Below are 144,179 nucleotides of genomic sequence, written 5' to 3' on the forward strand. Positions count from 1 at the left end.
AACAAGGCAATGAAATGCCCCAGATGGGTTAAGAAGTGCCATACCCCTGCAAGATACATAGAAGCACTCACACACAGTGTGCACATCTATTGGCAATTAGGAGGATCATCAGTTATCTGTTAGCATATCATTCAAATAGGATGAATCCAAAGCATTTGGCAAAACTCCACAAAGACATAGAAAGGATGCGCAGACATGGCAGAGAATGCATGCCAGCTGAGAATTGATGTGGAAAACTGAATACTGACAGGCATTAATGCTAACTAGTGTGCCACTGGGTCTCCTCATAAGCAAGCAGTAATTATTTAATAGGTAATATAGTTAAGTTCTTCATAAGGGATATATCCTACAAAATGTATGTGCCAGGACAAACAATGAAAAAGATATAAAAGTAGACAGATGTGCAGCTTAGATTATAACAATTTTGCTTTATGTTCCAGAGGTCTGGGTAATGTTGACAGTGTATTTAAATAAGGAGACTGCTGATAATACTGTACTGTACTGATCTTCAGCTTTGTGCAGAAATTTGAACAATAAACATGATTGCTATTGCTGTCTCACAGCACTTGGGTCACCATTCTGATTCCTGCCTGTGGTGCCTTCTGTGCAGGGTTTGATTGTTCTTCCTCTGTCCTCTCACATTTCCAACATCGGTCCTGCATGAATTTGAGGTACTTAAAAAAAAGAAAGAAAGAAATAAAGAAAGAAAGAAAGAAAGAAAAAAAGAAAGAATTGCATCTTTATGTACAATATCAGTTTTAACTCATTCCCTCCAGTACAGCTCTTTTGTGTATTTTCCTTTAACTCCCAGTGGATGTGGCTTTAGCCTTTAAAAAATAAAGTTATCACCTTACAGTTCTAACAAATACTCATTGACACAGATCAAATATCAATATAATTATGTTTGCCATTCTGTATACTTCAAGATAAAATATTCTTATATGTTGTATATAGCATGGTTTGGAATTATTAATGCAAATAAGAACAAGCAATATTTGATGCCTAGAGGCACAGTAGGAGGTAATTGCGCACCAGGCTGCAACGAGTTGAATATGCATTCTGCATGAGCCAATATCCTTTTTTTAGATTGTTCTGTGTCTTATAACTTTTGTTTGCCAAAAGAGGGCTTGTTTTTCCAAAGCTACAGAATATGCATACACACATACATATATACAAAGGGTCTATATTAGATTCTCGAAAGCCGACAATGTCAAATCTGACATTGTCGACATGAGAATAGCGAAGCTGAGAATCTCGAACGTGCAAACGGAAATCTCCGTAAGGGGAGATTTTTGTTTACTGCAATATAGTGTGGTCTCAGAGTTGCTATATTTAAGTAGCGGGGGGTGTTGGGGGTGCAGCCTCCCATGCGGGAGGGTGCAGGGGGGCTTGCCCCCCTGCTTAAACCCATTAGGGTACTTTTTTCTTTTTTTGGAGGGGATCTTTTTATAAGGTTGACGTTTGAGGACATCGACCATATGGTGTTCGATGTTTTCAACCGTCAATCTTATAATATAGATCCATATGCAAATATTTCAAGCACTAGCATTAATGCCCTTCTAGCCTGCCAATATACCAAAATACTTGCTCCCATAATAAGTGTCCAGGCTGTTCTTAAAATATCTAAACTACTACTTGCTTCAGTGTAACTTGGTAGTCTGTTCCATGCATCTGCTGCTCTCTCAGAGAAGCAATTAGTGCACTTCTCATTTCTATAGAATCTTCTACATAGGTTGTCTGATGATTCTCTAGTACTTTTTGTTAACCCCAAACATTCACAGAGGTGGTTGTCTCTAAATGCTCTATATAGCTGAATAACACCTTTTCTTAGATATCTATAAGATACACTGTACAAGTTCAGATATTTTAGTCCTTCATAATAACTTAAATTTTCACATCCATGAATGCCCTTGGTATTTTTCCGCTGTACTTTTTCCAGTTTACACATGGTTGTTTTCTTAAAAGGTTTCTATGTTGTTATTCCATACTCAAGTTTGGGTCTAGTGTAACTAATAAACAATGACTTCATCATTTCTGATTTCCCAGACTTTATAAATCTTTTTATACAACCTATAGTTCTATAACTATCATAAGCCAAATGGTTAACATGATTAGAAAAACTCATAGCTGAATCTACCCATATACCCAGGCCCCTAAATAAATCTACAGTTTCAATCAGTGTGCTGTATTAAATATTCACCTTTCAATATATGTCGCCCAAATCTAATATGCTTAGTTTCTGACATTTATCACCATATTATTCTCCTGTACCCAAATGGTCAAGTTAGTCAAATTATTGAAGTGAAACTTCTTATGGGACGGTGTGAAGGCTCAAAGTGAAAAGGAAAAGTGAAACAGAAGTACATGTCAAACTCTGCCCTTCCATACTTCTACTTCAGCTTTGCAAACACACACACAAACAATGAACAGTTAGAGCGAGCGATCCCTCCCCCACATACACAGTGAAGACTGAGTGAGTGATCCCACACACACACACACACACACACACACACACACACACACACACACACACACACACACACACACACACACACACACACACACACACACACTGACAGTGAAGAGTGAGAGTGAGCAAGTGATCCTTTCACACACACACACACACACACACACACACACACACACACACACACACACACACACACACATATCCACTGACAGTGGAGAGTGACAGTGAGTGAGCGACCCCCCCCTCCACACACACACATTCGCACACACATGCACACACACTGACAGTGAAGCGTGACAGTGAGCAAGCGATCCCCCCTTCACACACACACACACACACACACACACACACACACACACACATACACACACTGATAGGGAATGTGAGAGTGGAAGCATGAGAATGGTAGGAAATTGCATGAAAAAAAATAGATGTTAAGGGGCAGGGAGTAACATCCATACATAATGGAAAAACTCACCAATTTAGAATGCAGGCAGCCAAGCTTGTTAATTCATAAAGTTAAGTATACAGAGTTTTCCCCAATATATGCACAGAATGATTAACAGCCTATTAAGCACAGGTAGTTACAAATGGAAAACAAATTCAAAATGAATACGTATTTATGTATAGAATGGAAGTTTAGACTAACTACACATGTGACATTATTGACATACAAGTGTTAAATGACTGATTTAGCATGCAATGAGTGTAGAGTGTATCCTTACCAATAAGCTGATAAAGGAGAGAATAATTAGTTATCAGACATAATCGGTAGAGAGTTTCTATAATATATTTATCTGACATTAGTACATTTTACAGTACAACTACTAAACAGAAGAAAAATTAGACATACCAGTTCTGTCTGGAGGTATTCCCCAACTCTAACATAGTCTATCAAAAAAAAAGAGAAAAGAAATGCGCATGGCTGCCACGTGTATTGGAAGTGAAGCTTCTGTAATGAAGTGCTTCAGGCAAGACATTTATGAATTCCTCTAGGTCATCAGCACTTGACTTTGCTGGTCTGTACAATCCAACAATTATTATATGCTAAAGGGTTGTCTTTACTGACACAGTTACACAGTCCATAGTATTGGTATTATCATTGAACATGTAATAATCACAGGTCTCATAACTGTCTTTAATCACTGTCTTAACACCTCCACCTGATTTTTGTTAGAATGTCTGTTACACTAAAAACATTTATACCCCGACAGAACTGGTTTCCAGTCATTGTTTTTAATCATATTTTGCAAACAATAATAACATCAGTTTTCCGGAAATTTAACAAATTTTCCAATAAAATAAACTTGATTATTAATTCTCCTAGAACCAAATATTGCTATCTGTAAACTGTTAAATTTTCAACCTGGCAAAAATCCTGCCTAGTACTTGTCAACTATTGCAAAATATCTGCTGCAAAAATTCTCTTCCCTGATCTTGACAAATGCATGCCATCTTGTCTGAATGGGTCCCCTTCATATGGTCGACATTTCACAATGTTGAAGACCATATGGCTGAAACCATATGATCGACATTCAAAATGTCGGCTATGCGGAACCGGCATCTCCATACAGTGTGGAATGGAAAGATTTCCATCTTCTGCACTGTAGTGTGATCTCGGAGTTGATATAAGTAAGTTCCGGAGGGTGTGGAGGTTGGAGCCCCCCATGAGGGGGGTGCAAGGGGGCATAGCCCCCATTTAGCAGTGTGAAGGTAAGTCTTTGTTGTGTGTTTTTTTTTTATTCCATGGTCGACATTTCGAATGTTGATCATATGGTCTTGGCCATATGGTCTTCAACATTCTGAAATGTCGACCATGTGAAGTAGATCTGTTTGAATATATGTGTGCCCAAAACTAGGCTTGGATGCTCTTAACATTTCCATTTTTAAAAAGGGCCATTTTTTTCATGTAGGTATTAACCCCAAAAATCTTTTCATTCACAGTGATCTGACTATCATTTGTATATGTGATTTGTGAAAAGTACATCCTAACACCCTAACACCAGTACAAGAGATACTGTTTAAGAGGGCTACTAATGGTCAGAATATAAGTGATAACAGAAAATGAATGATTGTTACTTAGTTTGCTTTTCAATTTCAGTTTAAGAAATATATATGGTTGAAGGCCAGAAAAAAGTTCTATTTATTGTTTGTAACACAGACATGTTTCTCATACATGATCAGCTCAGCTTCATTAGGGTTTCCTGTGTGTCAGACTGGACACAGGCAAGCATAAGAAATTGTCAGTTCTGACTTCCTGCTCATTTATGGGGTGAATGGTTTCTCATGATGATATATAGGAACACATGGCGGACTTTGAGCATTTTCTGGTTTGTTAAACTTGATTTCTGCATTAGTAACTGTATTTAGAGCACAACCTAGAGCTGTTTACTGAATTTCCTGTTTGAACTTATTTTTAAAATCGTTTTTTTCTCAAAACTTGCATTTTATCTGTCTCTGGCCTAGCACTCAAGTGTGGGGTCATTTACTGCACTGTTATAACTTGTTGATACTTGTGAACCTCTGCTATCTCTGAAAAAAAACAAAAAAACAAAAAATCTTGCTTTTTTCCCAACTTTTCTGAGATTTAAAAAAGTTCAGTTACAGGCTTGCTGTTTTGAACTGTTTGTAAGTTTCTTGGAGGCCATTTTTTGCTTGGGCTAAAGGGAAGTCTCTCTGTTCATCAGTGGCAGTGATAAACATTGAGCAGCCTGCCTGCCCCTGTGGGAGTGGTTACTGACTTGAAACTGTACTTTTATTGGCCATTTTGGGTCAATTCCAAACTCCTTGATCTTCCTCTCTTAAATCCCTCTTTTGCGCGGTTTTGCACGTTTTTGTCCCTAGCACAACGGGCAGTGCCACCTAATTGGGTTTAAACTATTCCTGGCTCCACAAAGTCTGCTCTTCACTTTTTCCCTTAGAACTGCTCTATCTCTCAATTTAAACACCATATTCTCATTCTAAGGCCCTTCACTGGTCCAAATAAGTAATCTTACAAGTTTGCACTATTAAACCATAAGCACTACTTACTCTTATATTCTCTACGATTACCTTGTCCCCTATTGGTCCGTCTTAATTCAGTTTCCCTATATTACTTTAGCATGTCCAAAGGTCAGTCAATGGTTTCCTCTCCAGTCCAGCTGGTGAATCTGGGAATTTTGAGGCAATGTTACAACTGTCTCATGTACACGGACAACCCTCTCCTCCTCCAAACAGGTTCAAATATATGTGAGAGATGCAACCATATAGCCAAACTGGAGGCTGAGCTCTCTCATCTCAAAACTGGTGAAACCAGTCAGGAGAAGGTAACCTCACACAACACAATTCCAGTATCACATAGTCCCACCACATCAGCAAACCATACACATAAATACACAAAAACATAATCGGAGGCTCTAAATAAAAATCTACCTAAGCAACAGAGACCTCCAAAGCAGACATCCAAGCAAACGCTACCCCAAAACAAAACATGCACAACATATAGCCCACAAAGTCAGTGTGCCAAGCAGCCACAGCCCTTAAGGCTGAATAACACAACTGATACTCTTGTAATAGTTGACTCTATTGTCAGACACACTGACGTCCCGCTCACCAGGCTGAATAAAGAGAAGGTCACAGTGAGCTGCCTGTCGGGCGCTAGGATCCGCCACATAACGCAAGCACTCAGGTCACTCCAAAGCAAATACAAATATTACTCAGTCATTGTACATGCTGGTGTGAATGACCTGAGATGTACCTCCCTGGACTACATGAAAAGAGACATAGAGGAGCTCTCTGATCATGTAGCCCAGGCCAGTATGACCCTGACCTTGAGCAGCATCTTACCCTCACCCAGAATGATGCCACAGTACAAAGACAAAATGATCGATTTTAACAATTTTCTAAAATTTTGGTGTCATTCTAAGGGGATCCAGTGTCTGTCAGCCTGGGATGACATGCTCGACAAGCCACGTTGCTTCGCTAGGGACGGCTTGCACCTGTCACCACTGGGCTTTCGGATATTGGCAAAGGCTCTTGCCACCCCCATAGTGCCTTTTTTAGGCAAGGCTCAAAAGTCAAACCCACCTCCATAGACAGCACAAGAAACAAGAAACTAAGGGTAATGCTGCTAAATGCCAGAAGTCTTAACCTCAAGATGCACGCACTCGAAGCTCTCCTCAGTATGGAGAACATTGATATCTGTGCAGTGACAGAAACCTGGTTCAAGGCCCCAGAGAGCACCCCAGCACTACCAGGTTATACCTCATATCATGCTTTTCGGCCCCAAAACCTGGACCGAACCACAAAAGGAGGGGGAGTTTCCATATTTATCAAGGATATCCACACCTCCAGGTTAGTGGCATTGCACGAAGTATCGGAGACCATCCATGTGCAACTAACAGTGGGCAAGACTGCTTTTCAGTTTATAGCATCCTACAGACCACCCTTTCAAAGTCAGGAATCCCACTCGGCTTTCCTGAAAACATTGGGGAACATGAAGATCTCTCCGAACACCATTATATTGGGCAACTTCAACTACCCAAACATAGACTGGGAGCATTACTCAAGCCCCAGCACCTTAGCCCAAAGGTTCGTGGAAATTATAAACTCAAATGCTATGGAACAACTAGTCACCGCTCCCACAAGAGGGGATAACATACTAGACCTGATCATTACCAACATGGGGACTCTATGCTCCACACCTGAAGTATATCCCTCATTGGTAAGATCAGACCATAAATTAATTTCACTGGATGTCCACATCCCGACCCCACCCCCAGCCCAGAAAACCACAGTGAAAAACTTCTCAAAAGCGAACTTCTCACTTCTCAAAACCAAAGTGGAATCCTTCAAGGCCCCAGGGCCAGTGGAAACTACGGCCCAAACTGCAGAATCCTATATAAACACATTCTATGGACATCTCCAGGAATGCATGGATCATGCTATCCCAAACAAAACCAAAACCCAAACATCCAAAGGCAGGCATCCAGTCTGGTGGACCCCAGCCATAAATAAACTGTACAACAGAAGGAGGAAGATACTACATGATAGAGCAAAATCCCTAATAGGGAAGGCATCTCTGATCAGTACTAGCAAAAAATTACGATCCCTCATAAAATCCTCCAAGGCCAGCTTTGAGAGAAAAATTGCTCAGGACACTAAAGATAGTGCCTCAGCCCCTTAGGGACAATTCTCCATGCTAGGCACTCCTTGAAATAAGCTATTTCAAGTTGTAATTTCTTGATCTTGACTAGCACATTATCCAAAAGTTTTAAATTGTTAATAATATCAGTCTCATTACTGTTGTTTGAGAGAGGAGATCCATACTGACAATTGTTAAAAGAAGGGTTATCGGAAACCCAATTGAATAAATCAGGATAGTTCACAACATTATTATTCGTTGCATTTTGAAAATTATTAGTCACCATACCTGGCGCAAATTGTTGTCTGTTTGAGTTGGTGGACTTGGCACGTTGTGTAACGCCATTATTGGAAACTTCCCCCGTCAATAATGTCTGTTGCAGGCAAGCCTGTTTGTGAACACCGATATTCGCTGTATTGGAAAGAGTGACCGTCTGGTTTTGCTGAAAACCTGTTGCTGTAGTTGAAGCCGGAATTCTCCTCTGCCCTTCAATGCTGTCACCATTAGACCTTCTAATAGGATAAATGTTGTTGATGGGGCTCCCGGTGTTGCTAAGTGGTGCACTTCCCGGAAAGATAACAGTTGCATTAACCCCAGGTGTAGAAACCGCTAAGCGTGGTGCTGCCAAAATAGTACCTTCCGAGCCCATACCATTGATGTTACCCACGAGCCCGGGGGGATTGACCTGAGAGTTCATAGTGGTAGAGAGTAAAACTCCAGAAATGGACTGACCGGAACCACTATACTGTTGCCTTTCTAAACGGTCAATTCTGCTAAGCAGTGAGTCAATTAAGTTAGAGCTGTTGGCATTAACCTCAGCATCTCCTTGCGGTTGGTTATTCGAACTAGACGCTCCTGGTCTAAGTAGTTCAGGTGTAACATTCGGGAAATCACTACCCTGTTCTCCAACGATTTCAGATGCCATAAAAACAGAACTAAAGAAACTATTAAACTGCTAAAAAACAAAGTTGGACGAACAAGTAGCAAGACTGCCCAAAAGTTAAAATGAAATTTAATATAAAGCGCTTTTCGTTTGCTTGATAAGCAAACTTCTTCAGACAAATTTCAAAAAGTCAGTGAACATTATATACATACTTGTGACATCACAAATTAATAAAACGATTGAATAATTACATCGTTAAACACAATTAAACTTAATTGACTCCTAAACAAAAAATAAGTTAAAATCTAGAACTAAAAAGTTACTGTGTCCACATAAATCATATATCCAAGTAACATTTTATCTAGAATGTCACCTACTTAGAATGTATATAATATTTAACATTAATAATACCAATAAATTGATTAATTTACTTAGAATTAGATTAATAAACAAAGACATAAAATAAATATAAATATATAATGAATATATGTGTATATCGTAAGTACTCAATTAAGATGTACAATAAAAATACCCCGATAATACACATAATTCCTCTAGGTCATCAGCCCTTGACTTTGGTGGTCTGTACAATCCAACAATTATTATAGGCTAAAGGGTTGTCTTTACTGATACAGTTACACAGTCCATAGTATTGGTATTATCATTGAACATGTAATAATCACAGGTCTCATAACTGTCTTTAATCACTATCTTAACACCTCCACCTGATTTTTGTTAGAATGTCTGTTACGCTAAAAACATTTATACCCAGACAAAACTAGTTTCCAGTCATTGTTTTTAACCATATTTTGCAAACAATAATAGCATCAGTTTTCCGGAAATTTAACAAATTTTCCAATAAAATAAACTTGATTATTAATGCTCCTAGAACCAAATATCGCTATCTGTAAACTGTTAAATTTTCAACCTGGCAAAAATCCTGCCTAGTACTTGTCAACTATTGCAAAATATCTGCTGCAAAAATTCTCTTCCCTGATCTTGACAAATGCATGCCATCTTGTCTGAATGGGTCCCCTTCATATGGCTGACATTTCACAATGTTGAAGACCATATGGCTGAAACCATATGATCGACATTCAAAAGGTCGACCATGCAAAACCGGCATCTCCGTACAGTGTGGAATGGAAATATTTCCATCTTCTGCACTGTAGTGTGATCTTGGAGTTGATATATTTAAGTTCTGGAGGGTGTGGGGGTTGGAGCCCCCCATGAGGGGGGTGCAAGGGGGCATAGCCCCCCATTTAGCAACGTGAAGGTAAGTCTTTGTTGTGTTTTTTTTTTATTCCGTGGTCGACATTTCAAATGTTGATCATATGGTCTTGGCCATATGGTCTTCAACATTCTGAAATGTCGACCATGTGAAGTAGATCTGTTTGAATATATGTGTGCCCAAAACTAGGCTTGGATGCTCTTAACATTTCCATTTTTAAAAAGGTCCATTTTTTTCATGTAGGTATTAACCCCAAAAATCTTTTCATTCACAGTGATCCGACTATCATTTGTATATGTGATTTGTGAAAAGTACATCCTAACACCCTAACACCAATACAAGAGATACTGTTTAAGAGGGCTACTAATGGTCAGAATATAAGTGATAACAGAAAATGAATGCTTGTTACTTAGTTTGCTTTTCAGTTTCAGTTTAAGAAATATATATGGTTGAAGGCCAGAAAAAAAGTTCTATTTATTGTTTGTAACACAGACATGTTTCTCATATATGATCAGCTCAGCTTCATTAGGGTTTCCTGTGTGTCAGACTGGACACAGGCAAGCATAAGAAATTGTCAGTTCTGACTTCCTGCTCATTTAGGGGATGAATGGTTTCTCTTGGTGATATATAGGAACACAAATGGATAGAAAACCTTTTACCCCAGATCTGGATCCTATTGCCCTCATAGAAAGCTGGAGTAAGTAGAGTAACTTGTTCATAATAAAATGGTATCAATTAGTGGCATACCTCTCACCTTCTTAGAGTAAGAAATCTGTACAAAGCCATGAAAAAGTCGTACAAATATGGACAATTTTTAAATATTGCTCTTACAAACTTACTTCTGGACAGAAGAAGGAGGATAAGGAGACCTGGTGGTGGAATGAGGAAGTACAGGAGATTACACAGAGGAAGAGGCTAGCGAAGAAGAAGTGGGATTGTCAGAGAGATGAAGAAAGTAGACAGGATTACAAGGAGATGAGGGGCATGGCAAAGAGAGAGGTGGCGAAGGCTAAGGATAAGGTGTATGGAGAGTTGTATGAAAGGTTGGACACTAAAGAGGGAGAAAAGGACCTGTACCAATTGGCTAGACAGAGGGACCGAGCAGGGAAAGATGTGAAGCAGGAAAGCGTTATAAAGGATAGTGAGGGAAACATGCTCACAAGTGAGTAGAGTGTGTTCAGCAGATGGAAAGAGTACTTTGAGGGGCTGATGAATGAAGAGAATGAGAGAGAGAGAAGGTTGGATGATGTGGGGATAGTGAATCAGGAAGTGAAACAGATTAGCAAGGAGGAAGTACAGACAGCTACAAAGACGATGAAGAATGGAAAGGCTGTTGGTCCAGATGACATAGCAGTGGAAGCATGGAGGTGCTTAGGAGAAATGGCAATGGAATTCTTAAGCAGATTGTTTAATGAAATCTTACAAAGTCAGAGGATGCCTGGGGAGTGGAGTAAAAGTGTTTTGGTACCTATTTTTAAGAATAAGGGTGAAGTGTAGAGTTGTAGTAATTACAGAGGGATAAAATTGATTAGTCGCAAGTCACAGCTTGAAGTTATGGGAAAGAGTAGTGGAAGCTAGGTTAAGAAGGGAGGTGATGATTAGCGATCAGCAGTATGGTTTCATGCCAGGAAAGCCCACTGCAGATGTGATGTTTGCTCTAAGAGTGTTGATGGAGAAATATAGAGAAGGTCAGAAGGAGTTGCATTGTGTTTCTGTTGACTTGGAGAAAGCATATGATAGGGTGCCTAGAGAGGAGTTGTGGTATTGTATGAGGAAGTCAGGAGTGGCAGAGAAGTATGTAAGAGTGGTACAGGATATGTACGAGGGTAGTGTAACAGTGGTGAAATATGCAGTGGGATTCACAGATCCATTTAAGGTGGATGTGGGATTACATCAAGGATCAGCTCTGAGCCCTTTCTTATTTGCAATGGTGATGGACAAGTTGACAGATGAGATCAGCCAGGAGGCCCCATGGACTATGATGTTTGCAGATGACATTGTGATCTATAGTGAGAGTAGGGACCAGGTTGAGGATACCCTGGAGAGGTGGAGATATGCTCTAGAGAGGAGAGGAATGAAGGTCAGCAAGACTAAGACAGAATATGTGTGTGTGAATGAGAGGGAGGATAGAGGAATGGTGAGGATGCAGGGAGTAGAGATGGCAAAGGTAGATGAGTTTAAGTACTTGGGATCAACAGTTCACAGTAATGGTGAGTGTGAAAGAGAGATGAAGAAGAGAGTACAGGCAGGGTGGAATGGGTGGAGAAAAGTGTCAGGAGTGATTTCTGACAGACGGGTACCAGTAAGAGTGAAAGGGAAGGTCTACAAGAGGGTAGTGAGACCAGCTATATTGTATGGGTTGGAGATGGTGGCATTGACAAAAAGGCAGGAGTCAAAGCTGGAAGTGGCAGAGCTGAAGATGTTATGATTTGCACTGGGTGTGACAAGGATGGAGAGGATTAGGAATCAGTATATTTAATGGGTCAGCTCAGGTTGGATGGTTTGGAGACAAAGTCAGAGAGGCAAGATTGCGTTGGTTTGGACATGTGCTGAGGAGGGATGATGGTTATATTGGGAAAAGGATGCTAAGGATGCTAAGGATGGAGCTGCCAGGTAAGAAGAAAAGAGGAAGGCCTAAGATAAGGTTTATGGATGTGGTGAGAGAGGACATGCAGGTGGTTGGTGTGACAGAGCAAGATGCAGAGGACAGGAAGAAATGGAAACAGTTGATCCGCTGTGGTGACCTCTAATGGGAGCAGCCGAAAGAAGAAGATATACATATAAATATATATATATATATATATATATATATATATATATATATATATATACATATAAATATATATATATATATATATATATATATATATATATATATATATGGTTCCACTTGAAAACATAGAAATTCCAGAACATCGAATGTCATATGGTCGAGACCATATCATCGATATTTCGAGACATCAAAGCTTTCAAGTGAAACCAAAACAAAAAAAAAAACTTATAAAACAAGTTTATGCAGGAGGGCAAGCCAACCTGCACCCCCACATCCCCCTACTTTAATATACCAACTCCGAGATCACACTACAGTGGAGTAAAGAGAAATCTCCATTTTAACGCTATATGCAGAAGCGCTAAATGGGAGATTTCTCATACCCTGTCTGCGGTGCCAACACAGAGATGGCACATTCACAGACACAGTGTGCAGGGCACCTTGCTGCCCTGTAGAAACACTACCGTTTTCCCTTTTTTACTTATCTTTTTCTTCCCCTTGACAACATTGATGTTCTAAACACTCGATGATAAGGTCTCGACCATATGAATGTCGATGATTTGGAATTTTGATGTTTTCAAGTGGAACCATATATATATATATATATATATATATATATATATATATATATATATATATATATATATATATATATATATATATATATATGTGTGTGTGTGTGTGTGTGTGTGTAGATGCATATATATATATATATATATATATATATATATATATATATATACACATATATATATATATATATATATATATATATATATATATATATATATGTGTGTGTGTGTGTGTGTGTGTGTGTGTGTGTAAATATATATATATATATATATATATATATATATATATATATATGTATATATATATATATATATATATATATATATATATATATATATATATATATATATATATATATATATATATATATCTTTATTTATATACATATACTATCTGCCTAAGTATTGTTGATCTTTACCTGCATTTGATTTTAGATTGGAGATATTCCATTAAGGTTCAGTCACTTCCATTTTTTATCTGTACTCTTACATTACATTTTGTTTTGTTTTAGTGTTTTGCTTTTCCTGGAGTTGTAAGAGGTCTTGGCAAGGTCAGTCAGAAAGGGATTCTTTTGTAGACAGTGTATAAAATCCAGCTAATTAGTGGAAGGAGCTGAAGAATAGCATTCCTCAGTTAATTAGGAGTGTTTAGTGACACCATTAGCTGTAGTGCTGTATGACTTAATCTCTGGTTAAGTATTGCTGATCTCTGCATTTGATGTTTCCCACACACCTGTCCTACTCCTCTTGTGCTTTTAAACTTAGTGGCTTTGAGTTGTGCAGCCCTACTATAAATTTGAAACAAAAAACCACCAGGCACTGGAGCTGAACAGCTGAAACGGTTTATTCTGGTACCTCGGCTACAAATAGCCTTCAAAGGAATAACCAAACAAAACGTCAGCTAAAAATCCGGATTATGGAACATACGGGGGATATTAGAAACCGTAGGATGGAAAGTCCAATTTCTGAACATTTTAATAGTGCTCATGATGGTGTTTTGGACTCTCTATTTTTTTGTGCGTTAGCTAGGCCTGATGTTTATAATGCTAGTAATTTCATACAGAAATTGTTGAATTTAGAAAGTAGATTCATTTTAATGTTTGGTACTTTAAAACCCAAAGGGTTGAATTTGGAAATAAATATTACTATTTAAAGATGTTGTTATTTATTAAATATTTAATTATTTAATTGTTCAACCTGGGGTTACATGGTAAGGTACTAGCATGCTATTTATGTATTTTTTCTACACTTGTGTATTTAAGGGCTTTCCTGTGGTTCACTAATGTTTTCTGATGCTTGTTCTCTTTAAACTTTAAGTTCAAGATTTCTTGTCACATTAAATTATCAGTGCATTGTTTAATTGTTTAATGAGCAATTTGGCTTTTATTATAAAAAGGTGTAAGAAGTTTGAATGGTTATTCCTTTGAAGGCTAGTTGTAGCCGAGGTACCAGAATAAACCGTTTCAGCTGTTCAGCTCCAGTGCCTGGTGGTTTTTTGTTTGCTGTTTGCTACCTTTCCTGGTTTTTCTTATCTACTATAAATTTGACCCTGGACACTCCTTCCCATCTCATCTGAATAGTTCGTGCTACTGCCACTAATCAACTGGGAATGCAACATCCTCTTTGTCATTTAAACTGAATTATCTTCTGGTTAATAGCTTCCCACTTACTACTATTACTACTACTACTACTAATAATAATAATAATAATAATTGCACTTTATTTAGCTTTTACTGTATTTGTGCTTACTCCTACTTTAGCTTTTTTATTTCAAAATACATGTGTAAATGGGCAGGCCTTCGTTGAAAGTCGGATGTCGAGCTGGCACCTCGGCATTCGTGAAAATCTACTACCAATTATTAGTGGACCGGAGTTCGGCTGTGGCGACCCCTAACCAGGAAAAGCCGAAAGACAAACAACAACATATGCATTCTTAAAGTGTTCAGCTGCATTTAATCTGCTGCATTTGTTATGGTTTGTTAGTAGCCTGATTAAATTGTAACTGTTATTCTAAGTCTCTTAGTTCTTCTTTTATTTATTTTTTTATTTGGTTTCACAATGATAGATAACTCAATTGTAAAACAAAGAATTTTTTACATAGGTCCACAGCTGATCAATACATCAAAGTTACACATATCAACAATAATTAATATTTTTCAAACAAGTCTTTAATTTTAAGCCAAGATTTGTATGCATGTGACATATTAGAAGTTCTCATCTTTACAGTATGCAATTCACTACAGTAAACAATTTTCCATACTAATAAATTCAACACTAGAGGAGGTAACTTTACTTTTACAAATTTTAGTAATTATTTTTCTGTCTATAGCAAAAATAGACAAAAGAAGAGGCACTTGTGTTTTTTGGAATTATTTCAGGAGTCAAAGCATTTACTAAAAGTAAAGATTTAGAAATATTACATCTATCTGACCATAGCACTTGAATGAAGTTATTAATTACTTCCCAAAAAGGGGAGATGCTATATGCATCCAATCTACTATTATTTCAACATCATATCTCCAGCATTTAATTCTATTTGATTTATACATAATTGTAATTTTGTTAGGAGTGACAAAAGCTCTGTTTAAGAATTTCCAGGTGAAGTTTTTCCAATAATGAAGATGTGGTTTTATATGTAAATTTTAATATTATTTTCTTGTATTTTTCAGATAAGTCTTCGTTATTAATTTTTGAGCAATAGTTCCAATAGGAAATGGCTAAGTATGTGAAATCTAACTTTAAGAATTTTATATAATTTGTGACAAATATGATTTATTTTTCCTTGCATTATTATTAATATTTATCTTTAAAAAAAACAATAATTTGGGGGACTATTTGTTATTTAGGTTACATATCTAATTTATCCCTGTGTTAACAAAGTCTCTAAATATTTATAAAATTAACCAGTTCTCAGAATCATGATTGTATGTGGATGTTACATTTTCAACAGGAAACACACATACACACACACACACACACACACACACACACACACACACACACACACACACACACACACACACACACACACACATAGATATTTATATATGTAGGGTCTATATTATATGAATGAACGTGCATAAAATGAAACACTGTAAACAGCAAAAATGTCAAACTTCTAAACCTTTATTGTGTGGGGCTGTGTCCCCCCACTAATTATATATACCAGCTCCAAGATCACACTACAGTGAGAAAAGGGCAAATTTCCTGATCTTCACTGTACCACAATCTCAAAAAACAGTGGTTTGATATTTTGGACTTCCGTTCTTCTAATAGGAACTATATATATATATATATATATATATATATATATATATATATATATATATATATATATATATATATATATATATATATATATATATATATATATATATGTGTATATATACATATATATATATATATATACATATATATATATATATATATATATATATATATATATATATATATATATATATCAGTACCATTAAGAATTGATGCCATAAATTAATTACTTTGTTATTTCAGTACTAGCATTTTGTTGAAGTTATGAGTTTCTAAGCAGTCATTTGTATATGCAATTGGAAACATAGAAAATATTGTCTTTAATTAATAGAATGGTTAGAATATGTGAACTTTTGCAAAAGGAAATGGTGCTACTTAAATAGGGAATTTGACAAGAAGGTGTAATTCCATTTATGCAAAAATCTTTGTATAACCAGATGAAACTATTAGGGACCTATTTGTTTATGATTGGTTGTGATATATTTATTATTTACTAATAATATTTCTTTGTGTATTTGTTTCCATTTTGAATAATAAGATGAATTTATCCATAATGCTATAAGTTTTACAATTGTTGAAGTAGCACACAATTGAATGTCAAGGAATTCTGTTCCACCATTATCCATACCTCTTCTGTACTAATCAAAGGAAACTTTTGGCTTATTAGGATGCCAAACAAAATTTAAGTAGAATATTATTTATCTTCATTGATTTTGGTGGAGGTAGTACTAAAGATTGTAAGGCAAACAATATCTTGGGGAGAATTACCATTTTAATAAACAATCATTCTTCCATGGTAAAGAAGAATTTGTTCCAATTTGTGACTAAACTTAAACTTTTATCAGCAACCTGTTGAAAGCTTGTTTGTATCATTTCTTTACTATTAAACATAATGGTTAAACCAAGGTTTTTCATTTGATTGCTATTCCAATTGAAGTTAGAATATTTTTTGTATGAATTTTTATTTTTTTATTAATGAATAATGTACTTGATATATTATGATTAAATCTTAAGTTCGAGATTTCTTCAAACTAACTCATAGAACTAATTATATGTTGTAATGAATTTTCTATATTTCCTATTATTAGCAAAATATCATCAGCAAAGAGCTGAATCTTTAGTTTGAATCTTTTATTTTGACATCATTAATATTCTTATTGGATCTAATACTATTAGCAAAAGGGTTCTATATCTAATGCAAAAAGTAAAGGTGACAATGAACAGCCTTGTTTTATGCCATTTTATAATTTAAAGGAATTAGAAAGAAAATAATCTATTTTAACATAGGCACATGCATTATTGTATAACAGAAATTAATACAATTAGCTCAGGTGAGAAATTATACACTTTAAGATTTTTAAACAGGTACGACCAATTAACTGATTCAAAAGCCTTATCTAAATCGAGACTAATGATATAAACGTCTTTTTTATTTCTATTTGCATAGTCTATTAATGTATATATTCTTATTATATTATCCTGTTCTTGTATATCTAAAATAAACCCAGTTTGAGCATTGCTAATTAGTATAGGCATAAGAGGATTAATTCTGTTAACTAACATGAACATCTTATAAACCACATTTAAAAGTGAAATGGGTCTGTATGATGACATTTTGTAGGATCCTTATCTTGTTTTAAAGTAGGTGATGCAAGGGAATATTTTGATGATTGGGGACTTCAGCAATTGTTATTTCTCTATAGATCTCATCTAATATTTTAATTGCATCATCTGGTAGTGTTTTATATAGTGCTGGTATAAGACCATCTAACTTTTTTATTTGATGGTTTATTTTTGTTAAAGTGAATGGTCTATCATTTTTTTTATTTGTTCACTTCTTATTTTATTATTTACATTTGCCCTTAGAAAAGTTTCAACTATGTCATCATTATATAGATTATTTGTATTATTATTATTTACATTTTCATAAAATATTTTAAGTCTGTCAGGAATACCTTTAATATCTGTTTGTCTTTCATTTTTATTTATATGTGTTAAAAATTGTTTGATATGAGTTAGTTTATTCATTTTCTTTGATCTAAGAGCAAGTTCATGCAAGCTTAAAGGGTTTACTGAATATGCCTAAAATTTGTTTTTCCAGGTTTATTAAAACTTTTTGAATTAGAATGTCAACATATTTTGTATTTAAGCTTTTAAGTTCAGACTGATTGATAATGTCATTTGGTTTTGCATTTAACTTTAGTGTGTCTATTTTTGCCTGTAATGCATTCAATTCTTTGTTCCATTCTTTTGTTTTGCTAATATACCAGTTGTAACTCTTCCATTTAAGTAAGCTTTTAGTGAATCCCACAGGGCAATGTCAGATACTTCACCATTCATGTTTATTTCTAGGAAATGTTTGATCTCTTAAACATACCAATCTTTGAATCCTTTTATTTTAATAATTTGTACTGGTAATCTCCTGTGATGTATTAAATTGTCAGTTTTTAAAATAATATTAAAGATTATAGCATTATGGTCTGATAATGTACATGAAACTATTGAAACTTCTCTGATATGTAATAACAGATTGTGTGAGACAAAAATGTTATCAATATTTGTTTCTGTTCCTTATATATATGATTAATGAGTAAATTGAAGTGTTTATTTTCTTTATCTCATGTATATCCTTTAAATTCATTAGATTTGCAAAATCCATTAAGCTTTTGGCTGAAGATGTGATTCTCAGCTTTCTATCTGAAGTGGAATCTTTGTCAGATAAAATACAAAATCACCAGCCATTATAACTTCACCTTTCATGTAATAGGCTATAGTGTCCAAGTAATTTTTTGCATCTTTAGCTCCATCTCCTGGAATCCAATAAGAATTCATCAATGATATATAGTTTTCTGTTCCACTTAGTTAAAACAATGCTTAAAATACCATTTTTATCAACATAGGTATCTTTTACTTCATGCATTACTAGTGAGCTGTTCCATAAAACAAGCATGTCTCTTCTTTTAGCTTAAAAGCCAGAACCTGCTAAACCAAATAATACTTTAATGAACGTTTATTTAACTCTTTATTAAGTAAACATGTTTCCTGTAGAAATACTATTTGAGCTTTATGTAATTGTAAGTATTTGAGAATACTACCCCTCTTACTGGAATATTCAATCCATTAACTTTAATAGATATGCATTTCAAATCAGACATTTATATAAGAGAGAAAAAACACAGGTATAATGAAGTCAAATTTATTTACAGAATGTATTATATACTTTATATATAACAATATGAAATCTTTAGCTATGGACAACACTTTTGAAACAAATAAAAACGTACCTAATGATATAACTCTAAAACATTCTACAATGGAGCAACATATTCCTAGTTTGTTGAAAAAGATGGACAAACTACCTCTCAAACTTTCCTTCAGACTAACAACACGTTAGCTCATGCTTCTGGTTCATATTAATGTGTCTCATGTTTTTAGTATGCATCATCTTAAAAAAGCCTGTCAGTGAGCTACTATGAATATGAAAAGTTAAACAGGTGTCCCGATCTTTATTATAAATTGATCAAACTAAGTATCATTACAATCATCTTTCCCTGTACCTCGCATAATCTTTCTGGTCTACTATAGGGAGGAAGTCTGTTATTATTTTCATATTTCAGAAGGGGTATTACTAGCAGTTGGCACTCAGACTTCACCTTTACTTTATCAAAGCCACTTTACTAAAACCAAAAATATAAATATAACAAACTGATTAAACTATTTCATCCTGTACTTACTAGGAATTCACCAGAATAACATTCCTGCAAAGAACTCCTCTTTTTATATCTTAAAAGGCCACACATTAATTAGACATTGTAAAAGAAAGAACATCCTTAAAGAGACAGTGCATTTGAATGATTAAGCAGGATGAAAGTGGTGTTTGTATACTATGTCTTGTACTATTATTGTATTTCTAGGGTAGAGTATCATATAATATATAATATAACATATATTGTTTTCCCTTATATTTTTGATAATCTTAAATCTAGTATTGCTTTCAGAATCAGTTCTATTTTTTCCTTAAATGTTATGTCTAACAGATCTGAACAAACATCTGAAAAACCTTCCCTTTTAAGATTCAAACTTTCCATAATAACTTGTTCTGAGATATTTAGTTTTGTTATCATTAAAAAGAGACAATAACAGAGAAACACAATTCTATTTTTTATCAGAAGTATCATTTTATAGGCTAGTATATAAAGTATCCTTTTGGTATACTGCAGCCATTCAGAACTATTTAATAACTGATAGCGATTTAGAATGCAATTCACTGTTTTTTGGTTATTATCTAACTTTTATTCATTGGCATCTTAGCATAGGATTTAAAATATTATGATTATTTACTTTTAGACAGGAAGAAGTAACCTGGGCAGTTCTTAGAAATTTCAGATCTCCCGCAGCATCACAAACGTGCTCATGACTCTAAATTGTTTCAAGCTGGTTTTCATGATAAGGGCTTGAAAATGAACAGTCCATCAGTTACATGCAAGTCTATCTATGCTACATCCAAAGCACACATCTATCCCTCAAACCCCTCCAAGCCACCAAAAAACAACAAAAAATATAAAATAGTATCCCAACCACTAAAAAGCTATTGCACTCAAAGAAATAACATTTAATGATTTAGCAAGCACTATTTGTATGAGATGTTTAATATAAAGTAGACTGTCATTTTTTAAAGGAGACATGGCATATAAACTTACATTAAAAGAATGAGAGTTATGTGTCATCCAGGTTTAACTTGTAAAAGTGTGAATGTTACTCTAATTATTTGATATCATGCCAATAGTAACTTTTATATATGTAAAAAGCAATATTTTTTTATACTTTGTTTATAACATAGCATGTCTTTCCTGGATACTATTGCATGTCAAGTATACTATCAGTAGCACACTACTGGACCATTTTAAGAACCCAGATTGTAACTTAACATGCTTCTTTAGTGTCATTTGTTGCATTTGTATGATATTTAGTAGTACATTACTCAACTATGCCAAGATATCAGAAAGTGTGCCACATAACATAAGTGTCATCATAATAATGATTAATTTTAATAAAATTGATAGTTTAACCCTTTAAACACTATATGAAAATAAGTTGTTTTAATTTCATATATAGCTAAAAGGAACAAATTCTAACATTTTAAAAAGGGAACTAGTAACCATTTGAAGTAGGAAAGAAAGAAAGAAAGAAATGATTTACCCAATAAAAAGTAATATTCAGCACCTGTTCATAAGTATTCAAACACTTCTTTAAATAAATACAAATTCACAACCATGAAATTCATTGATATTCATTTGTCCTTCAGTTTTTTTACTGTTTTTTGTCTTTTATTAACCAGCCATTTCTTGTTGCATTTCTCTTCAAAGACGTTGACAGATTCCAGTCCATTTCTTCCGTTTTTTTCCCTAGGATTTTATTTTTCTGTATAAAGTTCATTGCATCTTCCAAGGCACTAAAACTCGTCTTTCCTTCTGGAAGGTGAATCCTTATTTTTGATGGAAACAAGATCTGTGCTTTAGTATTGTTTTCTTTAAGTTTTTAACAAATGGCACACATACTTTTCTCTTTGACATCACTAATGTTGAATAGTCATTGTCAAATCCTAACACATTTTCTTTAATTTTAACTGGATAATTAATCCATGCAGCTTTTAAGACTAAATCAGTATCCTCAGTTGAAAAATCTTACAATCACTGACCTTGGTAAAGGTGTTTTTTTTTCTTAAGATGAGTTAAAAAGTGATTTATGTGCCCTTTTGATGCTAAAGGAAAAAGCTTTAGGCACGTTCAAAGTTTTAGGCAACCTGGTGTTAGGGAAATGAATCCTACAATCTCCCTCTTCTTTTTCAGGAATCCCATAAGTCCTGATGTTATTCCTTCTAGATCTGTTCTCTACATCTTCTATTTGTCTTTCATTAAGAAAGTTTGTGGTCTACACTTTTGTGGCAGGAGAGGATAGCCTATACCCTTCTGAGCTAGAAATTGCTAGTGTAAGTCTTACTGTGGTTTATTTCATTGGCTAAAGTGCTAGATTGTTTAAAATTTGAATCTCTGTGCCTGAGGCATTTGGCGACATTTGGCAACCACATTACTACTTGTATTTTCACTGCATTACTTGAGTGTTTCTGTGTTGAATATCTGTACTTTCTAAGCTTTTTTACAGTTTTTAGTTAAACTGCCTTGGTTCCACTTTCATGAGAGTAGAGGGGACCTGAGTCATTTTCTGATCCAGGATTTTATAAAGGAAAGAAGTGTGTGTTGTTTTTAATTGGATTAGGGCCTTGTTTGTATTTTTTTAATTGAATCTTTTTCTGCTGTTTAAGTGTCCCAGTTGCATACTGCTTGGCTCATAACCTATGAGCAAGCTAAGACCTACATTACAATGACATTGTTTCAAGCACTTACTTTTCACATTGTTTTTGTCACAGTTGCATTAATTTAGTGATTCTTTGCTGAATATCTGAAATTTTTAACCTTTTTTGCATTCTTTAGTTAGATATGCTGCTCTCCATGCACAACACCTAGCACTGATCTGTATAGACGCCAGTATATTATAGCATAATTTCCCCTTGTAATGTATGTAGATGCCGATCTCTTACAATATAAGTTTCCCTTAAAATAGCTTTACTGTCTACACAGATTTTTTTTTAATGACTAGAGCATCTAGTTTGTGGATAATTGAGTGTTGTCCATCAAGTTTCATGTGTTATTGACCTATTCAATATTTAAATTTCCCTTACCCCTTTCTAATAGAGTAACATCCATGGATATGCGCTTCTCGACTCTCTCTGTGGCCAGTCTGATTGAGATGGGTATTCTGAGGGGGTGTAGCAATTGCCTCAGTTATACTCTACACTAACAACCCACTTACTACTTAATAAAACAGATAAAGTATGCTAGAGGTGTAAATACACTTTAATTCTGAATGCAAAACTCTCATACGACCAAAACTAATCCTATAGATGCTGTCAGTGATACTTGCACTATGAGTGATACTTGCACTATGCCTACTGAACAGGGTAAAGACCATACACATAAAACTACTTATGCTGAGGGACTTACAGGTAACCTTTTTAAAACACTAAGGCCTTCTGCACAGTACAATAAAAAAAAGGTCCTTAGCTATCATGTAAACACTCCATTAAAATAACACCCACAGCTATACATAGCAACACTGTATTCAATACTTCTACTGCTAAGCCCTTAAGGCAAACCAGCACACAACCAAATTTCCTAGTCATTGGTGATTCTATAGTGAGACATACTGATGTCCCCCCTCACCACACCGAGTAAGGAGAGAGTGACAATTAGCTGCCTTTCTGGGGCTAGGATCCGCCAAGTCACACAATCAGGTCACTGAACCACAGATACTATTATGACTCTGTCATAGTCCATGTGGATGTTAATGACCTAAGACGTACCTTCCTTAACTATATGAAGTAAGACATGATTGAGCTCACTGATTATGTGCCTCAGGCAGGTATGAGACTAGCACTGAGCAGTACATTGCCTTCTCCAAGGATGATGCCATGTTACCAACAGAAAATGATTGATTCAAACAATTGGCTTAGCTTGTGGTGTCAATCCAAAGGGTACAATATTTGATGGCCTGGGAGAACAAGGCTGACAGAACACACTGCTTTGCTAGGGATGGACTACACTAATCCCCTATAGCATTTCAGATATTGGCAGACTTTTTTGCTCCCATAGTGCCTGTTTTAGGCAATGCCAAACTGATACATCTCATGAACCTATAAATGAATACCAGAAGGTGGCTCTGCTCAGTGCTAGAATTCTTAACAATAAACTCTATTCCTTTCAAGCCTTCCTCTTCCTGGAGAGTATAGACATCTGTGCAGTAAAGGGGATATGGTTTAAACTCATGGAGGATACCCTGGCAGTGTCTTTCACACCATTATACCAACTACTACACAGGAGGAAACTAAAGGTGCAGGAGTCTCAGTCTATATTAAAGACAACCTCACATCCAAACTTGCTAAAGTGTATGACCCACTGGTACCCATGTATGTGCAACTCACCATCAACAAGGTCTCATACCATAGCCTTACAACCTGTAGGCCCCCCTCCATGTCTCAGGAAATCCATACTGTTCAACCCAATACAGTCTTCATAGAGTGAAAATCCTACACCATTTCTAATGCACAAGCCCAGTGATTCCTAAACTTCATTAATACCAACATCCTGGAACAGCTGGTCCATTCTCCTGCAAGCATTACAAACATCCTTGACCTTCATACCTCTCAACTATCCAGATTTTCACAGAATAACCAGATTTTTGCTTCATATTTTTGTACTGTTCCTCATACAATTTATGGTTTTCTGGCAAATCATTGAAGACTTAAGTCACTAAATTATGATGAACATTTGAGATTCAGATTTCATATCCTCTGGAAAATGGTTGCTAACACAACTTTTATTCTAGCACCTTTTCAAATTTATAGGAGCAATATTTAAAATGTGCCCTATTTTTGGGCCTTTGTCCCCCTATTATTTTTGCCTTTATTCAGATTTCTTGTGCTAAGAGGTTGAGAGGTATGTTGACCTAAAATTCTGCCTTGGACTTGATGTGAATTTCTTATATGGAGTGTAGCTACCTGATCTCCATTATTTCAAGCATTCATCTTGTTACCTCCAGCTTGTGCTCATGGGAATAGGAGAAGGAGTAGATAATGCTTATTTTGATTTTTTTTTTTTGGCCTATGATTTATCAAATCATCCACTGATCTTTGAATATCTGTGTATATCAATCTGTTCTGAAGGAGGCTTTAGGAATTTGTATTCTTAAAATAATTGACTGATGATCCAGATTATCTTAAAATTTAAAACCAATCTCTAAACTTCCCTTTATTTGTAAGTTTACTGAAGACAATGCTTATTCTTAGTCTGATACATTTCTACGGGAGTAATGACTACATGATTTACTCCAGTCTGACTTTTTCATCAAGCAATTTACTATGGCTATGAATGACCACCTTGTGGCCAGAAAACAAATGTTATAACTCTGTCTAAGTCTTTCCTGATTTATTTTTAGTATTTGATATGAAGAAACCACAGAATCCTACTAAATCATCTACAGACTTATTGTAGAGCTTCATGCACTGCACTGGATTGGTTCACCTCCTGGTTCCTTGAGTGTATCTAGAGTACAGTTTCTTACCTGCATTCCTTGTCTAGTTATAGTATTATCTTTGTAGTCCCCACATAAATGCTTCCATTGCATGAAGTTCTTGACAGGAGAAGTTTACAATATCATTGCTGTTCTGATTATTCCCAACAATGCCTCTCCTTTCCTGAGGAAAAACATGTTCACTCTGGATTCTTTAGGAAAGGAATTGGAATGCAACCAGAACTTGATGAATTGTAAATGTCTAAAACATTACACCTCCTTGATAGGGATAATGGGTATTCATGCCACTTTTAAGCAGTCAGAACTTCAGTGATCAAATAAATATATAAATGCAGATATAATGGTCACAGTAAGGCATTTCAGGTTATTGCTGTCAGACACATGTACTGTAACCCCATTGCAACTGCCCATCACTCATGCACACACCTACACACACACACACACACACACACACACACACACACACACACACACACACACACACACACACACACACAAAATACTGACAATAATATTGTTGTGTCTTTCGGCTTTTCCCGGTTAGGGGTCGCCACAGCGGAACTCCGGTCCGCTAATGATTGCCAATGGATGTTTACATGCTGAGTTGTCAGCCCCGACGCACAACCTTCAATGAAGGTATGCCCATTCACGCATGTCTCTACACAGATGACGCTCTAGCTGAGAATCGAACAGGACAATGTCTTACTGTGAGGCGACAACGCTACCGCAGCACCACCACCGCAGCTTAAAATACTGACAATAATACGAATCATAAAACTGAATCAGTCTACTGTCGGATTATGCACAATCCCTTTAAAGCGCTGTGGGTTTTGTTCCAAAGAATCAGCAAAATGCCATCTTTGCTTTTTGGTTCACAGTTATGCCAGGATGCGATCTATAAACGTTTGGTCTTCCACTACAATGATTGTGAACCATGAAAAATTAACCTAATATACTAATGTGAGGATTCACTGCAGTATTTGCTCCCATTGACTGGAGCAATCCTTCATCACTAATGGTGAAAAAGATGTGCGCAGTTGTGAAAGCAGATATTCTCCTCAGCTTTGGCAGTTAATCATCACATCATCAGGAAGGGGACTAGCTTGATGAATGAATTTCTGTTCAGTTTATATTGTTTATATTGTTTCATTAGTAATTTGCTCTCAAGTCTGTTATTTTCCACAGATGCATATGGTTGGTTTGTGTTTATCACAAGCAATGCCTCCACTCAGTTTATGCACTTAAGATCTTGTAAGTTACCCTTTTGGGACTGGCCTGTATGTAGCTGGAATGTTGTTTCTGAATCATGTATGAACCTTAAATGGTATTTGCATCTGTAGTCAGTGCATGGAGTACTATGCTTTAACGTTGGTTGTGTACAGTGTCATTCACCATTGTGTATCAACATTTGTGAATTGTAAAGTGTTTTCATATGTTGTTCTCAGTGTATCAGCTATGTTATATGTCAAACAGTTTTAGTATGTATTACCTAGAACATGAAAACAATTCCACATACAAAATATAATATTTAGGGCTGTACCATAGAATATGGCACTCTAGCTAATGACATAATCATCTAAATAACCTATTCATGATAATATTTATCTAAGAGAAAAATCAAACTCAGTCATCAATACATTTTTCTTCCTAGAAGTTGTCAGTAAAACCCATGATGTAGTAAATGGCACACTTGCAAAAATAGAGTGGGGCCCTGCCTTTAAAGATGCAAATAGGTTTACACAGTCAGTGCATTCTTTGATATCATTAACTCTTCAATTCATGAACAGATACTGATAAGATACAAATATACATGTAAGTTAAAATAAACTTTGGTAGAATTACAATGTTATTAAGCTACACAACAGTAAAAAGAGATTGTAGTTAGATTGTATATATTACCTTCCTCATTAAAATAAGTCTTTGCTAAACAAAGTAAAGAAAAAGTTATGTTCCTTTTCAAGTCTGCTAGACCTAATAATTAATTCAGCTTATTTTCAAAGTTTGAAGCCAATAATAAGGTTGTCTTAATGTATTAGTAAATTGAAAGGAGAAATTGTGACTGTAGCCTGTCATCAACACACAATGACCTGATCACCCAGTCACATGACACAGCAGCACACTTGCAGAAAATGTTGTATAGTATTACAATCAGTAAATTAATTCATTTTAAAAATAAGCCTGTTAAGTACATGGGAAGTAGAAATATCAACATGTGTCTACATCAATCAAGCTTCTTGAAGACCAGTAAATTAATTGCTTGACAGCTAAACCTATAAACTAAGGACAACCTTTGTCTTGTTATTTTTAGGATAAAACTCTATTAAATATAAAAAACACAGCAATAAAGAGCATTAGAGCTACAGACAACCTCAAGATATATTGAAATAATATGCATTTCCTTTCAGTCTTTTGGTGATGTTGTCCCTTAATGGCAAGTTACTTTGCTCTTGGAAGGCAAATTAAGTTCTCTTTGAATTCTGTGGTAACTGATTTTGATTATTATTTTATTTTAGAATGTTTTATTCATTTGTGGCTGAATATGGATTCCTTATATGAGTATGCAATTAATGATTTGCTAAACTGCAAATATCTTGTACAGTATAATAAATGTTATGTATGTTTAAAGATAACACCTGATCTGTGCTCCTCATGTCAAAAGTTGGATGATTCACTTAGCATTTATAGTAGCAAATCTACACTTATTGATGATGATTGCACTTGTGCAATTTGCAAGTCTTGGAGAACTGTTGTTACATATATTAATTACTTAAATGATGAGATAAATAATGTTAGACAAAGAGCAAATTTAGGAAAGGACATTTCTATGGTCTGTCAAGGTCACTCAACCCCTATGAAACAAGATAATGTCACTGACAGCTTTGAAATTCGGGATACAAGTATTCAGCAATCTGAGGATTCTGAGAGTATAGAAGGAAATAAAAAAGGAAGACGTTCACAACAAGTAGCATAGAAGAAAAACAAAATGGCAAACATCTGTAAAGCAAAGAAAATACATACAAAAAAATTATACTGCATTGTTATATAGCACACAGATTACAGGGAATGATAATATTTTTCTATCAGAAGACCTTCCGTCTACAGAAAAATGCATCATTTTCCCAAAAAAGAAGGTAGAAAAAAGAGGTAAGGGACATGTGAAAAGGAATTAAAATTAAAATGTGGAAGGATTGAAGAACATTACTGTAAGAAAAAAGATAGAAAGACAGACATTAACAACATGGCTCAAACTGCGGATTTACCAAGCCAGTTGGATGAGAATCGTATGCTTGCAAATGTAATAAGCAATAAAATTGTGTTATTAACAAAACTAATGATGATTCATTCCTTTGTAACAACTAACAGAGCCAATATTACTGATTTAGAAGCTGAAGTTTCTTCAGAGTTGGTCATGAAATATATTATTGTAATTGGAAATTCAATTATTAGAGAAACTGATACTTATGTACGCAGAGAAGATAATGAACATTGAATAGTGTTATGCTTGCCAGAAGCAAAAATAGATGATGTGAGGCAAGCTTTAGAATGCCTTAATGTAAGGAAGCATGGATCTGTTTTTATACGTCACTACAAATTATTTTATCAACAAGGATGTATTTTCACAAATCACATATAGAAAGCAGATTCATGTCACTGTGAATGAAAACAATTTTTTGATAAATACCTACATGAAAACATGTCCTGTTTTAAAAAATGGAAATATGTAGAGTATCTGAGCCTAATTTTGGACACACAAGTTCAGACAGGGTGGAGTGCACTTGTCAAGATCAGCAAAGCATTTTTGCAGCAGATATTTTGCAACATCTGATAAACACAAGGCAACATTTTTACCAGGTGAAGATTTAACAGTTCACAGATCATTTGATGCATCTCTGATGGTTGTTAATGTTAGGAGTGTTAATAATAATGTTGTTGTCTTTTTTTTTACAGGAAAATTTGCTATGTTCCCACAAGATTAATTTTGCTATCATTGTTTTTGTTTGAGAAAAATTGTTAAAGAACAGTCACTGGAAACCAATTCTATCAGAGTATTCTAACAAAAAATCAGGTTAAGGTGTTATGATAGGGATTACAGATAGTTAAGATATCTGTGATTATTACATGTTCATTGATGATACCAATACTACAGATTCTGTAAATTTGGCAATAAAGACAACCCTGGAACATATAACAATTGGAGAATATAGATCACCAAAGTCAAGTGCTGATGACCTAGAGCAATTAATATATTTCTTGCATGAAACTCAAGAGGGGAGAACAATAGTGGCTAAATTTATCAGAAATAGGCTGAAATAATATTGATTCAACAACATTAGTAAGGAAATTATTCACGATGTATGTTCAGGAATAATTGCTTCAGACTTCAAAAAAAAAACCTACCCAGGAACTAAACATACTAGATATTGTTTGAGTTCCTAAACAAATTACTGTTACTTCATATCAAGTTTATTCACTATTGCTTTGTAGTGGTCATGCGGTTATGAAGTTAATTTGTTGCTAGATAATTTTGCCAAACTGAAATTTAAACCAGTGCACAACAGAAGATTAATAACAGATTATATGGAAGCAAAGCAGTCATTATGTACAACTAATTGGAGTGATGCATACAGTGAAAATGACTGCAGAAGGAATGTGAGAAGTTTTGAAAGAGAAATTGAATGCAACAATATCAAAAAAAATGTTTAACATCAGAATCTAGGCATACAACATCAGGAGTATTTATTTCCATAAGAACAAGATACAAAATATAAAAAATGGAAAGAGGTCAAACTACAACTTTGAAAGCTGAAATAAACAAGCTTGACAAACAAACTAAGCATAGTGCAAGAAAAGATCAAGAAAAGAGATATTGAGCATAATAGGAAACCCTTTTATAGATGCATAAGATGAGGAAGGGGGTAAAGACATACAAATGATAAACTGTGTGTAGAGTCTAAAATTTATTCTCAGACACAATAGATTATAGATGTATTTACAAAATCTTATACTAAGCAGTTTGGCTCCACAAAGTTGGTGATAAGTTGTCCAAGTGGTATCCAGGTAACCTTAGATACTGAAATCAAATTAGATTATACTGAAGAAGAACTAGACAAACTGGATCCAAACAAAGCACAGGGAGGAGACAGAATTAGTAATAATGACCTGAGAACACTTCAGCAGGAACTTACAGTACCATTCTATTTATTATTTACTAGGTCGTATAAATATGGGGATATTCATCAAGATTAGAGACATGTACTTATTAAACCTGTCTTTAAGTGAAAGGAAAATAGGACAAACCCAGAGTCATATAGACCCTTAAGACTACTTTCATGTTGTGGAAAAGTAATGTAGAAGGTAATATTGGATAAATTATGGTCATAAGCAGAAAGGATGAGACTTGAAACAATATATCACCATGCATATGCTGAAAATAAATCTATTACCACCAGTAGCATAATACTCTATAACAATATAATAACAATTATAAATGAAAATTTGTGCTGTGATGTCATTGATATGGATTTAATGTCAGCATTTGATAGGATCATACACAAAACATTGAACAATAAATTGGAATGACTAGGTAGTGATATACTTTTGATAATATGGATAGCTGCATGGCTTACAAATAGGACATGGCAAAAATTACACAGCAAGTAGACTTATGAAATTCTTGGTTACAGTCAGAGTGTCCAACAGGGCTCAGTCCTAGGATGATATTTGTTTAAATTGTATCTTTTTGATCTATCTTTTTCACCAAAGGTGTTCTACAGTCTGTATGCAGATGACCTGAAATTATGAAAACTAATTATATGTGTTATAGATAGAGCATATCTGCAAAAGAACTTGACTAAATTACCATTTGGGCACAGAAGAATAATATGCTGATAAACACATTAGAAACTAAGCATACAAGATTTGGGAGACATGAATTGAAATGTGAATATGTAATACAGTACAAAGTGTTTGAAACTGTTCATTCATTTAAGGACCTCGGTATATGGGTAGATCCAGCTTTGGTTTTTCTAATCATATCAACCAATTGGTTATTGAAAGTTATAGAACTATAGGTTCTATAAAAAAAGTTAAATCTTGGAAATCAGAAATGATGAAGTCATTGTTTGTTAGTTACATTAGACCCAAACTTGAGTATGGAATAACAATATGGAAACCTTATAAGAAATGAAGTATGAGTAAACTGGAAAGAGTGCAATGGAAATATACAGAATGCATCTGTGGATGTGAAAATTTAAGTTATTATAAAAGACTAAAATATGTGAACTTGTACAGTGTCTCATAGAGATATTTAGGAGGAGATCTTATTCAGGTATATAAAGCATTTAGAGACAATCACATCTGGAAATGTTTGAGGTTATCAAAAAGTAGTAGATAATCATCAGACAATTTATGTAGGAAATTCTATAGGAATGAGAAGCGTATTAATTGGTTCTTTAAGAGAGCAGTAGATACACGGAATAGAATACCAAATTACATTAAAGCAAGCGCTAGTTTAGATATTTTTAAGAATAGGCTGGACACTTATAGAGCAACTGTTTTGGTATATTGTCAGAATAGAATGACATTAATGTCCATGTCTGAAATATTTGTAAGTATGTATGTATGCAGGTATGTAAAAATGTTCCTTTCATTTTGGAACCAGCACAAACTAAAATACTAATTGTGAAAGGAAAGTTATCTACTAAAAACATATTTTGAGTAAAGAGTACATATTATGTAACACTAAAGTTCTTGCATAACAACTCAGGTTTTTCCTAGTAGCAGACTAATTTATTTCATTCTATATTGTCCTTTACAGCTGTTGTAGGAGCTTCCAGCCTTACTCTATCCTCCTGTCTTCTACTTAACTTCATATCCCATTAGCTCAACACAGAAAAAAATGATAATCATGATTTCTTGGTTCCATGTAATCAGTGTTGGGATTCTTAGGTTCATAGGTTCATAGGTTCATACTAGGCTATCTGCCCAAGGGCATTTATAAGCCTAGCCCATAGTTATGTGGCTTTCGCCACCCCTTTAGTTTGAATAAAAACTATGCCTATCATTTTGCTGTGCCTCTGTCAAGCAGTGACACTGAAGTAATCCCTGGGGTATATCTGCAATCTCCCATCCATTGGTCAAGATTCCTCTTGAACAAGGCCAGAGAGGTGCTCTGCCTCACATGTACCGGGATTTTGTTCCACAGCATAGGGAGTCTCTGGGTGATGAATCTGTCCCTCCAGCACGTTCTATTTATAACCGTGTCAAGGTTTAAGTCTCCGCCCTTGTGGTTCTGAGGGATCTAGATTTTTGAGGTGAAGCATATTCATCAAATCTGGGTTTGACATGGCCTTATATGTCAGGCACAGGTCACCTCTGAGCAAGCGGTATGAGACTGAATAGAGCTGGAGTTCTTTCAGTCGGGCAGCATAAGACATATTTTGAGACCCTTTATCCTTTTGGTGAGGAACTTTGGGGCCTTTCAAGCTGCAGCAGGTGTCTGGTCAGATACATTCCGAACGGGCATTGTACTCAATCATAGGTCTAATGAGTGATGAGTACAGGGGACGATGACCTCCCTTGATCTAGATGTGAATCCCTTCATGATCAGGTGGGTGATATAGAAGGTTTTCCTAACTACTTTAGCAACATGAGTGTCAAACGAAAGGCTACTGTCAACCTGGGTCCCCAGATCTCTGATGACTTTTCTGTGCTCAGTGGATTGCCACCTATATGGTAGCTAGGGGTAACCTTGTTTTTCCCGAAGGGTATGACTATGCATTTTTGGCGTTTAACTTCAGGCCATGGCTCTGGCACCAGTTATCCGTTTCTGTGAGGCCCTTCTGGAGGATATCTGTGTCAGATGTGTTTTCGACTATGGCGTTTGCAGTCATCTGCAAACTTTGTCAGCCATAACCCTCCTGTGTTTGCTTGTACTTCAGAAAAGTAGATGCCGAACAAGAGTGGACCCAGGACTGAGCCCTGTGGGACACCACTTGTGACAGGCTTTGAGTCTGACATGGCTCCAGCAACTCTGACCCTGTGGGTTCTGTCACTTAGCCAGTTTGCAACCCATCTTGTGATGTATGGGTTTACATTCAAGCTGATGAGTTTTTCGATGATACCTGAGTGGGGTATTGTGTCAAGGCCTTTGCCAGGTCGAGGTAGGCTGTATGGACTGCCTTTCCCTCATCAATGGCCTTGGTGACTGTCTCAAAAGTCAACCAAGTTTAAGAGGCAGGATCTGCCTTTGACAAAGCCAAACTGGGTTGGATCCAAAGTCTGCAAGTTCCCTATGTCTTTATTTATGAGTTCCATTATGATCCTCTCCATGGCTTTGCAGATAAAGCTTGTCAAGCTAATGGGCGGTAATTTCCAGGGTCTGTGGAGGCAATGAAGTGGGACCACAGTCGCCACTCCTTGGGTATGTATCCTGAGGTGAGGCTAAGATTAAACAGCTGTCCTAACTGTGGGTTTAATTCCTCGTTGAGTTCATGCAGCACACAGCCGGGGACACCATCCCGTCCCATGGATGCTGTGTTTTTTGCCTTAGTCCGGGCAGTTCTCTCCTGGGCGTTGGCGATGTTTGGGCGGCGTACAATCCTCTCGAATAGGTATCTGTCCTTTTGGGGAGAAGTTTGCACTGAACCTGTCAGCCAGTATGTTGGCAATGTGTGTAGGTTCAGTAATTTTCACATCATTTTGAACTAATTCTGAGCATATCTGGGAGTTTCCTCCTAGGTTTCTAACATAGCTAAAGAAGGCCTTATGATTCTCTTTAGAGTCCTTGGCGATTTTTCTCTCAAAATTTGCCTTGGATGATTTTATGAGAGCTCTTAGTTTTTACTTATAATGATCAAATGTGTCTTACCTTTCAAGGATTTTGCTCTATCTTGTAGTAGCTTCCTCCTTTTGTTGTAGAGCTTGTTTATGGCTGGGGTCCACCAGACTGGACGCTTGCCTTTGGTACAGAGAGTCTTAGTTTTGTTTGGGATTGCCTGATCCATGCAGTCCTGTAGGTGCTGGTAGAAGGCATCTGTAAGTGATTCAGCGGTTTGAGTAATGTTTACCACTGGCTCAGGGCCTTAAAGGAGACCACACTAGTTTTTAGAAGTGTGAAATCGGCTTTTGAGAAGTTTTTCACTGTGGTCTTTTTGTTTCAGGTGGGGCGGGATGAGGACCTCCAGCGAGATTAGTTTATGATCTGATCTCACCAGTGAGGGGTATACTTCGGTGTTGAACATTTTGATCCCATGTTCGTGATGATGAGATCAAGTATGTTTTCTCCTCTTGTGGGATGGTGACTAGTTGTTCCATGGCATTTGAGTTTATGAACTCCAGGAATCTTTGGGTTAGAGTGTTCGGGCTTGAGTAGTGTTCCCAGTCTATATTAGGGTAGTTGAAGTCACCTAGTATGATGGTGTTTGGAGATACATTTATCCCTCCAATGTTTTCAGGAAGGCCATGTGAGGTTCCTGAGTTTGAGAGGGTGGCCTGTAACATGCTACAAATTGCAGAGCAGTCTTGCCTATGGTTAATTGCACCTGGATGGTCTCCGATGCATCGTCGTTACCACCACAACCTTGAGGTGTGGGTGTCCTTTATGAATATGGACACCCTCCTTTCTTGGTGTTGTCCGGATTTTGGGGCCGAGCATGATATGAGGTGAAACCTGTTAGTGCTGGGGTGCTCTCAGGAGCCTTGAACCAGGTTTCTGTCACAGCACAGACATCGATGTTCTCCATATTGAGAAGGGCCTCGAAAAGTGCATCTTGAGATTGAGACTTCTGGCATTGAGCAGCATTACCCTTAGTTTTTTTCCTTTTGGTGTTCTAGGGTGGTAGGTTTAGAATTTGAGCCTTGCCTAAAAAGGCACTATGGGGTGGCAAGAGCCTTGCCAATATCCGGAAGCCCAGGGTGACAGGTGCAAGTGGCTTGTCCAGCATGTCATCCCAGGTAGACAGACATTGGATCCCCTTTGAATGACACCAGAATTTAAGCCAATTATTAAAGCTGATCATCTTATCACTGTATTGTGGCATCATTCTAGGTGAAGGTAGGATACTGCTCAAGGTCAGGGTCATACCTGCCTGGGCTACATAATCAGAGAGCTCCTCGATGTCCCTTTTCATGTAGTCGTCTCAGGTCGTTGACACCAGCGTGGACAATGACTGAGTCGCACTTGTACCTGTACTGTTGAGAGACCTGAGTGCTTGCGTTATGTGGATTCTAGCACCGACAGGCAGCTTACTGTGACCTTCTCTTTACTCAGTCTGGTGCCAGTGTGTCTGACTATGGAATCACCAATGACAAGTGTGTCTGGCATTTTGTTTGGCCTTAAGGGCTGTGACTGTTTGACACTCTGACTGTGTGGTCTATGTGTTGCATGTGTTGGGTCGTGAGGTGGTAGTTGTTTGGGTGTCTGCTTTGGTGGCCTCTGCTGTTTTGGTAAATTTTTGATCAGAGCCTGTATGTCTTTGTGTGAGTATGTGTATGATTTGAAGTTGTGATGGTACCATGTGTGACTGGGTATGTATTGTGTGTGGTTACCTTCTCCTCCTGTCTGGTCTTGCCAGTCCTATGTTGAGAGAGCTCAGCCTCCAGTTTCGCCCTATAGTTGCAATGTATTTGTGTTTTGTGGGAGAAGGAGAGGATTGTCTGTGTACATGAGGCAGTTGTAACATTGCCTCAATATTCCCAGGTTCACCAGTTGAGCTGGAGAGGCCACTAGCAACTGATCCCCATACTAGAAGTAGTAGATAAAGAGACTTTCAAAGGACTCCGGGGAAGTGGGTTTTAGGCTGGTGGGGTACTATCTATAATAAGAGTGCTTTATCAAGGTGCAAGTACTGTAGGAGTAAGTGCTAGGCTTTACAGATAGAGAATAGTCTACTTGGGAATCAAGTAGAGATGAACTTTTCAGTTATAGGATATGCTGGTTAGATCAGCAGTACAGCTCGAGGAAGGTAGTTCTAAGGGAAAATTGGAAGAGTGGAATTTAGATGGCCCAAATAGTTTAACCTTGTTTAACCGCCGCTGCTCTTATGTGCAACAGTGGTAATACGCCTTAAATCGTTACTTACGCTGCTCAGCTTTTTATAGCAGGGGGCTGAAAGGAGCTAGGAATTGGCCCAAAACGACCAATGGACTACTAGTTTCTGTATCCATTCTGCTTCCAATTCATCTTGAGTATTCTATTCCAACTGGTCTTCTTCAAGCAACATTTTTTTATCCAAATATATTAACTCTTTAGATTAATTTAGTTCATTTACTGTGGTTGCCATGCTCTTAATTACCCATTGCCATGCCAATGGATTCCTTTGGCCTTCTTGATGAAATTTTGATAATGTCTTAATAAGTCATGCCCTCCGTAAGCTATCATTACAGATGCCCACCTATTATGTGTGCTTTGCACTAATCCACAAAATCAATCCTAATTTGAAGCAAAATATTTCTGTAAGCTAGAATCATAAAAAAGAATGCCACATAAAGTAACAGAAAGATTCTTCTATTCAACCTACATTTACTGACAAATGAAGCCATCTTCTTTCCTCCCAATATAAAATGAAGCCATATTCTTTCCTCCCAATATAACGTTTCCAGTTAATGTCTTACCAAACAATGTTACAAAAGAGAAAAAAATACTAAATGTTTATGTGTTTTTTTCTGCAGCAATGTACATCTAGAGTAACATATATTCCTAGAAAACACCACAAATATATGTGGCATTCAAATTATTATAACTACTGCACACTGCAAAAACTGAGTGTTGTTTATACATAATTCATAGCAATAACACTCTTGTGTGCTGCACCTGAATTTGTATAACCACTGGGAAATGACTGAAATGAGTCTATTTATATCACTGCACTTTCCTACTTAACAACCATGCAATTAATAAGATGAGGAATACTTTCTGGCCTGTACTGGTTTATATGCCTTAATTGGCCATAATAATCGCTAAACCCAATGAATGAGTATCTTTTCATTATCTCTTAAAGTAGTAAGTGCTCATACTTCGTCTAATTCTACAGTATAACACTGATAACGTCTATTCACTTCCTCCATCTTATGAAGCATGTGTAATCCACATAAAATTGCCTGACACCCCAAACTACTAAAAGTTTCTTTCTTGGTGAATTTTAACTCCTGTTTGCATTCTTTCTGCTGTTCTGTAGTATCCTTTCCAACATAGTGTTAGTGTCTTGCCGTACAAATCCATTCTAATTACCTACTAACTGCTGATTTTAAGGTAGTTATGCTGTCTTTTGAAGGCAGAATAGGTCATGGGAATGTCCAGGCATTGCTAATATGGTGCTTTATATTCTAATACTCTCTTTTTAGTTTCATGACTCCTCCCTTTCTCTGCTGCACCTGATTAGCTCTCTTGTACCCACAACTACTTCCCACCTTCCATTTATCTTTCCTGATTTTAATATTGTCTAGGCTTATCTGGGCATTTATTTTGCTATTATTAAATTTTCAATTATTATTGGATTATAGCACTATCTGCTTGTCTGTTAATAATTAAGAAGCAGTATTCATATTATTGGTGTTCTGTGGGATCAGTGTAACATAATAACGGATGCTGTGTTTTAAATGTTGTAAAAGCATTGTAATAATTAGTGCAGTTCTGTAATTCACAGGATAAAGATGTAAATATTATACATATTGCCCTGTCTTTAAATGTAAATAAATCATCGTTTATTTTTTTCAAAATAATAACTGCGAATGTGGGCAGTTTTGAAAAATACTGATCTAACTTGAGGCATGAGAATCTCTCCCATAAATTATTTGCCCATGTCTTTAGATTGTTTGGAAAACTCTAACACTATCCACACTGTTGGACCTTATTCTTTGTTTAAACTGATAAAGGGGACATTGAAATATTCTATGTCACACCCTGATCTGTGTGGTTATACTTTTCATTTGTTTGTTTGACTATTTATTTATTTTGGTGGTGGGGAGGGTTATTGTGCATCTCATTTTCTGAGATTTTACAGTTTTAGGTTTCTTTCTTTTTTTTTCATTTGTGATCATGACAGTGCTAATTGCTTAATGATGCCAACTTATATTATTGAAAAAATATTAGCTTTTTAAAGTTTTCAACTTGTTCCACCATAACAGTGTACAGCTTAAACTACTTCCAGAACACCTACTTCATTTGAACAAATGCTCAGCTTTTGAAAATCACAGAAGCAAGTTTTTTGATTTCAGTACTTTAATATATTAAATTTTAATTACATGTCAGCAGAGAACTGAATTTTCCCAAATACTTCTGGCAAGATGAGTTCTATGTTTCTCCTAACTTTGAGATATACTTTTTACTTTTTAAATAGCCATCAGACCACTGTTTGAGTGTTAGTTGTTATCTGCTTTAATTAAGTGCCTTTTATATGTTTGGACATTATATAATAGCCATCTTTTTTGCTGTATCTAAACTACAGAACAAATAAAAAGTTTCTGAAGTTACATTTATTGGCTATTCGTTTTCTTCGATTCGCTCTATAATATCAAAAAGATACTGCTCTGAAAGCTGTCAGCTGTGTTATTATATTTTATAGGACATGATCTGTAAATATTAAATGGATAAAACTCTCTGTGATTCTGAAGGGCTTGCCATTTAAGTAATGCATAATGGTATTTATTAGAACAATTGCTAAAATGTTATTCTGCAGTATGTTTTTGATTCTAACCGATATTTTGAAACAAGGATGTCACCAACCTTCAGTTCTTTGAAAACTCCAGCTTTGAGCCATACTTTGCAATGCAAGTCTTATAGGTAGACAGATTCTCCTGCAGTCTATCACATAATAGGTATATATGACTGCCTGTTATGGTGTAATACTCTCAGATATATAACTAGGACAAAATGCAGACTTTTGTTGAGAAATGCCTTTTGTTGTAATAAAGTTTAGGCTACTCAAAGAAAAAAAAATAGTATACTACTGTTTCCATCTTTCTATCTTCTAATATTTACAACACTGTTTGCAATAGCTATTTGGTCATTAATATGTTTGTATGTATATACATGTATATTTATTTATTTATTGATTGATTTATGTGTTTATTTATTTATTTATTTATTTATTTTTAAATTAGAGTAATGGACTAATTTACTAAAGACCTGATTTAGCCACTGCTGAGCCACAGAGCAGGATATAGAGAACCATGGGAAATAACATTTAATTAGGAAAGATAATGGTATTTCATAAAATACAATATACGTGACCAACTCTCACTGATTGACTGACACTAATGGGGTTCGGTAAGTAGGTTTGTCTACAGTCTTTTGATCCTAACATCATTTTATTGTGTCTCCTACCCATCAGGTAGTTTTCTTTTTTCTGTTCATACCCAAGTTATTTCTCATTCATAACAGTAACTATAGTTTTGTTCTAGCTCATTTCTTTAAGTTCCTTTCATTTCCTTCTTCAGCCCATGAGTAGCTCCAGCAACTTCTGTAGAACAGCATTTATTTGAAGCTACTTCTTTGTGCTTTCCCAATGATCCTGTACATAATTAATGCTCACTGTCCCTATTCCACTACGGAGTTATTCTTATGATATAGAATTACCTCATTGTTTAGTTGTTATCAATGTTTTATTTAGTTAGTTAGGTAGTTTGTCAGTTAGTTAGTTAGTTGGATAGTTATATTTGTTTACTGGTGTAGTTGGACTAGGGCAGTGAAAGTAAACACTTCTTTAACAGGGGTTTGAGAGAAAAGCTCCAGCTTTTTTAATAAGTTAACTATTGTTTCCTCATTGGCAGTCATTTACAATGTTTGCTTATGATGCATATTATGTGTTATGTTTACGCACATCTAATCATTCCATTGAATTTGCCTAACTTTATTCTTCCCTATTACTGTGTGTATTTTTATTTCTGCTACTTATACTATGTCATGCCTTCTACCTTCTACATAATCCTTTTTTGTTTAACTGTCTGTGTGATCCATGCAGTTCTAGCCACTCCAGTGGAGTGAAATCTTTGTAAGGAATATGGGAATCATTCCAGGTCATTTGTATGACATTTTCTCAGTCAAATATCATCTACCAAATCTCATCAGCAAGCAATAAAGAAAGAAAGAAAGAAAGAAAGAAAGAAAGAAAGAAAGAAAGAAAGAAAGTTAAAGACAGCATTACTGATCCTCAGATCTCAACTAGAAAACCAAGACAAGTGGTGGTGAATTAAAAGCTATTCAAAATGCAGTCCTGATGGAAAACAGATTTGAACTTTTAGCTGCAGAGGATTCGTGTCATTAAAAGATCAATTCTTTGGCCCTGATATAGAACCAGTGGATATTGCAGTTATATAACAGAGATGCACAGAAGCTCATACCTCCAAAATAATAATGAAGCAACCCAGCCGTGAACTAACATGCAGAGAATGGCAATGACTCTTTTGCAGCAGTTACTCTTTCATTCAAACACCATCCCCTGGATTAAATGAGGTATAAATAGGAGTGTGACTCTCAAAAGACTAGACTAGACTTATATGGTATTGTATATGTTTATCATTTAATTATATGCCAACATAGTGTGTTGTTTTGTTCTCTTTACAGGAACTACAAAGAATTTCCAAACAGGACAAATTTTAAAAAAAAGGTGCTTTCCATCTGGAACAATAGGTAGGATGTTGGACATTTTGCATTAAGGGTGAGATCAGATTTACTGCAGCAAAAATAGAGTTACATTGGTTGCCTGATGTTTAAAAATGTTGAAATCGTTTTCATGTTAAAAGTAATGGAAGATTCAGTAATTCAATATATATGTTAATAGATGATATCAATGTGGTTTTATATTCCTTGCCTCATTTTTTTCAGGCAATAACACCTACAGGTTAGGTTTTTCAACTTACATTAGGTACTTTGTTATGTATAAAAGTAGAATCATTGGTAGATACACCTCCACTGCATGGAGTAGTTTTCTATGCTAGAACTTATATGGTCTTTCTGGGGATATGATGGGGGCAGTTATGTACAACTATAAAGTTTGTTTGGACATGCTAAGAAAATTGCATGCCCCCCCTTTCCTTGATATAGAAGGAAAGAATGAAAACAGTCACAATGTGCATACCTCCCAGACATCATACTCTTCCTAGCCCCATTGGAGCAGTTTTTTACTTCTCTCTCTCTCTACTGTTTATACAGAACTGACATAGACAGATCACTCATTACAAGAGCCAAAAGGGACATTGTCTGTTGGAAAGGTACACTTCAAGTCAACCCAAAGCTCCAAAGGTAAGCAGTATTAACTACTTAAAACAGTAGAAGCTTTATACAGTTAGATCTATGAGATGTCAATTTCTTCCTCAGCTATCAAGCTGTAATAACATAAATGAAAGTAATACATTGTCATAGGTTCTGTACAGATATATACACTTATTGCAACTTGAGTTTACCAGACAGGTAAAGACCACCAAGGGCAATAAAGAATCTGAAAGCATGGTTAACACTACATAACCCATCTGATATCTTTAGATTGTTATATCCAGTTGCTAAGGATTTTACTTTCCACTGCCACATCTTGAAGAGAGTTAGTAGGTTAGACCACTGCCACATCTTGAAGAGAGATAGTAGTTTAGACCACTGCCACATCTTGAAGAAAGATAGTAGGTTACACCACTCCTACATCATGAAATGAGATAGTACATTAGACCAATGGTTCATGTTCCAAAACCTATTGGAGAAAATGAAGGATTTTCAATATTGCCAACAGCCTCTCTGCTTACTACGGGGGTAGTTAAGAATGAACCTCTATAAATGGATAACATGCTAACTACAGAATAGGTGGCACACCACAGTGATGATTTTGGACCAGAGGCCTATGATATAAGTGAACATTTATCTTGTTTTGAGTTGTCATATCTTAAGTATGATCAGCAGTAGAAGCTTAACCAGCCAATTACAAGCAAAGAAGTTTTAATGGCCATTGAAGTATTACAATCAGGCAAATACCAATGTATTGATGGGTTTACCATAGAGTTCTTCAAGAACTTTAAAGTCAAACTAATTCCTAAATTAGAGAAATATTGCTAGCTGGCCATTAGCAAGGGAGCCTTTCCAATAAAGGCCCTTATGACTAAAGTAATAGTACTATCAAAACCAGTATAAGACTTTCATACCCATTTCCTTTCCGCAAATAGAAATAAAGATTTTAGCAAAGTCTCTTACAAATGTATTGAAGAAAATAATATTGCAAGTCATTCAATCAAATCACCAAGGCTTTATTAAACTTATAAAAGGAATTCAGGATTTAATTAGAGTATGGCTTAATCTCCAGGCCTGGGCAAGTATACACAATAACATTTGTGCAGCAATATTCGTTGACTTTAGTTAAGTCGTTGACTCTTACAATTTGGCCTTTTTGTGGGAAGTTGTAAAATGGAATTTTCTAAACACTATATTGCAGTCTGTGAATTGTTAAATACTATTTTGTAGAAATATTTTATAATAATTTTCTATCATTGAGATGTACTCTGGAAAGGGGAACTCATCAAGCATACCACTTTCTTTGTTTCTTTTTGTATAGTAAATCCTATCATCTGATGACTTACTAAAAAAATAATTCACCCTGCTTATTCTCATCAATGAGTGCTGAACCTAGCCCTAGCCTTACCCTGACCCCATCCCTTCACCTTAATTTACAAAAACCCTTTCCATAATACTTTTGTTCAGACAAAGTATGTCTGAATTTGTGGTAGGGTTTTGGTTAACAGATTGCAAGGGAAATCTGTTTGCTTTACTTTTCCGATTTTTTTTTTTTGTTTTGTAACATTAATTTTCAAAATGCCAATATTAATCATTTGTGTTTTGACATTTCGATAAATCAACATATAATCATTTAAAGGCTTGAAGAATTGAGTAGCTTACATTTGGCAGAAATTTAGGACAATTTTTCTTTACAGTTTACACAGCTAGCCATTAGGCAGGAATGAGAATTATAATATGATTGATCCAAATGTCATATAGCATAACTGGAGTGGTGAAGGATTAGAACTGTAGTATTATACAATTCTTCTTCTAAAACGTGCATGCTGATTGGCCAGCCCAACCAGCGTGCCCATTGTAAATCCCTCAATATACTAATGGAAAAAGGTCCGGTCGCCCGGACTTTTTTCGTTAGTATAAAACACTTTCTCGCTATGTTAAAAGAGTTTAACATAGCGACACAGGTTTAAAAAAAGCAACGGAAATCTCCATTGCTTTTTTTAAAGCTGTCTCACTATGTTAAACTCCTTTAACATACCGACACAGTGTGTAAAAAGCAATGGAGATCTTGCGATCTCCGTTGCTTTTTAAAATTCGCTATGTTAAATGGGTTTAATATGAGACAGCTTTAAAATAAGTAACGGAGATCTCCGTTGCTTATTTTAAAGCTGTCTCGCTATGTTAAACCCATTTAACATAGCAAAACAGTAAAAGCAATGGAGATCTTGCGCTCTCCGTTGCTTTTGCCCACAGCTCTGATGTACCGCGAGGCATGCGCAGTACATCAGAACTGCCGCGGAATACCAGACAGCTGTGGAAGGGCAGCAAAGAGGCATTATACAATGCCATTATTTAAGAAAAGTAATTATTTCTTTTCTTAAATTATGTCATTGTATAATAGCAATAACCCACTTCTGGGTGTGGGTAATGCGGGATTTAACCACGGTTGTCTTTGTTTGGTCCCTCAAGCTTCGCTCTCGGGACCAAACCACGCCAACCATGGTTAAATCCCGCATTACCCACACCCAGGCGTGGGTTATTGCTATAATATTTAACAACCGCATAATAATATCTTAAATGTGTTAATTATAAAATATTAGTCTCATGTGTTTATTGTTTTTATACCATCTTTGTAATAAAATTTGTGAGGTACGGATAGTTGCCATGGTTAACATGAGATCCAGTCCAATATGAGCAATCTAATAAAACAAAACAATCTGAAATTCATTCAAAACAATCTGAAAACATAAGGAAATGGATATTGTTATTTTGCTTTCTTAAATATCTACAAGGTATGTGCTGAAAGCAGCACACATTGCTTTGCATGTCTGATATTTAGAATTGGAAATTGTTATTTAACATTTAAAGTTCTTAGACATTAGCTTGCCATGTGTAGCATGATATTTGGATATCACCAGAATTTCTCAGGTTTACTAGTACTGCTAGCAGCAGGTTTCTGTTACTAATTGTCGGGAGAATGAAAAGCTGCAAGCAAAACATCTTAGAGTGTACAGTGAAAATGTAATAAAATCATACATGCATACAATCCCTTCAGATTGTAAATACCACAAAATTAGTATTTACACTGACAACAAATAAAGTTTTCTAGGATTTTCACATAGCCACATCAGGGTTCCATGCCTGGTCAGAATATACTCTAGTCTTCCTACTATATAAACTTGTTTTCCATCAGATCTTTATGTGTATAATGTAATGTAATATAATATAATACAATATAATGGTCAGTGACTTTAAAATATCATACAGAATATATTTTTTTAATGAACAGTAAGTCTGTAGATTTAACCACATTAACATATGCACAACCTAATGTGTATCATGTACTATACTGGTGTTACGTTAATACTTAATTACTCACTTGTGCTTCTCAGCTTCTTGCTTCGCACTACTGAGAAAATCACCAGCACATTTCCGATAATATCTGCTACGATGGTGAATCCCATTAGCCCAGCCATTGCTAGCATTATCTCAGCTGAGGGCTGAGAGTTCAGTGTAGTGTTATATGACCCAAGTGACCAGCAGTCATTACAACTAATATTGGACACATACATTGCAATTTTAAAACCACAAGCATGGAATAAAACAAGCCTTGCTCAAATTTCATAGAAATTATATTATCTCCATTTTGCATGAATGATAGCAAATGTTCAAGCTAACATTGTCTTAAAAACAGGACCAGGTTAAACTACTCTTTTGAAACATTTGGTCATGCAAACATAGAATTCTTGAGCATAGTTTCAAGTTGTTAGATGAAATAAACACATTTTCACAAAGAACATGGTATCTCTTCTTGCTCAAAGAAACACTTACATTTTCAAATGTGCTTCACAAATACAGATTGGCCAATAGGCTTAAACTACTTTTATAGAATATTGAAAGGTCCCAAGTGCTTAATGAAAGCAGTAGAAAAACAAGCAAATTAAGTCTGCATACTGCACAAATGAGAAAGTAATTACACTAAGAATTAATTCCTTGTGGGATTCAGGTCTTATTTTATACTTCTTTATTCAGTTATGTAACTCTATTCTCTAGTAATCATATTCCCTTTAGAATCTACAGCAATAAAGTTTAAATGTAATCAGATCCAAGGGTTTGCATTGCGATCAGGATATCTTGGAACCATATAATTCAGTGGCAATGAAAAGCATGCAATAAGTAAGACATAACATAATGAAACATGCAAAAGTCTCTGGAAAATTCAAAAAAATAAGCTTGATCAAACCAAAGCCATAATGGAAAAAATGGGAAAAAAAAGATTATGTGGTTATTTTAAGAGAACAAGTAGGAGGCTGTTATTGACCTTCTGACCTAAAACAGTCTTAATGTATGCATCAAGAAAGAGAAAAGTATGTCAATCTGAATTTTGTTCTTGCTGCTCAACCTGCAGACATTGACAATAGGTACACAGACTCTTGAAACCTAAGTACATTAGGCCAAAAGTCTAATACCTGGGTAGCATATAATCTGAATGCCGAATAGCACATAGCTTTTCCTATTTCATGTAGGATTATAGGATAGTACTCAGAAACACAAGTTTAAAAAAATGCAGGTGACAAAAATATAAACATATTAGGAACAACAGAATGTAAACTGAAGATTTTAATAAAAGATGCCATACAATCTGCTTGACAAAGTCATTATGTTTGCTTCTGGAAAACAGAAATGTAAAATGTGAGTCCTCTTTTTTTTTTTAATTATTGGCTCCACTAGTATGTTGGTATGGCTGCAGTGGTGTAGTGGTTAGTATTGCTGCTTCACAGCAAAAGATTCTCTGGTTTGATTCTTGGCTAGAGCTCCTTCTCTGTGGAGTATGCATGTCCTCCCTGTGGACAAGTGAGTTTAAAACATGCAGATAGGTGCTTGTGTGTATTTGTGCACCTTCTGTGAAGGTTGGGCACTGGGCTGGAAACTCAACACTGTAAAAACACCACTGCCAATCAATCTGCATGCCAGTGATCCACTGTAGTGACCTCTAACAGGGAAAAGCCGAATGACATTGCTTGCTTTTTTGTTCCACTAGTATGTTGGTCATGTGGTCTGGTTTTGTGTATACTAAGCAGCTTAAAAATCATGTGTGATGAGTAACAACATGAAGAAAATCATGTGAAGTGATAAATCAACACTGAAATAGGTGCATACCTCTAAAGGTAGGTGCATCATGCAAAGGGGCAAAACAAGTCTAGTAACAAGTAAGTACCTTTAAAATAGATACATTTGAGAAGTCTGATTTTGTCATAACCATGGATTTTCTAATAGCTCTAACTTACTTTTAATCTGTTAATGGTGGAATGGAATGTACTGTGAATCAAATCTGTATGCTTATAGAATTGTATACAGAACATTCAGTGACCAGCCACATCCATCAAGTGTAAATTATTAATACCCATTACATTAAAATACATTAAAATACCTAAAAGCACTACAAATAAGTGTTTTACAGGGTAAAACCCCCTACACGTCCCACATAGGATATATCTCTCAAATGTCTAGAATCTCATACAATGTCCAGATTTTGCCTCATATTTTTGGTCTGTTCCTCATAAAATGTTTTTTTTTCCCTCTGGCAAATCATTGAGGATTGCAGGTACTACATAATGACAGGCATTTGAGTTTCAGACTTCATATCTTTCAGAAAATGCATGTTAAGGCAAAACTTGTTATTCTAGCAACTTTCTAAGCTTATATGACCAATAGTTAAAATCTATCCCTGGCCATGATCCTTTACAATCCCCTTTCCCATTTTTCTTGCTTTAGTCCAAATTATTGAGCAAATAAGTTTAGAGAAATGACATGGGGATACATGACCTTATCTACTGCAGCATTACTATCCCCCCTCCATACACACACACACACACACACACACACACACACACACACACACACACACACACACACACACACACACACACACACACACACACACACACACACACAAACACACATTCTAAACATACAACAGTGGGGAAAAGCAAAAATCACCTTATCCCTACTTTTACATAATTCTAATATATTCTACTGTAATTTGTAAGTGTACCAGGTTATTGATCAAAGATCCTCAATCATTTTACAGTCATCCACCTAGTAATCAAATACACTTGAAGGATTTATACATGGAGATGTAAGGCATCATCCAGTCTTGAATTGGGTCCTGAGATGACACACTAGCAGAAACGTCTGCATCATTGATATGTTTTTGAACAGAATATGAGCACTCACATTCTGCACTGCAGCAGATGATAACCCTACCCATCTCTACTCATTCCAAAGGAACAAGTCGTTACAATATCCCAGACTTTATGTTACTAGTCCATGTATTACATCATTAATAGGTTACTGCACAGAATATAAACACTCACATTCTGCACTGCAGCAAATGATAGCCCTACTCATCTCTACTCATTCCAAAGGAACAAGTCGTTACAATATCCCAGACTTTATGTTACTAGTCCATGTATTACATCATTAATATGTTACTGTGCAGAATATAAACACTCACATTCTGCACTGCAGCAAATGATAGCCCTACTCATCTCTACTCATTCCAAAGGAACAAGTCATTACAATATCCCAGACATGATGTTATAAGTGCATGTATTACGTCATTAATAGGTTATTGCACAGAAAATGAGCACTCACATTCTGCACTGCTGCAGATGATAACCCTACTCATCTCTACTCATTCCAAAGGGACAAGTCATTACAATATCCCAGACTTTATGTTACTAGTGCATGTATTATATCATTAATACTGCGGAGAATATAAACACTCACATTCTGCACTGCAGCAAATGATAGCCCTACTCATCTCTACTCATTCCAAGGGAAACATTTGTTACAATATCTCACTCAGGATGTTACTAGTGCATGTATTATTACTAAGAGGTTACCAAATGGGACAGAAGGTGCCACCAGGTTGTGGTCATTCTAATTCAGAACATCAGTAGTCTACATCTGGTCCATTAGATTCATCTTTGTAAAAACATGTGCAGCACATCATCTGAGTGAGATATTGTAACAAATGTTTCCCTTGGAATGAGTAGAGATGAGTAGGGCTATCATTTATCATGCAAGTTGTAATCCTGCCTGCAGTATAGTTGGCTAGGTTTAATATAGCAGGCCATCATTTACTGGGCAACTAAGAGAGGCAAAGATGTTAAAATGGATAGTTACACTAACAAAGAAAAGGCATGTTACTTTCAATAAAGAAGTTTCCTTTGGTGGAGTCCAGCTCACTGGTCATTCATTAAGAAAATGTTAGCCGAGTTTGTATGACGACAGCACTTCACATACAGATGTAAGGATGCAGAGTCAAAGAAGGAGTCCATGAAGGCAGCATTTTTGAAGAGAGCAGTAATGTTGCAATGCCACAGAAATGCTCACACTTTCATTCACTCAATGTTCAAAACTCAGAATGACTATAACCTGAAAATTCCTCATGGGCTAAGGATGATATCCACTTTGTGCTTGTCTCTCACTTCTCTGGTTGTAAGTTTCATTTCCAAGCCCATCTACCAATGAAAGGTGAAGTGCCCCATGGACTAATGCATGATGCCACAGTGGGCTATACAGGTACAACAAATGGGTCAAAAATGCCACCAGAATGGCAAGGTGGCAATGCTGCTATTGGCAAAATGTAGGCATTTCTTAAAGGAGCAACAGGTTCTTTATCTTTCTTACATTATATATTTATGTGCAAATCTTTATGTATAACGCGTTACCTACAATACTGACTGGGTAAAAATTATACTGATACAGTTTAGTGTTGCTGCTATGAAACGTACATTTTTTATTACAGTTTTATCTTTTAAAATACTGTATTACAACAGAGAAATACTTATTTCAGTAACTTAGTGACACATGGTGCACCATATCCTTTAATTATTAAGTTTTGAACTGTATTTAGGGTGCAAATTTTACACAATTAGTAAGTGGTAGACTGCATTATATTTTGTATAAGCAAAAGGTTAGACAAATATAATAGTAACTTTACATGACTGAATGCTAATATTTTAAACTCTACATTTTTCTTTTAATGAATTTTTCTACAGGGATTAGTATCACTGCCTAGCCAAACTGGACTACAGGTGAGTGGAGGTCATGCGGGTTTTAAGGACAAAAAGGGAAATCCCTTATCACAAAGTAGCATAACAAGTTGAAGAAGTATGAGGTTTCAATAGTGAGAAGTGGACAGAGCTGTTAAAAAATAATAAATTCTTTATTTTAAATCCTTATAAAAGGGAAAAATATTTTAAGTAAAATTAAGAGACAATATAGTCAAATTTTTCTATTATTAAAAAAATGAAAGAACATGACAAAGAAATGCTAATGAAGGATGTTTTTCATGAAGTTTAAATTGCTAGAAGAGTTGGACAGGGTAAGACAGAAATGGCTAATTATCTTAAGAATAAATTCAATGTAGTCTGCAATAAAGTTGTCTTAAACAATTAGGTGGACTGGACCTTATAGTTTGGTAAGATAAAAGGCTCTTATTATAAATTTTGAAATCTAAATTCACCAAACAGTGATGACCCTGATTTTATTTTCAGGATTGCTTTCAATGAATGGTATAATTAAACTAAAAAACATAAATCCAGTTATTGGACAAGCCTTATCTTAACCCAAAATCCAAGCCTAAATAGGAAGTTGGATAAATAATATACAATTGTTGTGGAAGTATTCAAAGAAAATATATTAAAGGGGGATGGCTAGATAAATACAGAAAGAAGGATAGTCAGATAAGACGGATTATACTTGCATGAAGAAGAAGAGGGATTGGGAGATTGCATCATGGTTAAAGTGTATACCTCCAAACACAAGGTACAAGGATTGATTCTCACCTTTACAGGAAATTGGCCAGGCTTAAAATGACCCACAAGGGCAGTTAACTTTGTACTTATCTAAGTATCATTTCACAGCCTAGTAGATTATAAACATTTCTTATTAACTATATTTAAGGGGCATAGTCCTTAATACCTCAATAAGGGATCTATCCACTTCTGATCATGCTGTTTTCAGTTATTAATGAATTGTAACATCAAATAAAAACATACTTTTTACATGGGCTCATAAAGAATAATCAGTAGAAATAAATTGTTTTGAGAAGTTTTTTCAAACAAATTATACAAGAGAACATCAATGAATTTCAAATTAGTAACGAAAGAAACATGAAAAGCAACTGATGAATAACGAAAAGCAAACAAACCAGGAACCAACAAGATGAATGATAAATCCTTGGTTAATGATGAAAAACGCACACTTTATTTACATAAAATGCTCAATACTCCATAAGCGCTTTTGTTTAAGCTATGTTAAACTTCCTCAGACAATTTAAAATACATTACATCACATCTTTATATACACATCCTGATTACTTCATTGGACCCATTGTAAGTTAATCAATTATACCCACTTTTTTGCTTCCTACTATTATATTATTACAAATACTTTTTTAATAGAAAACTTTTTTTAAAAAACCTGAATGCATACTTCAATAAAAAGAAAAAGCAGATACATATAATGTGCTTATGAATGAAGATGTCATTAATAAAAACTTTAGAATATGTTAAAAAAATTGTCATATTGAAAAATATTAAAAAACAGCATAGTAAATATAAATATGTATGATATTCATAACAAGTATATTAAATATATGATGCATATATATATATATATATATATATATATATATATATATATATATATATATATATATATGGGTCTACTTCCATTAGCCTGACACCCATTTGCCCGAGACCAAATGACCGAAATTTCGTTTGACCGACAATTCATTTGACCGACACTTCATTTGACCGACAAGTTTTATTGGCAAGAAAATGGGATATGCCTCCTTCCCCACTGTAGTGCGACCCTGGAGTTAGAATATATAGTTAGGAGGGGTGGAGGTCACAGCCCCCCACTTACTTTTGTTTTACTAAGCAATATTAAAGCAAAACTAAACAATATAATATGAAATTTAGTGGGGGGCTTCGACCCCACACCCTCCATTGTGGGGGGGGGGGCTGTGCTGCCCACACCGCTCCTGACTATATATATTCTAACTCCAGGGTATCCCATTTTCCTGTCAATAATACTTGTCAGTCAAATGAAGTGTCGGTCAAATTAAATTTTGGTCAAATGGGGTCGGGCAATTGGAAGTTCGGGCAAATGAAGTAGACCCATATATATATATATATATATATATATATATATATATATATATATATATATATATATATATAGAATACATATAAATATATATATGAAAAAGTTAAATATTGTATATATATTTAAAATAATACATAAAATATGAACTTAAAAAATATATATATAATTTTTGCGTATAGTGTTATAGGAAAGGGTGATAAAGGATAATGAGGGAAACATACTCACAAGCAAGGAGAGTGTGTTGAGCAGATGGAAAGAGTACTTTGAGGGGTTGATGAATGAAGAGAATGAGAGGGAGAGAAGGTTGGATGATGTGCGGATAGTGAATTATGAAGTGCAGTGGATTAGCAAGGAGGAAGTAAGGATAGCTATGAAGAGGATGAAGAACGGAAAGGCTGTTGGTCAAGATGACATACCTGTGGAAGCATGGAGGTGTTTAGGTGAAATGGCAGTGGAGTTTTTAACTAGATTGTTTAATGAAATCTTGGAAAGTGAGAGGTCGCCTGAGGAATGGAGAAAAAGTGTTTTGGTACCGATTTTTAAGAATAAGAGTGATGTGCAGAGCTGTAGTAATTACAGAGGGATTAAACTGATCAGTCACAGCATGAAGTTATGGGAAAGAGTAGTGGAAGCTAGGTTAAGAAGGGAGGTGATGATTAGTGATCAGCAGTATGGTTTCATGCCAGGAAAGAGCACTGCAGATGCGATGTTTGCTCTGAGAGTGTTGATGGAGAAGTACAGAGAAGGTCAGAAGGTGTTGCATTGTGTCTTTGTGGATTTAGAGAAAGCATATGGCAGGGTGCCTAGAGAGGAGTTGTGGTATTGTATGAGGAAGTCAGGAGTGTCAGAGAAGTATGTAAGAGTGGTACAAGATATGTACGAGGGTAGTGTGACAGCGGTGAGGTCTGCAGTGGGAGTGATGGATGCGTTTAAGGTGGAGGTGGGATTACATCAAGGATCAGCTCTGAGCCCTTTCTAATTTGCAATAGTGATGGACAGGTTGACAGATGAGATCAGACAGGAGTCTCCGTGGACTATGATGTTTGCAGATGACATTGTGATCTGTAGTGAGAGTAGGGAACAGGTGGAGACGAACTTGGAGTGGTGGAGATATGCTCTAGAGAGAAGAGGAATGAAGGTCAGCAGGACTAAGACAGAATATATGTCTGTGAATGAGAGGAAGGATAGAGGAATGGTGAGGATGCAGGGAGTAGAGGTGGCGAAGGTGAATGAGTTTAAGTACTTGGGATCAACAGTTCAGAGTAATGGTGAGTGTGGAAGAGAGGTGAAGAAGAGGGCACAGGCAGGATGGAGTGGGTGGAGAAGAGTGTCAGTAGTAATTTGTGACAGACGAGTACCAGTAAGAGTGAAAGGGAAGGTCTACAAGAGGGTGATGAGACCAGCTATGTTATATGGGTTGGAGACAGTGGCATTGGCAAAAAGGCAGGAGTCAGAGCTTGACGTGGCAGAGTTGAAGATGTTAAGATTTGCACTGGGTGTGACAAGGATGGACAGGATTAGGAATAAGTATATTAGAGGGTCAGCCCAGGTTGGAAGGTTTGGAGACAAAGCCAGAGAGTCAAGATTACATTGGTTTGGACATGTGCTGAGGAGGGATGCAGAGTATATTGGGAAAAAGATGCTAAGGATGAAGCTGCCAGGTAACAGGAAAAGAGGAAGGCCTAAGATAAGGTTTATGGATGTGGTGAGAGAGGATATGCAGGTAGTTGGTGTGACAGAGCAAGATGCAGAGGACAGGAGGAAATTGAAACAGTTCATCTGCTGTGGTGACCCCTAATGGGAGCAGCTGAAAGAAGAAGAAGAAGATTGCGTATAGTGTTATTACAGTGTAGATCCCCAATTTTTTTTTCTAGTGCTTTTAATTTTAATACTGAGGCTATTGAGCTACACTCATTAATTCCAGGCCAAATGTCAGCTTGCGTTCTTGTTTGCCATTTTAATTCTTTAAGTTCTAAGTATAAGCCCCAGGGTCTCTTAGCTTCCATTTCTACATGGTCTATGGCCATGATAGAAAATTGGTGATCATTGTATCCACTAATATATTTTGCTAAAGCATTGTTCAATTTATTTTTCTTAATAGCATATTCATGCTCATATATTCTTTGGGACAACTGTCTCTCAGTTTTCCCAATATAAACCATTGGGCATGAATTACATGTAGCTAAATACACAACTGCTTGAGATTTACAATTGCATTTACTATGTAAATGAAACTTTCTTTTTCTAAGATAAAAGAATTCACCCATTTTTTATTTTATGGCACCAATGACAGGCGCCGCATTTAAGTATACCCGTGTTTCCATGAATAGGTGATTAATTTGTATGCTTTAGAATTTCTTTAAAACTTTTACCTTTCCTATAAACTATTCTAGGTTTCTCACTAATATGATTCCTAAAACAAGTATCTTCTAATAAAGTAGTCCAATTATTAACTATTATGTCTCTAATTATGTTATGGGCTTGTGAGAAAGTAAGCACTAAAGCTCTAGAAAAATAATTCTGTCTTGTTAATACACTGATTTCTTCATTATTTAAGTTCACAATATTAAACCCCAAAATAAATAGGACGTGCTGGAGGGATAGATTCCTGTCCCAGAGACTGTCCATGCTTTGAAACAAGATCCCAATCTACATTAGGTAGAGCTCCTCGCTAACACTCTTCAAAAGAAATCTTGACGAGTGGATGGGAAACAGAAAGTTTACCTCGGGGAGCACTTCAGTGGCTCTGCTGGACAGAGGCACAGGGAACTAATCTAAGGGGGCGGCGAAAGCCAACCCATTATGGCTAGGCTTATAAATGCCTTCGGGCAGATAGCCTAGTACCTACCTACCTAATATTGGATGAATTGCTGAAATCTTGTACTATGTTCTGTTTATCTAGGATAGGTTTGAAGTATCCATTCATTCTCTTAATGGTTACTTCCTGTATTAATGCATCCACCAATGCTTCCAGGTGATCTCTATTAAGAAACATGTTACGCAAGAAATTACACTCTTCTTTGAATTAATCTAAGTTAGTCACCATCCGGGCTGCCCTTACTAGTTGCCCTTTAACAACGTACTTCTTCTGGTGCTCCAGATGGGAACTACTATAATGTAAGAAGCAATTAGAATAAGATTCCTTTCTGTGAATGACCGCTATATAAGCTTGATTACTATTATCCTTCATGAGGTGAACATCCAAATAATTCTTATATTCTACATTGATATCCCATGTGAATTTTAGAAAATCAGTGGTAGCATTTATATATGTCAGAAATGCATTCAACATTTCTAATGTGCCTTTCAGATGATACTAATATCATCTTGGAATCTATGATATGATTTCAAAAATGTATGATATTTACTATTAAAAACATGATTTCTTTCCCAGAAAGCCATTACTAAATTCACATAGGCTACCCCACATGGTGACCCCATAGCAATGCATTTTTTCTGCAAAAAATATTTCTTATTAAAAGCAATAATATTATTACTTAATACTATTTCTAAAAGTTCCATTATCAAATTTGCTAAATCATGTGCTACATGGTGGTAAATAAGCATTTCATTGACCCATCCCAGCCCTATGGTTTGTGGAATAACAGTATATATGTCAAATACATCTATAGTAACTCATATGTCATTATGGTCAAATTCCACTTCATTCATGTGTTCCAAAAAGGTCCAGGAATCTTTACAAATTTGTATTTATTTTTCTAGGATCTTTTTTAGTTCATAGTCTATGCATTTTGTACATGCTGAAGTGATTGAGTCTCTACTGTCAACTAATGGACGCATATGGGGGGGGGGGTCATCTGTGTTTTTATGAATTTTGGGGCTACCAGAAAAGACCGCTATTATGGGAATAGTTATATTCAGATAATTACATAAATCTAAGTTAATTTGTCTTTCTAGAAAAATATCATTTATTTGTCCATATATTTTTCTATAGGCACTATTTAATTCATTGAGTGACATTTCTGTATATGTGTCTGTGTTCAGTATATTATTTAATTTGTCATTATATACTTCTTGACTCATGATTACCACTCCACCCCCTTTATCTGATTGTATAATTCTTACTTTCTCATTTATTAATGCATTCAAAATACTTTATTCACTTTCATCTAGGTTCTGAAAATGTTTTCATTTTATATTTGAGATGTATAAGCACTTTAATTCATGTTCACAAATCTTTTCATAAGTAATTAATCTAGGATGTAAAGAGGGATTGTGTATGCTGCTTTTACTGTACTTACTTCTCACATTATATATAATATCCTGATATAATAGATTAAAATTAATTTTCCTTAAAAACATTTTAATATCAGTCATAAGGCTGGTAAAGTCAAAAGGCCTAGTTGGAACAAAAGTTGTTCCCTTAGCTAATAAATCTGTTACATGTTCATCGATGTGTGCATCTGAAAAATTGTATACTTTAAAATCTCCTCTAGAATTCACAACTATATGTTCATCGTATTCACACAATATCTTAACAGGCTGTTGCATATCATACATAATACATTGTCAAAAGAAAAATAACTTCAAAATGATCAACACACCAGCAGGTTCAGGTTAAGGCACTTTAATCTTGCAGCAAGGAGACAAAAACGTGCTAATACAGAGTTTGTCTAACTAAAATCAGGAAGTGAAGCTATTCTTATACATTTCTTACAAGGTATTGCCTACTAAGCTGACGTAATAAATCACAAGTTCTTTCAATATTATTTCACAGCAGCTGTTTATCCATGATTTTCTGCTGGCATATCAAGTTTATAAAAGAACTTCCTAAGAAAAACAACGTGGCCTTGATGACCACTGTTCAGATACAACTTCTCACTATGCAATGTTACCATTCAAGGTACTATGGCTAATTTGAGCACAAAGCAAGTACAGATTACAGTTCATTTCTTTAAGCAGTCTTTGTTTGGTGTATCTTTTCTTTTCCGCAGCTGTGCATGTTCTCATAACACGAACAGAGCTGATTGTTCATATTCAATCACGTTATAGAAAACAGTATTGTTCTATTCATTCACTATTCATTCATTTCCCTGACCTTGCAGATAATCAACTGCTTCGCAGTAAATTTCCAAAAGGCATAAACATGAATTTTGCTGTGCTAGCAAATACTAGGTCAGAGAGCATCTTGCAATTTCAGAAAGCATACTGCAGTTTGAAAAAGCATCTTATAATTTCATACAGAATTAAGCTATACATAAAATAGAATGAAATGTGTTAATCCTTTTAGCTTCTAATAAGCACTAAACATATACATTAGTACATATTTTTCTAAAATTTCCACCCTGTTAATACTTTTTATTCTATTTTCAAAAGCATAAACAGTTGCTTCTTCTCCTAACCTCTTTCTGTTCAGAATTTGCAGTTAAGAGAGTCATTCAGTTTAAACTTATGAAAGTGTTTCACTCTTCAACAGTTCTTCAATTTCAGTACTTTGATACAAAGTCTCAGAAACTGACATGTCTATAAAATCTTTGATCAATCTTTTCATGCAGGGAATACCACAACAAACGCACACTCCTAATAGGAGTAATCCCACACAAATGGCAATCAGGATGTTCATTAGGATGCTACCCCCACCAAACAAATTCTGGAAAAAGTCCGTCAGTGGGTTTGAGCCTGGTTTGGTCATGGCCGTCACTTGCTGAATCACCTCAAGATGGTTGTTTATCTCATGCTGGTTGTCAGGAATATATGAACAGCACTCCTCTTTTATTAAAGCACACGTACCACCTTTCACCGCTAGGGTGAAGTCAAGAGCCATGCGGTTTTGAAGCACCACAGTTCTCATAGCTTTAAGTTCATCAGTCATTAATTCGAGAGCAGAAAAAGTGGCATTACTCATTACTTCGAGAAGTTTGGACAGTTTTCTCATCTCCCAAATCGATTTCACTGCACCACATGCAGGGGCTATACCTGCCCACGATATAATAGTGTCACTCAAGTCCATGTGTGTCAGTTTATCTTTGTTTTTTATGGAATTATGGTTTTTCCAACCTGCTTCGATTCATCCCACTGGATTTTCAGGCCTTTTGATTGGATTTTCGGTTTTCTTGGTGACCTCTCTGACATTTCAAATTCTTCCCTGAGGCAAGACTGCAGTGTGTCGTATGGCCAGAACCAGGTAACCCAAAAAACAACTGCTGGACCAGTTCTCAGGTAACCATTTGTATGCCTTTTTCCCACAAACAAAATAACAATTCTCTACTTTAGTATTAATATACACTTGCCCTGCATGAAACATTTTCTTATCAATAATAGATAGTTGTTTAAAAAGAACAGGTTTACGTTGTATCTCATCAATAGTTTTATGTATCGACTCAAGAGATGAGTCATAGTTTGCATCACAGATATAACCTGCATTATTGGCCTTGGTATAACATTTGTAAGGAACAGTCACATTACAATTACTCCAACCTACCTGAACAGTATCATTTTTGTAAAAACATACAATTCTCTTTTGTGTAACAGGCAGGTACAATGCTGTTTTGTCTCGTGATTTTACAGTTGTAGTATCAAAAAGCAAATTTTCCCAGGTCTCATTGACCCTAGGGGGACAGCAGTCATTAATAATGCCCCGTATGCTGTTGGTATAGCTGTGCAGATCCAGCAATTCAAAACATTAAAAGGTACAGCATACACATATTTAATTGCTTGGTAAGTGTTAAAGTTCGGATGCCAGTCTATGAGTGATTCACATTTATTCAGTTCAGCTCTTGTGGCTGGAAAAAGGAAAGGCCACAACAAAAAGATTACTGTTATCAGTATGGCCAACAGAATGATCATGCAATACTTCTGAAGTTGTTCAGCATTTCTATTTGTTCCGTATCTGGTCATTTTGTTCTTGTGTAACAGTAACAAGTTTTTTGTCCAGTTCAAAGTTTTTAACCAATTTACAGTGTGTCAGATCAATCCAGAATGCTCGCTCAGCGATCTTGACTGCAGTGGGTGTTGACAGTAGCACTTGGTATGACCCTTCCCACTTCGGTGTGGTCCAATTCCTTTTCTTGATAACCTTCACCCAGACCCACGTGCCTGAGACTACTGCTGCTTCCGATGGTCTGGTTTGTTCTTTATCTGAAACAGAATTTAACTGCAAAAGTTGTTTATTACTTAAAAGTCATCTCATATATTCTGCAAGTGAACTGTCAGCCTCCTGGTCTGCAGGCATGAGAGGTTTCCACTGAGGTATATAATATGCCCTCCCAAACAGTATTTCAGAAGGAGTTAACCCCTTTGCATTTGGAACAGTTCTCATGCTCAACAATGCCAGAGGCAGGCAGTGCACCCAGTTCTTCTGTGTCTCACTAATCAATTTCCTAAGTTTGTTTTTCAAAACCCCATTATGCCTCTCTACTAATCCTGCAGATTGGGGGTGGTATGCATAGTGATTCTTTAAAGAAATTCCGAAATATCAGCTCAACTGTTGTATAGTTTGATTTACAAAGTGTGTTCCATTTTCACTGTAGATCTTTTCCGGTATGCCAAATCTAGGAATAATTTCTTTAACAAGGACTTTTGCAACAGTAGCTGCATCTGGATTTTTGGTCGGAAAAGCTTCCACCCATTTGGAAAACATATCTATAATGACAAGACAATATTTCTTATTTTCACATTTGTTTAGTTCTATGAAATCCATACAGATAGTATGGAACGGGTACGGTGGTGTTGGGAAACTCCCCTACTTAGGCTTCAATGCTCCTTGTGCATGATGCTTGTTACAAACATGGCATGCTGCACAAAAATTTTTTGTGTAGTTTGTAAATCCATATGCAGTGAACACTCTGTTCACTAACTGTACCATCCCCCCTGTTGAGACATGGCACTGCCCATGGCTCAACAAAGCTGCATATCTAAACAAGTTAGCCGGCAAAATTGGTTTTCCTTCTTTGGAGATGTACAGCCCTTTCTCAAGAATTGCTCATCGTTTTATCCATTTCTGTTTTTCTACATTTGTAGTAAGTGTCTGCATTGTTTTCAACATTTCTAAATCTAAAATCTCAGAAGGTTGTAATTCCTCACTCAAAAGAAATAGTTCCAAAGCTGAAGCTGCCTGTTTTGCAGCTGTATCAGCTCTCGCATTACCTTTTGAAATCCTATCCAGTTGCTTGGTATGAGCTACACATTTACAAATAGCTACTTTCTGAGGTAACTGAATAGATTATAACAAATCTAAAATAAATTGGGCATGATTAATCGGTTTACCAGTAGATGTTATCATTCCTCTATTTTTCCACTGTTGTGCAAAAACATGTACAGTAGAAAAAGCATACTGGCTGTCAGTAAAAATGTTCGCACATTTACCCTTTGCTAAGGTACAAGCCCTTGTCAAGGCAATCAATTTTGCTGCTTGTGCAGATAAGTTATGTGGTAAAGACTTTGCTTCTAAAATCTCAGTATCAGAAACTACTGCATATCCTACTAGATTCTGTCCTGTAGGACCCCTTCTTCATGCGCCATCCACGTAATATATCACCTCTGCATCATCTGTTAGATCTTTTCTAGGCAGTGTCTTTTGCTCAATCTCCTGCAGGCAGCTGTGTGGTGTGCCATCTGCAGGGGTCGGGAGCAAGGTAGACGGGTTTAAAGTTGTACATCGTTCAATTGTCATATGAGGTTGGCTCAAGAGTATAGTCATACAGGAAAGATGTCTAGCAGGAGAAAGAAATGCTGCTTTTTCTTGCAGTAAAATAATTGCGACTGCATGAGGTAATCTCAATGTGAGAGGGTGGAACAACACTACTGAGGCCGAAGCCTGTACTGCCATTGCAGCTGCAACTACTGCTTGTACACAGTGGGGCAGGGGTCGTGCCACTGGGTCCAGCTGTGATGAATAATAAGCTATGGGGCATTGCTTATCCACATGCTGCTGTGTTAATACTGATGTCATGTAACCTTGTTTACAATCTACAGTTTGGAAAAAACGTTTATGATAGTTTGGTAATCCTAAAACTAATGAGGATGCTATCAGTTGTTTCAGTTTGCAGAAAGCTGATTCTGCTTCTGGTGTCCATTGTAATAAATATTGTGCTGCCATAGGCTTCTTGTATATTAAATTGGTCAATGGAGCAGTCTCCAAGGCATAGTTTGGAATCCAACTCCGACAGAAATTAGTCGTGCCCAGGAAGGACATCATTTCCTTCTTGGTAGTCGGTTTGGGTGCTTGTAAAATTGCTATCTTCCTATCCTCATCTAATGTTCTGCCTTCTTTGGATATTACATATCCCAGGTATTTAACCTGCTTTCTCCAAAGCTGCAATTTGTTTTTGTTTACTTTATGTCCTTGAGTGGCTAGAAATTGTAGTAATGCTATGGTATCTTCTCTGCATTCTTGCTGGGTGGGGGCTGCCAGCAGGATGTCATCTACATAAAGTAAAATTTGGCTGCCTCTTGGTGGGCTAAATCCCACCAAGTTACTTGCCATCTCTTGTGCAAATATTGTTGGGCTTTCACAATACCCCTGTGGTAGTCGCGTGTATGTATACCTTTTCCCCTGAAATGTGAATGCAAACCAATGGTGGCTGTCAGGGTGTATCGGTATCGAAAAGAACACATTGCTAATATCTACCAAAGAAAAATACTTCTGTTGAGGCTTCAAATCATTCAATAGGGTGTGTGGATCTGGCACCGTAGGTGCTCTAGGTATTACTGCATTATTTACAGCCTGTAAATCTTGGACCATGCGCCATTCTCCGTTTGCTTTCCTGACAGAAAATAAGGGTGTGTTACATGGTGAATCGGGAGATTCTACCAGTACTCCTTCCTTAATTAAAGCTGCTATTATAGGTTTGATTCCTACTTCTGCATCCTTTCTTAAGGGATACTGTCTCTTTTGAGGTCTGAATGCTGATTTTGGCATAATAGTAACTGGTCCTGCTGTATGAATTAGTCCTACATCTGATTTCCCTGTTGACCAGAGAGTTTCTGGTATGCTCTGTAAAGCTTTTTCTTCCTCTTCTAGTAAGACTGCTAATCAGCTGTCCTCACTTGCCTGCAAGTGTACAGCTGGGTGTGTCTGTGTTATCCAATTTAACTTCTGCTTCTGTACTCCCTGTTCTGACAATTCTAACTCAGTTTGTTTTTCCCACTTTGTGACTTTTTCTCCAAGATCTGCCCATTTCACATTCTTGTCTTTAGTTAAACTAACATGTGGTAATCGATTAGATTTATAGAGTGCAAAGAATTCCTGGGGCAATGGACAGCTAACTACACTGTTCCCTTCTGTGTCCCAGTACAGATTACGTAATACTAATCTGTTTGCATGGTTTTTAAACAGTTCTTGCTCATATTCCTTATCAGGTCCTGGTGTGCTACATTAATACAGAGTACAGTGCAACAAATGCTGTTTATCAGTGTCAAGGGAGGGGGACTTACTGATGGCTACGTTCATCAGTTCTTTGGTTACTGCCCCTGGACCAGTCTTGACTAAGTTCTGGCTGTACCAATAAAATGTTTCACCCTCCGGTCACACCACAAAAGTATCCATTTGTCGCTGTGCTTCCATACCCTGCATAGTCGGTACTACTGCTATGCCAAATATCTGCATAAGATCTCTGCCCAAAAGATTTACTGGGCATTTTGCAGAAACAACAATTTTACTTTTCTGGGTCATCCCTGAAACAGGGTCAGTTATTGCTATGTTATGGGAGAGTGGCTCTCGATACAGCTGTCCATTAGCTGCTTTTACTAATATGTAATCAAGTGATTCTGATTTTTCTGGTAGTTTGGAAGGATGTATCAGGGTTCATGAAGCCCCTGAGTCACACAGGAATTTAACTTTCCTCCCCTCTACCAGAAGTGTAACTTCCGGTTTTGTGTCTGCTAAATAGAGCTCTAGGCTTAATAATGTCAAGCCCAAAATTTCACTTTCTTCACCATTGGTGATTTCTTGTGCTTCCTCTATTTCTTCTATCACATTCTCTACTCCCTCTATCACATTTGCATTTGTCTTTTCTTGGTTATTCCCTTCTAGTGATTCTTGACTATCATATAGTCAGTCCTCACCCTCCTTATCTTCCATGGCTAACTTCTTGTTTTGCTTGCAATCCCTTGCTAAATGTCCCTTTTTTTCCGCATTTAAAACATTCACCCCTTTTCTTTCTCTCTTCAAACTCTTCTAATCGTTTATCAGATTGTTTGTTTCCCTGGGCATTTTTTCTTGCCCTTTTTCCCTGATTGTACTACAAAAACTTCTGCTCCGTCTTCTACAGCAAATACTTGGGTTTTCTTTTTTCTTTTTGTTATTAAAATGCCTTTCAGCATGTCTTGCATATTCAAGTAATGACTGCAATCTACTTGTATGGTGATCTACCATGTGCTTTGTAATAAAGATGCTAATGGATGCAATACTGCCTTTCAAAAATGCATTCTTTAGCTGCTGCTCATATGGGGAATCATGTGTCTGGTCTTCAGGTACCTGCATTCCACAATGGTTATTAAAACACTCTAATAATCTAGCATAATATCTGTCAACAGTTTCACCTTCCTGTTGGATGCATTGATTAATGCAAGTCCAGTCTGCCCTAGGCTTCCATTTCTCAGAGATTCGGTCTGTTAGACCTTTCACTCTGTTATCCAATTCTGCATTGCTATGTGGGAGTGGCTTGTGTTCTGCATCACGGGGATTCCAGTTGCCACTGATCATGTGCCAATCTGGACCTACGATTTGTCTAACTACTTTTTCTACTTCTTCTCCATTTAAATGGTAACTTAGCCTCATGCCCTGTAAGTCTTCTAAGAATTTCCTAAAATTAACTTTTGGATGGGGAATTCCCTCTGTGGCTTTCCGGATGTCTTCCGGTGTCCAAGGTCTATATACTAGGAGACAATTATTCAATTGAAATGGGTGTGTATAAATATGTTGGGAGTTTCTGTATGTTTGTTTGCACTTTTCTGAAGAAGTTTTTGACGAAAACGTTCACTGTATCTTGTCAGCGTTAATGTGATTGTGCTATTTGGAACGAATAAAGAGTGTTGGATCTTATTGGGGCTATCCTCGTAGGCGTGTGGTGTGTTTTCGTTTACTAGTTTCACTTGCACCGCTTCCCTACTTGTGTTTCTAAGTTTCGTTTTGGGTTGCCTCTACGGATATGGCCTCGGGTTCCACTCAGAAGAGTACGGAGATGGGAGAGCTTCGGAAGCTCATCGGACAGCTTACACAACTTATAGGCTTGCTCACGCCAGTGAGCCAATCGATGGTTACGCTTCTTTCATCGGTTCCTCAACCTTGTAACCAGGAAGCAGCCAAATCTAAGCAGATTCGTGATAATAAGGCAGTCAGCGTTCACGAGCACAACGGAGAGGATTTATTTGACAACAACATGTCTTCAAACAGTCTAGATGGGTTTCCTCACATCACACTGATGAACGAAGTGGATGGGAATGTAACTAAGGAGCAGAGGACCACTAGTAATCGACAGTTACAAAGGAGTAATTCGAACAAAGAATCTAATTTTACAGGTACTGGCAGACATTTGTCTGATATCTTAAAAACTAAGTTTGAATTTGGAAGGAAGCTTCCCAATTCTGTTGCTTACAGTAGCTACAATGCTTTGTGTGGTGATTTGGACTATTACTTGCACAAGTACAAAATGCTTGACATTGACAATTCATATTTAAATTACTGTTTGGATTTAAATCTAGTACCTAAAGGCTTGAGGGTTTGTAAGTACCCCAACAATGTTGTTGAGGGTACTGAGTTTCATCAAGACTTACATGCTGCTTTTGACCAATGTGGGTTTAACATCATGAAAGCTATAATTAAAAACAACACAGGTGAAATGGAAAAATTACATGACAAAATTAATGATGTTAACAAAGCTATTATTGGTGACCTTTTACATAAAATTGATGTTAACAGAAACAAATACCATGAGATATTAAAGAATATAGAAATTAAGTGTATTGAGGTACAAAATAGAAAAGTAGCGAAGATAGATAGGGATACTAAGGAATATAAGAATAAAACACACTACCCCAAGCCCAAGGGTGGCACAAATGAACGTAGGAAATATTGGGTGAGAGAACATAATGAGGGAGACATAAGAGATGAAGTGTTTTATCAGGAGTCGGAAGTGAGGGAAAATGATTTCCCCCCCCCTTAGAAGATCAGAGAGAATTATGGAAATGGAACCAGTGAATTATAACTCAAAAAACTACAATGGAACGGGTTGGGGACCCCATGGGAGGAACAAAAAGAGATGGAACTGAGAGATTCCATCACACAGGAAGGTAACAAATGGACCTACAATGATTACAATGTTTTTAATTACTCTGACACTATTATTGACAAAAATCTTTTTGATTTGTTTTCCAAGGGTTTTGGATTCATACCAAAATCTAGGAAAAACCTTTTTAAACTTCTTATAGACTTAAAAATGTTTTTAAGAAAAAAGAATTTAGAAATAATTTTCAAAGGAAGGATGAACAATTTCAACAACCCCAGTTTAGTAAGACCTAGCATTTTTAATCCGCCTTTACACCCCCAACTTAGAAACTTTGAGTTACTAGTAGAACAAGAGTTAAGGGCTGAGTTGAAACAAGACTATGTACATTCCAATCTAAACAAACAGGAAAATCAAATTCTTAAAGATTTAAGTAATAATGAGAACCTAAGAGTAATGAAACCGGATAAAGGAGGGGGTGTAGTGTTTATGGAACACATTTTATACGAAGGTAAAATGATGGAAATTCTGAATGATTCGAACAAATATTCTAGAATATCCAAAAATGATATCAACATAGCATATAAAAATATTCAAGTGTCTTTAAACAGTTTACTCCTTGAAGGTTCAATCGACATTAAAACTTACAAATATTTTCATGTGGAGAAACCCAAGGTCCCTTCCATTTTTGGAATCCCTAAGGTGCACAAAGACATTAACGATCCACCCCTTAGAGCTATTGTATCAGCTGAAGGATCAGTTACAGCACTTCTAGCTAAATATGTGGACGTTAAGGTAAAGGGACTGGTTTTGAACAATAAGAATATATTGAAAGATTCCTGGGACTTTTTGATGAGATTGCAACCAGAATTATTTGATGATGGTATTTCCTTTGGTACCCTGGACGTGGTAGATCTATTCACCAGTATTCCTCATGAGGTGGGACTTGAGTGGTTTGAGGAGATGTTGATTGACTACAAGGAAATTACCCAGGAAGAATTTAGAACTATCCTGGTTTTGATGGAATTGGTACTGAAAAACAATTTCATATTTTTCCAGGGTGAATATTTTAAACAGACTAAGGGGGTGGCCATGGGCGCACACTGCGCCCCTACATACGCTAATGTTGTTATGGCCTACTGGGAAAACACATTTTTGTTGAATTCCCCCTACTCTCAGCTTTGGTCTTTATATGGGAGATTCCTGGATGATCTTTGTTTCATTTGGACAGGAAATCAATCTCAATTTGAAGAACTAGTGGAATTTTTGAAGGGAACAACTGATTTCCTCGAATTCACCTACAAATTTGATGACAAGGAACTTATTTATTTGGACGTCAATATTCAGAAAGGTAATGGTCAGTTTGTATCGAGAATTCACAGGAAGGACACTTTCTCAAATTCATATCTACATTTCTCCAGTTCCCATCCATTACACCAGAAGAAAGGAGTTTTAAAGGGGCAACTAGTTAGATTGTGTAGAATGACGTCGGATGATGAAACTTTTGCCTCGGAAGTCCACATATTGGAAAAGTTTTACTTGAATAGAGGTTACCCGAGTGACCTAATCGACAAAATTTCAAAAGAAGTTATTGAGGAAAGGATGGGAAGATTTTCACCAATCCTTGGGAAAACTACGATTGACATGAGTACAAACACCAATCCTAAAATGGACACAAGGAATTTCAATTCAGGTTTTGTGACTACTTATGACGGTCAATCTGGCATAGTCAGGAGAGTAATGGATAGAGAATGGACCAAATTCTCAAATATTTCAGATTTAAAACACACTTTTGATGAACCCCTAGTTCACATTTACCGTAAGGGTAAAACTATAAAAAAATTTTTAGAAAGTGGTTTCAACAGGTCCCATTGGGGGAAGTGTATCAAGGAAAAGAAAGGCTTATACAAGTGTGGAAGATGCAAATATTGCACCTATCTAATTATTGGGAATTCATACCATGTAGAGGCCAGAAATAAGAAAATTTCCCTAAATACATATGCAAACTGCAATACCAAGGGAATAGTCTATATAGCCACATGCAGGTCATGTTCGTCTTTTTATGTTGGTAAAAGTGAGAGACAACTTAAGCAAAGAATATACGAACATTTATACGAGATTAAAAACAAGAACGAGAAAAATGCACTGTACAAACATAGTACAGTTTGTAAAACTAGTGTTTTTTTATTTTTTGTTTTAGAAGTTGTCCCTCCAGATCCAAGGGGTGGTATGTGGGAGACAATGGTTGAATACAGAGAGTTATACTGGCAACTCACACTGGAAGCTAATAGATTACCAGGTCTCAACGATATGATCTCCCTTGTGCCAGTATTGAAATTAAGATCTGCAAAGCTGTAACCAGATATCAACCAAATAACTCTCACCAAGTCCTTCCTTTTTAGATATTACATATATGTTTATATTTAACCTTGAAGTTTTTATATTTAACTTTGAAGTTTTTAACTACTTTTTATAAAAATTTTATATATATAAGGTCATGGTTATAGAACTTATGTCATCACCTTCCTGTCAATAATACACTTGTTTTACTGTGACATTATTTAACTTTTACTATCAGTTAGAATGGAGTTTTGTATCTAGGCTATGTAGAGCTCTTACACTGGTGATTTTATAATTGTTGCCACTAGATGGTGCTAGTAGTACAACATTCACCCAGGAACCATAGTTTCATTCATATATTTCTTATTTTAAATGTTTGTAAAGTTTACACACAAGTGTTGCCTTCATTATACCATATTATACATCATATATTTCATTATGATCTTAACATGCCTTACAGCAGTATGATACTGGTCATTTCATTGATCTAGCAATAACATCAGATTTTTATTTTCATAACACTTCAGTTTAATATGAAGACAATTATGTTTTGCAAGGCAAGTTTCAATTAGATAATTATTCAATTGAAATGGGTGTGTATAAATATGTTGGGAGTTTCTGTATGTTTGTTTGCACTTTTCTGAAGAAGTTTTTGATGAAAACGTTCACTGTATCTTGTCAGCGTTAATGTGATTGTGCTATTTGGAACGAATAAAGAGTGTTGGATCTTATTGGGGCTATCCTCGTAGGCGTGTGGTGTTTTTTCGTTTACTATATACTAGGAGAGTCGGGTCCTGTCCTGCCTGTCCTGCCTGAGGATTTGGTACTTCTATGAGCGGACATATCTCTTCTTCACTCATAGTTCGTGAATTTTTGTTCATTTGATAAAACTCAGTATCCCCTCTTAAGTTATGTGTTCGGGACCTAGTCTCGATGAGATCTCTGATGTATGGTTTTGGCTTTGCGGTGACAGCCGGGTATAGCAGAGGTGGATCAGCTTGTCCACTCGCTTCATATTCTGGTGCAGGAAGCAGAGAGGGTGGAGGGGCTGATGCTATTACTAAATTATTGTCTTCTTTATCTAGAAACATAGCTTTTGAATTATTACTTTTTTGTTCTCTACAGTTTGCTTCCTCAATCCACCTGTGTGCCTGAGGAATACCTAATTGACGTTGCTTTTTTACCTGACCTTTTGTGTCAGCTTTAAGCTGTTTGACAAGTTTTATAAGTGAGGATTTTTCTAACTTGCCATTAAATTCATATTTATTAACCCATTTTGTATAGTATCTAACATTGTCGGCACGCTGTAATTGCATATATTTTGCATCTTCGGTTAGCGGTGGGTCTTGGGAACTTTTTGTGCACTTATTACCCATATTGTTCTGACTGTTAAAAATGTTATGTAACCCTTCTTATTTTCACGTGGTACCACGATTTTCTACTTCACAGTTTATCTAGAATAACTGTCTTACCTATTCTGTTTCTCTGATCTGTGACAAGACTGCAATCTTTCTGTCCCTGACTTGTACAAAACAAATCTCCTGACAGACATTTCCAATCAAGTTCCTGATCTAAAACAGAAAAAAGGTAAATCTCACCTTACCTGAGCCTCAGTGATTGACCGTCTCTGGTTCACATACCAACTCATCCTCCAGTCGCAGATCAGAAAAGTGGCTGGCCTCTTTTGAACGACAATTCAGTCGGAGGTCTTTCAAAGCAGAAGAACCGATGTGGTCTCTTCCCCGTACGGTTTCATGCCACCTGGCCCATCTGACCTGAGGAGAAGTGAGAGTTTCCGGTCTGAAGGACCAATCTGTCAAAGGAAAAATAACTTCAAAATGATCAACACATGGCAGGTTCAGGTTAAGGCACTTTAATCTTGCAGCAAGGAGACAAAAACGTGCTAATACAGAGTTTGTCTAACTAGAATCAGGAAGTGAAGCTATTCTTATACACTTCTTACAAGGTACTGCCTACTAAGCTGGCATAATAAATCACAAGTTCTTTCAATATCATTTCACAGCAGCTGTTTATCCATGATTTTCTGCTGGCATATAAAGTTTACAAAAAAACTTCCTAAGAAAAACAACGTGGCCTTGATGACCACCGGTCAGATACAACTTCTCACTATGCAATGTTACCATTCAAGGTACTATATCTAATTCGAGCACAATGCAAGTACAGATTACAGTTCATTTCTTTAAGCAGTCTTTGTTTGGTGTATCTTTTCTTTTCCGCAGCTGCACATGTTCTCATAACATGAACAGAGCTGATTGTTCATATTCAATCACGTTATAGAAAACAGTATCTATTCATTCACTATTCATTCATTTTCCTGACCTAGCAGATAATCACCTGCTTCTCAGTAAATTTCCAAAAGGCATAAACATGAATTTTGCTGTGCTAGCAAATATTAGGTCAGAGAGCATCTTGCAATTTCAGAAAGCATACTGCAGTTTGAAAAAGCATTTTATAATTTCATACAGAATTAAGCTATACATAAAATAGAATGAAATGTGTTAATCCTTTTAGCTTCTAATAAGCAGTAAACATATACATTAGTACATATTTTTCTAACACATGAATTCACAGTAAAAGTAAGGCCATTATTTAAGTCCTCCATTGCTTGTTTTTTTTCCTGGCTCCTTGAAACCCCGTTGCCTGGTTATAAAAATACTGGGGGTTAGTTATGTTTCTTATTCTCACTGATCTTCTTAATTCAGGAAATTTTTGATCATATAGAGAATTATGTTGTAGTACAGTTTCTCTTGGATGATTAAGTTCAATATTTGCATTGTTAATATTACTGATTTCATTGTTTCTTCGTTGGCTCCCTGGGGGCTTATGATATGCAATGCCATTTCTGTACTGATTCAGGTCTCTTTCTAATTTCTACATTTTACCAGCTTTTAATTTAACTATCTGTTGTTCAATACTACTGTAAATATGTAACATTTCATATTTTGTATTCTTATAAGTAATGTCTTCTCTTATGTCCCTATCTAATACAGCTAATTCATTCATAAGCACTTCTATTTCCTTTTGATTGTATTTGATCATGATATTTAAAAGATCCTTTCCACTTCTATCAAACAATTGCATCAACTCAGTATGTAGAAGCGAGTTGTTGACTAAACCAGTAGGGTAGCGCCAAAACCGGAAACCCTTAGGGATAATGTTCTGCTAGGTGCACTCTTTTAGATACATGTTTTGCAATTGCAGTTTTCTACATTTTGCTAACTTAATGTCAAAATTATTTAATTTCTGGTCAATAGAGTTAGTACCTTGCACTTGTCCACTGGAAAATGTGAACACTGACTCCAGCTATTCATTTAAAACAGGTACTTCCCTTCTATGAACGTTGTTGTTAACATAATTCTGTCCCATACTGTGTGCGTGTGCTCCTTGGTGTCCATAGACATCAGTTTGGGCAAACTGGTCAGGTCCAAAGTCAGAACTATGAAATGGAGGGTTGTTGTTCCCTAAACAAAGAGGCGTGACATTAAAATCAATTGTAGTGCTCTCTCTGAGCATATTGGCAATACCGTTACCAGAGGTTGAATCGGGAGCTTTCATCCACTCATATAGACAACGTACACATTGTGTTAACTGCATTATAAGAGCAGTTAATTTCCCAATCGACCCTTCCGTCCTTCCATCTTCCTCGTTCAGCTGTACAGCTGCCCCAGGTTTGTTCGCCAAAGACGTACTAATGAAAGAAACATGAAAACCAACTGATGAATAACAAAAAGGAAACAAACCAGGAACCAGCAAGCTGAATGATAAATCCTTGGTTAATGATGAAAAACACACACTTTATTAACATAAAATGCTCAGTACTCCATAAGCACTTTCATTTAAGCTATGTTAAACTTCCTCAGACAATTTAAAATACATTACATCACATCCTTATATATACATCCTGATTACTTCATTGGACCCATTGTAAATTAATCAATTATACCCACTTTTCTGCTTGCTACTATTATATTATTACAAATACTTTTTTAATAGAAAACTTTTTTTAAAAAAACTGAGTGCATACTTCAATAATAAGAAAAAGTACATACATATAATGCGCTTATGAATGAAGATGTCATTAATAAAAACTTTAGAATATTCATAAGTAGATTATATGTATGTACATTTTCTTATTATTGAAGTATGCTTTCAGGTCTTTTAAAAAATGTTTTCTATTAAAAAAAGTTTTCTATTAGAAAGCATTTGTAATAATATAATAGTAGCAAGCAGAAAAGTGGGTATAATTGATTAATTTACAATGGGCACAAAGAAGTAATCAGGATGTATATATAAGGATGTGATGTAATGTATTTTAAATTGTCTGAGGAAGTTTAACATAGCTTAAACGAAAGCACTTATGGAGTACTGAGCATTTTATGTGACTAAAATGTGTGCTTTTCATCATTAACCAAGGAGTTATCATTCAGCTTGCTGGTTCCTGATTTGTTTGCTTTTTGTTACTTTCAAATCAGTGATCAGATTCAGTTATAGAGAATTCTGCAATGATTTTCACAGAACAGATTCTAGGGTCAGACATCTTGAGGCAGAAGGTGTTTACCTGGACTCTCTGAGTTTTAAAGTACTGGAGGAAGCTCAAAGTGCTGTTTATTGGCTAGAGAGAATAGAAATCAGTTTAGCAAGCTTTTTTCTCTGCTAGAAATCAAGCAAGTTGCAGCTCTTTTTGTTCACTTACAGAGAACTCTGCCACACTTTTCCAGTGTTTCAACTGCACCCAGAGCCATCCAAACTAAGATAAGAATATTTTCTTTATTAATTGTACCTCTACTTGATTTATACTGTGATTGCTACTGTTTTTGAACATTTTTTAATGCATTTATTTAATTTTGTGACACATATAACTGTTTCTCTGGTTGTTGGCTTCTCTTTTCTGTGTGCCTCTAAATCTCTTTACAGGACAAATTATCCAGGGAGTTATTTTTTGGGTAGTTGTTTTTGTTACAAGCCTAGCCAGAGTGTGTTTGGCTTTTTCCACCCTTTTAAATTAGTTTACTGTGTCCTTTTTAGGTTAGTTTACTGTGCCTCTGTCTGTGACACAGAAGTGATCCCCGGGGTAAACCAACAATCTCCCATCCACTCATCAAGATTCCTCTTGAAGAGAGTCAGTGAGGGGCTCTGCCTGACATGGACTGGGGTTCTATTCCAGAGTGATGGGAGCCTCTGGGTTATTAATCTGTCCCTCCAGCATGTCCTATTAATTTCTGTGTTGAGGTTCAATTCCCTCGAGTGCATAGCTCTATGGGATTTGGATTTTTTGAGGTGGAGCATGTCCATTAATTCTGGGTTGGACATGGCTTTATACATCAGGCACAGATCGCCTCTAAGTAGGCGGTATGCAACTGAGTAGAGCTGGAGTTTCTTTAACCGAGCAGCATAGGTCATCTCTTTGAATCCCTTGATCCTCTTGGTGAGGTACTTTTGGAGTCTTTCCAGTTGCTGCAGGTGTCGGGTAAGGTACTTCCCAAATGGGGCATTGTATTCAATTATGGGTCAGATGAGTGATGAGTAAAGGGGCACAATGACCTCCCTTGATCTAGATGTGAATCCTTTCATGATAAGGTGGGCTATATAGAAGGTCTTTCTAACCACTTTGGCAACGTGGTTGTCAAAGGAGAGATTACTGTCAACTTGGGTCCCCAGGTCCCTAATTACTTCCTCCGTTTTTCCCAAAGGGGATGACTATACACTTTTTGGCATTTAGCTTTAGGCCATGGCTTCGGCACCAGTTATCCGTCTCTGTGAGACCCTTTTGGAGGATGCTTGTGTCAGCTGGAGAGTCGATTATGGCACCCAATTTGCAGTCATCTGCGAACTTGGTCAGACCGAACAAGAGAGGTCCCAGGACTGAGCCTTGTGGGACGCCACTTGTAACTGGTTTAGAGTCTGACATGGCTCCCACAATTCTGACCATGTGGCTTCTATCCTTGAGCCAGTTTGCAACCCATCTTATGACATAGGAGTTGATATTTAAGCTGGATAGCTTATTTATGATGCCAGAGTGGGGTATTGTGTCTAAGGCTTTTGCAAGGTCCAGGTAGTCTGTGTGGAGTACCTTCCCTTCATCTATGGCCTTGGTGACTGTTTCAAAGAAATTGACCAGGTTCAAGAGGCAGGATCTGCCCTTAACAAAACTGAATTGGGTAGGATCCAGCATCTGTAGGTCCCCAATGTGTTTGTTTATGAGTTCCATGATTATCCGTTCCATAGCTTTGCAGACCAGGCTAGTCAGGCTTATGGGGCGATAGTTTCCAGGGTCCATTGAGGCACCACCTTTGTGGAGTGGGACCACTGTTACTGTACGCCATTCCTTGGGTACATATCCTGTAGTAAGGCTGAGATTGAACAGTAACTTTATATGAGGTTCTAGCTCTTCTTGGAGCTCATGTAGGATGCAGCCCGGGACACCGTCTGGTCCCATTGATGCTGTGTTTTTTGCTTTGGAGAGGGCAGCTCTCACCTGAGCATCTGAGATGTCAGGGAGACAACTCTCTGCTGGGATAGATATTTGCTCTTTTGGGGGGGGGGAGAATTTGTACTGAACCTGTCTGCCAGGATGTTGGCAATGTCTGTGGGTTCATTGTATTTTTTGTCATTTTGGACTAACTCAGAACATATCTGGGAGTTGCCACCCAGGTTCCTAACATAACTAAAGAAGGCCTTGTGATTATCTTTAGTGTCCTGTGCAATTTTTCTCTCGAAGCTGGCCTTGGATGATTTTATGAGGGACCGTAGTTTTTTGCTAGTACTGATCAGAGATGCCTTCCCTTTTAGGGATTTTGCTCTATCATGTAGTAGCTTCCTCCTTTTGTTGTATAGCTTATTTATGGCTGGGGTCCACCAGACAGGACACCTGCCTTTGGAGGATTGAGTCTTGGTTTTATTTGGGATTGCATGATCCATGCATTCCTGAAAGTGTCCATAGAATGCATTTATAAAGGATTCTGCAGTTTGGGCCATATTTTCCACTGGCCCGGGGGCTTTGAAGGATTTCACCTCGGTTTTGGGAAGTGTGAAATTAGCTTTTGAGAAGTTTTTCACTGTGGTTGTCTGGGCTGGGGGTAGGGTCGGGATGTGGATGTCCAGAGAGATTAATTTATGGTCCGATCTTACCAATGAGGGGTATACCTCTGGTGTGGAGCATAGATTCCCCATGTTGGTGATGATCAGGTCCAGTATGTTTTCCCCTCTTGTGGGAGTAGTGACTAGTTGTTCCATAGCATTTGAGTTTATAAAGTCTAGGAACCTTTGGGCTAGGGTGTTGGGGCTTGAGTAATGCTCCCAGTCTATGTTTGGGTAGTTGAAGTCACCCAATATAATGGTGTTTGGAGAGACCTTCATATTCTCCAGTGTTCTCAGGAAAGCCGAGTGAGGTTCCTGAGTTTGGGAAGGTGGTCTGTAGCAGGCTACAAACTGAAAGGCAGTTTTGCCCATTGTTAGTTGCACATGGATGGTCTCCGATGCTTCGTGCAGTGCCACTAACCTGGAGGGGTGGGTATCTTTGATGAATATGGATACTCCCCATCCCTTTGTGGTTCGGTCCGAGTTTTGGGGCCGAAAAGCATGGTATGAGGTATAACCTGGTAGTGCTGGAGTGCTCTCGGGAGCCTTGAACCAGGTCTCTGTTACTGCACAGATATCGATATTCTCCATACTGAGGAGAGCTTTGAGTGCATGCATTTTGAGGTTTACACTTCTGGCGTTGAGTAGCATTACCCCTAGTTTCTTTTTCCTTGTGTTGTCTATGGAGGTGGGTTTGTCTTTTCAGCCTTGCCTAAAAAGGCACTATGGGGGTGGCAAGAGCCTTTGCCAGTATCCGAAAGCCCAGGGATGACAGGTGCAAGCCGTCCCTAGCGAAGCAACGTGGCTTGTCGAGCATGTCATCCCAGGCTGACAGACACTGGATCCCCTTTGAATAACACCAAAACTTGGGTCAATTGTTAAAATTGATAATTTTGTCTTTATACTGTGGCATCATTCTTGGTGAGGGTAAGATGCTACTCAAGGTCAGGGTCATACCTGCCTGGGCTACATGATCAGAGAGCTCCTCTATGTCTCTTTTCATGTAGTCCAGGGAGGTACGTCTCAGGTCATTCACACCAGCATGGACAATGACTGAGTCATATTTGTCCTTGCTTTGGAGTGACCTGAGTGCTTGTGTTATGTGGTGGATCCTGGCACTCGACAGGCAGCTCACCGTGACTTTCTCCTTGTTCAGCCTGGTGAGTGGGATGTCAGTGTGTCTGACAATAGAGTCACCTATTACAAGTGTATCAGGTGTGTTGTTTAGCCTTAAGGGCTGTGACTGTTTGGCACACTGATTTTGTGAACTATGTGTTACACATGTTTTGTTTTGGGGTAGTGGTTGCTTGGATGTCTGCTTTGGAGGTCTCTGCTGCTTAGGCAGATTTATATTTAGAGCCTCCGAGTATGTTTTTGTGTGTTTATGTGTTTGGTTTGCTGTTATGGTAGGTCTATGTGCGACTGGATTCGTGGTGTGTGTGGTTACCTTCTCCTCCTGACTGACTGCGCCAGTACTGAGTTGAGAGAGCTTAGCCTCCAGTTTGGCTATATGGTTGCATCTCTCACATATATTTGAACTTGTTGGGAGGAGGAGAGGGTTGTCTGTGTACATGAGGCAGTTGTAACATTGCCTCAAGATTCCCAGATTCGCCAGCTGGACTGGAGAGGAAACCAGCAACTGACCTTTGGACATGCCAGAATAGTATAAGTAACTCCTTTATAACTGATCAAAAAGGACCAATAGGGGCCGAGTACTCCAAGGCAGTATATGAGGATGTACTGCTTTTAGTTTATTAGTGCTAACTTATATAATTGCTTTTATGAGCAAGTGCAAGGCTTTAGATTGAAAATAGAGTCCTTACTTTGAGAGTTAGAGCTGATCTAAGGGAAAAAGTGAAGAGTAGACTTTGTAGGGCTGAGAATGGTTTAAGCCTGATTAAGTGGCGCTGCCCGATGCTGCGCTATGCGCAAAATCATGCAAAACCACGCCAAAGAGGGTTTTTATACAGGGGACTTGAAAGAGTTAGAAATTAGCCCAAAATGGCCAATAAACTACAAGATTCTGTGCTGAGATCACTCCTCCAGGGACAGATAGGCTGCTCAAAGCTCCCCACTCCCACTGATGAACAAAGAAGCTTCCTTCTATCCAAGTAAGGAAATGGACAACACAGGAACTATTCTAAAGTCCAGAATACAGCAATGCCTGTATTAGGGACTATTCTAGGTCAGGAAAGGTGGGAAACAAGGATTTTTTTTGTTTTTTCTATGTATAGTAGCAAACACCTACACAGTACAATTTGCCTATAAAGTTAGGATTAGAACAGAAACCTGTTAAACAGTTGTGCAGAAATCAGCTTATAGCAGCTAGTGTGTGCATCGAATAGCACTGCCATATCTTAGTATCATAGTACATCCTCCCTTAGCCCAGGAAACTATAGTAGGAGACCCCTGTTGAAACCCAATCATTAATCCTAAACAGCCAACCATATTACAGGACCAGACAACATGGATATGAAATTACCAACTTTTGCTGTGGACAGCTTGGCAAATCTGGGCATAATATGGCAATGTAGCAGTTGTCTCACATTCTCAGAAAACCATTTAAACACTAAAGGAAATAACATGGTATGTGAGAGATCACATACTTCACAACTTCATCAGAGGCAAAAATCTTTGCATACAAACAAGGTTGTTGGAAATACCAGTGCCACATCCCTTGCACATACAGTTCATCACACACACACACACACACACACACACACACACACACACACACACACACACACACACACACACACACACACACACAGATTGTCTTATGCTGAGGCACTTAAAATCAACCTTCCCAAATCTCAAAGACCTCCAAAGCCACCTAATGGCAACACTGCTCCTCAGCAATCACTAAAGCACACACCAAAAGCAACACCAGACATCTCAGATAAGCCAATGGTCCCTCAAGTGTAAAGACCATAAGGCAAGCATATACTTTACCTAATATTCTTGTCATCGGGGACTTCTTTGTGTGACACACAGATGCCCCACTCACCAGGCTGGACATGGAGAAGATAATGGTTAGTTGCCTATCAGGAGCCAGGATCTGCAATATTACACACACACTCACGTTACTGTACCCCAGTTACTAATGTGATTCTATCATAGCCCATGTGGGTATAAATGACCTGAGATATACCTCACTGGACTTTATAAAAAGAGACATAATGGATCTTTCAGAATATGTGTCACAGATAGCTATGAGTCTTGCACTGAGCATGGTTCTAACTTGACCAAGGATGATTCCACAGTATGAACATAAAATAATTGATTTTAATAATTGGCTTAGTTTTTGATGTCACACCATAGGATCCAGTATCTGTCAGCATGGGATAACATGGTCAAAAGACTGTGTAGTTTTGACAGGGATGGGTTGCACCTGCCCTCCTCCAAGGCTTTCAGATGTTGGCTAAAGCTTTATGCACCCCCTTAGAGCCTTTTTTAGGCAATGTCAAAAAGATAAAACTACCAACATAGTGAAAAAGTCTACAAGCAATCTTAAGGTGTTACTGCTCAATGTTCAGACCCTAAAAAAAACTCCACACCCTTTAAGCCCAAACCCTCCTCACTCTCTGTACTGTGACCAAGACTTAGTTTAAAGTCATAGAAAGTACTCCAGAAGTGCAAGACTATAGTCCCTTCCACCCATTTAGACCAACAATAGCACAGACTGGGGCCATATGTGGTGGTGTTTTGATTTATGTTAGCAACAGACATACCTCCAAGTTTGTTAAACAGGGTAAAACTATGGAGCTCATCCACATGCAAGTCAACATAGGTAAGATCCCATATCATAGTTACACGTCATCATCTATGCCACTATAATCTCAAGACTCTTACCTAAACCTACTTCAGGTGCTCACCATCCATGCAAACATCCTACTCATGGGTGACTTTTTGAGGCTGTTGTACCTATCATAAATAATCCCGAAACAAGCACTAAAAATAAACCCCAATGGTGGAATTCTCACCTAAACAGGGAATATAATAAATGAAGAAAGCTCATGGCCAAAATCAGGAAAAGCAACTCCCTTAAAGACACATGCTCTCCAAAATAACTAAACAAGAAAATAAAAGGTATAATTAAGTCCACCAAGGCCAAATATGAGGTTAGGATAGCCTTGCAGGCTAAAGAAAATAATAAGGCGTTCTTCATCTACATCTGGAACTTTAGCGGCAACACACAACAGTATACTGAACTGATAGTGAATGGTTCCACGTACACTGATCAAGGTGGCTTAGTAAATCTACTGGCTGATAAATTCTGCTCAAACTTCATCCACAGCTCCAATAGGTGAAATCCCCCCTAACATATTTCCTTCAGCTATCAGCAGGGACTAGGCACTGGCAGCTCTCTCTAAAGCTAGGAGCACTTCTCCATCCGACAACATCCCCATTTGCCTCTAGAACAGTCTAAAACATGGCCTATCAGGATCACCTGAGGCACTCTTTAACTATAGCCTTGAAAGAGGCTATATTCCAAGTGAACGGAGTACTGCAACAGTCATTCCCCTCCACAAAAGTGGACCATAATCCAACCCAGGGAACTACAGACCCATCCCTCTAACAAGCCTATTAGGCAAAGCCAATGAATGAATTATCATGGAAATGATAAACAAGGATATTAACAACCTACAAACATTAAACCCATCCCAGTTTGTTTTTGTCAAGAGAAGGTCATGTCTATGTAACCTGCTAGACTTCTTTGAGAGGGTCACCAAGGCAATGGATGAGGTTAAAACAGTGTATACTGTGTATTATGACATGCCTAAGACATTTCATTCAATACCCCACTCAGGGATTGTTGACAAGCTCTCTGAGCTTGACATTAACACTTCCATAACTGGCTGGATTGCTGGCCAGCTCAAGAACAGGACTCAAGAAATCAAGATCCATGGGACCACCTCCACCAAGAGACTGGTCCCTAGTGGAGTACTCCAGGGGTCCATGTTGCGCCTGCTGCTGTTTGTCATCTACTTCTCGGAAGTCAAGGCTGACATTAAAGGTCTCTGGCTCACCAAGTTTGCAGATTACTGTAAACTAGGAACTATTATATATTTCCCCCAAGACACAACTTGCAAGAGGGTTTAACACAGACAAATGACTGGTGCCAAAGCCATGGCCTAAAACTCAATGCCAAAAATGTAGTATATTGTTCTTTGGGAAACTATTAGTGCAAGTTAATTACTCCATTGCTAAAACATCCCTAAGATTCGACCCAATAGTAGTAAGGGATCTGGGAACATATGTAGTCAACAATCTGGCCTTTGACCAACATTTAGCTAAGATAATTTATTTATTTATTGCATTTGTTGACCAGGAAAGTCCACTGGGCCAAGAAGAGGTCATTTTCAGTGAAGGCCTGGGGAGAAAAGCTCCACAGAATTATATAATTACAATTCAATAGTAATACATACATAAGTAAAAGAAACAGTCTTGATACAAAGAATAAGTAGAAGATAATTTGAAAATAAAAAAATAGGACATTTTCTTTGCTATAATTACATTATCATAAAAAAATTTGAGTAAAAAAAGCCATAGTAATTGCATTAATTACATACAAAAGATTCCTACTATTTGTGATAGTTAAACTGTGTAAAATTTGGGAAGGAAGTTATGTGCTGGGAAATGATAGTGAAGTACACACAGAAATATCCTTAGTGAATTGCAACAGTTAAACTGTGAATAAAGTAAGAGAAGGAATTCAAGTGTTGGGTTTGTTAGGTGGGGTACAGGGGCATAGCCAGTGAGAGGAAAAATATAGTTTGAGGGATTTTTTGAAGTAAGCATGATTATTGATTGATCTGACTGGGGGGAGGGAGATTATTCCATAACCCGGAGACAGAATAAGAGTACAGCATTTGGCCAGCTGAGAGTTTAGGTTTCCTGAATGGATAATAACATTTTGTTTTCAGACCTGAGATGGTGATTTGGGTGGTAAGTGGTCAGTGTGGATGCGATGGAAGGGCAGGTTTCAGGTTGAAAGAATATCTTATGGGCCGTAGTTAGCTGTATGTAACTAAGGTGATGAGAGGATTCAAGCCAGTTTAATTTATGGAGAGATAAGCAGTGGTGGTTGGAATATTTTGTGCTGGTAGCAAATTTAGCCACTTTGTTGTAACAAATGTCCAACTTCTTTTTTAAGGAGGATTGGAGGTTGGTGAGGATAGGGGCTCCATATAGAAGGGTAGGAAGTAGGAAGGATGAGGCCAAGGTTTTTTTGCAGGGAGACTGAGGAAATAGTTGTGCCTATATAAGGCACCCAGTCTTTGATGTGTTTTTTTGATGTTATTGTGGAGGTGAAGGTCAAAAGTTAACTTGTCATCAATGATGACCCCCTAACACTTTGGTGGTAGGGACAACTTCAATGATAGTGTTATTTTGGGCACTTACAGTGAATTGAGTTTTGTTAATAGGGCTAGATTTTGTAGGGGTAAATAGTAATAGTTTTGTTTTATTGGGGTTAAGGGTTAGGTGATTCTGGGACATCCAGTGCTCGGTGGAGGTAAATGCTTCTTGGGTAAGATGTTGTAGTTCTGTGACAGATTTTGAGGAGCAGATTATGGTAGAGTCATTAGCATATTGGATGACTGTACTGTGTGTAAAAGTATTATGAAAGTTATTCACAAATATACTGAAAAGGAGGGGACTCAGAATTGAGCCTTGAGGAACTCCTGTTTTAGTATTAATAAATGGGGAGGAGGAGTGCGGCCACCTAGTGGATTGCTGCCTGTTTAAAAAAAAGCATTCTATGTCACCCACCTTATAGGTAAGGATACAACACCCAGGTCCAAAGAAGTCATAGTACCACTCTACTCTGCCCTTATCAGACCTATCATTGAGTAAAATGCCTCCTTTGGTATGTAGCTTACCAAACATTTGCAGTAGTTGGAACACCCACAAAGGCTTCTCACCAGAAGAATTCAGGGCATGAATACACTGCCCTACACTGATTGTCTAAAGGATCTGTCTCTGTATTCAGTCTCCTAAGAGTGGGTCTTTGCCTGGCTTACAGGGCTTCCTCAGAACCAGCCCTGATGGATCTGTTGCACGTGCACAAAACAAACAGCACCAGAAACACTAGATCCAGAGATATGAACTTCACTTGTAACACAAACAGAACATGCTGGAGAGACAGATGTGTGTCCCAAAGGATCCCTGCACTATGGAATAGGCCCTGCATACATGAACAGAGGTCTTCCCCAACTGTATAAACACAAAACCTTGACAACTGGATAGGAAATCATACATTTTACCCCTAGTCTGGCCCCCTTTTCCCTTATGGACAGAGGCTTTCAGTAAGAAAAATCTTCACTAACAGCCCCCCCCTGCAAATCCTTAGCTACTTGTCTACTAACATGCACCCCTTCCCCTGTATGATGCTTGGGACCCAAATGGTTTGGGGTTCACGGCTAGGCTTTTAATGACCCCTTGTAGTCATTAGCCTCTTAAAAACCTATAAAATGCTAAAAAAGTGATAAACAGAGCAAAATGAAGGCTGAAAAATGTACAACAAGACAAATAAAAATAAAAAACTATAAAAACAAGAACTTGAATCACAAAAGATTCAAGGAAAGCTAAATAACACTATTCACTTAATTGATGATATATTAAAAAAATAATGTAGTATTGGGTAATGTGGTTATAACAGGAACAGAAGCATTTGCTTTAGCTAAATATAATTATTGTTGGGTATAGTGAGAAAAGTGATCCAAATATTTTGCCTATTCAGCAACCACCCACACATGGTGCAACATTGTCCTCTAACTCAAAGACATGCAGCACCATGCTCCAGCTCTATTCAGTCTCATACCGCTTGCTCAGAGGTGACCCCCAGATTTGATGAATATGCTTCACTTCGGACAGATTCATCACCCAGAGACTCCCTATGCTGTGGAACAAAATAATCTTGACCAATACAGAGGCACAGCAAAATAATAGGCATAGTTTTATTCAAATGAACCTATGAATGGCTTGCCCCACAGCCATGTTGAATGCTAATGAGGCATTTCAGGGGAGGAGACATATGCTAATTATCAGTATGCTCCCTCCCAGAAACCACCTACAGGTAGGCATGTACATGGCCATGCAATTCAAGAAATTGCTTTGCTGTGTAGATCATCATGACCATCTCCACCACACTGCGGAATTTTACATAGCCAAATGACAATATTCAACTGCCTGCCATGAATATGGTGGGGGAACCATTAGACACATAGAATTACTCTTAAGGTACCACAACGGTACCAACAGCATTGTGGGGATTGGTGGTGAATGCAGTAGACACCAAGGAATAGTGTTAAAGTTCTGTAATGTCAGCAATGGCAGTACTGAGACTGGAAGGTTGGGGGGTGCACTAGGCTCCAACAGCACAATAGGGATCATAGAGTGGTGGGGCACACTAGGCCATCAAAGAATATTCTTAAGTGCCATAACAGCACCAATGGCAGTACAGGTGTTGAGGTGGGGGGATACACTAGCCACTAGTGTATTATAGACAAGTACAATAATAGCACTTCAAATACTGCAGGGGAAATGGGTGGGAAGAAGGTTAGGGACTGGTGTGTGTGTGTGTGTGTGTGTGTGTGTGTGTGTGTGTGTGTGTGTGTGTGTGTGTGTGTGTGTGTGTGTGTGTGTGTGTGTGTGTGTGTGCGTGTGTGTGTGTGTGTGTGTGTGTGTGTGTGTTCATGTTTTGTGCACTTATATGTGCTAGAGAGAATCTCTCGGGGATGTAACTGCCTAGATGAACAGGTTTACTATCATAATGTGCAGATCAACAATGATCTGCACACTGTGGTAGTAAATGCAGTTCAGAGACAAACTATATGCTAAAGAGTTTTTCCCTTTTCATGGCTAACATATCACTGAATTGCAAATCGGTACATTGTGAGAGAAGGGCCTTCTTAGTATGAGCTGTATGACTCATACTGGGCACTTTAAAGATCAAGTGCAAAGGTTTTTTTTACCATTTCATTTTGTTATAACTATGCCCTCAACTAGTAAAGTGGGCTTTCTTATTATAAAATGTATAGTTTTTACTTCAGTGGATCTTTATTTATTAAGGTTAATAAACTGATGCTTCTGTTTACTGTATGCTGATTAACTGTTTAATTACTTCCTGATTCCTTCTCACCCAGCCCCAAATTCTGATGTAGTAGAGGGCAGAAACAGTTTATAGTAGATAGGCATGTTTTCTGTACTCTGCAGCAGATTTTGTTACAAAGTATAATGTTCCAAAAAAGCCACCAACTCGTTGGAATACACACGGCAAAACACTTTAATAAAAAGTAGTAAAAATATATAAAACATGTGAGCGCTTTCACAGAGTCCTCTCTGATTTTTCAGACATACTACAGTAACTGCTGCTCTTGTTTAAGTAATGATACATCTGTGTCAAATCCAATCAGTTGACAGTATCTTGAAATAAAAATTAAAAAGACATACACTATATAAACAATCAAATCATAAAAAACAGTGGAAAAAAATGTGTAAAAAAACTGTAAAAGCTTGCACTATAGAGTTAGATAGTGTTAAAACTGTAACCCATATGTATAGAAATTAAAAGATGTGACTGAACATAATATATAATTCAATGTTTCAAAGCCCTGAAAAGGAGAAAGGTTAAAACTTTACTATTTAGTTAGTCAGGTCTGTCAGCCTGAAATCTAATTATCCATTCTTGTTCTGAGGCTTTGATCTTATTGTTCATGTTCCCACCTCTATTATTTTCTTGTATAATGTGTAACACTAGAAATTTGAAGGTGTGTGTGGCTCCCTCCTTTATAACATGCATCGCTAACGCACTTGTCTCTTTTATTTTTAATGTCCCTTACATGTTCTAGGACTATCTTTGAGCAACCGATTAGTTTTGCCTACATAGTAGGCTGGGCATTTTGTACAGAGACCAAACTATACAACATTCTTACTATGGCAGTCTGTATAAAAGCGTGTATCAATGCTGGACTCTCTAGTCGGGTGTGTTTACTGCCCCCCTCCAAATATGAAGGGGCGGGCTGTACACCTTCTACACGAAAAGGTACCTCACCTATCAGACCTTGCATAGTGGTCTCCATCTAACTTCTTGCAGCACAACTGCCTTTTTAATGACATGTTGTTTCTGAAGGTAAACGATGGTGTAGCCCCTATAACACCTTCTAGTTCATCCACATTTAAGAATATGCCCCAATTATTTTTAATTATATCATAGACTGTACTGATATTACTTGCAAATGTTAATGGAATACGTAATACATCATTCTCTAGGTTCCTGGTTACTGTGGTACTGGTGGCATAGTTACTTTGGTTATCCTGGTGGATTCTCGTCCTATCATAATAGGGCTTGTACCTATCTCTTCTCTCATTCCAAGCCACTTTAATTTGTTTGTCTATATCTCTGGCTTTATATCCTTTTTCAATAAATTCATGTTTTAACAGGATAAGTGCCTGAGACAAACTATCATCATTATTATATAGCCTCAAGCATCTAACTATCTGTCCTTTGATCACATTGGTTTTAGTGTAGTTAGGATGCATACTGTTACAATGTAGGACATTGTTCTTTCTAATGGGTTTCCTATACATGGAGGTATAAACATAAGTGAGTGTGTCTCTTGTAACCTTTACATCTAAAAACTCTATTTCTCTATTTGAGTATTTGTATGTGAAATTCAAAAAGGGAGTGATGGTATTAATGAAATTTAAACATTGCTGCAAATTATCTTCGTTATCATGTCACAACAGAAAAATATCATCCACAAAACGGTTGTACCATATAACAGACTTAGCAAACACGTTGCCTGTCAAAATATTCTCAGTTTCCCATTGTACAAGTGAGTGCTAGGTTGGCATAGCTATTGGCACAGGCAGTGCCCATAGCCATGCCAACCTTCTGTATATAAAACTTGTCACCAAATACAAAGGTATTATTTTCTAGGATGATCTCGAATAGGGTACACATGAGTCGAATTTTGGAATTTTCTATCCCTTGTCTATTGAGTAGTTCCCTTACATTATCTATACCCCAAGAATGGGGAATAACTGTAAAAAGGGACTCTATGTCGAGAGTAACAAGCCAACATTGGTCATCTATACCCTCCAAATGTACACTTAGGTCTCTCAAAAAATTTTTAGTGTCCAATAAGACAGTAGTACATTCCTTAAGTATAGGATGCAGGTTTTTCTCAATATATATCGACAGCGGTTCTATCGCCCACCACCGACTAGATACTATAGGTCACATGGGTGGACTTTCCATGTTTTTCTGGCCTTTTGGTAGGCCATACATAATTGGAGTCACTGGGTACTCTATAATGAAGTATTCAAAAAGTGGCTCAGAAATCATGCCTGTTATTAACATATCAAACAAAACAACTTGCAGTCTGTCTATAATGGCTTTAACATGAGTTGCAGAAATCTCACAATAGGTATCGGTGTTACTTAAATGTACTAACATACTTGCAATATATTTGTCTCTATCCAAAATAACAATTCCTCCACCTTTATCTGCTGGGCGTATTTCAACACTTTTAAAGCATTTTAAGTCATTTAATGCTTGCTGTTCACATTTAGATAAATTATAAAAAACATTAGTAGCTTCATTACTGAGCACATTCCTTAGTTGTTTTTCAGACACATCAATGAATAAATCAATCCCAGAATTGCTGGGAGGAACAAAAGTACTGCGTTTTTTAAAAACATTATAGTCATTGGATCCACCTTGAAAAACAGTTTTTAAAGTCAGTGTCCTGCCAAACAGTTTCAGTTCTTTTAACACATTCACCAAGTCTGCTCTCTGGGCAGGAACAAAACTCAAACCTCTGTTCAATAAAGTTTTTTGTGCTTCAGTCAAAGAAATGGAGGAAATATTAAAAATCAAACCTGTTTGCTTTTCTTCAGGAACTTGTTCTGGTCGTCCACACTGTGGGGTCTCTGTGTCTTGCCATACTGAGGGAGATTGCATGACCTCACTCGTATTGGGAAATGTTTTACTAACAAAAAAGTCCTATTTGTATTCTTGGAAGAGCATTCCTGAATGCTGGAATCACTAGCATTGTTTATGTAGCTAACACAGGCCAGTGCTGTATTCTTTGGTTTAACAACTGGTATTTCATCACTTCTATTTGTTGTTTTTGCTGTAACTTTAGAAGTGCTGGCACCAACACTAGTTACAGCATCTGAAGATGATTTTCTGGGCTGTAGGTCACTGAAAATGGAGTTTCAGCATCTATATGCAGTATGCTTGTCACTGCTGTTCCTCTCTGCTCACTGCTAGTGTAGTCACGCCCATTTCCTGGTTGTTGTCTAAGTGTTTCTTGTATATTCCTCTCTCTATTCCAGGAGAACACATTGCCCAGTTCAAAATCATGTAAATCTCTATGTATTTTTTTGGTTTTAACACTAGAGAGACATTTCTCATATTGGCTAATATGTTCATGCAGCTGATCAATCTTGTCAGCTATTATTTCACTAGAAAATGTATCAAAAATGTCACTGTGCAGTATATTAACTTTAAGCAGCTCGTCTTCTTCTGGCTTTATCTATAAGAAGCTGCATATACTTAGCACTACATTCTAGGATAAGACTCTGCCAAGGTTTAAGGAGGTCAGGGTATGCATGTCCATAACTGGGCATTGTTAACACTCTAAGACCTCTGGGTGCAATTCTAAACTTTAGCGATGCTTCTAAGTGAAAACGTTGCCATTGAAGGCGCTTATATCTATATAGCTTATTCTCAAGATTTATAAAGCTCTTCAAAAAATTCTCAGATTGATTATTATCATTGTTAGAGTAAATATCAGTTTGTCGCAGTATACCCTCAGCCAGTAAAGGATTACCAGCGGGGTTTAGTATGGAGTTCAGTCTCTCATTCAGCTTCATCTGGCTATTCCTTCAATCCTTCGGCCCCACATTCGTGGCTGCCTCGGCATAGGTTGTCACCTCAAATTCATTAGCCATGTCCAGATAGGGGTAAAAATACAAAACTATCAAACACAAATCCCCTGAATCTGGATAAAGTAACCAAAAAAAATATATATATATATATATATATATATATATATATATATATAGATATATATTTTTTTACTATTTTTTATTAAAGTGTTGTTTTGCCGTGTGTATTCCAACGAGTTGGTGGCTTTTTTGGAACACTATACTTTTATTGTTGGTTACTTTATCCAGATTCAGGGGATTTGTGTTTGATAGTTTTGTATTTTTACCCCTATCTGGAAATGGCTAATGAATTTGAGGCGACAACCTATGCTAAGGCGGCCATGAATGTGGGGCTGAAGGAATAGCCAGATGAAGCTAAATGAGAGACTGAACTCCATACTAAACCCTGCTGGTAATCCTTTACTGGCTGAGGGTATACTGCGACAAACTGACATTTACTCTAACAATGATAATAATCAATCTCAGAATTTTTTGAAGAGCTTTAGAAATCTTGAGAATAAGCTATATAGATATAAGCACCTTCAATGGCAATGTTTTCACTTGGAAGCATCGCTAAAGTTTAGAATTGCACCCAGAGGTCTTAGAGTGTTAAAAATGCCCAGTTATGGACATGCATACCCTGAACTCCTCATACGTTGGCAAAGTCTTAACCTAGAATGTAGTGCTAAGTATATGCAGCTTCCTATAGATTACTTCAAACCAGAAGAAGATGAGCTGCTTAAAGAAGTTAATATACTCCACAGTGACATTTTTGATACATTTTCTAGTGAAATAATAGCTGACAAGATTGATCAGCTGCATGAACATATTAGCTAATATGAGAAATGTCTCTCTAGTGCTAAAACCAAAAAAATACATCCAGATTTACATGATTTTGAACTGGGCAATGTGTTGTCCTGGAATAGAGAGAAGAATACACAGGAAACACTTAGACAACAACCAGGAAGTGGGTGTGACTACACTGGCAGTGAGCAGAGAGGAACAGCAGTGACAAGTATACTGCATATAGATGCTGAAACTCCATTTTCAGTGACCTACAGCCCAGTAAATCATCTTCAGATGCTGCAACTAGTGTTGGTGCTAGCACTTCTAAAGTTACAGCAAAAACAACAACTAGAAGTGATGAAATACCAGTTGTTAAACCAAAGAATACAGCACTGGCCTGTGTTAGCTACATAAACAATGCTAGTGATTACAGCATTCAGGAATGCTCTTCCAAGAATACAAATGGGACTTTTTTGTTAGAAAAAAACTTTCCCAATACGAGGAAGGTCACGTAATCGCCCTCAGTATGGCAAGACATGGAGACCCCACAGTGTGGACGACCAGAACAAGTTCCTGAAGAAAAGCAATTTCTTTGACTGAAGCACAAAAAACTTTATTGAACAGAGGTTTGAGTTTTGTTCCTGCCCAGAGAGCAGACTTGGTGAATGTGTTAAAAGAACTGAAACTGTTTGGCAGGACACTGACTTTAAAAACTATTTTTCAAGGTGGATCCAATGAATATAATGTTTTTAAAAAAAACAGTACTTTTGTTCCTCCCAGCAATTTTGGGATTGATTTATTCATTGATGTGTGTGAAAAACAACTAAGGAATGTGCTCAGTAATGAAGCTACTAATGTTTTTTTATAATTTATCTAAATGTGAACAGCAAGCATTAAATGACTTAAAATGCTTTAAAAGTGTTGAAATATGCTCAGCAGATAAAGGTGGATGAATTATTTTAGATAGAGACAAATATATTGCAAGTATGTTAGTACATTTAAGTAACACCGATACCTATTGTAAGATTTCTGCAACTCATGTTAAAGCCATTACAGATAGACTGCAAGTTTTTTTGTTTGATATGTTAATAACAGGCATGATTTCTGAGCCACTTTTTGAATACTTCATTATAGAATACCCAGTGACTCCAATTATGTATAGCCTACCAAAAGTCCAGAAAAACATGGAAAGTCCACCCATGTGACCTATAGTATCTAGTCGGGGGTGGGCGATAGAACCACTGTCGATATATATGGAGAGAAAAACCTGCGTCCTATACTTAAGGAATGTACTACTGTCTTATTGGACACTAAAGATTTTTTGAGAGACCTAAGTGTACATTTGGAGGGTATAGATGACCAATGTTGGCTTGTTACTCTCGACATAGAGTCCCTTTTTACAGTTAGTCCCCATTCTTGGGGTATAGATAATGTAAGGGAACTACTCAATAGACAAGGGATAGAAAATACCAAAATTCGACTCATGTGTACCCTACTCGAAATATAACCTTTGTATTTGGTGACAAGTTTTATATACAGAAGGTTGGCGTGGCTATGGGCACTGCCTGTGCCAATAGCTACGCCAACCTAGAACTCACTTGTACAATGGGAAACTGAGAATATTTTGACAGGCAACATGTTTGCTAAGTCTGTTATATGGTACAAGCATTTTGTGGACGATATGTTTCTGTTGTGGCATGATAACGAAGATAATTTGCAACAATTTTTAAATTTCATTAATACCATCACTCCCTTTTTGAATTTCACATAAAATACTCAAATAGAGAAATAGAGTTTTTAGATGCAAAGGTTACAAGAGACACACTCACTTATGTTCATACCTCCATGTATAGGAAACCCATTAGAAAGAACAATGTCCTACATAGTAATAGTATGCATCCTAACTACACTAAAACCAATGTGATCAAAGGACAGATAGTTAGATGGATGAGGCTATATAATGATGATGATAGTTTGTCTCAGGCTCTTACCCTGTTAAAACATTAATTTATTGAAAGGTGATATAAAGCCAGAGATATAGACAAACAAATTAAAGTGGCTTGGAATGAGAGAAGAGAGAGGTACAAGCCCTATTATGACAGGACGAGAATCAGCCAGGATAACCAAAGTAACTATGCCACCAGTACCACAGTAACCAGGAACCTAGAGAATGATGTATTATGTACTCCATTAATATTTGCAAGTAATATCAGTACAGTCTGTGATATAATTAAAAATAATTGGGGCATATTGTTAAATGTGGATGACCTAGAAGGTGTTATAGGGGCTAAGCCATCTTTTACTTTTAAAAACAACGTCATTAAAAGGACAGTTGTGCTACAGGAAGTTAGATGGAGACCACTATGCAAGGTTTGATAGGCTAGGTACCGTTCCGTGTAGAAGGTGTGCAGCCTGCCCCTTCATATTTGGAGGGGGGCAGTATACACACCCGACTAGAAAGTTCAGCATTGATACATGCTTTTATACAGACTGTCATAGTAAGAATGTTGTATATTTTGGTCTCTGTACAAAATGCCCAGCCTACTGTGTAGGCAAAACTAATCGGTTGCTCAAAGATCGAGTCCTAGGACATGTAAGGGACATTAAAAATAAAAAAGAGACAAGTGCATTAGCGATGCATTTTATAAAGGAGGAAGCCACACTCACCTTCAAATTTCTAGTGTTACACATTATACAAGAAAATAAAAGAGGTGGGAACATGAACAATAAGACCGAAGCCTCAGAACAAGAATGGATAATTAGATTTCAGGCTGACAGACCACCTGGACTAAATAGTAAGGTTTCATTGAAACCTTTTCTCAGGAACAGGGCTTTGAAACATTGATTATTATGTTCAGTCACATCTTTTAACACCTACACATATATTCTACAGTTTTAACACTATCTAACTCAATAGAGCAAGCTTTTACAGTTTTTACATACATTTTTAGTCCACTGTTTTTTATGATTTGATTGTTTATATAGTGTATGTCTTTTTAATTTTTATTTCAAGATACTGTCAACAGATTACATTTGACACAGATGTATCATTATTTAAACAAGAGCAGCAGTTACTGTAGTATGTCTGAGGAAGCAGAGAGGACTCTGTGAAAGCGCTCACATGTTTTATATATTTTTACTATTTTTTATTAAAGTGTTTTGCCGTGTGTATTCCAATGAGTTGGTGGCTTTTTTGGAACACTATACTTTTATCGTTGGTTATTTTATCCAGATTCAGGGGATATGTTTTTGATAGTTTTGTTACAAAGTAACCAGAATGCAGCACAATCACTTAAACAGAAAATAAAGCAATAAGAAAATAAATAAATGCAGCTATATTCACATGAAAAGTAACAAGCCAGGTAGATCAGTGTAAGATTCTAAGTAAGGTGTATAGTGCTTAGCATACAATCTAATAAAACAGATGTAAAACCTAGGAATCGTTATCTGCCAATGGATTTTAGTGAAGAATACTATCAATGTGTGAATCACCTCCATGGCAGACCTACTGTACAATGTGTTTGTGTGTTACACCACAAGAAATTACTGCTGAAAAGAAAACATTTGGAATAATTTACGGATCTGTGAAAATGAGAAGTGATCATTCCATAGTTGACAACTGTTTACTATAGTGTGAATGTGTGTGTTACACATTTTAATAAGTCTGCAGAGGATTGCTTCATTTTGCCTTGTAACCAAACCCCTCAGCTGTACTTGATTTGGCATCATAGATTTGCCCTGTCCCTTGTAATGGTTTTGAATTCCTGGTAAATCATTAAGAATTGCAGTCTGTCAATAATGCTAGGCAGAGTTTCATGCTTCCTGTCATTGAGAAAACGCATTGTGATGCAAAACTTGTTGTTCTATTAATTTTTAAATGGATCAGAGACATATTTAAAAACTGTCCCTGATTTGCTCCTTTGTCTTAACATTATTTTTGGACTTATCTAGAATTCTTAATCAAATAAGTTGAGAGGTATGCTGCAGTGAAAAGTGCTAAGAACTTTTCAAAGCTGGTGAAATACTTCACTCTCATAGGCTGTGTGTACCTTTTCTTCCTTTTCATTTGTTTTCTTTCTTTATTTCTTTTTTTTTCTGTAACTGGCATTCTAGACAAATCCAGAATATATGTGATTCACACATCCATAGTTTTCTTCCTGAAACGGATAGATTAGTCCATTGGTAGAAAATAGTTTACTACTTTTACATATATTTTATTGTACTGTTTCCAAGCACTGTACTCTTTGTTAACAATATTATCCTGTTCCATCTTACTTTTTGTTACCTTCCTCTTGAATATGATTGTTTATTAAGTTATTCTCTGACTGAATGGCTGATTGTGCTGAATTCTACTTTGTAATAAAATCCTTTTCCTTAAATCATTTTCCAGTCTATGAGCTCCAAACTACCACTGTTGAATCAGTTCAAAAACACCAGCTCACTACAGAACTGCTTCTTCCCCCTCTAATACATCATCAGAAGGGTGGGGGGCTGGATGACATGGAATCGGGAAGCGAGTGTACAGTTGCTCAGCATACAGAAAACAGAAACATCAGTTTATTAAACTTAATAACTTTAGGTCTACTGAAGTAACTAAAGTAAAAACTACTCATTTTAGAGTAAGAAACCCTGCTTTACAAGTTGAAGGTATACATAAAAAAATTGTAAAAAAAAAACTTTGCACTTGATTTTTAATGAATTCCAGGGAAGAAGTATAATGGTACTGTATGTTATGAGTATAAGTAGTGATCGCAAATAGTTTCTTCGAACGATCATAGTTGGCCAGTATAAACAAAACTTACTATTAACAATCACATGGTATCTTCTTTTCCACAAACCTTCATGCCTGGCAAAGGAAAGGCCAGCAAGTGCAAGTTATCATGTGTGGTGAAGGAGATCTTGCTGCAGGCTCTCTGTCTCCATGGCTAACAGATGTTCTGCCAAGAGAATTGTGACTGATCCGACCTCAACCATGTATGGTAGAACGTGGTTACAGGCATTAACTATGTCAGTAGCCAAGTTCAAAACTATGAACAGGTCAGACTCCATGCCCCTAACATGATAAGACATGTACAAGAGCATTCTGTTTGCCTTCACAGGAGGTAGGTTGAACCAATACTGACTGAGAGGGAGGAGTTACTGTTTGTGAGTGAGCAGGCTCATCACTTTCCTAAAGTGGTATGTTGGACCTAAGAGCAGAGCTACAGCATGCCCCAAGTGTTTATTGCTTCTTTTTTGGTGGTGTTTCTATTCCTTTTGTCTTGTTTCCCAATTATCTATAAAACATTTTTGGGTCATGAATAAATTAACTATTTTGTACTTTTCCTTTATATTTATCTAGATATCTTCTACATTTTTCTGCCTGTGCTGATATCTTTAGTTTATTATTTGCAATAGTGTACAATAGATCCTGGTCTGTTCTGATACTGCACTTTAGTTTTGTCAAGTCTATCTTTCTGTGTATTTTTGTTGATTTGTTCTTGCTTCTGGATTCTTCTAACCGTGACACTTCTTGTCTATATTGCTTTATAGCTTTTTCTATTCAATATTTCCATGATGGCATTTGATTTCTCCCCTTTGTTTGCCTTACTACCCTATGTTTTTGAGATAAGACTTTTTGTGGTACGATGTTATTTATTTAGCTGTACAGTAATATATCCTATTTACTTCTGTTATATCATATGAATTTCTATAAATAGTTTTGATTACTGGGTTCATTTGTTTTATCAAACTTCTAACATTTTCAGTCTTACTGACTTTCTTTAATTTATTTATTTCATTGATCTTATATGTCTAACCACCTTTATTAAATAAGTAATTCTTCCCTTAGATCATTTTTATTTCTTCATTTTTTGTGGGCATTCTACAGAAAGTTCAAAAAATCTTCCTGTGCCTATTCTCTTTGACTTCATCCTGTGTCATCTGTTACTATTTCATACACAAACTCACTGACCTATCACTCCACAACACTGACTGTGTCGGAGTTGCCATAGTTTCCTGTTCTTTCCGTTGCTGTGCAACTCCAACTGAACTTATTTTCTGGTTTCTTACTGAAGTCTTCAAAGTTTCTTAATATGGCAATTGATCAGATGCTTCCTGCTCCATGTTTTTTCCTTAATTTGAGGATTCATTATTGTATTCTGCTGTGATGTTATCAGAGTTAAATTTTCTACACTAAATCCTTCACTTTGCAGGTACTCTATAACTTCAATTTCTGTTTCTTTAACTTCTACATTACTGATCCTCTTTTCTACTTCCCCCTTTGTTTTCTTATTTTTTGTATTGTAAAATATTCCAAGTCTGGATGACTTTGCCTGTATTTCTCTTCAAATACTTCTGGTGCTGCTGTTATTTAGTATTGATTAGTTTTGTTTTCTCCTTTGTACAAATATTGCACCATATTGTCCACGGGATTTAATAAAGCTAACATGGAGCTAATCTCCATGTAAGCATAGTGGCACAGCTCGAACACGGAATTCGGTGCCTGTGCGATCCAGTAAACAAGGCTGGGGGTGTGCATGACCCTACTAGCACTATTCCAACATGGACGTAATGGAATAATGCAAATCACCTGATTTTCTGGTGAAAACTATGCAAATTAGGTGAATTTGTGATCCAGCAAGCAGACAGGCATCCGTGTTGGAGCCGTGTCTGCAGCAGAAATGTATTAGGTTAGTAACAGTGTACCTTTCTGCAAAAATCAAAACGGGGGTATGACAGCTCAAAGTAAAGCATGTATTATGTTTATTAGGCATGCCAATGGCCAAAACTATGGCTCTTGGCCATGCCAAAGTGTTTTAAAATTGCAAAAATCAAAAGTTCTTTGGGGGGGGTGATTTCGGCCATTTAAACAGAGCACAGAGCCGTGCAAACATGATCATGCAGAAAATAAAAAAAAAGTCTGTAAAAAGTCAATTAAATGTGAAACATAAACTTTGCCATTATAGTGGGCAGCATGCAGACTCATAGCAATAACATATAACAGTGGTTGCTAAGGACATAGGCTCTGGTGTAGTGGTGTAACTATGGTATAAGCCAGTAGGGTATGTAAATGAAGTAACTTCATTGAATAGCAAAATGAGAAACTGTGTCCATGTTTACCTGTCTAGGAGCTATAATGCGGTGGTGCAAGCAGAAGAAGCAGCTGACATGAAAATGGTGTGTGTCATGCTTTGTGTAAGCACATTGGAGCTCTGTGGATCCTATTTGTGCACAGCTAAGCACAACTAAGCAAGGGGGTGTGTCTGAGGCTGCTTACCTGTGCTTTGCTGGTTCAAGAAATGATAAGTGTGTTCATGTCTAGGGGAGGACCTTTTCTGCTCGGCAATGTTTACACTAGCTCTGTGGCTTAAACACAGTGGAAATAAAGGGGAAAAAAAGGGAAAAAGCAGAATAAAGGAAATGAACTACAAATCACTAATATGGACTCAGCCACTCACGGTGGCTCATTCAAACCCCACAATAATATAGCTAGCAGGTGGAATGTATCATAGTCAGCCAATCACACAGGTAGCATCTGCAGCACACCAGTATAACGTATGCAAACACCTTTCTGTCTGTTTTTTTCTCACAAACTCTGCACTTTTGGTGTACACACTTGGGAATTTTAACTAACAAAATGATAGGGGCTGCTGCTGCTTTGCTACATCTGTATGTCCTACAGACTGAGGGTGGTGATGAGGCTAATGCTGACAACCATCCCAGACCAAGCAGGAAAAGAGTGTTCAGACTCGGTAACCTTCCGGGGCTACATGGTCTGGAGATACTAGAGCACTCAGGGTGGACAGGAACACACTTCAGCAACTCACTGAACTCTGCAGACCTCACCTCAAACCCGGAGCCAACAAAGGGAAACCCATCCTAGTTGAAACCAAGGTATGTGTAGCCTTAAGAATACTAGCTACAGGTACTTTCCAAAGACCTCCTGGGGACATCATGGGGGTCTCACAGGCATCTGCATCCAGGGTACTCCACCAGTTTCAGGATGCCATGCTACCACATGCCAGTGAGCACATTTATTTACTAGCTACAGGTACTTTCCAAAGACCTCCTGGGGACATCATCGGGGTCTCACAGGCATCTGCATCCAGGGTACTCCACCAGTACCAGGATGCCATGCTACCATATGCCAGTGAGCACATTTATTTCCCCAGCACCCATGAAGAGAGGACCAGCAATATGCACCTCTTCCACCATGTAGCAGACTACACAGAAGTACTGGGTGCCATAGACTGCACTCACATGCACATCAAAGCACCACCTGGTGAAGACAGCAGAGTGTATGTCAACCACAAGGGCTATCACTCCATCAACAGCCAGGTTGTGTGCAATGCCCAGGGCATTATCATGAATGTGTGTGCTGGCAACCCTGGCAGCTATCATGACTACCACATCTGGCATGCCTCACAGCTGTACCAGGCATTTGCCAGGGAGGACATCCTGTATGGCCATCTTGTGGGGGATCCTGGCTATGCACTGAAACCATGGATGATGACACCCATCAGAAATGCACACACACCCACTGAAGAATGCCATAATGAGGCACACGCACAAACTAGGAACACTATAGATCATGGTTCCACTGCCTTTACATATCTGATGAAGCCTTGCAGTACTCTCCAGCCACATGTGTACACATGTTCATAGTATGTGCCATGCTACACAATATGATCCTGCAGAAACAGCTATGACAGGAACATTACAGGGAAGGGACACACAGCCCCCCACCATTGCCAAGGCCTCCACTAATACAAGGGGACTTGGAGGAGGAACCCCCGAGCCTACCCCTGTATTCAGACGTAGGCATGCCCAGTATGCCCTGGCCTTGGCAAAGAGGCAACACATAGCACAAACACTGACACCCTAGGGAATCAGGGACTGACACCTCTGTCCAATGTAGACACAGTAAAATGGATGCAACACATACATCATACTACCTGTACCATGTATAAGTCATGTACTGCGTGCATCTGACAGAGTCAGCCCTCAAGCACCATCCTCACAACTGCTGCAGGCACCAGATAAGTCACTCTTCTTAACAATAGATGAATGTAGTAGTACGTTTTGGTAGTATATCTCAGGTATTCCTGCATGTATGCAAGGGAATGGGGTGGTCTACTGGGATAGCAGCAGTCAACTGACAGCTATGTTGGACAACAGAAAATGTCTGCCCAATACTGGCTTCTGCAGATTATGCAGTAGTCCCCTAGGTGACAAAACTCACTCCAGTGTATGTGGGGGACAAATAAACTGGGTGAATCATAGGTCACAAGCATGGATGTCAATGTTGGGGTCCCATACTCACCCCTCAGCCTCTCCCAGCATGTCAGCCATAGAAAACCATTAAGAAATGTCTGGCAAAAGCCCACAAATAGGGACAATGATGAAATAGTCCTCTTACAGACTTACACAGTGATATTACAGCAGGTCTTGCAGTTGCATAAAGTCTCTGAAGGGTAGGAAGTCTGAAACACAAATGTCTGACATTACATCCTAACCTTCGGTCTTTAGTGATATGCCAGTATTCTCCAAGACAAGCACAACACTATGCTAAATGGAATCAAAAAGTAAAGCCAACATCTGTACAGTCTGTGAAAATGTGTTCAGTTGACAGGTATGCCCCCACCAACACACCCATGTCTCCATAGAAATGCAGTAGCATGTATGTTTGTAGGGTAATGGCAGCAGAGCACACATTACCCGGGCTGTCCCAATCAGCTTGATAACCTGTCACAAGTCCACAATATGCAGGGGTCAATGAGCTATGTATATGCATGGTTAATACTGTCAGGAGGTAGGCAGTACTTACTCTTGGCTGTTGTGGCTTAGTGGCCTAGGTACAGTACTGTGGTTGGCAGGGTCTATGTTCCAAGACCTTCTGCGCTAACTATTTTGCATGCAGCTACACCTACGGTATGAGTTGTACACATTGTTCAGAAGTTAATATCTGTCATGGCAGGAAAGCTGGACAAGCCAGGGACAGGGGGACACACATATGGACAGTACACAGCTTGAAGTAACTTACACAGTGCCTAGTAGCACAGCAGGTACATGAAAGTCAATGTATGGCCAGGTGTTAAAACGCTGCCACCTTACTGTGTCAGCACTGACAACAAGTCACTGGCCACCATCCATACCCCTGGAATGACAGGCTGTCACAGAAGGATCACAAGTATGCCTCATATATCTCTCACAGAAGGATCACAAGTATACCTCTTATATCTCTTCTGCTTGTCCTAACATTACATTTGCCTGCCAAACTATGTGCCAAACAAGAAACGTTCATGTTAAAAGATCAGTGGCAGACATCATACCCATAAGAAACAGCAAGCTTATATCAAACTGGTCTCCCAGCTGTCTATGTTTGCAAGAGCAGTATTAACACCCTGTATCCATATGTGGGCTTGTGTCTGACTGTCATATATGGCTTATACAAATGTCATTCTGTGACATGTTGACAGCTAGGGCCAACATGTAGCCTCATAATAACATAGCAACACAAACCATCTTAGGTATTAACATTATGAATCATCCTGGACCTCATTAACAGAGACATTGGCAAACACCAAATACCTGACCCCACACAGTCTGCCTATCTCAAGGGGAGGTATGTCAGTGAACTCTGGATGACTTCCCTGAGCCAGCCAACAAAGGCATGGGTGATGGACAGATGGTGCACTCTAGCCACATTGACTCGGCCAAAGCCTTACACACTATTCCCTATTTGGCCATAGTACATGAACCTGTCAACTAGGTAGCAATCCATATGTTACCAGATGGGTAACAAACTGGCTCATTGATAGAACCCACATAATCATATTAGGGATAGCCAACTCAAGCAGTACACCCATAATGAGTGGCATACTCCAGGGATCGGTCTGGGGGCTTCTGGTATATGAGATATACTTCCCTGAAGTGGAGGCCAAAAACACTGGTCTATGGGTGACCAAGTTGGCAGATGACTGCAAGCTAGGAACAGTCATCAATAGCCAAAATAATGTGGACATCCTACAACAGGGTTTCACCAAAAAAAATGACTGCTTCCAGAAACATGTCCTTAAGCTGAATGCCTGCAGATGCATCATCATCCCCTTCGGGGAGACTGACGTCCCCACATATTATCACATTAACAACAATGTCCTACATACACAATCAGTAGTGAGGCATTTGGCCACCCAGGTTGATAGCAACCAGAAGTCTGAGCACCATGCTGCTTCTGTTGTACAGAAAGCTTTATATATGGGCCAACACAAAAGTAAGCGTATCTTATCCAGGGACAAAGAGGTCATAGGATCCATGTATTGTATCCCTATAAGGCCAATTATTTTCTACAGTGCTCCCTTCGGCATGTAGCTCACAAAGCATATGTAGCAGCTGGAAAGACCACAGAGGTCGCTCACTGGGAGATTCCAGGATCCTAAATACCTACCCTACACAGATAAACTAACAGCACTGTCCCTCTACTCAGTTACATACAGACTCCTCAGAGGTGACCTCTGTCTGGCATACAAAGCAATCCAGACCTGCCTTGATGGAACTGTTGTACATCTGGAAGTCAAGGCCCACTCGATCAACCTGTAGACGCAGCATCAACCTGGTCTGTGATATCAATAGGGCTTGTTGGTGTGACAGATACATGTCCCACAGACTCCCTCATCCATGGAATACACTACCTGTCCACATCAAGCCGAGTGCCTCAATACCCCTTATGAAGTGCTCCCTGTATAAGTGCATGGGAATCAGAAAATACAGTCCTGTGATTCCACCTGTGTCCTTGCTGTACAGGGGCTCTGGGTTCTGACATGTCCTAACATGGGCTTCACTCTCATCTGTGAGGGTTATAGGGCATCAGGGCCAATAGCCTAGTAAACTCATATCAGCCTATCAACCAATAAACAAATGCCTGTCACTGGTTCCCCACATTACTGCATACTGCTCTGCCACTGGCATACCTGGAAATCACAGTGCTATGTGGAATATACCACACATACAATTGACATCTCTGCTCAGTAGAATGCACTCTGTACCAACACCTATGCCTCTCAACCTCTTAGAGCAAGACAACTGGGCAAGGTCATAAAAAAAAGTGGGACAAAGGCCCAAAAATAGGGATGCTATTTAAATATCGCTCTCACAAACTTAGAAAGGTGATGGAATAACAGGTTTTGCATTAGCTTGACTTTTCTGAAGGTTATGTCTGAAACTCAAATGTTCTGTCATTATTTTCTAACTTCAGTCTTTAATTATTTCCCACTAACTTGCCAGAAAACCACAATTTTATGAATAAGGGACCAAAATTATAAGACAACCATCTGGACATTCTGCAAAAACTGTACAGTTGAGAGGTATGATTCACAACAGGATATGACTTTTCAGTTAAGAAGAATAACACACAAGCAGGTGATCCCCAGCCAATATATCACTGACATGCTGCACAACAGAGCTTTCTCTGCCAATCAGCTGTAGCCACACCTTTCAACTGGCCAGATTGGGCAAGAATGTCTCTAGTTTGGCTCATAATTTTGGTCTGTGCATTATACATCTTGTATAGCTCAGGTAAAACACTATGATGATCTGAGGATTTCTGTTAGTAAGTAATGACACAATACATTTCAGTGTCAGATGTCATATATGTCAGACAATGTCTGCTAAAACAAACCCTGTTACACTAGTAACTTCTCACATTAATAAGAGCAATATTTACAGTATCTCTCTATGTTTGGGTCATTGTCTCCCCATTTTGGCAAGCTTTCTCCACATTCCCTGCACTAACAGGTTGAGAGGTATGGCTGCAGCACACAAATCCCTGGACCGCAGTACAACTAACTCTGGAATGGAGTCCCACCCTTACTATAGAAGGTCATACTGCACATGTTCCTACACTTAGAGAATTACAGCCCATGTCTAAACCCATATTGGACTATACCACTGTATTGTGCATAGATGTCTTTGCATACAGACAGCTATGTACACCTTAACTGATTTTATCCACACCCATCACACAGGATTACCCTCAGCTAGCTGTAGGTAGCCTATATGTGACATATCTGCATCTGTTACACAGACATATATACAGGCAACATATAGCAATATTGCAAGCATACACACACATAGATATGGGGAAGACAGAGACAGACAGTGATAGAGAGGGAGACACACACGCACAGAGTGAGTCATACACAGGGGTACCCTGAAAAGGGGTAGAGTGATGTCCTGCTGTGGACAGTTGCATACCAGTTGAAACCAGTCACTTGTGCCAGCATGAAGGTGAGCATGAAGGTGAGCTCCATTGTGTAATAGTATTGAGGTAGGGTTTGTAATATGGCATCACCTGCCTTTGTGTGTGTGTGTGTGTGTGTGTGTGTGTGTGTGTGTGTGTGTGTGTGTGTGTGTGTGTGTGTGTGTGTGTGTGTGTGTGTGTAGGTTAAAGTATTATGAGGCCTTTCCCACTCAGTACACTTCCCATTGCCCTACTTTACAAGATCTGCTGATGCCATTCACCTTACAGTTACCTTTGGACACTTGTCAGCCCTATAAGCTCTGTGGTGCATGCAATATCTGCATAACACTATAATACATATAGCTAGATAGATAGGGGTTCTAATCTCAATCGTGGAAAATGTAAGTGTGTGTGCATGCATGTGCGTGTGTGTGTTTGTAGGTTAAAGAGATTTAGGCCATTCCTACCCAGTACACTTCCCAGTGCTCTATTTTAGCAGTCCTGCTGATGTTAGTCATCTTAAAAATACCTTTGGGCAGCCCTCAGCCCTATAAGCTTTGTGGTGTGTGCAATAACTGCATACAAGTATAGAACAAATGACTAAATAGGCAGGGGTTCTAATCACATGTCTGGTAAATGTGTGTATATAATTTGTAAGTTAAAGTATTTTGAGGCCTTTGCCACCCAGTACACTTCCCAGTGCCATACTTTACAAGGGCTGCTGATGTCATTCACCTTAGTAGTACCTTGGGACATTCTTCAAACTTATAAGTTCTGTGGTGCATGCGATAACTGTGTAACACTGTAGTACAAATAACTAGATAGGTAGGGGTCCTAAACTCAGTGCTGGCAACTATGATACTGTGTGTTTCGATGAGAACCATATCCTCTAGGGTGTGGAATATACCATTTTAAGGTATGCTCCACCCAGTACACTTCCCATTGCTCTACTTTACAAAGCCTGCTGATGTCATTCACCTTAGAGCTACCTTTGGAAAGCCATCAGCTGTATAAGCTCTGTGGCACATGCAATAACTGCATAACATTATTAGTATAAATAACTAGATAGGCAGGGGTTCTAATCATAGTTCTGGTAAATGTGTGTGTATGTGTGTCTGTAAGCATGTATGTTTGTAGGTTACAGTATTCTGAGCCCTTTGCAAACCAGTACACTTCCCATTGCCATACCTTACAAGGGCTGCTGATGTCATTCACCTGAGAAGTACCTTTGGACAGCCCTTAGTCTTATAAGCTTTGTGGCACATGTGATAACTGTGTAACACAGTAGTACAAATAACTAGATAGGGGTTCTACATCCAATACTGGCAACTGTGAACCATATCCCTGGGGGTATGGATTATACCATTTTGAGGTGTGTTCCACCCAGTACACTTTCCATTGCCATACTTTACAAGGCCTGCTGATGTCATTCACCATAGAAGTACCTGTATACACTCTTCAACTCTATAAGCTATGTGGCACATGCAATAACTGTAGGTAGGGGATCTAATCTCAATACTGGCAACTGTAGTACTGTGTGTGTTTGTGTATGAAGCATATCCCCTGTGGCTGTTGTGTGTGTTGGCTATACAATGTTAAGGCCTGTTGACTCCCTTCCCATGGCATTACTTTAAAGAGGCAGTTAATGGCATCTGCCTTACATGGAGCATGTTAAACTATACAGGCCATACTAGTCATCTGTACAGATGTATATAGAATATCCAGATGTTTGCAACCTATATGTAGTGTGCGTCCCCTAACAATGTGCATTTATTAGTAATCACTGCAATATATGTCATAGTTACTGTAGTGCCAGATGTCAGAATCAGACTTCGTACCCGTCTGAAACATCATGCTGATACAAAGTCTGTTACTCTATCACTTGTCCAGGTATGTAACAGCAATATATGAGACCTGTTGCTATTTTGGGTGTTTTGCCCACCATCCATGTAGGCATCCCCAAGATTACTTGCTGTAAGAGGTAGTAAGTTATGTCCCCAGCATATAATCTCTGTGGTGCTGTAATGTGTACGTAGCACTATAGTACATACAAGTGGATACATAAGCTTACTAATCTATTGGAAACTGTGTATGTGTTTCTGTATGCATACCTCCTGTGGCTGTCTTCACTGCGGGTATGCAATGGCAAAACCATTTTGTGTGCCTCTTCCACCCTTTTAACTCCCCCATTGCTAACCTAGTTGTAGCCCCTACAGATGTCATTCACCTTACAAGCACAGTTAGTTTATAACACAAAGGCACAGTGGTGCATGCAATAATCATATCACTGTGTATTGTACATAAATAGATAGGTGGTTCATCTAATATGGATATTAGATCTCTGTGTGCATGTCTGCTTCAATGCATGTCCCCACACAGCAGTTTTGTGTGTGTTTCATTTGGCTTTACCATGTTAAGAGCCTCTGAACCCATCACTGGCAATCCTAACAGCCCCTGAAATTGTCAACAACTTGAATAGTAGTGGCAGATGCTGCAATACTACATTACCTCTGTGGTGTTTCTGTTATGTATCTAGCAGTACTGTTGCTAAAACTTTGCAGGTAGAAGTTCAGCTATCAGCAGGTGCAGGTCATGAATCTGTATGTGTGTGTGTGTGTGTGTGTGTGTGTGTGTGTGTGTGTGTGTGTGTGTGTGTGTGTGTATGTATGCATGTATGCATGTATTTATGCATGTATGTACCCGCATACCTCTCAACCACTCACAGAAAGACATCTGGTCAAAGCCATATGGGAAGCTGGGGCAAACAGCAAATATTGAGCACACCCTTCACATATTGCTGTGACACACATGCAAAATAGGTAGCAGAATGGGTCATGCATTTGACTGCACCTTTCAAAGGGTATGTGTTGTTACATGACAATATCCGTCATTAATCTGCAATGTCAGTCTGTCATGATCTTCCAAAACACTGGCCAGAAAACCACAGGTTTATGACAGATGGAAAGGAATTATGTGTCAGACAGCAGGACAGTTTACAGACATATGCAGAGGCCAGAGGTATGGCCACCATCTGTACCCATGCCTCCCAAACTCTTAGAGCAAGAAATGTTTACCAATACATAAATAATGGGGTGACAAAGGCCACATAATAGGGACACTTTTCAAATATTAAGCCTACAAACTTATAGAGGTGGTAGAATAAGAGGCTTTGCATTAGCATAGATAGTCTGCAAGGTATGACGTCTGTAACTTATAATGTCTGTCGTTATTTTTTTACATCAACCCACAATGATCTGGCAACAATCTGCCAGAAGAACACAGATTTATGAGAAAATGGACCAAAAATATGAGGCATGAATCTGGACAATTTGTGGAGATCTGTACAGCTGAGAGGTATGTCTATACCACCTTGCAAGTTTCAGTCCATGTTTGGCAAGGTGTCACCTGTGACCACAACTGAAACAGTGAAAAGAGGTCCCAAGAATGTAGGACAATGAACATGCCATACAGTTCTGTACTTATAGCACAGAACAGTTATTGCACATCAGAAGCACCTTATTGTTATGAGAAATACTATAAGCTGAGGTAATGTCACACAATGAAGGTGTCATAGTAGCAAACCAGAGAAAGTCCTGTGTGTTGCACTTGCTGTGGGCATGCTATAGCCTGCCAGCTGTCACATTACTATACATTGTGTCTCACACCCCACATTTGATAATGTCACACACACATTGTGTGTTGCCTATGTGTGTGCAATATGTAGACATGTGAAGGCCCTGTGACTACCTGGTGCCCACAAGATAGGTGGATCTGTTGTGGTAAAATAATGGCTAGACTTGTGAGGGACCTAGTGCCAGTACTCAAGTAACCTCATCTATATGTATGAGCCTGTGGTACTACAGAACACCCAGGTGACATGTATGAAGGCCAGCTGGCTGTGTCAAGGAGTATGTATGAAAGGTCACACTGTCTTCCCCCAGTGTCTTTACACACTGTTGCATGCATACACATCTGATAAACATGTACATATACAGCTGTACCCTGACTATTAAAAGGTCACTGTGTTTCCACTCTGCCATACTCATTGTTGGTAATGTCAGCAAGCCCGCAGCCCACACATGCAAAGACACCTGGAACACAAACAGAATACAGTATGTGAGACTACAGTCCATCAGCAGTACTAACAGCAGTAATGCATCATGGCTAAAAAGGTACATACACTTTGATGTGCACCCATAACAATTGCCAGCAGACAGCACCTTACACAGCATTACATTACTACACTGTACCATATTCACCCTGTGCATCAGACCCATATTACCATGTCCCTGCATCAGTGGTATGGATAACAGGGATGTGGCACAGGTATCATCACATGTACAGGGTGTGATGTGGGTTTGCATGAGGCCTAGGCTGGGCCATACGGTTGACATCATGCATGTGTGTGTCTGGAGGGGTGGTGTTGAATTGGGCTGTGCAGAGGAGGTGTGTGTGTGGTTGTGACCTGCCTGTGATAGAGATGTGTGAGTGTTTGCATGCACACAGTCAAGCCATGTGGTTGCCTTACACGGAGGTATGTTGGACAGCCATGGACCGTACATAGCAGGATGTACAGTTCACCATCTGTGGCCACAGACATGGGAACTGGTTCTGCCAGGAGTTCTACTGGCATCACCAGACCCAAGGTCAGATGCAGTACTACTCCCCGATGGTGAGTGCTGCCTGCTGGATCCATGTCCCTGACAGGACTGGCCTAGAACACGTAACCATGGCTTGCTCCATTGTGATGTGGACAGCATCCTCCCTTCAGTACTCATGGTGATACTGCCACTATGGGAGTATGAATGTTCACAGCTATGTGGACTCTCAGCTGATCCTGGTGTTGACCTATGTCCACATGGCTGATGCCCTACTCCCACTCATGCTCAAGCACAGACATTGCATGGGCGAGCAATGGCAATATCTCACCCCAGAGTCTATCCACGACATCAGCATCATAATGTATGGCATTACCAAATCCACTTAATTGGGCTGAATGCTGCTTACAATTCTACTTCTTAGCAATGCTCAAACTGGGTAGGCAGAGCTATGAACTGCTAAACATTGTTCAGTTTTCATTTCTAGAGAATTAATGAATTGCTCATTAATTAGTCCTTACTGACATATAAGTGTACATATTTTAATTTACATGATATCCCCCATGTGCTTTTATTATATTACTTTGGGGTGTGACTGTACTTTCTGAGACACTTGTGTTTACATGGGGGATTTCATGTAATACATCCAGTGACACTATTTTATTATATCTCTTAAACTTATGCATTTCACTACGTTATCTGTTCCTGTCACTGTATTGGACACTTGTGTGTAACTGGGGCTTTTATACTTGAGTCTTCACTACAAATAGGCTTCTGGTCAGGCTGGACCACCACAGTTAACATATTTCAATGTATACAAAAGAAATACAAAACATTTACAAAATGTCCCTATCACGTGTAAAAAGCTGAATGGCCAGGATTTGACACTTGCACAAGTTCTGGTGTCCTAACCATTCAGCCAGTGAGGATATACTGTTAAACTGCTATATATACCTCTTTATTGTTGTTTAAGCATTGTTGTGCACTGCACCATGCTGTGCCGACCCTCTTAGCTACACTTAACCTTTACATATAAATGACAATAAATCTTATTTCATAAGACCATTTTAAATAGATATAACTCAATATACAACTATTAGCATGTCAGCTGCAGGCCACATACTCTTCATGACAATCACTGGTAATGTAAAACATGTCATTCTATCAACTTTTTAAGTTTGTAAGAGCAATATTTAAAAAGTTCCTCTATTTTTGGCCCTTTCTCCCACTTTTCTTTAATAGCTTTGTCCAGATTTCTTGCTCTAACCAGTTGAAAGGTATGCCTGCACTTACACACACATATATATATATATATATATATATATATATATATATATATATATATATATATATACACACACAACAGCACCACAAATTCCACAGAGTTACTTCCCTTATGTTAGATGACCATAATGCATGGTATATTTACAAAAGCATTATGAAATCTTAGAGCTCAGATGGTGTAGCGGTATGTTGCTGTGATTGTAGTGCAGAGAGTTCTGGGTTCAGGACTTGGTTATAATGACTTTTTTCACTAATGTTAAATAATAATGCATGATATATTTACAAAAGCATGAGCAAACATCACAGCTCATATGGTGCAGTGGTACATTGCTGTGACTGTAGTGTACAGGGTCCTTGGTTCAAGACCTACCAGAACTGGCTATTTTATTGCTGGGTAGAACAGGGGCAGATTGAGACAGAGTCATTAAAGCAGTTTTAAGCAGTTGTAAGTGGGTTTGCTCAGGTTTGCGCAATGCTAAGCAATGCCAAGAGGTGCTTAGTCCCTTTGGCTTCTCTTGGCGCTGCTTATTCCTGCTTAAACCCACGCTAATTTCCAAAAAAGAAAAGAAAAAAGAGTGATAGGAAAGTGTTGAAATGGGGGCAAGCAGGGGATAAAACATTAGGAAAAGCAACTAGAGATATGCAGGATGGGTGTAGGATAAGGCCATAGCTTTACATTTCTTCCTCAGCAACAGCTGTGAATGATGTGGAAAATTTGGAATTTACAGCCTCACACTCCACAGGAAGGGGTGTTGGTAACATACATTTGTAGAGTAATTTGAGGGTAGATTGATTTACTTCACTGTACATGGGGATACAATGTAGAGCTATGTATGGGGCAATGATTTTTTTGCAGGACAGATGCCCTTTTTTTAAGGTGAGAGTGGAATGTTGGGGATGGGCTGTAGGTATGTTTGGGGAGGTAGGTTGGTTAGGATAGGTTGCATTCATAGACAGACAAGACATACAAGACAGCAGACAGGGGTGGTATATGACACATGAGGGGGATAAATACCTTGGACAGGGACGGTGGTTGGAAATCAGAGGCCCATGAGTGCCCAAATGGATACAGTGAGACTGAGATCCCCACCCATGGGCAGTCACCATTGCACCTTCATGGCCCCAAAGGTGGCTGTGCTAGGGGCTGGACAACCCCTCAAGATACTCCAGTCTGCCCTCGATCTGGCGCAAGTGAATATCCAACTCTGAGCAGATGACACTACATATCATACCCCAGAACTTCCTGTGGGTGACCGGTTCCTCTCCGAGCCCGCACCAAAGGGGGGAAAATGGCCCCATCCACTGAGGTGGTTCACAAAGGGTGGTGCAGGACCAGTGGAGGGGAAGTTCCAGGTTGGATCCCAGATGTGCTGGGGCCCCGTGCCATGGCCAGATGAGGTGGAACAAATGGATCCGCCAGGATCGGCCTTCTATGGTGTTAAGGTTTGACAAAATATACTGGTTAGTCATGAACAAAACATTCCAAAATTGATTATAACAGCATGCATGGGTGTTTCAATTAACCCAGAACAGTGGAATTCACACAATTGCATAGCAAACAGAACACATGCATATATGGAATAACAGTCCAAAGTTTACCACCATGCCAGTTAAATGTGTAGCAACAGGCCACCAACAATGGCAATGTAACGAGGTACATCAATATGTAAACAATTAAATATATGAACAATAATAGAACATGAGTCTCAACATTAGATTTTGAGAACAACATACCCATAGTATATGGATAATAATTACTGATGCACATAAGGGGAAAGTCCATTAACTGTATAGGATTCTATTTCTCACTACAGTACTGCTCAATACTCTACAGGTGTGCCCTCACTTAACATCTATCTGTGGCCCATAGTTTCTCTATCACATGCATAACTGTTAAACTGTCACGTTGGAATGGCATGGGGCAAAGTGTGAGTACTCTGGGTACATGACTGAGGGGACTTGTACATGCCAGAGTTACATATCTGACTAACAAGGTGTTGCCTGCACTGATGTTGTGGAAGTGTGCTACTGGCATTCTTCAACTAGAGTAATATCTATGTCCAAGATTAATGGCAACAGTGATCACTAGCCATGACTGCGTGACAGTTGAGAGACATGTATTGGGAAGAGTGTATGATGTATGTACCTATCCTGCTGTCTTTTGCAGGCATGGGGTTGGACACTGGAACATTTGGGCACAAAGTTTATTAGCATACCCATCATACAGCTACTACAATCATTTCTTTACCTGTAGAACCTGTGGAGAAAATATCTGTTAACACTACCTGACTATTTCTACACATATTCAGGATTACTTGTCTGTAAATATTCACACATCTTAGTACCACTTCCTGGATTCAAACTGTGGTTTGTGTGTGCAAAACTGAACAACAGACCTATTTCTCAACACACTGAGCTACTGGAGAAACATTGTCTCTTGCTTGACTGATTTCTGCCTAATACTCACTTGGTTAGACAGTCTGACCATGTAATCTAAGTGGAGTGTCACCAAAGACTGTAGTGACAGTTGAATATACATGCCTGACAGATAGTTATTGTACTGTGTATTAACCCTTTGAAAGCAGGTGTACACATTTAACCCCTAGTAGATGTGAATATTGTACATCATTATATTTACAGTCCCCACCTATTACACTCTCATGCTTGCCTGCATCAGCATACCCACATTCAGGAGTACATCGATCTGAAATGCAAAGGTTACCACAAGGCAATGCTGCAGGGGACACACTGTAATCCATTACACACTAATAATCAAGGTTCAGATGTTAGTGCAGGATATATTTCATATTTCATTTATATCTTGTTTTACAAATTATATTTCTTCAACAACAAACCAGATTAAACACAACAGTTTGTATGTCATTTACATCTGAACTGTATACACATATCCTCCAGTACCCTCACTGTATTCTTATATACTCTTCATGGCACTGGAACACTCTAATTAATGTATAGACAAACATATCTGAATTAAAATTATTTAAAGTAACTGAATGATGGTGAGATAGATATGTCTCTCAAAAAAATCCTTGTTTTGTAGAACAGACCTCTCTTAGATGTAAAACAAAACATCTTCTGACCCTCTTTAATTACAGTTTTGATAAATAGGAAATAACACTTTTATGTAATCTCATGTACATGTCCTTGCCTTTGGACTGAGTCATGGCTGAAAAGGCTTTTGTGACTAGCCAACCCACCCAATTAACAAAAGTAAAGTGAAACATAAATTATGCACACACTCAATAACAAAGAACAAGGTACACAGATGCACAGGTGAAAACAGCCCTTTCAAAAGCCAAAAGAAGAGCGTCAGTTGGGCCAGATGGTGTCCCAGGCTGCGTCTTGCATGAACTGCAGAATGAACTAACCCCCCACCTAAACACACTGTTCAACCTCAACCTCTCCACAGGCTACGTGCCCATAGAATGGAGCACAGCAACGGTTATTCCTCTCCACAAAGGAAGGGCCACAACTGACCCTGGTAACTATTGCCCCATAAGCCTGACTAGCCTGGTCTGCAAGGCTATGGAGCGCATCATAATGGACCTCATTACAAAGATATTGGGAGCCTCCAAACACTTGACCCGACCCAGTTTGGCTTTGTTAAGGGCAGATCATGCCTACTAAACCTGGTTGACTTCTTGGAGACAGTCACCAAGGCCATAGATGAGGGGAAGGTAGTTCACACAGCCTACCTTGACCTTGCCAAGTCTTTTAACACCATTCCCCACTTGAGAATTATAGAAAAACTCACCAGCCTGAACATAAACCCCTACATCACAAGATGGGTTCAAAACTGGCTTACAGACAGAAATCACATGGTAAGAATAGTGGGCTCCAGGTCTGACTCTATACCAGTCACAAGTGGTGTCCCACAAGGCTCGGTCCTGGGACCCCTACTGTTCGGCATATACTTCTCAGAAGTACAGGCAAACACAGGAGGACTATGACTAACAAAGTTCGCCAATGACTGCAAACTGGGAGCAATAATTGACTCTCCAGCTGACACGGAGGGCCTTACTGAGACGGACACCTGGTGTCAAAGTCACGGTCTCAAGCTAAATGCCAAAAATTGCATAGTCATCCCGTTTGGGAAAAACAAAACACCCATGAATTACCACATAGGTGGCAGCCCCCTTAATACAGAAGAGGTAATAAGAGATCTGGGGACTCAGGAAGATAGTAATCTCTCCTTTGACAATCATATTGCCAAAGTAGTTAGGAAATCCTTCTATGTAGCCCATCTAATTACTAAAGGGTTCGCATCTAGAAATAAAGAGGTTATAGTGCCCCTCTACTCGTCACTCATCAGACCCATCATAGAGTACAATGCCCCATTTGGGATGTACCTCACAAGACACTTCCAACAGCTGGGAAGACCACAAAAGTACCTCACCAAGAGAATTACTGGCTTCAAACATATGTCCTATGCAGCCTGACTGGAAAAACTCCAGCTGTACTCAGTCGCATATCGCTTACTCAGAGGTGATCTCTGCCTGACTTACAAAGCCATGTCCAACTCAGAATTGATGGACATGCTACACCTAAAGAAATCCAAGTCACTGCGAGCCACTCGCTCTAGTGAGCTAAACCTCACCACAACAATAAATAGAACATGCTGGAGGGACAGATTCCTGTCACAGAGACTCCCCATGGTTTGGAACAAAATTCCTAACTACATTAGGCAGAGCCCCTCACTAACACTCTTCAAGAGAAACCTTGATGAGTGGATGGGTAACAGAAAATGCACCCCTGGGATCACTTCATTGGCTCTTCTTGACAGAGGCTCAGTTAATTAATCAATGGGGCGGCAAAAGCTGACACACTCTGGCTAGGCTTATAAATGCCCTCGGGCAGATGGCCTAGTACCTACCTATGAAACAGGCACATAAATATATTTCATGGTACAGTTATGAACCAGCCTTGATGGTGAAAGAAGAACCATAATCAAACAGAAACAGTCGCAGGACTGGCGTAAGAAAATATTGCTTGACGGAGTATGTGGTAGAAGTTTGGCCTATGATGCCAGAAAATGCAGTGATGCAAGAAAACAGAAAGGTCAATTACATATTTGTCCTTGACTTTGTCAACCCCTGTGTACCTCTTTCTTTCTATTTGCAATCATGGCTCTTTCATTATCCTCAGTACTGTGAGAAGTACACATACAAAGATATAACCCTTTTGTGTAATAAGCAAAAGACCATTCAGTCATGTATTTTGTAAAATATTCTTCCCCATCCTGTCCAGAATATTCATGAGGACAAGCAAATATCTATGAGCTATAATAATACATGAACATAACTGTCCCTACTGTATTTTACTTACATGCCTTAATTTGCCACACCAGATATGACAGCCAGGATATTGTTGGTTGTACTGTTCATAGGATGTGTGGGAGCAACTATTGCCATTTGGTGTTTCAGGACTGCTGATGCACATACACAACTAAGGTTCTTACTGGCAGTTCCACTAACTGGCATATGACACCAAATGTTGATCAAATATTAGATGTGCAGACTGCCATATACTTAAGCTTGGTCACCACTAATTAATTTCAGAAAAAGTATTGCTTTGCATGAATGTACTGCTGCAGTTAATGACATGGAGGGACTGCCACCCCCTCACCCCTCACACATGGAATACCTTCATTGAAATATTTTCATATAACTAATTAATTACTTCAGCAACAAGCATTTAGTTACAGAGGAGGTAGCTCCCAACTACTGTACAGCATTAGTTTGTTCTATGACAAGTAAATACTACATTACAAAAACGTACTTCTGCTGTTAATGACAGCTGTGTGGTTACCATCTCACTGAACCCTGTCAATCTGAATTTCTCTCTCTAAATATTTTTTTAGTAATTGACTGCTTTACTCACTACTAGGCAAGGGGTATATAACAGAAGCCATACATATGATAGCACAAGAAAAACAGCAGCGTCACTCTAACAAACTATCAGTCATCTGTAACACTTCCCAGATGTCAGTTAAGCAAAGTGACTCATGGCTATCTACATACCAACCTGTTTGAAAAGGTGGTGGGATAATATACCTTATAATAACTGGCAACTATGCTTCAAAGGAACACGAATACAGTACCTAGCATAGTTATCACATTTATGCTGACTTTTTGTCACTGCACAACTGTGATGGAGCATTTTGTCACTTTATCATTACAAACATAGTGCAAAACTTTCTTTGTTTTTTGTGTAAGAAATCACTCATACATAGCTCTTTGTTGCACTGCATTGTTCTCTTAAGTACTATAGTTTATGCATTTATACACCAAGGATTTGCAGAACATTAGACTTATTTTCCAGCATTGTGCTGTGCATCTCTTTCCTGCTGTTTTCTAACTTTTTAATCTTTGCACTTTGACCTATACACTATTCCTTTTGAGTGATGATTTTTGCATATAGCTCTGAAACTTCACATGTGAAGTTCATTTCCATGCATGCATTTTTTAATTGCAAGTGTAATTATCACACATTTTGATTCCATATGCAGTTATGAATTGTTTCATGCAGCACTTTATTTACAGCTCACATATGGGTGCCTATCACGTGTTTACTTTTTTAGAATGAGTTGTCTAAACTGGAATTGCAGAGCATAGATGACCTGTAACAGACAGTTGGAGCTGGTAAAAGCATGGCACAATTATTAGTGTTTACTGTAACTAATACAAGACTTAAAGTATGGATGAATTATTGAAGTGCTTTGCACAGCCTGCCATTTAATTACATCTGTGCATCCCAACCACACTGCACAGCTTAATTCTGTCTATTAAACACATTGTAAGAGAAATAAATAATTTTTACCACTAGAGGCCAGTCATCGCAGATTTAAAATTTAAAAGCTAGGAACCAGGTCATAGACAACTCTTACTGTTTAATCCTGTTAACTGGAAAAATTGCACAGGACTCAGAAGATAATATAGCTTCAAAGAGTGCTGGGTTTCCAGGAATTGCAACATAACACATAACAGTCCATTAACATAATGAAGGAGAGCACATGTAAAACAAAGTGACAAAATCACTGGAATTTACAATATCAAATAAAATGAAGCACAACTAAAGCATAGTATAAGAAGACATTGTAAGAGAGTATCATTATGGATTAAAGATTGTGTTTTAGAGATTATCATTATGGATTAAAGATTGGGTCTTAAGATTTAAGTTTGTGCATGTGCTTTGTGTGTGTGTGTGTGTGTGTGTGTGTGTGTGTGTGTGTGTGTGTGTGTGTGTGTGTGTGTGTGGTGTACCTGTGTGTATGTATTAGTTGAGTGAGTGAGTGAGTGAGTCAGTCAGTCAGTCAGCCAGTAAGACAACGTTTCTACTGTCTTTTAAAATCTATTAAGCAAATTGGCTCAGAGAAACATTCTATTGTGACTGTCTTGCCTTCATGCAACTACATTATGATAAAACTGGGTTTTTGTAACCACTTACCCCAAAAACTATATTCATTGTAATGACATATTTCTTTTTATACATCTTGAAATAGCTTTGCTATACTCCTGATTACTGACACTTTATAACATTGTATTGCTACTTAATGCCTTGTAATAATCCTGTAACATTGCTGTTTAATGCTAATTTATAATGAAACTTTTATAATATGTTGGAGCTTTTCTTTCCGGGCTTCTGCTGAAAAAGGGCTCTTCAGCTCAGTCGGACAATCCAAGTCAACAAATGTAAAATAAATAATAATAAATAAATTAAGTGACAGCGACACATACTATATTATCACAATCCATAATGGCCCAGGGAGGCATGTGCATGGTGTTCGGAGAGATGATATGCTTGAGCTGAAGGAATGGAAAAAGGCAGGCAAAAGTGAGGAGGCTGAATTAAGAAAAGCTGAGAAAGATAATCCCAAAAGCTCTCAGTTTTGGTACACTGACATTCTTACTGACGTCCAGCAGATCTCAGTTGTAGTATACTGATGGATTTTTATACTGACTTTAGCAGACCACAGAGTTGTGGTATGCTGACATGTTTATTGTTTGAATTCATATTTGTTTAGGAATAATATGGACCTAGCTGCAGCAGTAATTATTTGCTAGTATTCTAAGATGGTGAGTGAGTTATGTGTTGTCAGAAAAATGAGTTTGAAGGAAAATACTCTTTTGAATTTGCTTGGTATGTTCCTTACCAGAAGCAAATAGTCTGTAAAAAGAGCTTTCACCACTAGAGGTCACTAAAACATAATTTATTTATTTATTTATTTATTGACATTTGTTAACCGAGTTAGTCCAACTGGGCCAAAGACCCATTTTCAGTGGACACCCGAGGAGAATAGCTCCAGTTATAAATAGTTTAAAATACAAAGAAATTCAATTTGCATTACATAACAGTTCAGTTAATAATACATAAATGTGAAGTTTGGAATGCAGTTGCATAGAAATTTACTATGCACACAATATAAATACGTATAAATACATTGTGTGGGATAAGAACAACTAAATAAGTAAGGTAAATCATATCAGAAGATGTATAAACAACAATATATATTTTTTTGTGTGTGTGATGCATCCTCAGAGAAATAATAATGTCAGAGCAGTTAATCAAAGTTTGGTGTGAAGTATAATTGTGAGATGAGAGAGATGAGAATGCATTGTATAAGGTGGAAAGGTGGCAAGAGGTAGATTAAGTAACATAATAGAGATTTCAGACTTGGTGTATGCAGTAGCAATAAAACTTGCTATGCTTACTGTTAACATTTGCACTGTAGCAAGCAAGCATGTTATACATGTAGTTGTCCAGCTTCCTTTTAAGGCTACTGTAGATTATTCTTGCCTGATGTCAACAAGCAGTGCATTCCATATACCCTTTGATGCCTGTCAGGAATATATTGCACTGTGTACTGCAAACGCATTCACAACATTGCCTTGAGTCTCACATCCTTACACACTGAGTTCCTACAGTTTGAAGAGCAGGCTACCCTGAGTTGCAATAAATGGCTTAATTATGCCCATTGTCATATCTCTAACCCTTTTAGATTAAGAAATTTAGACAAAGCCGCAAATAATGGGAGGGCAAAGGCCCAGAAATAGGAACACTTTTTAAATACTAAACTTATGGAAAGTTGATAGACTGACATGTGTTGCAATAGCATGGATTTTCTGAAGGATATGAAGTCTGAAACTCAAATGTCTGCTATTATTTCCTCACTTCAATTCTCAATGATTTGTCAGAAAACCACAAATTTAAGGAGAAACACCAAAAATATGAGGCAAAAATCTAGACATTCTGCAAAAATATGGAAAGCTGAGAGGTATGCGGCCCCCGTTCTCTTCTTTTCTGCATGGATATAAACCCAGTCCAGGATTCATGAAATGACATCAAGTCATTTCAGAGCAGGCTGGACAAGGAACACTTAGGTGTGCCTAGTTAGAAGTAACACAGCAGAATGTGTTCAGCCTTCTGTCCATGTTAGACTCCCATGGTAATGGTAGCAAATTGTGATTCTTGAAAGGAATAATTATGCATCTCATTGGTATCAGGATAGTGGCCTAGGAAGGCAGCAGCACTTGGAGTTTGGAGGACATGGTGACCACCTGATAACTGATAAGCAGGACAAAACACTTTAGGGTTGGCAAAGATGTGAACCGATTGTTTTTACCTTGAAATCCGTGAGTGAGAAGGCATTGATCTCTGTCCTACAATGAGTTGTACTTTTAGAATCTAATCGTTAACATGGCAGTGGAGTAGATGCTGTCAGATGGATAAGGTGGGATGAGCTGTTCAATTACTGGGTATGGAGGAAGGCAGGGTACAATAACCACCTCTTAGAAGGAAATGGGCAGGTTGCTAACTCAAAATTCTGCTTGGATCATCAAAAGGATGGGCAGAGAAATATCCATGACAAGACTTAAGGGTTAATATGGATAATAATGAATGCACCCCAAATGTAAGAGGAAACGTCTTTAAATGCCAAGATAATGTTGGACAATATAGGAAGGGAGACAGTGATCACTGACTGTACAGATGAAGAAAGATGCTCTAAACACCAGTCACTGGCAGGATGGGTGACAGAGGATGCAGGGCAAACCAATCACAGGTAGACTGGCTGAAGAAGGATGCAGAGAAGACCAATCACAGGTAGGCTGGGTGAAGGACGATGCTGGAAACACCAATCCTATCTAGACTTGGTGAAGGAGGATGCTAAAAACAGCAATCATAAGTAGACTTGGAGAAGATGGATGCTGAAAACACCAATCACATGTAGACTTAGTGAAGAAGGATGCAGGGAAGACCAATCACAGGTAGGCTGGGTGAAGGACGATGCTGGAAACATCAGCTATAAACATTCTGATTCAAAGAAGGTGTTAAACGCAGCAGTCACAAACATATTAGGTTTAAAAAGGTGCTGAGAATACCAGATACAAACAAGTTGGGTGAATGAAGGGGCCTGAAACACCTTTGAAGATCCTGTGAACAACAGCTACTTATAGGCTGGATGATGAAGAATGCAGAAAGCACATTTCATTTATAAGTTGGGAGAAGGAGTATGCAGAGAACCCTAGTCACAGACAGCATAGGTAAATGAGGGTACAGAGAACAGCAGTCATTGAGAGGCTGAGTGAAAAAGAATGCATGGAAAAAACTCATCTATACAGGGGGGGTGGGTCTTATTATGGAGGTGACTTCGGATATTTGGTTGAGTTCTAGTTAAGATAATACTTTTCTTATTGAGGGCCTCTGTACATAAGGGACATGTGGGATAGACAGGGAATACATTTATGATTTCCTATCCAGTTGTCAAGGTTTAATTTGAATAAAATCAGGAATGAACTCTGTTTTACATGGATGGGAGCCTATTCCTAGTGTGGTGATCCCTTGAGATATGTATCCATCCTTCAGCACATTCTGTTTATGTCGCAAGCAAAATTCAGATCCCTGGCTCTAGTTTTGCTGATGCTGTTTGTTTTGTGCATGTGCAACAGATCCATTAGGGCTGGGTCTGAGGAAGCCATGTAAGCCAGGCAAAGATCCCTGAGGGAGACTGACTACAGTAACAGAGCCTTTAGGCAATCATTTTAGGACAGGTTATTCATACCCTGAATTCTCCTAGTAAGAAATCCTTGTGGCCAAACTGTTCCAAGTGTTTGGTGAGATACATGCCACATGAGGCACTGGATTTAATGATAGGTCTGATAAGGGCCGAGTAGAGTGGTACTATAATGCTATTTCCATACCTCTAAGTTGGGTGACATAGGATGATTTTTTGACTCTTAGAGGTGTTTTATCAATAGACTAATTAACTTGGGTTGACAGTTTTCCAAAGGACATTATAATGCATTTTGTTTTAGCACTGACTTTTATGCCATGGCTTTAGCACCAGTCATTTGTCTGTGGTAAACCCTCTTGCAAGATGTTGGTGTCTTGGAGGAATTTATACTATTTCCCAATTTACAGTCATCTGTGAACTTGGTGAGTCAGATGCCTTGAGTGTTAGCCTTTACTTCCAAGAAGAAGATGCAAAACAGGAGCAGGCCCAGCACAGAGCCCTAGGGTACTCCACTGCTGACCAATCTCTTGGTGGAGGTGGTCTCACCAATTCTGACATTTTAGGTCCTGTCTGTGAGCCAGCAGGCAATCCTGCAAGTTATATAGGGATTAATACATAGTTCATAGAGCTTGACAGCAATGCCTGAGTGGGATATTGTATCAAATGGCTTAGAAAGGTCAAGATAAGTAGTATGCGCTGTTTTACCATCATCCACTGTCTTGGTGACCCTCTCAAAGAAGCTAACCAGTTTAAGTAGGCATGGCCTTCCTTTAACAAAGCCAAGCTAGGATGCTTCCAGTGTCTACAGGTTGACAATGTCATTGTTTATTATTTCCGTGTTTATTGATATATAGACACCAAGGCAGCTGAGCCTTACTGCATCAAGATTTGATAGATCTGGTGCAGTCAAGGAGGGGCTTACTGCAGGGTTCTGAAATTGCACTCATGCATTTTATTCATCTTCAGCACATGCCTTTTAACAATATCAGTATACTTGTCTAGTAAATTTCTTCTGTTTTTAAGGTATTACCAAACTATGGCATTTTCTTCACTGGTGTCCAAAGAGTAACAGCAAATTCCAGGTATGAATATATTAATGATCTTTTCTGCAATATAATGAATTTTGGCCTCTTAAAATATCTGTCTATGTCATCATTACACAGGTGAATAATGTGGTTTCAGAACATAACTTGTTGTAAGGTATTACACTCAGATCCTTAATATTTCTAACCTTTCTCATCTTTTCTTCCAGTTCCTGTTGAAATTTTGAGGACTGCAAATGTCATATTTGCAGTGGTAAGACTAACATGTGACTATGGGGAAATAGATATGAAGCTGAGAGTCGCAGTACCTTAGAGAAGTCCATATACTCTGTGGTACAGTGATGTCAGAGCTATCATATATAAATAGCAGGGTGGGAGATGCATAGACCTCCCCCATTATCATAGGGTGGGCAAAGCTCAATACCAAAAATGTTTTAAAGAGAACTGCAACAGAAAGTTTTAGCATTTAACTTTTTCTTAATTAAAATAATCCCTTTTCCATGTTCTTTAATTGTGATACACCTTTTTTACTGATAGGTTGATGTATCATATGTGTATTATCATTGTTATATTTGTGTGGATTCTAGCTGACCTATTTACTATTATGCTTTATAATGATGAGAGGCATAGTTCCCTTTTAACTCTACTAACCAACATTTGCTTTCTCGTAGTAATATCCAAAGGGTGGGGTGGTTAAATAGGGGACTAGCCCATGACTCCTTAATATAGTCATGTAGTAAACAAGAAGAAAAGGGACATGATCATGCCATGGCTCCTTACAAAATATAACATAAAGGATCAAAACTAGATGCTGTTTTATTGGTATGGTGTTGTTGTGCTAAAATAATATTTCTGAAAGATCTTTATCCAGGTTAACAAAGTGTACCTATTATAATAACCTCTAACATTCTGTTCTTTTATCCAGGATCAGCTCATCTCCAATTTTGTCACAGTGCTTTTATGTCAAGGCATGTTTTGGCATCCATTATTCATACTCAAGTATCAGTAACAAAAAAAAAAAGAGAGAGGTGACAAATTAAAGAGAAACACGATGTCAGTAGTTAAATAATAACTATAAACTAATAACTATAAAAACAATAAAAAATTAATTTTAAATAAAATTAAATAAATTAATTTTTTACATTTTTAAATAATTAATTAAATAAAATCAAACCCATTCATTACATTTTGCAATCTAAAATTACTATATCTGTTGTAAAATATTAGTGGAACAGTGGCTGCCTCACAAGATGTAAATTTTCAAGTTGGTTCTGATCTAAGTACCTTCTCTGCAGAGTCTATGTGTGTTGTCTTGTATGCACATGACATTCTTTGGATAGTCAAGGTTCTTCCCAAATACTAAAGACATGCATTGATGAAATGGTGATCCCCTAAATTTGTGTGTGTGTGTGTGTGTGTGTGTGTGTGTGTGTGTGTGTGTGTGTGTGTGTGTGTGTGTGTGTGTGTGTGTGTGTGTGCGTGTGTGTGTGTGTGTGTGTGTGTGTGTGTGTGTGTGTGTGTGTGTGTGTGTGTGTGTGTGTGTGTGTGTATGTGTGTGTGTGAATCCTTTGATGAGAAGGCACTACATCTAGGACTGGTTTCTCCACATTATTTTCATTGTTTTCCAGAACAGTCTCCACCTCCCCCACAGCCCTGTATGGGATTAAGAGGGTAAATGGATGATGAATGAAAAATAAGTAAATGCACATAATGAAATAAAGTATATTACTAAACATTAAATCATAAATTCTATAAAAAAATGGAATTCTAAAGGATTAAATACTACAAATTACCTAGTATAAATATGGTGAAATTAAAAGTTTTCAATACCAAAACAAAGAAAACTTTTAAAGTATTCATATATGAAAAATAATCCCCCGGACTTACTAATCCTCCGTGTAAGACTTAATAAGTCTTACTCGGAGGCTGCAGTTGAACGGATTGACGTCAGCGTGCCATGAATATTCATGAGGGCACGCTGACTCATTCGTAACTCTTACATGCACTGAGTAGAAAAGCAGGGGGCGTGTCCGACTGCCGAGCAGTCTAAAAGTCCATGCCCCTGCAAGGTTTTAAAAAGCATAGTGTCAACAGACAAGAGCGAGTTCGCTCAAATGTACTTGCACCCAACACCACACTCCCTGACACTGTAAACCACCATCACAGTTATAAAACGTAACAAATAAATTTTATTTTTTTTAAATCCACAATATAGCTGCCCGTAATTGCGCTTGTTTGCACGGGTGTGCCCATTGCTTAACCACAGTTAGCAATTGTGACATTGAAGAGCATATAAAAACTACTTAAGCAAATTAATCCAAAGAGCAATAGCGTAATGGTAGAGCATATGCACAAACAGGAGGCATTCACGGTTTGATTCCCACCTCTCCCCTTCTTATTTATGTTTTAAATCAGTATTTGAAATAATACCAGGCATATATGATTAAAATATTAAAAGCAGTGAAATGGCTAATGTATCAGTGAACAAAATATATATTTTTGAAGGATCCAGATATATAAAGGACTGCTCTTAAGCAGCGCTTTACCCAGCTAAACAGAGCTGCCCATAGTTTAATAGCACTTTACCCAGCTAAACAGAGGTGCCCATAGTTTAATAGTGCTTTACCCAGCTAAACAGAGTTGCCCATAGTTTAATAGCACTTTACCCAGCACAATGTGTTTGCACAGACATGCGCGCCGCACCAACCAGGGCACTGTAGGGCACCAGGGAGCAACGTAGAGCTAAGTTGCTTAAACGCAGCCACACCCCCTAGCCTGTCTAGACAGTAATAAAATAAAAGAATGACAAGGTTCAAACCCAGGACCCTGTGCATCATCATCAAAGTACAGAATCACTAAGCCATGACAACATAGGAGAAACAGCCACTATTAACATTCATATACTTAAGAATGGTAGTTTAACCATTACTAAGCAGGTCTGCAGTCAGCTGAGAATTTTACAAAATGGCCAATCACAAAAAAGTGTGGGAAATGCAGCATATTTAAGCCCCATAGGCGGGAATACTCGCCATAACTGATTGTAGCACACATTTGCAGTCAGAATGGTAGGTGTAGGAGAGGGTTCACACTTCTGAGCACAACATTGGGGCATCGAGGCGTCCAAATACATGGTTTGGCTCCTTGTCCACCGTCACGAGTCAAGGCTCCTGCAGGGCCAGTTCCAAGGGATGGAGTACAAGGCAGAGGCTTAGAACCGGTTAGCTTGTGACCTCACCAGTGCCACAGGCATTCCTCGGACTGGTGAATAGGTTTGTCACCATCATGCAGACCTGAAGAGATGAAAGCAGGACCGCCTGAACCAGTGGATACAGGAGGCCCGTGGGATGCAGGATGCCCCACAACTGAGTATGTAGCCATGGAATGCAGTATGTAAGAATTGATAATGGAGTATGTATAACAGATATGCATGTTTCAATATCCCTTCATTTACTTTACAGCTGCAGGTGACCGTGTTACGAATCAGCAAGCTTATGCTGATAGGCTGCTAAGGGTGCACCACTAGGCAGGTTAGTGATTATTCTACATGTATTGTTATATAAAATATGTTTTGAGAGCATGAAAGAATGTGTTGTAATCCAATAAAACAGCCATAGAATTGCCTGAATAAGTCCTCTGCATGTACTGCCAGATAAAAACATCAGAGAGGCAGAAAAAGAGTGTAGTAACCCATTAAGAAAGGTAACATATGTTTGGAATAATATCTCTGCAGGCACTTTCATATAACATAAGTGAGTGAGCCTGAAAAAAGATTGTTCTAACCTATTAATAAAAGTATAATATGTCTTGAACATGTCTGCCATAAACACCGTTAAAACAAATAAAGGAGTGAGCCTGTGGAAAAGTGTGTAATGTCATTAATAAAGGTCTAAAACCCAGAGTGTGTCTGTGTCACAGAGTCTGAAATGTTGTAGTACCCTTGCATTATACAAACAGTAATGTTTGAAAATGTGCTGGCAACCCAGAGTTATGCAGCCCCATATAAAGTGGGTGATGGAAATGCTAGTAGCTGTGAAACATATATACAGTCCACAATAGTCAGTTACTGGCTGGCATGAATAAGTAAACCTGGCACACATGTAGCATGTAATTATTCACCAGAAATGTGAGTGTGTGTTAAGAAATGCAGGATTATGTACAAATCAAAGTGAAAATGTCATGTGAAAACATCCCAGATATGTAGATAAAGAAATATAAATGCAAACAAGAAATATGTAGCAGTAACACCTGAATCCTGGACAGTTAGTATGTCAGATATGGGTCAGGCATATATTGAACTAGCCAAACCCATGACACAACCTAATGTATGGTGGCAAGTGTAATAATACAGGTAGGGGATATACAACTGCAGTCACTGGGAATGTAGTGTAGACTGAAAGGTCATTATAAGATGTTAACTGAGGTTTTTTCTACACCCTACTGTATGTGCATAAACCATGAAATTCCACACCTCAATGGCTATGTGTAACTTTCAATATTTGTTGGGACATATGTCCTATTGTTTTATAAATATTTGCATTGATGTTGATGCATGTGCCCTGTTCAAACACCACATTCATGGTGGCCTGTTGCTACCAAACATCCCTGCATGCTGTTGGAATATCCACTGTCATTCAATATATGCATGTGTTATGCTTGCTGTTCAACTGTTGGAACCTTGGTGTGTTGGGTTAATGGGAATATTACTGCATGCTGTTACAACTAATCTGTAATGCTGTTGTTTATGTTGTAATTAAACACACCTAATCACAGAACATATGGGAAGGCCAGTCCCAGCGGACCCACCTGTCCCTCCTCAGTTGGCGAGTGCACCTGGCACCAGCAGCTCCGGTGCCCAGCCCGGGCTCCCCTCCTCCATTGGTCCTGTGCCACCTTCAGGTGGAAGCACTGCAGGGGATGGGGCTCGTCCCCCCTGTGCAAGCATGGGCGGAGAATGGCCACACATCACCCTTCCAAGGGCCCGGGCTGTGGTGCATTGGGAGATCCAGCGTTCAGTCGCTGATCCCCTACGCCAGCTTGAGGAGAGAGTGGCGTGTCTCTCAGGTGAGCCTGCCTGTCCTACTCAGCCCCCAGCACAGCCACCCTCGGGGCTGTGAAAGTGCAGTGGTGACTGCCCATGGGTGGGGATCTCAGTTCCACTGTTACCATCTGTGGGCTCATGGGCTTCCGATTTCCAAACATCCTTCCCCATCAATTGTGTTCACCCACCCCATGTGTCAAACTCTGCCCCTGTATGCGTCTTGTTTGTCTTGTCTGTTTTACCTCCCCAACCTACCTCCCCAAATATACCTACTTCCTCTACCTCACATTCCACTCTCACCTGAAAAAAAAATTAAAAAAAGGGCAATCTGTTCCCACAAAAAAATTATGCCCCATACATAGCTGCCCAATTCGCACACATGTCCACTGGACATGTAAACTGATAATTCTAATTGGCAGTACAACATATTTTGTTGTCCTCACCCCTCTCTCAGGGCTGGAAGGTTTCAAATTTCACACCAAATTTCATACATATGCACAGCTGTTGCTGGTAAAGAAATGGGCAGCTATGGACCTTCCCTACACCCATCCTGCACATCCAGAGCTGGTTTACCTACTGTCTTTCCCTCTTTGTGCCCCCTTTTTCACCACTTTCCTATCTACCCATTTTCTTTTCTTTAAAAGAAATTAGCACGGGGGTTAGCAGGAGTAAGCACTTTTAAGCAGTAGTTAGCGGGGGTGCACGAGTGTGAGCTTGTGTGCGCTTAGCTAAGCATTGCTGAGATATGATAAGCTATGCCAAGCTTAGCTTCATATTGCTAACATAAAATGAGCTAAGCTAAGCCTAGCTTAGTATTGCTAAAATACAATAAGCTAAGCTAAGCGTAAACCCACACAAACCCGCTCACAACTGCTTAAAAGTGCCTTAGTCACTCTGTATGACAAGGCCCTTGTACTGCTCAGCAGCAAAATAAAATACCCTTGTCAGTCTCAAACCCCACACCTTGGACTCACCAGTCTGCATGATGTACCACTAAGCCACAGCAGACATACAATAACTTGGTGCTGAAAGAGATATAACATGCGTTACAAGGAGTGAATGTAAGGGGAAAATAGGAAAGCCATAGTAATACATTGCAATAAATAAATATAACATGCATTACAAGGAGTGAATGTAAAGGGAAAATAGGAAAGCCATAGGAATACATTTCAGTAAAGAAATATAGCATGCATTACAAGGAGTGAATGTAAAGAGAAAATAGGAAAGCCATAGGACTACATTGCAATAACTATTGTTGTATGCCAGTTAATTCCCTAATCCCAAAATAAAGTACATACTTCCATGTATCCATTGTTAGCATTAGTAGATGTGAGTAAACTTACACACTGAGAAGAGTGTACTGGAAGAGGCAACAGTCAGGTTTCAGTACAACATGCATTTCACTGGCTACAACCCAGCCTCATATATGAGACATATACCAACCTTCTGACTGACACAACAGTGTCCACAGCAAACAACCTTCCTAAACTGAAAGGCCTACACCTACCTAACCTATCATTTTATAGCAGTGTCCTTAAATCACAGTGATAACTGCAATTACCACACAGCAGGCTGCATGCAATTACTAAATGGTGGGCACCAATTGGTGCAGAGGCCATCACATGCACATGTGCAGATACCTACAAAAGCAGCCTGTACTTGCTGTCCACACATGCAATAATATTATTGCAGCAAATGGAGAGTGAGAGAGACAGACAGACAGACAGACAGACAAACAAACAAACAGAGGCAGTTGGAGACACCAACCAGAATAAAAAAACAAAACAGAGGCAGTTGGAGACACCAATCCAAAAAAAAAAACAAACAGAGGCAGTTGGAGACACCAACCAGAATAAAAAAAAAAAAACAGGCAGTTGGAGACACCAACCAAAAAAAATAAAATAAAACAAACAGAGGCAGTTGGAGACACCAACCAAAAAAAATAAAACAAACAGAGGCAGTTGGAGACACCAACCAACAACAAAAAAAAAAACGTCAACAGGTACAACAGACAGAGGTGAGAAATACAAAGGTAAGGTATGTAACAGAGATGTATTTGCTAGCATCCAAATGATGTGTCTGAAGGGTACTCTACATACTGTGAACCCTCCATATGTGGTAGTGGTCCGTATTTATATGTATATGCAGATGTGCATAGGGCAAGGGACATACTGCAACTGTTAGTGAAGGCTGGACATATATATGTATTTGAAGGTTGCTATGTGCACATATCTATGTAGGTTGTAGTGTGTGGCATTGAAAACAGCAAGCAGTGCAGGTATATGTCATGTGGTGGTTAAATGCTGTGGGACTGAGTTGTAGCCAGTGAGGTCTGCTACAGCTATATGGCATGAGGACAGCGAAATGCATTCTGCACAACACTGTACAATATTATTACATAATTGTATGTCTCACAACTGTTTCATAATTGATATTCCCACCATGAAAGGTGTGCAGTATATGTGCCTATATGTGCATGTATATGTACAGCAATGGATGTTTACAAGTATGTGTGTGTGTATCTATCTATCTATATATATATATATATATATATGTATTGATATATATATATTGATATATATATATATATGTATATATATACATACATATATATATATATATATATATATATATATATGTATATATATGTATATATATACATATATATATATATATATATATATATATATATATAAGCAATAGCATAGCGGTAGAGATGTTGGCTGAAGAGCAGGCATTCATGGTTCGAGCCCCCCACAACAACACCTATATATATATAGATAGATAGATATATATATAGATATATACATATATAGATACATATATGTATAGATATATACATATATATATATATATATATATATATATATATATATATATGTATAGAGAGAGAGAGAGAGAGATATACAGATATATATGGACAGCACAGTATGGTGTATGTTCACATTCCCTGGTAACACTGTCTTGTGTGTTTCCTGTAGTCTGCACAGATTACATACCTCAGGCATAGGTATCTGTAAGCAGGGGCACACAGTACTGTTAGGTACACAGGAAATGCTCATCTGTGTCAGCATACATTTATGTGTTGTATGAATGTCTGATGTGTGTGCAATGATGCCTGTACCATGTCCACAATCATGTGTTGCAGGGCTTGCGTGTGTACCTAGCAACATGTATACTCCGTTACAGCAGTATGCCAGCTATATTAACAACTGTGCACATATGTTAGGTAGGGGTATGGCATCATCGACTAGGGTGGGTTACTGGTTATAATGTAACTGTACTTCAGATACATTGCAATGGATGACATATTTCTTCATGCATTAGCTTGATATGTACCCCCGTGGCAAGGCTGTGCATTGGATCCCAAACACTGTGCCAAGTACAGGTGTATACTGGTTTGTTATATGGAGTGTGGCAGGCACTGTCAGCCAGTTGTGGGCTGAGCACTGATATGTGGTATTGAATGTGTGTATCCTCTGACAGACGAACAGATGCTATATATGGCAGTTAACTGATATCTGTACTGTATAATATTAAGTGTGCACATGACTTGCTCACACATATCATTTACTTGTCTTCCAGGCTAATGGCTCATCAAAGGAATCCCTCCTACACAGCCACAGAGGAACAGGAAATCCACCACAGCCTGGTTCAGCACTATACCCTGCTGTTTTCCAGGGCTAGCCAGCACCAGCAGGAGCATACTGCACTGTGGCAAGATCTTGTTCATTGGGTAAATGACATAGGCATGCATAACCGGACATATGAGCAGGTACGCCATCACTGCAGTGATTTAATTAGACATGTCCGGTGGCGTGCATCTGATATCCATAGACAACAGCTTGCCACAGGTGGTGGGGTGGCCATACATCCCCCCTCACCAGAGTGGAGGAACTGCTCCTAAGTGTGGTGGCTCCTGGTCTACAGCAGCAACAACATCACACATGTGTCATCATGGAAGCCGGAGCCACCCAGCATGGTGACATGGAGCATGCAGGTAACATGCCCTAGCTGTAGACTACTGTTACCTGTATTGTTAGATTATGCATATGTGAGATGTGTACTGTGTTTAGCAGTTGTGCTGCCTATTGTCTGCAATACTGATATGGTGAATAGTATCTGTACACCTATGCCTGTTGTTCTACTGTAGTTTAGCACACTCACAGTAGCAAAGCCACAGTTGTGGCCACTGACAAACTTTGTCATATTCTTGTAGGACCCTCTGGTGTGACAGCAGGGCAGACAACACATGCTGGTGAGTGTGTTAACACTTTAAAGTTGGTATTGAAATGTGCATGTCATAGGTGAGGTGTACGCCATGTACACATAACACACCTACGCATAATGCATGCTGTGCATGTTTGCTGTGAGACATTAAATATCTCAGTAAAGTCAGTAGCTGTCTGAATCACATGCAATGCACAGAGCATCAGACACAAATGTGGCAACACTGTACTGCACATTGGATAGGCATAGTTGACACACATGTACACAACATAACACGTTTGTCATACAGAGTACACGTCAACATGTTACACATGTTGTAAACAGACACCCGCTGCCAGGCCACACTTCAGTATCCCACATGTCATCCACACATCACATATATTATACCTGAGGGGTAGGGGCCAAGCATGGGGCTGTGCAACTCTTCAACACATAACACAGTCATGTTAAGCAATGCTCCCTATTGGGCACCTCACACGCCCTTGTGCAACATGGCTGTGTAATTGTGAACTTAGCCACGGCACTGCGGTTCAGGTACAGCATGCTAGGTGGTAGTCTAGCACACTTTAGTGGCCTTGAGTGACCACATGATGCATGATGATGATGGCTAATGGTACTACACCCCATACAGTTACAATGGCCATGTCTAGGATTGGTATTCCATCATGTACACATGCACCACTCATCCCGTGTGTGTACATAGCATGCATCCGCTACACCTGTGTCCACAATTATCTGCTACAAACACTGCAATCAGACGTGGAAATCCATGTGACACACAGATAACACATGCAGCCACGGTATGTAAACCTGTGAGTGATGGTGCACAGGACATTGCAGAGCTTATAATACTTGCACAGAAATGTTGTGTCCTTGTACACATTGTGTTCCAGGGTGTAGGCAATCTCTGAACATGTACACACATGCACCACAGCCATGTACACTGTCATTAACTATGGCTGTCTACACTCACACTGCATGGACTTGATCAACACTTATTCTGCATGCTGACACGTGTGATGCTACTGTTTGCCTTGTGATACTGTCACCCACCTTCAACCACTATTGAGTATGTTTTGGATTGCTCTTGTGTGTGTGTATCTGCTGTAGTGAGGAGTGTGCATGTGTGCATGTGTGCATGTGTTCATGTGTTCATGTGGGCTTGTGTGCATGTGTGCGTGTGTTCATGTGTGCATGTGTTCATGTGTGCATGTGTGCATGTGTGCATGCGTGCATGTGTTCATGTGTTCATGTGTGCATGTGTGCATGTGCAGACCGTAAAGTGTGTTTCCTGTCTTCCACTCACAGGAGCTGAGTTAGAGGTTGGCAAAACCAGCAGGCGACCTGAAGCCACTGCCACGGATAGTGGTAATGATGACACATGTATTGTAGCACAGGGAGATTTGACAAGGTTTGTCATTGGTCAACCAATCAACAGCACACAGCGTTCAACGCCATCTATGTGCGCACTCATACTGCCATTACATCCCTTACCACCAATGGCCATAGGCGAGGGCAGCATACAGTTGGCATTGACCAGGAGAGTGTGGTACCCATAACACTTGCATCCCCTCACAGCAGGCATAGCCGTAGACCCGGAACGGTACCACATAGGCGGAGGTCCAGGGGTTCTCGGGGGAGCACCACTGGTCATATTGCCCTTGGCAGGCATGCCCTCACAGGTCTTACGACGACAACTATGTTCTGGGTTGTAATACAGGCTCAGGCATGTATGGAATGGTACACCAGGCAGGGACTTAGGGCGCAGAGGGCACATTACACCGCTAAAAATGACAGCATCCGTGACCTTGCCAGTGCCACTGTTAGGTCTGAGTATGTATTATCCACCCATGTGCGACTTGGCTGATATGTGATGTGTTGCCAACATGTGTTAGTGAGTGGACAGTACGTGTGTGATGTGCGCAGTACAGATTAGCAAGTGTACATCTGTGAACATGGTGGGTGCGCACTGTCTGGATGTACATGCATAGTGGACACATGGGATGTGTGGCATACCCTGTTGTACACATTGTTAACATCTCATAGCATCTTACAATGGCCAGTATGCATTCTACTACAGTTATGTACTAACATGGGTAGACGTGTGTATGACATGGGTTGACACTATGCTGTGGGTGATACTGTTAATATCTGTCAATGATTTGTGGTCTGGTAGTATACACAACCTCAACAGCATGACTATAAGCAATCATTGGATGATGTCCTGACAAATGACACACAGTAGTAGGGAACCCAGTATCAATTGGATCCTTCCGGTGCTACACTATAACACTAACCAGTGGTAATGACCACCACCCATTACTGTAACCACACCTGTGTGTCATATAGCCCCCTTAGGTACATGCAGACACACTAGGGATGTGTCCATCCAAATCTGGGAATGCATGGATTGGCCTACGATACATTCCCGGGATGGGACGCATATCCTACACAAGGGTATCATACAGACAGATACCTGTTGTCTGATACATGCTGTATAGCAGTAAGTCGACTATGGCATAGTCATCCTCATGTACTATACATACTATCCCGTCAGTACCACACAGGTGGTAGCCCTCAACATGTATGTTGGGTACCATTGTGTACATACAGACCCATGTTATGTCATGTGTCCCTTGATATCCACATATCCATAAGTATTGTGGTGTCCCAAGGTGTATCACATAAGACATTAGAGGCCTGAATGCATATTCACAAGGTAGTCATACACCTATCACTGTCCTTTCTTGGCAGACTTTCTTGTGTATGACCATGTCTGACATATACCCCAGGCATATACCCTCACTCACACTACTCTTACGTAACTGTCATGGGTGTGTGTGTCACAGATAACCTTGGCCACAGAACATGACAGTGGGCGGCCGTGTCACATACATACATATGTGACCTATGATCTGAGAAGCAGCAGCACAAACTGTCAATGGAAACAAATGTATTCATGTAGTATGCAGGCTTCACACCTATGTACTGATTGAGGGGACATGTACACATATATATCTGCCACGCAGATACCTGATATGTGCAATGCACTTACTGTTGTCATCATACTATGTCATACCATGGTAAAAGCAAAACCCACACCGCATTGATCAACAGTGTAACACACAGTTAGCATTTGCCGGATTCAAACCCCTACCTAACTATGTTATGAGACTAGAGAAAGACACATTAACACGGCGTGCTATTTGCTTTACTGGCTTGTTTCTCTTCTCCTGCTGTATTTGTAGGATGGTGACATCATCAGCTTTCCAAAGAGGAATGTACCACTTTTAGTGTGTTTTCACAGTCTCCAAAAAAGGACACTCCTTTCAAAGACAATTGCACACATACACACACACCCCCCACCCACTGTTTGCAGGATTCAAACCCCTACCTAACTATGTTATGATATTGGAGAGAGACGCATTAACATGGCGCACTATTTGCTTTACTGGCTGATTTTCCTTCTCCTGCTGTATTTGTAGGATGGTGACATCATCAGAATGGACATGGTGATGTGTGTACACTTTGTTTTATGCCATTCCAGGAATGGTCCATGTGGGTCAGCAGGTGTCAACAGCTTGATCAAGACCTCAGAATCCTTACCTTGTGTGATCTATCTGTGGACACATTGACATTCCGTCATATGTCAACACATATTTATGCACAGCTTGTTGGTTTTGTGGATACTACATGTGTCTGGGATGTTGATAAAGGGCTATTCAAAGTTTATGTGACACATGTGTTGATGTGTTCATTGATATGTGTCCTGGGTGGCTGCCTTGCAAACAGTCTAGCATGTTTGGGAACCATGATCCGCACATGAACATACCACAGTTGGTAGGGTTGTGTGTATGTCAGCTTCCAATAGCTCTGTCTATGACTGCAACCATGATGGACTCCATGCCCTTGCAGATCAGACCTCATAGGCGTACTGGACTTGACTTCCCATGGTGTGTTGTACACCAACACTTGTGGGGAGTGCCATATGTAGCTGTGACACATTCAACGGTTCCACATCCTGTGTTGGGGTTGAGGCTCAGCTGACTGTTCTGGTGCATGATCTGTTTGTTCTGTAGTTTGTGCATGACACATATTGGGAATCAATGTATTCCACCTGCTGCCATGCTTTTGGCAGTGGGGGTAGCTGCTCATCCATTCCACATGTGATATCTCCTGGTATGTTGATGTGGACTATTGTCAGTGGGGGATGGGTATATACATATCGGCCTGTCTGTCATGATGTCAGCATTGTCACTCAGGTACAGTTGGCCCTGACTCAGGAAGTATATGGGTGTACATTGATATTTATGACATAGCTGAAGGAGGTGTCATGATTCAGACTGGACTCCTTCTCAGCTACTCTTTACAAAACACCAACGAACATGAGCACTAATCCCTGTTATACTCTTTTACATGCTTAACACCCTACTGATCCTTTGTGATCAGGCTACAGAGTATGTCATGATAATATCCTGGCATGTCCAGGGATCAGTTTTGTGTGAACTCTTCAGTCCAGCTGGTGGATATTGTGATGATGACACAATGTCACATCTGCCTCATGTACACAGACAATCCTTTCCTCCTAACGACAAACTCAGATATGTGTGAGATGCACCTATATAGACATACAGGGAGCTGAACTCTCTCGACCCATGACTGACACAGTCTATCAGGTGGTGAAGGTAACCACACACACCACATATCAGTCTCACATATCCTCTAGCAACAGCACTCAAACCACATTAGCACACATAGACATACTCGGATGCTGTAAATGTACTCCACCTAAGCAGCAGAGACCTCCAAAGCAGACACACACACACCAGCTACCCCACTACAATACCCACATATCACAATGTTCACAATATCAGTGTGCCACGCAGTCACTGCCCTTTGGGCTAAACAACACACCTAATACACTTATAATAGGCGACTCTTATTGTCAGACACACTGATGTACCACTCACTAGCCCTAACAAGGGAATAGTCACTTTGGGCTGTCTGTTGGGTACCAGGATCTGCCGCATAACACAGGCAGTCAGGTCACTCCAAAGCAAGTACAAGACTGGCACCATCATTGTCCATGCTGGTGTGTATAACCTCAGACGTTACTCCCTGGACCACATGACATGATACATGGAGGAACACTCTGATCATGTAGCCCAGGCCAGTATGTTGCTGACCTTGTCTAGCATCTTACACCCACCAATTATGATGTCACAGTATACAGACACACATATCACATTTAACAGTTGCCTAACACATTTGTTTCATTCATAGGGAATACAGTGTCTGTCAGCGTATGGTGATATGCTCAACATGCCACGTAGCTTCACTATGGACAGCTTGCACCTGTCACCCTTGGACTTTGGAATGCTGGCTAAGGCTCTTGCTACCACCATAGTGCTTTTTCTAAGCAGGGCTCAAAAGACAAACCCACCTCCATACACATTACAGGTTAAATGAAACTAAGGGTAATGCTGCTCAACAACAGTTGTCTTAACCTCATATTGTGGCCACTCAGGACTCTCCTCAGTATGGAGGATAGCAATATCTATGCACTGACAGACACCTGGTTCAGGCTCACTTATGCACATCAGCACTACCAGGTTATGTTTCATATCATGCTGTCTGACAACAAGACTTAGAACAGACAACACAACTAGGGGGAGTATCCATATACATCACAGATACACACACCTCCAGGTTAGTAGCACTGCACAAAGCATTACAGACCATACATATACAACTACAATTGTGCAATACTGCCTTTCAGTTTGTTTCCTGCTACAGAACACACTCCCAAACTCAGGAACCACACTCAGCTTTCGTGGGAACTATGAAGAATATGACGGTCTCCACAAACACCATTATATTGTGTGACTTCATATACACAAATATTGACTGGGGATAATACTCAAGCTCCGACACCCTCACCCAACAGTCGCTACAATTTCTGGACTCATATGCTATGGCACAACCGGTCAGCACAGCCACAAGGGGAAATACATATTGGACCTGATCATCACCAACATGAGGACTCTATATTCCACACCAGCGATATACCCCTCATTGGTAAGGTCAGAACATACATTTATCTCACAGAGAAATTCTCATGAGCCAACATCTGACTTCACCGAAGCAAGGTGGTATCCTTCAGAGATCCTAGGACAGTGGCATAATACGTCTCACACTGCTGCATCCTTTACATACACATTCTATGGACACCTAGTGGACTGCATGGATTGTGCTATCCCAAATAACAACAGGACCCACTACTACAATGGCAGGGGACCTGTCTGGTAGACCCCAGCCATTAATAAGCTGTACAACATCAGGAGGAAGCTACTACATGATAGAGCACAATCCCAGACTGGAAAAGCATCTGTGATCTGTACTAGCAGACAGCTACAAGCACTCATGGACTTTTCTAAGGGCCACTGCTACCAGACAATTGCAACAGACACGTAGGACTATCACACGGCCTTCTTCAGTTATGCCAGGAACCTGCGTGGACACTCACTGATATGCTGTGAGTTACTGCATACTGACTAAACCTACCCTGAACCCACTGGCATTGCCTACATCCTGGCAAACAGGTTCAGTGCAGATGTCTCCCACCCATCCCCCCCTAAGGAGCAACTATCCATCCCAACAGAGTATAATCTCTCTGACATCACACAGTAACAGGTGAGTGCTGCCCTCCCCACAGTGTACATCACAGTATCAATGTGACCAGATGGTGTCCCAGCCTGCATCCTACACGAGCATCATGACAAACGCAACCCTCACATTACATCACTGTTCAATATCAGAGTTACCACAGGATATGTACCCAAGGAATGGCATACTGCAACAATGGTCCCGCTCCACAGAGTTGGTGCCACAACAGACCACAGACAATATTGCCCTATAAGCCTATGTAGCCTGTTCTGCAAAGCTATGGAGCATATTGTCATAGGACTCATGCACATAGACATCGGGAACCTACAGACACTGTGTCCTACACATTTCAGCATTGTTGTGGGCAGATCTTGCCTCTTGAACCTGTTTGTATTCTTTAAATGGCTAACAGGTCCATTGACATAGGGACAGCTGTCCACACAGCCTACCTGAACCTTGCAAAACCCTTCAACACAATAACCCACTGGGCCATTATGCATAGGCTCACCAGCGTCAATATGGACACATATCTCACACAATGGATTAATAGCTAGATCAGGGATAGCACCCACATGGTCAGAATTGCAGGTGCCATGTCTGACTGTACACCAGTTACACATGGCATCCCACATGGCTTGGTCCTGGGACCTCTCTTGTTCAGTATATATTTGTCTTACGTACAGGCTACCACAGGTGAAACATGTTTGCACTTGACTGCAAACTGGGTGCCATGATCAACTCTCCAGCTGCCCCATGCATACTCAGTCAGGGTCTCACAGAGATGGATGACTGGTGCCTGAGCCATGGCCTACAGCTAAATGCCATTAGTTGCATAGTCATCCCCTTTGGGAGTAACAACATGCCCACACATTACCACATAGGTAGTACTCCATTACATACGGTAGGAGTTGTTAGGGCTTTGGGGACATGACTTGTTTGTACTGTCGCCTTTAACATTCACATTGCCAAAGTGGCTGGACACACCTTCTATGTGGGCCACCTTATCCCATATGGTTTCACATCTAGATCGAGTGAGGTCATTGTGCCCCTATACTCATCACATCCATGCTTGGTTACAATGCCACATTTGAGGTGTACCTTACTTGACACCTGCAGCAACTGTACTGGCCACGGAAGGTCCTCATCAAGCAGATATAGGGACTCACACAGATGCCCTGCATAGTTCAGATGCAGTAACTCCAGCTCTACTCAGTCACTTACCACCTACTCAGATACGATGTGTGCCTGTTGTTTACAGATATACCCAACCCAGAATTACTAGACATGCTCCACCTCAGGATATCCAACTCCCTTGGAGCTACACACTCCAGGGATGTATACCTCAGCACAGATGTTAATAGGACATTGTGGAGGGACACATTTTTATCCAGGAGGCTCCACTCACTACAGAATGTAATCCCAGTTTCACATAGGTAGAGCCACCCACTAACCACCTACTGGAGACATCTTGACGACTGTATGGGTGATTGTATATTTACTGCTGGGATATCTTCTGTGTCCCTGCTAGACAGAGGCACACTAGCCTAAACGTACATGGGCTATCTTGTGTGACCTACTATTCCACACACAGTGTAGTAATCTGACAGGGTTGCAAATGCCAAACACACTCTGGCTAGGCTTGTACATGCCCTAGGGCAGATAGCCTAGTATCGACCTCTGAACCTATGCTAATGTTCAAGATGCACAATGTTTATTGCTGATACTGTTTGCAGGTCTTTATCATCTTTGCTTTACCAGTTTCCATGAACAACTTCGGTATCTGCAGAACATATTTGATTATGACAGGGTTCCACTATATTATAGATGTGTGTGTTGTCATATAACTGTGTGCACAGGGCAGATTGCTGTATAGTGGCAGGTTCCTGGGTTAACACATGCAACTGCCAGATATGCGTGGCCCACTGCTGTACTCAGACATGGCCTAAGTGTGTGAGCATGCCCAGTTCTGCCATTCCATGTTTTGTTGCCTGATATTTGTCTCATTTATTCAAGTGTGTGAGCATGCCCAGTGTGACCCTTCAGTATGTTGCTATCTGAGGTCCACTACATTTGTTGATGTGTGCGAACATGACCAATATTAACATTTATACTGTGTGTGTTGGAAGTCAGGTTCTGTTCTCACTGCAGGACTCACCTTTGTGTCATAACTCAACAAGGATTACGCTGTGCCTGCAAGATTTCCATGGAATGCTTTGCATAGACTTATCAACATCCCGTCATACAAGTGGATCACTGCAATACTGTCATGGTTTAGTGGTTCAGTACTTTGGCTATAGTGCACAGTATCCTGGGTTCGAAGCCCATCACTGCTTTATATTTTCATACTTAGCAGACCAGACTGCATAAGGGCCTGCTAAGCAAATATGAGCATGTTGGCTTTTGTTCAGCTATGCCCTACTTAGACCAGGCTTGGCCGACATTGCTCAATATTCACCAACATTGCTGGATGTTGCCCAATATTACTGAACATTGACCACAGCTGTGCTAGTTGGTGTGTAGGATTTTGTTTGCATATACTACATGGGGGTAATTGCTGTTTAGCACTGCTTTATATTGCTTAACACATGGCATTCATGCCTTAGGTGGTTCTGCAGGGCTGCCTATGTCGGATGCACATACTACACTCCCTGCACATGTTTGGAAGCAGGTAGTGTCAACTTAGGCATCCCTTTTACTTTATGTGCGAGTCGAAGAGAGGTATCATTTCCAGAGTTCCTACTGAACCAGTGTATGTGTTATGCATTGCCTCTTTGCCAAGGCCAAAGCATACTGGGCACGCCTCCTTCTGCCTACTGGGGCAGGCTCAGGTTGCCCCTCCTCTGAGTCACACTCTGCCTGTGATGGCCTTGGCAATGGTGGGGGTCTGTTTGGCCCAGGTCTATGCTGGTCCTGCTGCAGCTGTTTTTGCAGGATCATATTATGTAGCATAGCACATACCATGACAATTTGTGCACACGTAGTTGGTGAGTACTGCAAGGTTCCACCAGATGTGTCCAGGCACCGGAACCATGACTTGAGCAGCCCAAACACATGCTCTATTACATTACGTGTTTGTGCGTGTGCCTCATTATGGCATTCCTGTTCAGGTGTGTCTGCATTTCTGATGGGTGTCATTAGCCACGGCTCCAGTGCATAGCCAGCATCCCCCACTAGGTGACCATGTGGGATGTCTCTATTGGCAAATGTCTGGTATAGCTGTGTCAGATGGAAGATATGGGAATCATGGTAGTTTACAGGGCAGCCTGCACACACATTCAGTATTATGCCCTGGGCATCACACATGACCTGGCAGTTGATGGAGGGGAAGCCCTTGTGGTTGAAGTAGACCCTACCCCGATCGCCAGCTGGTGCTTTGATGCATATGTGCGTGCAGTCTATTGCACCCACTACCTCAGGTTATTCTGCTATTTGTTGGAAGAGACGCATATTGCTGGCCAATACCTCACGGGAATTGGGGAAATATACATGATCACTGACATGTGCTGACATGGCATCCAAAAACTCATGTAGTACCCTGGATGCTGATGCCTGTGATATCCCCATCATATCACCAGTTGGTCTCTGGAAGGTACCTGTTGCTAGTATTCTTAGGTCAACACATACCTTGGTTTCCACTGGGATGGGTTCCCCTCTGTTGATTCTGTGTGTGAGGCGTGGCCTGCACAGCTCAACAATTTGCTGCAGAAGGTCTCTGTCGACTCTATAGCGCTCCACTATCTCCAGCTCATGTAGCCCCTGGTAGGTTACCCTGGGCCTGTACACTCTTCTCCGTCTCCTCACTGTGGGTTGTCCTGCAGCATTTCCATTGTCACCACCCTCAACATGTTGCATATGTTGTCTTATAACAGCAATGGCAGTCCCTAACATTTCTTTGTCTCAGTAAAGCTTTTTCAGTTTTCAGTTCTATTAGCTTACTGCAGTGTCTCTTGTGAAAAACATAATGGACTGTTGTTTGTAGAGTTTTAAGTGCTAGGCTGGGCTGGGCTAGTGTACTGCCTGTGTAATTGCCTGATTCTGATTGTTTTCACCTGCTACCTCTGCTAGTACTCCCTGGTAGCTTCCTACTATTTGTTGTTCTTCCTTTTTCCTTTCTGTTTCCTCAGGCGGGGAGCACACAAGCGCAAACACGCGCACAGCTGCTAACACGCATGCACACATGCTTACACGGACTAAAACTTGCTTATTCGGGTTAAAACACGCACACACCAGTGCAAATGCACTTACAACTCTTTAAACAGCCTTATACATGCTTACTCCGGCTTAAACACGCACACTCACGCTTACACGTGCACACACTGTCTTACTCGGATTTACATGTGCGCACACGCGTGCATACCCGCTCAAAAAGAAACTTTGGTTTTATCTATGGCATACGCCTTCCATTTCTTGGCTTTCCTTAGCCTACCTGCTGACACACCTCTTTCCATGATGTATAAATGACAGCTGACACATGCCACTCTGCTCCGATGAGCTTCACTTCTTTCATACATACCCCCCTCATGATGTCACCTATCTTCTACTCTGTTACTCCCCATATCCTACTCCTACACTCCACTGACTGTCCTCATTTGCTATGTAAACTTGCGATTCACTATCCTAACACTCATTTACATAAGATTGCCTACTAATGCTTGGTTACATGTCTTAGACTGAGCTTCCCCCATTAGCAACCGCTACTCGGTGGCCATGTTGTCTTCAGCCTGCCATTCCCTTGCATTGTACATTAACAATTTCTATAAATTCCACATTTGTGAGTTTTAATTTTTAGTATTCTGAGTTTTAGAACGCTGCCCATTTGCTTGGCGCTGCGCTATGCTTAAACGTCAGAAATCGGCGAAAAAAAATATTTCTATTTTTATATTGCATCAGGAAACATTTCCAATGGCAGTATATTTGGCCATTGGCATGCTTCCTGCACTGGATGCAACCTTTATTTGGAGCTGTCATGGCTCCATTTTGCTATTTGCAGAACGGTACTCAGTTGTCAACTGAGTACATTTCTGCAAATAACACTGCTCTTACTCGGACAGGTACAGGTTTCCTGAATCGCAAATCTACCTCATTTGCATGTCTTTCACCTGCAATTGAGGTAATTTGCATATACCTGCCCTGTCTGTGTAAGACATTTTAGGAGCTCTCTTACACGCCCCTACAGGCTGTTCCTGGATCGCTCGTCGGACATGATGGCTGCATGGAGTCTTACTCTACTCTTAGACTCCGTGCAAGCCATCGTGAATCCGGCCCAATGTCTGAAGCAGAATGCTGTACTAATAACTAAAATGAAGAATTACAAAACATGGCACATGACCAGCTAAAGCTTCATTAGGGAGGCATACTGAAGTTGTAAAATTTTAAAACAAAACACAGTAAATTAAATTAGTTCACAAGTAACCACTATTCATTTTACACTGAAATATGTGTACCATATTTAGTAGTAATGATGTGGGTTATGTCTATGCATATTTGAATCTATTGTTCTAGTTGTCTTTGTTCAAATATGGCATAGACATAACCCACATCATTACTACTAAATATGCCATATTTGAATCTATTGCACTAGTTGCCTTTGTTCAGCCAAAAACTCAGTGCAAATATTAATCAAGTGCTGACCCAGTGAGGAAATTTAGTGTACTCCTCCCCCTCTGAAGTCATACCATGTAGTATTCTTTCAGAAATACTACACTGGCCATTGTGTATATTTTTTGAACATTTATTTATTCAGATGATGACTCCATTGTGTAGAGGGATAAAGCACTGTTTGTAGCACAAATAAAACAAGTCTTAATAGGGGCTCAAACATTGAAGAAGCTAGGCAGTGACGGCTGGGAATGAGTGGTTAATGCTTATTCACCTGCCTTAGAGCAAGGGAGTTGTCATCCAGTTAACTGCTGTCTTCCAGTAAAAAGAGGCCTATAGCCAAAGACATTACAGCTAGGAATGAAGGATGTAGGCTTGACACTCTGAAGCCAGTGATTATAGCTGTCACTGCAGGTGTATATAAGTACTCATGACCAGAGGAAGCATATGAGGCCATTGCAGTGATTTCAGAGCTCACATCAGCCATAAGGGGTTGGGGTTGGGGCTGAACAGAAAAATGCCCTTATAGTCTTCGTCCAACAGGAAGAATGAAGTGCCATATAATTCTCAGACTTGGGGAAAGTTACGTTCCTTCCACAATCACAGACAGCCAAGATCTTTCCTTGATGTTGGGGTAGAAGAAGGAGTTAAGCAGGAACACAACAATCTCCATGGCTACCAGGATGGTAGCCTTCTTCACTCAGCACAGTTAGAACTCCGCTCATTGAGAAAAAATGTTTTTACTACCTATAAAAGGGGAGGGAGAGTTTGATGGCCCGCAAGCACAAAGTGGAACAAAGTAGGAAAAAAATATGTGTTTATTCAGACTATAAGATATAGGAGATAATGCCTAATTTAACAGGGTTTACTGGGCAAGTATACTTTCAGATATACCAGCAGAAGTCTATTTTTGTGCTAATTGTTTATGTCTTTAGAGTGCACAACTTTCCCTAAAGTAATAGTTTGTTAAGTGTCAGAGAGAAATAAAGAAATGAAGAAAATGTGGTGGTGGTGCTGCAGTAGCACTGTCACCTCACAGTAAGATGCTGTCCAGTTCGAGTCTCAGCTAGAGTGTCTTTTGCGTGGATGCATGAATGGGCGTACCTTCGTTGAAGGTTGTGCGTCAGAGCCGGTAACTCGGCACTTAAAAGTCAACTACCAATCATTAGCGGACCTGAGTTCCGCTGTGGCGACCCCTTACCGGGAAAAGCTGAAAGACACAAACAAAAACATTTTATGTGACAGAAACTGCCTCTGTTTAACTGATTTGCTTCCTTGTTTCAATTTTAATTAAATTTTGTTTTAAATGTAAAAATCAGCCAAGACGCTGATAACTTTTAAAAGTGGTGCCCTTTTGTTGAAATCTCCTTTTCTTTGTACATTGCTGTGAAATCTAACACTTGTGGATCATTTACAGTGTTGCTTGCTATACTGTTATGTCTACACATGTAACTAAGGATTACAATTGTGTGTGTGCATGTGATGTAGGTAGTACAGCACAAACTCTATCAAAACTTGCTGATTTTCTAATATAATATGTGCCGACCATGTATAATGTCCAATTAATAACAAAACATCCATGTTTTGGGTTCTCAGTGTTATCATAGATGAACTTGTCAAGTTCTATTTAGTCGAGTTCATCTTGTTGAGTTCATATGCATCAGTTGGCTGTTTTGCTGAGACTCTGATGCGTATGAATCAGGGTGCATGCACTTTGGGTTTGCCTGTTTTGGGCTTGTGATTTATGATTTTGACTTCTATGGATGAAGCTGTTTTGGGAGGTTGAGGTACCTGAATGCTTTTCTCTGCTTGGGTTTTGTAAGCTAAGTGTGAGTTTCAAAGACTTCAGAGTGGAAGAAAACAGGTAGTGACTTCTTATAAAATATACTGCTCATTTTTTACATGGATGCACAGTTTCAGAAGATAAGTAATCTAGGGAGAGAGAAGCTGTTTTAGGATTTTTCATATTAATTTATTTTCTGGGTGAGAAAGGCATTTTTTTAGTGTTTGTAACATTGGGGCGTACTTGACTTTGCTTTCCAAATCCACCAGATAGTGAGTTACATACTGGAATGCACTGATTAGCCATTAATTTCCTTTACTGCTTTTATCTTCCTTGAGTTTGTAGATTACATGCATTCGTCCACCAATCTAATGCAACTTTTCTCCTATCAGGAATAAATTGAATTTATAGGAAAAGGGGATTCTTTTTTTTTTTCTTTCAATACTGTATTGTCCTGCTCTGGTGGTTTTAACTAATTCCATCTTTGCAGAATGTATTTTATTCAAAGAAAAAAATCATGCAATATACAATTTAAGCAGTTCTGCAGAGTACCAATTCTATGCTAAAAGCAAAATCTAGCAGCTGTTTACTGAAATTCTCCATTATTTATTATCCTGAGTCAATGCTATTTTTCTCTCTAATTGTTTCCTGGAACAGCAGTAGGGTTGCTACTTGTTCTTCTTCTAAAGCTACATATTAACTCGTATATCAATAATATCATAAATTATTCAATGCTCGCAACAGTACATCCTGTAATATTGTCTTCCAGTGACTTGTTATATTAATATTTTCAATATGCTGTCAAATCCTATGAGGTATTATAATGTAGTATTCTGAGAGTCTAATGCTATCTTCAACATTATAGAGAAAAAATATTTTCAGTGCTACTGTAACATTATGTCCACATGGACTAACTCTTGCTTTCAAATTATTATTTCAGAAATGTATAAGCTAGGGCCTTACAGACAAACAAACAAGCCATATGCGTGAGAGAATCTGCATGAAGTATGCATCCCTGCACTCTGCCAGGATTGATACAACCTCTTCAAACTCCTGCAATATGTCATTTGACCCACACTTTACAACTCAGGTGGGTTTCTAGATTTAAAAGGGAGGGTGTACCAAATGAAATGGGGGATATACCAAATGAGTGATCCCGCCTAGATATTTCCTAACATTTGACTGGAGACAAGGGGAGAAATAAGACAAGTAGTGTCAAATGTCTTAACAATTGTTGCAAACGCTACATTCATACCACAAGCTGATGGCCTTTACTTTCTTATAATGCTCCTCTCAATATCTCTGATGATTGTTTAGAAGTTATTTCAGAGAGCCTTTAAACTCTACTCTCCAATTATATAGCCATATACCTAAAAAATATAAAAGTTTCACTGTTTTTCTCAGTAACAGCATAGTAAGGAGGGATTAAACAATGTACCTCTTGAATGAGTTAGTGGCCTTGAAAATATACGACATCCAAG

Source organism: Protopterus annectens, chromosome 8.part0, assembly GCF_019279795.1.
Source record: "Protopterus annectens isolate FY-2018-M chromosome 8.part0, PAN1.0, whole genome shotgun sequence".
NCBI lineage: Eukaryota > Metazoa > Chordata > Ceratodontiformes > Protopteridae > Protopterus > Protopterus annectens.